The sequence below is a fragment of the Saimiri boliviensis genome, chromosome 17 (genome assembly GCF_048565385.1).
Source record: "Saimiri boliviensis isolate mSaiBol1 chromosome 17, mSaiBol1.pri, whole genome shotgun sequence".
Lineage (NCBI taxonomy): Eukaryota > Metazoa > Chordata > Mammalia > Primates > Cebidae > Saimiri > Saimiri boliviensis.
Genome location: NC_133465.1, coordinates 7,951,526 through 8,079,233, shown reverse-complemented (window position 1 = coordinate 8,079,233; position 127,708 = coordinate 7,951,526). Strand labels below are relative to the sequence as shown.

Here is a 127,708-nt window from a genome sequence, read left to right as displayed (position 1 = left end):
ACTGCACTCCAGCCTGAGCGACAGAGCGAGACTCTGTCTCAAAAAAGAAAAAAAAAAAAGTGGAAAAGATAGCCGGGCACAGTGGCTCACACCTGTAATCCTAACACTTTGGGAGGCTGAGGTGCATGGATCACCTGAGGTCAGGAGTTCAAAACCAGCCTGGCCAACATGGTGAAACCCCATCTTAAAAAAAAAAGAAAGGAAAAAAAAGTGGAAAAGATGCATGAAAGTGTGTATGATAATGACCCAATTTGGGTATAACAATGACCAAAACCCAATGATCCTTTTCTATATGATGAGGGGTGTGTGTGTGTGTGTGTGTATTATGCATGAATGATAAAATTGTGTATATGTGTATGCATATGTGATAAAGCTATTTTTCAAGACAAATACTAGGACCAATTCATTGTAAAAAGAAAAAAAGGCCCCAATAAGAAAATAAAACTTAACTATAGGCCCCCCTTTCCCCCGTATACCACAAGAAGCATCAGATATATTTTTTTCTATGCTTATGTGTATGTGTTTACTTTTACACAAAATTAGGCTCGTATAGTTCATATTGTTTGGACATCCATGTTCTAGGCAACTTTTCTCACCTGTCTCTGGGCATTTGCTGATGATGCTCTTTTCTCTCCACACCACCCCTCCTTTTTTTTTTTTTTTTTTTTTTTGAGACAGAGTTTCGCTCTCCTTAACCAGGCTGGAGTGCAATGGCACGATCTCTGCTCACTGCAACCTCCGCCTCCTGGGTTCAAGCAATTCTCCTGCCTCAGCCTCCCCAGTAGCTGGGACTACAGGCGTGCGCCACCATGCCCAGCTAATTTTTGTATTTTTAGTAGAGACGGGGTTTCACCATGTTGACCAGGATGGTCTTGATCTCTTGACCTCGTGATCCACCCGCCTTGGCCTCCCAAAGTGCTGGGATTATAGGCATAAGCCACCGCGCCAGGCCAACCACTCCTCCTTTAAGCTCCTGCTTAAATGCTCCATCCTCTGAGAAACCTTCCCTTGTATGAGAGTTTCTCGTGTGCTCCTCACCTCTCCCGTTAAACTGGGGAGCTTCTTGGGCAGGAACTCTGCCTCTTTCATAAGTGTGTCCTCATGGTGCCTAGAATGCACACAGGGTAGGCACTTTATAAGCATTATGGTACAAAAGGGATGTAGGCTTCCTGCCTAACTTGTATGGAGTCATCTCAAGATCGTGTACGCCAAATTAGTCAAGGTGAAGAAGGTAGATGCTTGGACACTGGAAGGAAGAGGTCAGAGCTACGAAGCGGCCTCCAAGGCCCGGGGGATCCCCCTGGGACCACCCAGATCCACCCTCCACTCCTTCCCTGGACTCTTCCAACTGCTCAGAAAGGAACAACCCACACACAGGGCTCTGTGTATGATATATATTTATATATATAATTGCTCTCATTTTATTTTACTTAATCCTCTTTTTACAGTAGATCTGACACAGGCATTAAATAACTGCAGAGAGAGACTGTGGTGGGGGGCAGGGGCGGGAAAACATGGGGACCCGAAGAGAAGAAACAGATCCAGCTAGAGAAAAAGGGAAGGGTCCACCAGTGGGTGGAGTATGGAGGCTGCCGCATTAAAAAAAGAGAAAGGTTAGAGGGCAGGAGGAAGTGAAGCGATGCTGGAGGACAAAGAGTTAAAATACTCTACAGCTACAGAGTATTCAAAGCAGGAGGCAGGAGGCCCCTCATTTGACATTCTATGGGTGTTATGGGTTTTTTTTTTGTTTTTGTTTTTGTTTTTTTAAAGGCAGAGGGGTCTGAAGGAGATGGAGCCAAGACATTCAGAGACTAGATTTGGAACTTCCAGGCCTGCATGCGGAGGAAAGGGAAGGAGTTAGTGATTCGTTGATAACTTGCTAAGAGAAACCAGAGAGATGGTGGTGGGGGCAGATCTGGGCTCAGGGGAAGGAGGTGGAATAGTCCCAAAGCCAGCTGATGTTTCCAAGGTGGCCACTGGGGACGGAGCAAAAATGGCCACCCCTCCCCCAGAGCTCCCTGGGAAGTGGAACTTGAAAGATATTCTGGGAAGGCGAATGGGGGAAGGGAGCCATCCATAAAAACAAAGTGGATATTCAGCCTAGGTCAACCCCGCCCCTCTGGGTAGCAGCTATTTGGGTGATAGAAGGGCCTAGGAAGAAACTGAAGGCTGGGTGCAGTGGCTCACGCCTATAATCCCAACCCATTGGGAGGCCAAGACGGGCAGATCACCTGAGGTCAGGAGTTCAAGACCAGCCTGGCCAACATGGTGAAACCCCGTCTCTACTAAAAATACAAAAATAATTAGCCAGGCGTGGTAGCAAATGCCTGTAATCCCAGCTACTCAGGAGGCTGAGGCAGGAGAATTGCTTGAACCTGGGAGGCAGAGGTTGCAGTGAGCCAAGCCGCACGCCATTGTACTCCAGCCTGGGCAACAAGTGTGAAACCTCGTTGATAGAGAAAGAGAAAAAGGGAAAGAGAGGAAGAAGGAAAGAAACTGAAGTCAGGGGCTGCTAGAGGGTTTTCGGGAAGGGTCAACACAGCAGGCCTTGCTTCCATTCCTTCATTTCCCAGCTCACAGAATCACCAGAGGGTGAGCATCAGAACATGCCAGGAAAGAGGGCAAAGGCCACAGAATCACCTGGTCCTCAGTCACAAAGAGGGGTGCCTTTCAGAGGAGGGAATGGGGATGAAGAGGCAGAGAAGCTTCCCAGGAGCCAGATAAGTCCAAAGTCACCAAGATAGTGACTGTGTAGACAGGGAGAAAGTGAGAGAGAGATCAAGGGACAGTGGCTAGAGCTTAGGAATGGAAGGACGGAGTGCCCCAATCATCTCTGGAAGCAAAGGGGTAAAACGAGGCACGCGTGCACATTTGTGTGTGGGAGGTGGGGGGATGTGTGGGTGTGGATGTGGGTGGTGGGTGGGTGGATCAATGGGCACTTCCTATTAACTCTCAGGGGATATGCAGGCAGGAGAGTGGGTCGCTCTCACAGCTAAACCAGAACTAGAAAGGCTCCTAACGCCTCTGTGGCCGGCCATCTTGGTAGCCCAGCTCCCTCTCTGACTGAGCCGAGGTTGGGAGAAGTTGGTGGGAAATGCGAGTGACCAGAGAACCGCCATGGACTTCAGGCTGGGTTGAGAAGTCAAGGAAAAGGGTGTGAGGCTCAGACAAGTCATAGCTCTGTTATCAAAAATACCTTTGGGGTGGGTGAAGGAGAGGGATCAGGCAGGGTCAGGGACATTCCAGGAGCATCCACAGGAGAGAGGTGGGGTGGGAGGAAGGGGCCTCAGGTTTTGTTGATGCGGAGTTTGAATGCCACGCGGCCGGCAAACTTGTCTCGCTCATCGTCTGTGGCGATGTTGGCGGCGTTGATGCGGCATTCTACATTCACCTCCACATTGGGGGTCACATTCAGGAACTTCACGGCCACCAGGGGCTGTGTGTAGTTGACCTGGGCCGGAGGAGCAGTGCAGGGTCTAGGCCTGGGCCCGCTCGGCCTCCTTCGATAGCTTACCACCCGCACCCGCCATCCGCCTGGGACTTACGTGGAACTTTTTGCCGTAGTACGGGAAGTACATGAGGTCGATGTTGCCGTCGGCAGGGAACATGACGAAGTAGCCGAGATTCTCAGCATCTTCATCTCGCTGTGGGGGTGCAGGAAGATGGGGGTGAGCAAGTTAGGGATGGCAGGCACCCAGGGGCTCACCAGACTTCCACTTGTTCTTTTGTTCTGCCTTCGCCCCCACTTTTCCCTGCCTCACGTCTGCCTCCCTGGAGCTGTGAGTCTGCGTGTGTGTGTCTGCGTGTGTAGATGAAAGGATGGTCTGTCTCTGTCATCATTCTAGGAACTCCCGAAGGCTGGTAATGACACGAAAGCCTCCTACTCCACTCCTACCCCGAGTTCTTACCCCGTCCTCAGGAATCAGTTTCTGGAGCAGAGCCAAGAAAGAACAGATAAATGATTAAGGGTTGAACAGGAAGTAAGGAAGGGGATGTGAAGCGGGTAGTAGGCTTCTAGAAAGGACAGAGCAGTGAGTGGAGGGGAACAGGATCCCAAGGACAACATAGTGGTGGCGGATGGTGCTAACAGATCAGCAGCTACCAGATACCCAGAAGGAACTGCGGGGTAGGGGCCATAGGGAGGGAGAGTGAAAAATATGGACAATCCGGGAATAAAGGAGAAGGTGGAAGGGTTAGGGAAGAAGCCAGAGGCCAGGGCATTGGTGGAGGAGGGGGTGCGTCTGCCCCTACGAGAGCAGACCTCTGCATCCTAGAAAGAAGCAAGAGGAGTTTGAGGCCCTTGGATTTCAAGCTACAGTGGAGCCCACGAGCCCACTCTTACCCCCTTGTTTCTATGGTGATGGGGCTTCTGGAAGCAACGAAGATAGGGAGAGACAGGTGAATTACACAGAAACCGTGAAGGATACACAGGTGAGCAGGCGGACAAGGCCCGGTGAACTCACCTTCCCAGCACAGGTAACATTCATGCTCTGGTTTGCTCCTGCGTAGAAGTTGATGACCTGGCGTGAGGACGGAAGGTAAAGAGTGTCAGGGGAAGAAGTCGTCAAAGATGGGCATCCAGACCAAGCTAAACCAGGCACTGTAGTCCCAACTGCTAGGGAGGAGGTTGAGATGGGAGAATAGTATAATTCCAGGGGTTCAAATAGCTTAATTCTACGGGCAACATAGTGAGACCCTGTCTCGAAAAAGAAAAATGGCGTCCAGCCTCCCAGCTATAGAGCTTAGCCTCCCAGGGCCCCGCCTCTCTTTCCCTCTCAGCTACACAAACATCCACATTTCTCTCGTGAAAGGAGGCAACTGTCTGCAGGTGATGGCTCCAGATCTTTCCTCCGTTCACCCTGGGGACCAAGGTCATGGGTACCCGGTTCATCTTGATGAAGACACAGGGCTGCCCAGTGCTGTAACCGTAGTGGGTGGGGTCCCCGATGCCGGAGCAGATGCCCAGCTGGGTCCGGTTGAATTGGCAGGCACGTTTCGGGTAGTTGAGGACTCCGTTATCTGGCTGTTCGTAATAGCGCCCAGGGCGGCAGACATCATTCTTCTGGGCTTGGATAGAGTCGTTGTAAGCTGAGGAGGTGGGAGGGGAGAGAGTCAGGAGCCAGATACTCCATTTCTGAGGTCCCCCATCCCCTGCCCGAAGTCTTGACCTGCCACACAGCCCGGCCTACACTCACGCTCCAAGAACTTGTTGAGCTTCTGAACATGCTGGTCCCAGCTTTCAGTGTCACTGACATTGATAATGACATCAAGGTTCTCAGTCTTGGGGCGAATCATCAAGCCTGCAGCCGACAAAGGCAGAAGTTGGGGGTATCTATAAGATGAGGGACTGCACACAGAGGGAAGAGAATGGACACAGAAAACACCAGGGTGGGGACAGCAGTGAATATCTGAGATTGTCTTCATGGGAGGGTGATTTCCTGTGGTTATTTGCCACATGCCCAAATCACACAGTTCCCAGCTGTAGGGAATGGGAAGGAGGACAGATTCCAAGAAGAACTTCCCAAGCATATAGGGATTGGGTCATCAGAATCAAACTCCTGGAAAGAACTGCAAGTTCCTTCTGGAGGTTTAGGGGCACAACAGCAGTTAGAGTAGCTGGCAGGGGGAGCCTCAACACTTACCTGGTGTGGCCAGTCGGTCCTGGTACTTGGGGGTATGGTCGGAGACAGTCTGTAGCATCACCCACATGGTGAGGGAGAACATGGCGGTGAGGAAGCCATAAAAGACGAGGTAGAAGAGGAAGATAAAGGCTAGGGAGGAGGACACAGGGTCAGCAGGGCCTACGGTTCCCACTGTACCCTCACCTATCCCCACGCACCCCTCTACCCACTCTGAAGTTCTGCACTGGGCCTGGTCACAGACCCACAGGGATGTCTTAGAGCCTTCCCCTGGGAGCAAAATGAGGCAAGCTGGAAACAGGCGGTTGTGTCTGGCTTTCAGCCATGACTCCCAGCCCCCTCCTAGCCCTAGGGCACAGTGAAGCCCGACCTTGTGGCAGCCACAGAGACCTAAACTCTCCTTGCTGGGGCAACTTCAAGTGTAGGCTGCTGTCGTTTTGCCTCCAATTACATTTCCAACTTTTCAGCCATGCATAGTCCTGAAAAGGCACACATCTGTTACCTCTGCACTCATACGCATGCTTAAAGCTGTGCTAGCATGATGACTTTTTTTTTTTTTTTTTTTTTTTTTTTTTTGAGATGGGGTCTTGCTCTGTTGCCAAGCTGGAGTGCAGTGGCGCGATCTCAGCTCGCTCCAACCTCTGCGCCTCCGGGTTCAAGCGATTCTCCTGCCTCAGCCTCCTGCATAGCTGGGACTACAGGCCTGCACCATCACGCCTGGCTAATTTTGTATTTTTAGTAGAGACTGGGTTTCTCCATGTTGGTGGTCAGGCTGGTCTTGAACTCCCGACCTCATGTGATCCACCTGCCTCGGCCTCCCAAAGTGCTGGGATTACAGGTGTGAGCCACCGCACCTGACCAGCACGATGACTTTTTAAGTGGGTACTGGCCACCACTTACAAGCAAACCCTCATACCACCTTGCAGAACGTGAGGGTTTGCTTTTCAAACCCTTAGGTTTGAAAAGCAAAATCTCTCTCCTGGTGCCCTGGAGAAGCCAAACTTTGATCAGTTCCTGAAATGAAAGCCCTAACACTAGCCTAGCTATAAATCTCTCAGAGACAGCTTGTTGGAACCTTTGACAGTCACTCCACCCTCAGCTCACACCCAGCACCCTGGGCAGAGGCAAGGAGGAAAGGCAGAATCTCCCATAGCCGTCCCTTGCTTGGCTGGATCTCTCTATGGCTACCCCGCCTGAAGTAAGGGCCCCCTGTTCCCACCACTCTGGAATCCCAATCCTTCCATCGCAGAAGACACTTCTACCGTGAAGTCCTCCAGTTCTCCCAAGCATTGCTGGATTCTTCCCATCCCAGGGGCTGGACTTTGAGTTCTCTGAGGGCATGGATTGCATGGGACCCACCTTGGGGGCCCCTGAGCCGGTGGACTGATGGGGACAGTGCCCAGTCAGTTTGGAAAAATTGTAAACCGTTTCACACAGCGTCCCCTGTGTCTCGGTGACCCAGCTTGACCATCCCTCTTGGGAAAATTCCACCCCTCCTCACCTGCACCTGTGCGGGTCACCAGAGCCCCCTGACCACTACAACTCCCTGAGCCCTGCCATGGTCAGCCTGGGCAGGCTCCCAAGCCATCCGACTGCCACAGACACTGGGCTGGCTGATGCACACATCTCAGCACAGTGGCCACTCCTTCCTCCGCCACCGACATGGGAGCAAAACCTGCAGCCTCCGAAAACCTCATACTATCAGCAGCCCCCGACCTACAAAGCAGTCACAGAAGGCTCCCAAGGCCAGGCGGTGGGATACAGACAACTTCCGCCGTGAAGAACCCCCCTAACACCCCCCCCAAGACCCGCCCCCTCAAGAACATTCCCAGGGTCCAGGGGGTGGGCACGGGCTAAAAATAAACGGGGCTGAAGAGCTAGTGAGAGCCGGAGGTAGGGAAGGGGCGCTCTTTGGAGGTGGGGACGCCCGTGTGGAGCGGACAGGCCCCAAGAGGGAGTGTGAGCGCCGCGGCGCGGACACGCAGGCAGAGCAGGCGACCCCCCGCCCGAGGGGGCTCCGCGGGGGGCGGGAAGGCGGCTGTGACCTACTTTCTCCGCCTCCGCACGGCCAGCCGGGGAGATTAGACTGGCGATTCGGCCCCCTCCCAGCCCAGAGCCCGGCAGGGGGGCTGGACGCGGGTACCCGGGAGGGGAGCTGGGGCCGCGCTGGCGGGACCCTGCGCCCCCAAGGCGTCGCCCCCCCAAGGCGTCGCCCCGCGGCTCCCCCACCGCCCCTCGCGTGCCGGCCCTTCGTACCCCAGCTGGTCCCGGTGCGGCCCATGAACTGGTGCGTCCTCGGGTTCCACACGAACTCCTTCCACTCCTCAACCACCTGCCCGCAGCTCTTCTTCTCTTTCTGGATGACCATCTTGGCGGCGCGGGGCGAGTCCCGGCCAGGGGCTGGGGGCTGCGGAGAAGCGGGGACGCCGCGCGCTGTAGCCCTCCACACACCCAAAAGCGCGGGGAGCGAAGGCGGCGGGGGCAAAGGAGACCCCCCTCAGATATGCAGCTGCTGCAAATTCCGGGGTGCACGGCCACGCGCTGCGGGGTGCTGGCAGCGCGGCGGAAGATGCACCGATCCTAGGCCCCCCAACTGCGATGAAAAGGGGTGCTGTCAGAGCAGGGGAGAATAACAAGAGGAAGGTGTGAATGCAGCTTGAACCCCCAAACCGTCTAGAAGCAAAGCGAAAAGGGATGCAAAAACAGACGGCTACAGAAACCGAGCAAAACGCAGAAAAAAGAGGGGTACAAAAAGGCAGGGAGAGGTGGGGGAGGGGGCCGCCCCGAAATCCAAGATGCAAAGAGGCTGTGGAACGAAGCTCAAGGCTCCCTCCGCCAGGCAGAGACCACTGCACCAGTGGCGGCTCGGCCGCGGGGGTGGGGCGGGAACGCGCAGTTGGGGGACAGCCAGGGATGGGGGGCCCCCCAGGCGGAGGCTCCGCTCCTCAGCAGTGCGGGGCCCGCGGTCGCGGATCGCGGTCTTTATACTCTGCGGCTCTGGGGGTGCCCGCCCCCTTCCCACCCCCAGAAGCTCCACCTCCTCGCCACTGGCCCAGGCGACCTCATACATATGTAAATATGGAGAGGGTTGGGCCCGCCTCCGCCCACGCCCCCTGCCTCCTCTTAGGGACCCAGCGGTCTCCCGATTACCCCCACCCTAGGTACTGGACTGGGACAGGGTGGGAGGAAGAGATAGAGGGCGTGTCCGGGCGGAGTAGAGGGAAAGATAACCCCAGAGAAACGCAACGACAGAGAGAGAAGCTGATATATGCTCAAAGATGGGGGCCCCAGGCAGGGAGTTAGAAAGACACTAAGATAAAGATGCGGCGGAAGAGTCCGGGAGCAGATGGAGCCGAATGTCTGAGGAATAAAAAGCTAGAGATCACGAGGAAGGTGAAGAGACCAGCCGGGAGGCTGGCCGAGCCAGGAGGGAAGCTAGGACGGGCCACGCAGAGATGGATAAAGGCCACCCCAAAAGGGACGTTCCCCTGTTGAGAGCCGCTACCAGTCCTCCAGACACCACCTTCTCCAATCTCACAGCCCCTGTCCACACCACTGGCTCTGTCCACGTGCAGAGGCTTCCCCATCTTCCTATCGCTTCTCCCCGAAGCCCTCTCAACACCACATTCTCAGTCCCCAGCACTGCCCTGAGACCCCTGCCCTGCAGCCTGGTCTATTTCGGTTCTCTGCCTCCTGGCACCCTCACCCCCATGCCTGAACTCCCCTCCTTATGTGTCTACTTGGGTCAGCAAACCTTCACTGAGCATCTCTAGGGACTGTGTGCTGAAGCCCTGGGGAGGCCAGAGACCTTCAACTGAAGCCACAGCTCTCACAGAGCTCACAGTCTAGCAGTGGCGAGTAGACTTGCCTGTAGATACCACATTTTTTTTTTTTTTTTTTTTGAGACGGAGTTTCACTCTTGTTACCCAGGCTGGAGTGCAATGGCGCGATCTCGGCTCACCGCAACCTCCGCCTCCTGGGTTCAGGCAATTCTCCTGCCTCAGCCTCCTGAGTAGCTGGGATTATAGGCACGCACCACCATGCCCAGCTAATTTTTTGTATTTTTAGTAGAGACGGGGTTTCACCATGTTCACCAGGTTGGTCTCGATCTCTCGACCTTGTGATCCACCCGCCTCCGCCTCCCAAAGTGCTGGGATTACAGGCTTGAGCCACCGCGACCGGCTTTTTTTTTTTTTTTTTTTTTTTTTTTTTAAACGGGGTTTCACCATGTTGGTCAGGCTGGTCTTGAACTCCCAACGTCAGGTGATCCGCCCGCCTTAGCTTCCAATACCACATATTATGAGTCATTATCTCGGCCACGCCCAGTGGCTCATGCCTGTAATCCCAGCTGTATGGGAGGCCAAGGCGGCAGATCACCTGAGGAAAGGAGTTGGAGACCAGAGGTCAGGAGTTCAAGACCAACCTGGTCACCATGGTGAAACTCCATCTCTATTAAAACTACAAAAATTGGCTGGGCGCGGTGGCTCACGCCTATAATCCCAGCACTTTGGGAGGCCGAGGCGGGTGGATCACGAGGTCACGAGATCGATACCATCCTGGTCAACATGGTGAAACCCCGTCTCTACTAAAAATACAAAAACTAGCTGGGCATGGTGGCGCACGCCTGTAATCCCAGCTACTCGGAAGGCTGAGGCAGGAGAATTGCCTGAGCCCAGGAGGCGGAGGTTGCGGTGAGCTGAGATCGCGCCATTGCACTCCAGCCTGGGTAACAAGAGTGAAACTCCGTCTCAAAAAAAAAAAAAAAAAAAACTACGAAAATTAAGCCGGGCGCGGTGGCTCAAGCCTGTAATCCCAGCACTTTGGGAGGCCGAGGCAGGTGGATCACGAGTTCAAGAGATCAAGACCATCCTGGTCAACATGGTGAAACCCTGTCTCTACTAAAAATACAAAAAATTAGCTGGGCATGGTGGTGCGTGCCTGTAATCCCAGCTACTCAGGAGGCTGAGGCAGGAGAATTGCCTGAACCCAGGAGGCGGAGGTTGCGGTGAGCCGAGATAGCGCCACTGCACTCCAGCCTGGGTAACAAGAGCGAAACTCCGTCTCAAAAAAAAAAAAACTACAAAAATTAGCCAGGTGTGCACCTGTAATCCCAGCTACTCAGGAGGTTGAGGCAGAAGAATTGCTTGAACCTGGGAGGCGGAGGTTGTAGTGAGCCAAGATCGTGCCATTGCACTCCAACCTGGGTGACACAGTGAGACACCATCTCGAGAAAAAAAAAAAAAAAAGTTTGGGCACGGTGGCTCACACCTGTCATCCCAGCACTTTGGGAGGCCAAGGCAGGCAGATCACCTGAGGTCAGGAGTTTGAGACCAGCTGAACCAACATGGAGAAACTCCGTTTCTACCAAAAATACAAAATTAGCCAGGCATGCTTCTGCATGCCTGTAAGCCCAGCTACTTGGGAGGCTGAGGCAGGAGAATTGCTTGAACCTGGGAGGTAGAGGTTGCGGTGAGCCGAGATTGCGCAATTGCACTCACTGAGCAACAAGAGTGAAATTCCATCTAAAAAAAAAAAAAAAAAAAAGCCGGGCACGGTGGCTCAAGCCTGTAATCCCAGCACTTTGGGAGGCTGAGGTGGGTGGATCACGAGGTCAAGAGATCGAGACCATCCTGGTCAACATAGTGAAACCCCGTCTCTACTAAAAATACAAAAAATTAGCTGGGCATGGTGGCACGTGCCTGTAATCCCAGCTACTCAGGAGGCTGAGGCAGGAGAATTGCCTGAACCCAGAAGGCGGAGGTTGCAGTGAGCCGAGATCGCGCCATTGCACTCCAGCCTGGGTAACAAGAGCGAAACTCCGTCTCAAAAAAAAAAAAAAAAAAAAAATTATCTCCACGTCTTTTAATTTTTCTTCAAATCTTGCCAATTTTCCTTGGAGAGGTTTTTCTTCTCCTTTCAACTGTCACCTTAAATCCTTAGCCCAAGTTCACAACACCTCACATCCAAACCGTCAGCCACGTCCTCAAACCCACTCCTTCCAGTCCAAGGCCAACTTCATGAAGTGAGACCTGCACAGTCACACAAGGCCCTTGCTCATTGTTTTGTTTAAAACTGTCGATTTTTGGCTGGGCGCGGTGGCTCACGCCTGTAATCCCAGCACTTTGGGAGGCCAAGGCGGGTGGATCACGAGATCAAGAAGTCGAGACCATCCTGGTCAACATGGTGAAACCCCGTCTCTACTAAAAATGCAAAAAAATTAGCTGGGCATGGTGGCGTGTGCCTGTAATCCCAGCTACTTGGGAGGCTGAGGCAGGAGAATTGCCTGAATCCAGGAGGCAGAGGTTGCGGTGAGCCGAGATCGCGCCATTGCACTCCAGCCTGGGTAACAAGAGCGAAACTCCATCTCAAAAAAAAAAAAAAAAAAAAAAACTGTTGATTTTTTTTTAACCCCCAAACATTCTTGGAGCTTAATGCCATCGGTGACTTGAAATTTTCCTACTCCTATCTTTGAATATGTGCTTTGTACGTGACATCCAGTGGAGGACGGGTGCATGTGTGTGAGCAGAGAAGATATGTAATATGCTGTCCCATTCAGACAGTGTTGCAGATGCACCATGAGCACAGAATTCTGGGGGACCTACAAATGTGTGGGAGTTCAGCCAGACTCCAAATGAGTACAAGGTAAGCATGTTATATCTACAACTGAATACGTGGGGAGGCTGAGCGCAGCTGGTTGCTAAGATGGGTGTGAACATGGAAAGGCTCTTTCTGCAAGGAACCTCAAAAACAGTGGCTCACGCTTGTAATCCCAGCACTTTGAGAGACCCAGGAGGGAGGAGATCCTTTGAGCCCAAGAGTTCAAGACAAGTCTTGGCAATATGGCCAGACCACATCTCTATGAAAAATTTCTTTAAAAATTAGGCTAGGGCCGGGTGCGGTGGCTCAAGCCTGTAATCCCAGCACTTTGGGAGGCCGAGGCGGGTGGATCACGAAGTCAAGTGATCAAGACCATCCTGGTCAACATGGTGAAACCGCATCTCTACTAAAAATACAAAAACAAATTAGCTGGGCATGGTGGCACGTGCCTGTAATCCCAGCTACTTGGGAGGCTGAGGCAGGAGAATTGCCTGAACCCAGGAGGCGGAGGTTGCGGTGAGCCGAGATCGTGCCATTGCACTCCGGCCTGGGTAACAAGAGCGAAACTCCGTCTCAAAAAAAAAAAAAAAAAAAAATTAGGCTGAGCGTGGTGGCTCATGCCTGTAATCCAAGCACTTTGGAGGCCAAGACGGGTGGATCACCTGAGGTTGGGAGTTCAAGATCAGCCTGACCAACATGGTGAAACCCGTCTTTAAAAAAAAAAAAAAAAAAAAATTGAAGAAGCAGTTTCTCCGCTCCTTCTGGAATCTCTCCCTGGTTCAGCCCTCCTGCCTCAACTCCTGCCTCCACCATGTCCATCAAGGTGACCCAGAAATCCTACAGGGTGTCCACCTCTGGCCCCAGGGCCTTCAGCAGCCGCTCCTTCACTAGTGGGTCCAGTGCCTGCTCGAGCTCCTCGAGCTTCTCCCGAGTAAGCAGCACTGGCTTCCACGGTGGCCTGGGTGCAGGCTATGCTGGCGCCAGCGGCATAGGCATGGGAGGCATCACCGCCGTCAACATCAACCAGAGCCTGCTGAACCCCATTAAGCTGGATGTGGACCCCAACATCCAGGCCGTGCGTACCCAGGAGAAGGAGCAGATCAAGACCCTCAACAACAAGTTTGCTTCCTTCATCGACAAGGTGCGGTTCCTGGCGCAGCAGAACAAGATGCTAGAGACCAAGTGGAGTCTCCTGCAGCAGCAGAAAACGGCTAGGAGCAACATGGACAACATGTTTGAGAGCTACATCAACAACCTGAGGATGCAGCTGGAGACTCTGGGCCAGGAGAAGCTGAAGCTGGAGGCGGAGCTTGGCAGCATGCAGGGGCTGGTGGAAGACTTCAAGAACAAATATGAGGAAGAGATCAATAAGCGTACAGAGATGGAGAATGAATTTGTCCTCATCAAGAAGGATGTGGATGAAGCTGACATGAACAAGGTAGAGCTGGAGTCCCGCCTGGAAGGACTGACTGACGAGATCAGCTTCCTCAGGCAGCTGTATGAAGAGGAGATCCGGGAGCTGCAGCCCCAGATCTCCGACACGTCTGCGGTGCTGTCCCTGGACAACAGCCGCTCCCTGGACGTGGACAGCATCATCGCTGAGGTCAAGGCGCAGTACGAGGAGATCGCCAATGGCAGCCGGGCTGAGGCGGAGAGCGTATACCAGACCAAGTATGAGGAGCGGCAGACGCTGGCTGGGAAGCACAGGGATGACCTGCGGCGTACGAAGACAGATCTCCGAGATGAACCGGAACATCAGCCGGCTCCAGGCTGAGATCGAGGGCCTCAAAGGCCAGAGGGCTTCCCTGGAGGTCGCCATTTTAGATGCTGAGCATCGTGGGGAGCAGGTGCTCAAGGATGCTCGTGCCAGGAGGAAGCTCTGCAGCAGGCCAGGCAGGACATGGCACGGCAGCTGCGTGACTACCAGGAGCTGATGAATGTCAAACTGGCCCTGGACATCGAGATCGCCACCTACCGCAAGCTACTGGAGGGCGAGGAGAGCCGGCTGGAGTCCGGGATGCAGAGCATGAGTATCCACACGAAGACCACCAGCGCCTATGCAAGTGGTCTGAGCTCTGCCTATGGGGGCCTCACAAGCCCCGGCCTCAGCTACAGCCTGGGCTCCAGCTTTGGCTCTGGCGGGGGCTCCACCTTCAGCTGCACCAGCTCCATCAAGGCTGTGGTTGTGAAGATGATTGAGACCCGCGATGGGAGGCTGGTATCCGAGTCCTCTGACGTCCTGCCCAGGTGAACAGCTGCAACAGCCCCTCCCAGCCTGCCCCTCCTGAGGCTGCCCCAGAGCCTGGGAGGGAGGCTGCAGTGCAGGGGAGCACAGGGAACAGGAGACCCACTCGACGCTCAGCCCTAGCCCTCAGCCCACCCGCGGGGAGTTTACTGCCTGGGGACTCCCCCTTGCCCATGCCGCCAACTGCAAAACAATTCAATTGGCTTTTTTTTTTTTTTTTTTTTTTTTTTTTTTTTTTTTGTCCAAAATAAAATCTCAGCTAGCTTGGAAAAAAAAAAAAAAATTAGCCAGGCACCGGGCGCAGTGGCTGTAGCCTGTAATCCTAGTACTTTGAGAGGCTGAGGTGGGTGGAGCATGAGGTCAAGAGATCAAGACCGGCTGGGCACAGTGGCTCTAGCCTGTAATCCCAGCACTTTGGGAGGCCGAGGCGGGTGGATTACGAGGTCAAGAGATCGAGACCATCCTGGTCAACATGGTGAAACCCCGTCTCTACTAAAAATACAAAACAGTAGCTGGGCATGGTGGCACGTGCCTGTAATCCCAGCTTCTCAGGAGGCTGAGGCAGGAGAATTGCCTGAACCCAGGAGGCAGAGGTTGCGGTGAGCCGAGATTGCGCCATTGCACTCCAGCCTGGGTAACAAGAGCGAAACTCCGTCTCAAAAAAAAAAAAAAAAAAAAAAAATTAGCTGGGTGTGGTGGTGTGTGCCTGTAGTCCCAGCTACTCGGGAGGCTGAGGCAGGAGAATCTCTTGAATCCAGGAGGCAAACGTTGCAATGAGCTGAGAGTGCACCACTGTACTCCAGCCTGGTGAAGAATAAGACTCCGTCTCAAAAAAAAAAAAAAAAAACTTAGCCAAGCATAGTGGCACACACCTCTAGTCCCAGCTACTTAGGAGGCTGATCTGGGAAGATTGGATAGCTATGATCTTGCCACTGCACCCCAGCATAGGTGATAGAATGAAAGACTCTTTTTTTTTTTTTTTTACTTTTTTTTTTTTTAGAGACGGGGTTTCACCATGTTGGCAAGGATGGTCTTGATCTCTTGACCTTGTGATCCGCTGTCCTCAGCCTCCCAAAGTGCAGGGATTACAGGCCTGAGCCACCATGCCTGGCTTGAGACTATCTCAAAAAAAAGAAAAAGAAAAAGAAAAAGAATGAATAAGTGGGAGTGCTGACAGCTGAGAGACCACACTCTCCACTGAGAGCAGAACTTGGCTTTGAACACAGAAAGCAAGCAATGGCATTTTAGGAGGCATGGATGATCACGACATCTTATGAGATCTTTTCTTAGTCATGTCACTTCCCTGTTTGGACCACTTAGCCTGGCAACAATGACATGAAGGAAAGGGAAGGCTGAGGCAACCCATGGCTCTTTTTCAGTCCATCCTTCTTTTTTTTTTTTTTTTTTTTTTGAGATGGAGTTTCGCTCTTGTTACCCAGGCTAAGTGCAATGGCACAATCTCGGCTCACTGCAACCTCTGCCTCCTCAGTTCAAGCAATTCTCCTACCTCAGCCTCCCAGGTAGCTGGGACTACAGGCGTGCACCACCATGACCAGCTAATTTTTGTATTTTTAGTAGAGACAGGGGTTTAACCTTGTTGACCAGGATGGTCTCGATCTCTTGACCTCGTGATCCACCCGCCTCGGCCTCCCAAAGTGCTGGGATTATAGGTGTGAGCCACCACACCCGGCCGTCCTTCCTTCTTTATCAGGAAGCTGAAGGTAGAAAAATATTAGGCTGGGCTCACACCTGTAATCCTAGCACTTTGTGAGACCAAGATGGGAGAATTGCTTGAGGCCAGAAGTCTGAGACCAGTCTGGTCAAAATCAAGATCACCATTTTTTTTTTTTTTTTTTTTTTTTTTTTTTTTTTTTTTTTGAGACGGAGTTTCACTCTTGTTACCCAGGCTGGAGTGCAATGGCGCGATCTCGGCTCACCGCAACCTCCGCCTCCTGGGTTCAGGCAATTCTCCTGCCTCAGCCTCCTGAGTAGCTGGGATTACAGGCACACGCCACCATGCCCAGCTAGTTTTTTTGTATTTTTAGTAGAGACGGGGTTTCACCACGTTGACCAGGATGGTCTCGATCTGTTGACCTCATGATCCACCCGTCTCGGCCTCCCAAAGTGCTGGGATTACAGGCGTGAGCCACCGCGCCCGGCTTTTTTTTTTTTTTTTTTTTTTGAGATGGGAGTTTTGCTCTTGTTGCCCAAGCTAGAGTACAATGGCACAATCTCGGCTCACTGCAATCTCCGCCTCCTGTGTTCAAGAGATTCTCCTGCCTCAGCCTCCCAAGTAGCTGGGATTACAGGCTCTTACCACCATGCCCCACTCATTTTTTGTATTTTTAGTAGAGACAGGGTTTCATCATGTTAGCCAGGCTGGCCTTGAACTCCTGACCACAGGTGATCCGCCTGCCTGGGCCTCCCAAAGTGCTGGGATTACAAGCGTGAGCCTCCACTGCTGGCCTGAAAATGTTTATTTTAAACATCTTTTCGTTTTTTGAGACAGGGTCTCAGTCTGTCACCCAGGCTGGAGTGCAACGGAATGAACTCGGCTTACTGCAACTTCTGCCTCCCAGGCTCAAGCAATTCTCAAGCCTCAGCCTCCTGAGTAGCTAATCTTACAGGCACCTGCCACCACACCCAGCTAATTTTTGTATTTTTGGTAGAGATGAGGTTTTGCCATGCTCGCCAGGCTCAAACTCCTGGCCTCAAGTGATCCTCTCGCCTCAGCCTCCCAAAGTGCTGGTATTACAGGTGTGAGCCACCTCGACTGGCCTGTTTTAAACATTTAAACATTAAACAGCAAAGAAAAAAATACCATGAGAAAGCCAGGTGTGGTGATATGTGCCTGTAACCCCAGCTACTTGGAGGCTGAGACTGGAAGATCATTCAGTGGACTCTTGCTGGGTGCAGTGGCTCACACCAGTAATGTCGGCACTTTGGGAGGCTGATGTGGGCGGATCACTTGAGTCTAGGAGTTTGAGACCAGGCTGGCCAACACGGCAAAACCCTATCTCTAGTAAAAATACAAAAATTAGCCTGGCATGGTGGCAAGTACCTGTAATCCCAGCTACTCAGGAGACTGAGGCAGAAGAATTGCTTGAATCCGGGAAGCAGAGGTTGCAGTGAGCCAAAATCATGTTACTGTATTCTAGTCTGGGCAACATAGCAAGACCCTGTCTCTAAAACAAAAACCATCAGAAGCTGATGAAAGGAAAATAGCTGAGGCTGGGTGTGGTTGCTCATGCTTGTAATCCCAGCACTTTGAGAGGCCGAGGCATGTGGATTATTTGAGGTCAGGAATTCAAAACCAGCCTGACCAACATGGGGAAATCCCATCTCTGCAAAAAAATACAAAAATTAGCCGGGAGTGGTGGTAGTCCCAGTTACTTGGGAGGCTGAGGGAGGAATCGCTTGAACCCGGGAGGTGGAGGCTGCAGTGAACCAAGATCATGCCACTGCGTACTAGCCTAGGTGACAGAGTGAGAGTTTGTCTAAAAAAAAAAAAAAAAAAAAAGAGAGGTTCATATTTTAGTGCCTCTAATGGCACTTTTTTCCCTACTTTTTGAACAAGGGGCCCGGCATGTCCCTTTTGCACTGGGTCCTGACAGCTATGCAGCTGGTCCTGCTTCAGTCTATTCTGCGGCAGAGTCGGGACTAATTTTCTCGAAATACAGCTTTAATTAGGCCACTCCTCAGCTGAAAGTTCTTCAGTGGCTTCCTATTACCCTGCAGGATAGAGTCCTGATTCTTCAGTCTAAACTGCAGAGCACTCCACAATCTACACCCATTCTGTGTCCTCAACCTCCTTTCATACTAGTCCACGTCTAGTCCTCTGCTAGACCCGAGCCAGCCACTCCTGGGGTAGACTGTGCTTACCTCTGATTTCACACCTCTGTGCATTTCATTCCTTTGTCTGGGAAGACTGCCTACCCTTTCAGAGGCCAGCCCCAACTCCCATTCATTCATTTGATGCATACTTTTATTTATATATATATATATATTTATTTATTTATTTATTTTTAACAACTGGTAATCAATTTATTAAAATAACTGACTTAAGCATCTGCAATGGTGACTTCCACCTCAACTCCTGGCTCAATACTGATGGAAGTAATCTGCTTAACAATCTCAGAAGGACTGTGGAGGTCAATGAGTCGCTTGTGGATTCTCATCTGGAAACGATCCCATGTTTCAGAACCTTCACCACAAGGTGTTTTTCTTGTAGTGATTCTCAAAGTCTTCGTCGGCATTCGAACCGGTCCTTTCACTTTCAGATTCTTCTCCTTTGCTCCTCTGATCAAGTCAGCACACACCTTCTCCAGCGACTTCACGTTGCGGCTGGTTAGAGTGATTCGAATCCGGTGAATCGCCACCTCCGGCTCCACGGGTGTTTTTCCGGTATCCTTAAAAGCCATGGCTGCTGCGCGGCTTCCTGACCGACTTGTTCCTCGGCAAGAGCGAACAGCGGTGAGTCAGGAGCAGGAGCTCGCGGACTACGGATCCACAACAGCTACGACCCCGGCTTCCTCAAAGAGCTTATTTATTTATTTTTGAGATGGAGTTTCGCTCTTGTTGCCCTGCCTGGAGTACAATGGTGGGATCTCGGCTCACTGCAACCTCCACCTCCCAGGTTCAAGCAATTCTCCTGCCTCAGCCTCCCCAGTACCTGGGATTACAGGTGCCCACCACCGTGCCTGACTAATTTTTGCATTTTTAGTAGAAACGAGGTTTTTTTTTTTGTTTTTTGTTTTTTGTTTTTAAGACCAGGTTTCACCATATTGGTCAGGATGGTCTTGAACTCCCAACCTCAGGTGATCCGCCTGCCTTAGCCTCCAAAGTGCTTGGATTACAGGTGTGAGCCACCACACCCGGCCGAAACAAGGTTTTGTCATTTTGGTCAGGCTGGTCTTGAACTCCTCATTTCAGGTGATCCACCCACCTTGTTCTCCCAAAGTGCTGGGATTGTAAGCATGGGCCACTGCGACCAGCCCATTTAATGCATATCTAATGAGCATTTGCTTAGAGCCAGGTGCTACTACTATTCTGGTCCCTGTGTTCCTGGGTCTCTCACTCTAGTAGACAATAAACAGAAGCAAACAAATATGATAATGTTAATATTATTATTATTATGTTTTGAGACAGAGTCTTGTTCTGTCACCCAGGCTGGAGTACAGTGGTGCAACTGTGACTTACTGCAGCCTTGAACTCCTGGGAGGGAAATGACTGTTCATGTAAGGACTTAAATGCCCAAAAGGAGGTATAAGAAGAGGTAAGGGAAGAGATTTCCAGGAAGAAGGAAGTGAAAGTGCAAAGGCTGGACTTCAATGAGCAAAGGCAAGATGGATACAGCAAGAGTTTCAAGAGCTAGGCAGGGGCCAAACCATAAAGTCCTTGTAGGCCTAAAGGAGTGGTTAGATATTTTCACCTTCATATCTCATCTAGTGGATGTGGTTTGGATTTTAATCCAGCCACCATGAAAACAATTCTGTAGGCTGGACGTGGTGGCTCATGCCTGTAATCTAAGCACTTTGGAGGCTAAGGTGGGCAGATCATCTGAGGCCGGGAGTTCAAGACCAGCCTGATCAACATAGTGAAACCCCGTCTTATAAAAAAAAATTTTTTTTAATAATAATAATAAAAAATAATAAAATTCGGCCGGGCGCGGTGGCTCAAGCCTGTAATCCCAGCACTTTGGGAGGCCGAGGCGGGTGGATCACGAGGTCGAGAGATCGAGACCATCCTGGTCAACATGGTGAAACCCTGTCTCTACTAAAAGTGCAAAAAATTAGCTGGGCATGGTGGCACGTGCCTGTAATCCCAGCTACTCAGGAGGCTGAGGCAGGAGAATTGCCTGAGCCCAGGAGGCGGAGGTTGCGGTGAGCCGAGATCGCGCCATTGCACTCCAGCCTGGGCAACAAGGGCGAAACTCTGTCTCAAAAAAAAAATAATAATAATAATAATAATAATAATAAAATTCTTTTTTTTTTTTTTTTTTGAGATGGAGTTTCGCTCTTGTTACCCAGGCTGGAATGCAATGGCGCAATCTCAGCTCACCACAACTTCTGCCTCCTGGGTTCAAGCAATTCTCCTGCCTCAGCCTCCTGAGTAGCTGGGATTACAGGCACGTGCCACCATGCCCAGCTAATTTTCTGTATTTTTAGTAGAGACAGGGTTTCACCATGTTGACCAGGATGGTCTCGATCGCTCGACCTCGTAATCCACCCGCCTCGGCCTCCCAAAGTGCTAGGATTACAGGCTTGAGCCACCGTGCCCGGCCTTAAATAATAAATTTTAAAAAAGAAAACCACGCCGGGCGCGGTGGCTCAAGCCTGTAATCCCAGCACTTTGGGAGGCCGAGGCGGGTGGATCACGAGGTCAAGAGATCGAGACCATCCCGGTCAACATAGTGAAACCCCGTCTCTACTAAAAATACAAAAAATTAGCTGGGCATGGTGGCACGTGCCTGTAATCCCAGCTACTCAGGAGGCTGAGGCAGGAGAATTGCCTGAACCCAGGAGGCGGAGGTTGCGATGAGCCGAGATCGCGCCATTGCACTCCAGCCTGGGTAACAAGAGCAAAACTCTGTCTCAAAAAAAAAAAAAAAAAAAAAAAAAGAAAACCACTCTGTAGTTTCAGGGAGAGTGAAATGATTACATTTAATGAAAATGGGCTGGGCGAGGGGGCTCACGCCTATAATCCCAGCACTTTGGGAGCCCCAGACAGGCAGATCACTTGAGGTCAGATTCAAGACTAGCCTGGCCAACATGGTAAAACCCCATCTCTACTAAAAACACAAGAATTACCACGCCTGTAATTCTAGCCCTTTGGGAGACCTGGGCAAGTGGATCACCTGAGATGAGGAGTTCCAGACCAGCCTGGCCAACATGGTGAAACCCTGTCTCTACTAAAAATACAAAACTAGCTGGGCGACCAGGTGTGGTGGCTCACACCTTTAATCCCAGCACTTTGATAGGCCGAGGCGGGTGGATCAGGAGGTCAGGAGTTCAAGACCAGCCTGGCCAACATAGTGAAACCCTGTCTCTACTAAAAAAAAACACTTCCTGTGGTTTTATGTAATCATGTCACTCTCCTTCCTGAAGGAGAAGGTGGTGGTGGTACGTGCCTGTAATCGCAGCTACTTGGGATGCTGAGGCAAGAGAATCGCTTGTACCTGGGAGGCAGAGGTTGCAGTGAGCCAAAATCATGCCATTGCACTCCAGCTTAGGCAAGAGGAAAACTCAGTCTCAAAAAAAAAAAAAAAAGAAAGAAAAGAAAACTCTCATGTGTGTTTTATCTCTTCAACTAGACTCTAAGCGCTCCAAGCTCTTTGAGAACAGGCCTTTGTCTTAGACTATTTATACTTTCTTCAAACTCAGGAAACCCGTAGAGCTACCAAAGATAGTGTCTGGCTGCTGAATTGGGCATGAACATGGAAAGGCTCCTTCTGCAAGGAACTTCAGAAGCAACTTGCTCTTTCCTTCCTCAGGTAAGAAGCATTGAAGTGGTCCAGGCTCCATTTGGAAAGATGAGACCTGGTCCGCATCTTCAAGACATAAAGCTTAGCAAACACAGCCAAGGGTGGCCTCCGAATTCCTGGCTCAGTCTCTGCCGTATATCCCATGCTCGCTTGGAAATAAAAAAATAAGTCTCTTCTGTGCACCGTAGGGGGGTTAGGATGAGATACCTATTGCTCCCTTCCTTGCTGTCTTCTCCTGCAGGTTGGGAGGAGGGAACGGATGAGAGTGGAGGGGGCTCTGCATTGAGTGCAACACTGGTGTTTTGAGGGAACCAAGCTGAGAAAGGGAGATCTGAAAAACCTGGGCAGAAAAGAGCCATTAAAAACCTCCAGCATTCTCCTGGAACCCACCTTTCCCACCAGCATCTCCAGAAAGGAACCAGGGCATGAGAGCCCCCATACCCCCTCTCCCATATCCAGATTATCCTGAGTCTGTACCCGTTGTTCTCCTTCCCCTCAGTCCATGCAATTGCAGGGACTTAGCTGTCTGGGTTCCCAAGAAAATGGGTGTTTGCAGAGACAAGAACAAGGAAAGAGGAGAGCTCTGAAATGCAGATATCGGGGGAGGGACAATGGAAAAGTTCTGTTTAATGGGGGCAGAGTCTCAGTTTTACAAAGATGAAAAGGGTTCTGGAAATGGATGGTGGTGATGGTTGTACAACATAGTGAATGGAGTAATGCCACTGAAATGTACACTTAAAATGGTTACGATCAGCCGGGTGCAGTGGCTCACACCTGTAATCCCAACACTTTGGGAGGCCAACCAAGGTGGGCAGATCACAAGGTCAGGAGTTCGAGACCAACCTTACCAACATGGTGAAACCCTGACTCTACTAAAAATACAAAAAAAGGTGGGCTGGGTGTGGTGGTGTATGCCTGTAATCCAGCTACTCAGAAGGCTAAGGCAAGAGAATTGCTAGAACCCAGGAGGCAGAGGTTGCAGTGAGCCAAGATCGTGCCACTGCACTCCAGCCAGCCTGGGCGACAGAGCAAGACTCCTTCTTATATTGAAAAAAAAAAAAAAAAAAAAAAGCTGGGCGCGGTGGCTCAAGCCTGTAATCCCAGCACTATGGGAGGCCGAGGCGGGTGGATCATGAGGTCAAGAGATCGAGACCAGGCCGGGCGTGGTGGCTCAAGCCTGTAATCCCAGCACTTTGGGAGGCCGAGGCGGGTGGATCACAAGGTCGAGAGATCGAGACCAACCTGGTCAACATGGTGAAACCCCGTCTCTACTAAAAATACAAAAAAATTAGCTGGGCATGGTGGCGCGTGCCTATAATCCCAGCTACTCAGGAGGCTGAGGCAGGAGAATTGCCTGAACCCAGGAGGCGGAGGTTGTGGTCAGCCGAGATCGCGCCATTGCACTCCAGCCTGGGTAACAAGAGCGAAACTCCGTCTCAAAAAAAAAAAAAAAAAAAAAAGAGATCGAGACCGTCCTGGTCAACAAGGTGAAACCCCGTCTCTACTAAAAATACAAAAAATTAGCCGGGCGCGGTGGCTCAAGCCTGTAATCCCAGCACTTTGGGAGGCCGAGGCGGGTGGATCACGAGGTCGAGAGTTCGAGACCATCCTGGTCAACATGGTGAAACCCCGTCTCTACTAAAAATACAAAAAATCAGCTGGGCATGGTGGCGTGTGCCTGTAATCCCAGCTACTCAGGAGGCTGAGGCAGGAGAATTGCCTGAACCCAGGAGGCCGAGGTTGCGGTGAGCCGAGATCGCGCCATTGCACTCCAGCCTGGGTAACAAGAGCGAAACTCCGTCTCAAAAAAATAAAAAAATTAAAAAAATTAAAAAAAAATAAATAAAAGCAAACAAAGAGTTCAGATGGTAAATGTTATGTTGTGTATATTTTACCACATTTGAAAGAAGGAAGGAAGGAAAGGAAAGAAATAAAAAGAAAATAAGAGAAGAAACCTGGAACGGTGGCTCATGCCTGTAATCCCAGCACTTTGGGAGGCTGAGGCGGAAAGATTCCTTGAGGCCAAGAGTTGAGTTTGGGATCAGCCTGAGTAACATAGTAAGACTGTATCTCTACAAAAAAATTAAAAATATGTTTGGTGGGCCAGGCGCGGTGGCTTTGGGAGGGTGAGGATGGCAGATCATGAGTTTGGGAGATCAAGATCATCCTGGCTAACATGATGAACCAGAGTTCAGGAGTTTGAGACCAGCCTGACCAACATGGCGAAACCCCGTCTCTACTAAAAATACAAAATATAGCTGGACGTGGTGGTGGGTGCCTATAATCCCAGCTACTCAGGAGGCTGAGGCAGGAGATTTGCTTGAACCCAGGAGGCGGAGGTTGCAGTGAGCTGAGATTGTGCCATTGCACTCCAGCCTGAGGAACAAGAGTGAAACTCCATCTCAAGAAAGAAAGAGAGAGAGAGAGAGAGAGAAGAAGAAGCAGAAGAAGGAGGAGGAGGAGGAGGAGGAGGAGGAGGAGCAAGGAAGGGAGGGAGGGAGGAAGGAAAGAGAGAAAGAAAGAAAGCAAGCCATGCGGTGGCTCACTGCTGTAATCCCAGCACTTTGGGAGGCTAAGGTGGGTGGATCACTTAAGACCAGAAGTTCGGGACCAGCCTGGCCAACGTGGTGAAACCCCAGCTCACTAAACATTCAGTAAATTAGTCAGGCATTGTGGTGCATACCTGTAATCCCAGCAACTCAGGAAACTGAGGCAGGAGACTCGCTTGAACCCCGGAGGTTGCAGTGAGCTAAAATCGCACCACTGCACCCCAGCCTGGGCGACAGAGACAGAACAAGAACCTGTCTCAAAAAAAGAAGAAGAAGAAGAAGAGATTAGAAGAGAAAGTTTATTGACTGACCAGATCAAGCTCCAGCTCCTCAGCAGGGCACACAAGGCCACATAGCCCAAGGAGCCCCCCCATCTGCCCTCACTCCATCTCAGACCATTCATGGTTCAGCCGCTTCACATGCCCTCTGATCTTTCATACCCAGCAGCGCAGACTAATATGTCAAGAACTATGTGTGAGATTAATAAGAACAACATTTATCATCTATCTTGAGAAATATCTCTCTCTTTTTTTTTTTTTTTTTTTTTTGAGACGGAGTTTCACTCTTGTTACCCAGGCTGGAGTGCAATGGCGCGATCTCGGCGGCTCACCGCAACCTCCGCCTCCTGGGTTCAGGCAATTCTCCTGCCTCAGCCTCCTGAGTAGCTGGGATTACAGGCATGCGCCACCATGCCCAGCTAATTTTTTGTATTTTTAGTAGAGACGGGGTTTCACCATGTTGACCAGGATGGTCTCAATCTCTTGACCTCATGATCCACCCGCCTCGGCCTCCCAAAGTGCTGGGATTACAGGCTTGAGCCACCGCGCCCAGCCTATCTCTCTTATATATTAAGCACTTTCTGTATGCCAAACACGATGCTACACATTTTACCTACATGATTTCATCAGATCTTCATAGCAACCTTCTAGATAGAGAAACCCGTTTTGTAGCTGGGGAAACAGTGTTGCAGAGGTTTTGTCATGCTCACCTTCACACATCTAACAACTCATTTCTTTTGTTTTTCCACGCTTGTAATTTTTTTGTTCCGGAGTTTTGCTCTATTGCCCAGGCTGGAGTGCAGTGGCACGATCTCAGCTCACTGCAACCTCTGCCTCCCGGGTTCAAGCAGTTCTCCTGCCTCAGCCTCCCCAGTAGCTAGGATTACAGAAGCCTGCCACCACACCCAGCTAATTTTCGTATTTTTAGTAGAGATGGAGTTTCTCCATACTGGCCAGGCTGGTCTTGAACTCCTGACTTTTTTTTTTTTTTTTTTTGAGACGGAGTTTCACTCTTTTTACCCAGGCTGGAGTGCAATGGCGCGATCTCGGCTCACCGCAACCTCCGCCTCCTGGGTTCAGGCAATTCTCCTGCCTCAGCCTCCCGAGTAGCTGGGATGACAGGCACGCGCCACCATGCCCAGCTAATTTTTTTTTGTATTTTTAGTAGAGATAGGGTTTCACCATGTTGACCAGGATGGTCTCGATCTCTTGACCTTGTGATCCACCCGCCTCGGCCTCCCAAAGTGCTGGGATTACAGGCTTGAGCCACCGTGCCCGGCTTGAACTCCTGATTTAAGATGATCTGCCCACCTTGGCCTCCCAAAGTTCTGGGATTGCAGGCATGAGCTGCCGCACCTGGCCATAACTCATTTCTTTGATGGTCCTTGGTAGAACTAGTAACCAGGTTCCTTGGCATCTCAGATACCAAGGAGTATCTGAGATGCTAAAGCATTTCACATGTCTATCTCCCTCAAAACTCTGGTTCTGGCCTGGCATGGTGGTTCATGCCTGTAACCCCAGCACTTTGGGAGGCCGAGGTGGGCGGATCACCTGAAGTTGGGAGTTGAAAACTAGCCTAGCCAATGTGGTGAAACCCCGTCTCTACTAAAATTACAAAAATTAGCTGGGTGTTTTGGTGCATGCCTGTAATCCCAGCTACTCCAGAGGCTGAGGCTGAGGCTGGAGAACCACTTGAACCCAGGAAGTGGAGGTTGCAGAGAGCCAAGATCACGTCATTGTATTCCAGCCTTGGGGACAGAGCAAGACTGTCTCAAAAGAAAAAAAAAAAAAAAAAGACTCTGGTTCTCTAGGGCCAGTACCAAGTTTTATTCATCCTTAGAGTCCCTGTGGTGGACTACCTAACACAGTGTTTGGCCTACTGGCAGCAGCCAATACGTGTTAATTGAAAGAAAGTTGGTGGGGGTGGGGCAGCAGGGAGGGAGAGAAAGAGAGGCAGTGGTGGGGTGGAGTGAGTGGGTAGATCAGGCCCAGAGGCTTCAGGGTGTGCTGCCAAGCTCTGGAAAGTTTTTTGGGGAGTGTGGGGAAGGCAGGGGACACTGGGCAGGCATCGTAGGTGCCCTTGGTGGGGGCCTGGCAAGGTCGGTGTCAAAGCAAAGTCAGTCTTAATGAGAGAGTGTAGACAGCTCTGGATGGTAATCAGGAATCTTGGAATCTGGGGCAGGCTGGGGAAAGAGAGGTTGGGGGCACAGTGTCCTGGAGAGGGTGGGGTGAAGGGAGGAGAGAAAAGCCAGCTCCCAGCTCCGGGGAGATTCCAGGGACAAAAGGTCAGGATGTTGGCACTCAGAACAACTCCCTTGGTGGGTGCCCAGGTGCATCCGGGCTCTTTGACCCCCCTCCCTGCTGGCTCGCACTCCACAGGCCTCCACAGGATGATTCTTTTCATTATTCAGGTCTCTGCTCAAGTGACTTCCCTGACTACCCAGCTAATGTTGCCCCTCCCTTCCCTCTCCTATTATATTACAGGATTTTATTTCCTTTATTGCTCTAACCACTATCTGAAATAACCCTGCTTATTTGTTTTCTTGTTTGTGTCTGCTTCCCCTCTACTATATTATAAGTTCCATCAGGGCAGGGACGGTGTTCGTCCTTTTCATCAATGCATCCTCAGTATCTAGAACGGTGCCTGGTACCTAGCAGGTGCTCATGTGGCCTCAGTTAACCCTGACCATTGTCAAGAGGCCAGAGAAGTTAGGCCGGGTGCGGTGGCTCAAGCCTGTAATCCCAGCACTTTGGGAGGCCGAGGCGGGTGGATCACGAGGTCGAGAGATCGAGACCATCCTGGTCAACAAGGTGAAACCCCGTCTCTACTAAAAATACAAAAAGTTAGCTGGGCATGGTGGTGCGTGCCTGTAATCCCAGCTACTTAGGAGGCTGAGGCAGGAGAATTGCCTGAGCCCAGGAGGCGGAGGTTGCGGTGAGCCGAGATCGCGCCATTGCACTCCAGCCTGGGTAACAAGAGCGAAACTCCGTCTCAAAAAAAAAAAAAAGGCCAGAGAAACCCTTGCTGGGCATGGTGGCTCACGCCTGTGATTCCAGCACTTTGGGAGGCTGAGGCGGGCAGGTTACCTGAGGTCGGGAGTTGAAGACCAGCCTGATGAACATGGAGAAACCCTGTCGCTACTAAAAGTACAAAAATTAGCCGGGTGTGGTGGCACATGCCTGTAACCCCAGCTACTAGGGTGGCTGAGGCAGAGAATCGCTTGAACCCAGGAGGTAGAGGTTGCCATGAGCCGAGATCGTACTATTGCACTCCATACTGGGCAACAAGAGCAAAACTCCGTCTCAGATAAATAAATAAATAAATAACAATTAAAAAAAAATTGAATGCCCTCTCATGCTAAAGACTCCTCTACAAACACTGCTGGCTAGGTAGAGGCAGGTGTAGATTCTCAGAGGATCTATAGGGTCAAGATCAGGAGAGGTACGAGGCAGGGCTTGGGATTTGTGTCTTCCACCCTAGAGACTCCCCAGGACCTCCTTACTCTGGGTCATTTAGGTCTTGGCTGATCCCTGTAGAAGGGGACAGCAGCTCCAATGAGTGACTCACCCTGCTGCCTGTGTTACTGGTGAAAAGATCCTTGTAAGAAACTAGGAGGCTTGGCTGGGTGTGGTGGCTTATGCTTGTAATCCCAGCACTTTGGGAGGACTAGGCGAGCAGATCACCTGAGGTCAGGAGTTCATATCAGCCTGACCAGTATGGTGAAACCCTATCTCTACTAAAGATGCAAAAATTAACCGGGCATGGGCGCCTGTAATCCAGCTACTTTGGAGGCTGAGGCAGGAGAATCGCTTGAACTCAGGAGGCGGAGGTTGCAGTGAGCCAAGATCCTGCCGCTGCACTCCAGCCTGAGTGACGGAGCAAGATTCCATCAAAAAAAAAAAAAAAAAAAAAGAGGCTGGGCATGGTGGCTCACACCTGTAGTCCCAGCAGCACTTTGGGAGGCAGAAGTGGACAGATCACCAGGTCAAGAGATCAAGACCATCCAGGACAACATAGTGAAACCTCGTCTCTACTAAAAATACAAAAATTAGCTGGGTGTGCTGGTGCATACCTGTAGTCCGAGCTACTTGGGAGGCTGAGGCAGAAGAATCACTTGAACCCGGGAGGCAGAGGTTGCAGTGAGCCGAGATCACACCACTGCACTCCAGCCTGGGCAACAAAGTGAGACTGGGTCTCAAAACAAAAACAACAAAAGAAACTAGGAGACTCGGACATTGGGATTCTCATGGAGTCCAGAGATGAGGGATGCTTTAACCTAATAGTTCTTTTTAAATTTTATTTATTTATTTTTTTTATTTTCTTTTGAGACCGAATCTCACTTTGTCGCCCAGGTTGGAATGCAGTGGCACGATCTTGGCTCACTGAAACCTCCGCCTCCAGAGTTCAAGTGATTCTCCTGCCTCAGCCTCTAGAGCAGCTGGGTTTATAGGCCTCCACCACCACACCCAGCTAATTTTTGTATTTTTAGTAGAGACGGGGTTTCACTATGTTGGCAAGGCTGGTCTCAAACTCCTGACTTCAGGTGATCCCCGCTCTTCCGCCTCCCAAAGTGCCGGGATTGTAGATGTGAGCCACTGCGCCTGCCCAACCTAATGGTTCTTGGGAGGAATGAGGATGGAGGGCTTGAGCCCCAGGGCTTCTTAGTAGGCTGGGAGCTTTGGGCTAGAATACAAGGCTTCTTAAGAGGGCTGAAGACTGGGAGCTGGGGGCTAGGGGATAGAGGCTTGGGCACAAGGGTTCCCCAGGGAGAGATGCTGGGGCACCAGCATTCTCCAGAGGTCTGTGGTTGAGAGCTGGGTCACCACATTCTTTGAGGGCAGAGATATTCCCAAATCTGTCTGTTTTTCCCAGCTGGGACCAGCACAAACCAGTTCTTGCTTAATAGAGTAGAGACGAATTCTTCTGGGAATGCAGCAAGTGGACCGAGACCAGGAGAAAGAGAGGGGGGCCTTTCTCCTGCTGCTCTCCTCCCTTTATCTTTATCCCTGTCTCCACCCCTTTTTCCAGAACCCCTGCCCACATCTCCCTGTGACCCTCGCACGCCCCCTGCTGCTCCTTCCTTGGGAGCAGGACCAAGGACCAGATGACTGAGATGACACAATCCCATCTCTTCCCTTCCTCCTGATCTCTCTGGACCAGCCACAGAGGCAGGAAACTGGAGTCTCAAAGGGAGTAGATTCTGAGGAATGAGGTGGGTCCTGACTTCCAGAAACTGACCCATATCTGGGGTGTGTCTGTCTGTGGGGGTTGTTGCTGGGATCTCAGCCTAAGAAGTCCTCATTTTCAGCAAGGCATGGTGGCTCACTGCTGTAATCCCAACCCTTTGGGAGGCTGAGGCAGGAGGATCACCTGAGGTCAGGAGTTCAAGACCAGCCTGGCCAATATGATGAAACCCCGTCTCTACTAAAAATACAAAAAAGGCCGGGCGTGGTGGCTCACGCCTATAATCCCAGCACTTTGGGAGGCCGAGGCGGGTGGATCACGAGGTCGAGAGATCGAGACCATCCTGGTCAACACGGTGAAACCCCGTCTCTACTAAAAATACAAAAATTAGCTGGGCATGATGGCGCGCACCTGTAGTCCCAGCTACTCGGGAGACTGAGGCAGGAAAATTGCTTGAACTCAGGAGGCGGAGGTTGCGGTGAGCCGAGATCGTGCCATTGCACTCCAGCCTGGGTAACAAGAGCGAAACTCCGTCTCAAAACAAAACAAAACAAAACAAAACAAAACAAAACAAAACAAATAAACAAAAAAAATACAAAAAAATTAGCCTGGCATGGTGGCAGGCAACTATAATCCCAGCAACTCAAGAGGCTGAGGCAGAGAATTGCTTCAACCCAGGAGGCAGAGGTTGCAGTGAGCTGAGATTTCGCCACTGCACTCCAGCCTGGGGGACAGAGCAAGACTCTGTCTCAAGAAAAAATTAATAATAATACAAAATATTAGCCGGGTGTGGTGGTTTGCACCTGTAATCCCAGCCACTCAGGAGGTTGAGGCAGGAGAATCGCTTGAACCGAGAGGCGGAGGTTGCAGTGAGCCGAGATCATGCCATTGCACTCCAGCCCGGGCAATAAGAGGGAAACTCCGTCTCAAAAAAAAAAAAAAAAAAAAGATAACTCAATACTTGGCACAGTGCTTGGTACATTGCTAGTACACAGTGAATATTTGTTGAATAAATGAATAGTAAGTAACTTTCAAAGGGGTTTCTTAGGTGGAACTTTAATGGGAAGCATCAGTGCCGTTGCCTGGGTTCTGGGGGCAGCTGTGAGTCCAGATGTCATGGCTTCTGTTCAGGGCTCGGTCCACATCCAGCCTCTGACCTTGTGCCCAAAGGCCATTCAGGCAAAAAGAAGTGGAAGAGTCCTCTCCTAGAGGAAGGTAGTGCAGAGGTGGCATTAGAGCATTAAGGTGGATCGCATCCAGAATCTTCTCCCCACTTTTCCACTCCTCCAACCTGAGTTTGCAAAAGCACTACCTCCCACTGCCCCCATATCTTCTTCTTGAATAGGGAGGGCCTATTCTTCCCTCCCAGAGTTTGTTTCCCCTCAAAATGCGCCCCCTCCCTTGAGCTGTTTCCAATGGTGTGCTAATGAACTTGAACATCATTCTCTCTTACCTGGTAAAGCTCCCAGGAAGAGACGCCCTTGAGGCTGGTCCCAGAGGTTAAGGAGGGAAGCCAGGCCTGAAGGAGGCAGGGCAAGGACCTCCATCTTCAGCCCTTGGCTCAAGATCACCCTGGACATACTCAGCTTCAGCTGAAGAGGGAGTCCTAAGACCAGGGGCAGATCCAGCCCTGGCCCCGACGCAGAAGACAGAACCACCTTCTGCAGAGTGTGTGGGAAAGAGATGGTAGTGAGGGATGGAAGAATGAGCCTGGCCTACTGCCGCGGCCTCACCCCTAGCTGCCTTCATTCTGCCTCTTCAATATGCCTCCACCTACTGGCCATTCTCACCACTTAAATCCTGCCCAATTTTTTTTTTTTGGCTTTACCCTTTTTAAAACCACACTCACCCCAAGTAAATAGAGGGTCTAAGTCAACTGTTTGCTTGCTGTGAGCAGCTTCAAGATACGTCCCTGACCCCACCGCCCACCTGAGTGCCATCCATAAATCTTATTTTTATTTTTATCTTTTTAAGACAGAGTCTCACTGTGGCCCAGGTCAGAATGCAGTGGCACCATCATAGCTCACTGCAGCCTCAAACTCCCGGGCTCCAGTGAACCTCCTACCTCAGCCTCCTAAGTAGCTAGGGCAACAGACACATGCCACCATGCCTCGCTAATTTTTTTTTTTGAGACAGAAGTCTCTGCTATGTTGCTCAGGTTGGTCACAAACTCCTGGCCTCAAATGATCCTCTGGTCTTGGCCTCCAGGACTTTGGGATTACAGGCATGCACCATCATGCCTAGCTAATTGTTGATTAAAAAAAACAATTTTGGAGAGCCAGGGTCTCTCTATGTTCCTGGGCTGGAAGTCTTCCTACTACGACATTTTGGACTGCTCTCTTCCCTCATTGCTCCAGGCTCCACTGAATCCAGGCAGCGCCCCATTCTCCCCCTTTACTTGATCTTGGAGGTAGAGACTGAGCAAAGATGGGTTCTCCAGTGTCCCAAGGCCAAGGAGGTGGCCTGAGCCTGCTGCCTGCTCAAGTCCCAGATCCAAAGAGAAGGCCCAGGGCTCTGCATGAGGCTGGGGAATGTCTGTGGGGAGAAATGATTATCCTGAGGCCTCGAAGCTACGACTTCAAGGAGGAAAGGGGTCAGTGGTGGAGGAAGACAGAGGCAGGCCGAGCTGGCCAAGGTGGGGAAAATAGGCTCCAAGGAAATCTACCTCGGAGATTGAATTCTGCATGAGTCCCCGGTGGGAGAAATATCCCAGGATTCGATTCTACATCACAGCTTCGGAGGCTAGTCGGGGCAGATGCTGAGATCTCGGCCTGTTTGTCCAGCCAGGAATCCCGGCGCAGGCAGCCATCCAGGGCAGGAATGAGCTAGAGTGTGATGGAGGTAAGATATGGGGATGTAGAAATCAGCTCATTGGAGCCCCAGTTCCAGCCTCCCCGCCTCAGTTTACTCCCCTCTGAGCATCTGGCCTCCCTCTTGCAGCTCTCAACCCATCCCCTCTCCCTAAAAGCATGGACTTTGATTCCCACGGCCACCCACTCAGCATGCTTTATCAAGACTTGGCTAGGGTTCCACCCCTGTGATGTAGTTACCGGCAACCGAAGGTTGGAAGAGGGGAAGAGCAGCCCCCCAACCGCAATCTTCATGGTAGGATGGTCTTTGCTGGCCAGGGGCCCAGAGACCTGTCTCAGGCACAGCACCTCCTCTCCATCCACCCTCAGCAGCACAGAGTCCCCATCAATCTTGACTTCCACCTGCAGGAAGGTGGGAAGCAGAATCAGAGGCCCCTGGGATCTGTCTCTGCCACCTTCCTGGGAGGCAGCCTCGTACTATAGTGGAAAGAACACACCTTAAAGACTCAGCTGGCATCCTTGGCCTTGGCTTACTAAGGTCATATCACTTACCTAATGACTGAGCCTTAGAATTCCTATCAGATGAGATGGGACCAAGAATAGCTACTCTATGGGTATTCATGCGGATTAAATGAGATGACAGTGGTAAAGGGATGCCCAGTAACTTGGTTTCGTTTCTTTTCCTCAGACCAGCTCCAGACATCCCTCCCCTGGGACCAGAGCTAGCTTACCTGGTGCCATTTCCCATCATCCAGCCGTGGTCCAGCACCCACCGTAAGCTGGGCCCAGGGATTGTGCAGTTGGATCTCAGGCCTGCCATCCCGAAGTCCCAGCATAAACCAGTCATCCTTAGGGTTGGTATCCCCATAAAAAATCACTCCCTCTGGGTCCCAGGTTCGAATCTCAAAGGAGGAGGAGGATCTGGAAGGATGCAGAAGGAAAGACCGTGTATGTCATGTGCTCTTTGAGAGCCAGTGTGGGTTTGGGGGAGGTGTTGTTCACAGATAAAGAAGGAAAGGAAGACAGGGAAAGAGAAGAGCTGATGGAGAGAGGGCAGAGCCAGAGGACTGGGTCAAGGACTAGGCCAACCCCATACTTTGTAATCTTGGTGAGGTCAAAGGTCATGACAGCAACAGGTTCGTGTCCTGGGCCATTGCTGAGGTGGACACCTGGAGAGTCCTGGGTTCTCTATCAGAAAGAGAAAATACGCAAGGCTGAGTAAGGACTTTTCAGAGACAGACAGAGGGAGAGGCACTGCTACAGGGCCAGAGGAGAAGAGAAGGGAAGATGGCATGAGCTGAGTCCCCTGTCCCGCTCCTGCACCTGGGTGGGGAGAATAGGTCTCAGGGCCCATCCCTGGTGAGTGGCAAGCAGTAGTAGCAACAGCAGCAGGCGCGAGGTGGCCAGTGGGCCTCTGCTCTCCATAGTCAGCCGCTGTCCACTCGGGGCTCGGACAACTCTTGGGAGAATGTGTAGAGGCAGGCAGACTTGCATGTGGGCGGCGGAGGGTTAAAGGTTGCCCCCGGGGAGGGGGGGCAGGGTAAAGGAAACAGGGGCACTGACCCTTGACCCCTGCCCAGGGACCAAGTCACAAGACACAGCTGCCAACCCTCTGGGGATCAATGAGGTGAATGACAGAGTCCCTCCACTACCATCCTCCACTGCCGAGAAAGTTTATGAGCTGGGAGAGGATACTCCATCCCCACCTCTCTTCCTCCTTTAGCGTCTGATCTAAGTCCTCCAAGCTTTCCGTCCATCTGGGGAGGCTGCATTCACAGGCATGAGGTCTAGAAACAGTCCTGCCCTTTGTGCCAAGTAGCAACCTGTATCAGGGCTAGAAATGAGACATGGAATCCTAAATTTCTAGCTGGGTGAACTTGGGCAAGTCACTTCATCTCTGGGCTTCGGTGACCTTGTCTGTAAAATGAGGAAAATAATAGTTTATGGGGTAACTATGAGAGAGCGTTCATTGAGATAATGCAGGCACAGTGCCTGGCATCTGGTCAAAACTCCTCCCCAGTCTTTTCCCAGGCCTCTGAGACCTGTCTCCCAAGAAGGTATTGTTGTGTGTATGATTCAGTGAATATTAAGAAGGAACCCACCCCTGCCTCCCAGTGATCCTACCTACCTATTTATTGCAGAGCCTAACAGTCTAGCGGTAGAAATTCATCACCCACCCCCTGACCCATTTTTATTTTAGACAGAGTCTTGCTCTGTCACCCAGGCTGGAGGAGAGTGGCATGATCTCAGCTCACTGCCGCCCTTGCCTCTTGAATTCAAGAGATCCTCCTGTCAGCCTCCTGAGTAGCTGGAACTACAGGTGCACGCACCACCATGCCCACCTAATTTTTTGTTTGTTTGTTTGTTTGTTTTTTAGTAGAGACGGGGATTTCACCATGTTGGTGGGATTACAGATGCCCGCCACCATGCCTGGCTAATTTTTGTATTTTTAGTAGAGACAGGGTTTCACAATGTTGGTCAGGCTGGTGTCTAACTCCTGACCTCGAGTGATCTGCCTGCCTCTGCCTCCCAAAGTGCTGAAATTACAGTCAGGAACCACCGTGCCCAACCCCTGACTCATTTTAAAATGCAAATGTCAGATCAGTTGCGGTAGCTCACATCTGTAGTCCCAGCACTTCGGGAGGCGGAGTTGGTCAGATGAGGTCAGGAGTTCCAGACCCGCCTGACCAACATGAGGAAACTCTACTTCCGTTGCAGTGAGCCGAGATGGTGCCATTGCACTCCAGCCTGGATGACAGAGACTCTGTCTCAAAAAAAAAAAAAAAAAAAAAAATCCATCTCCATAAATAAATAAATAAAACATTTTTATAAGTGCAAATATCCCCCCTGAGAGAAGTAACACTTCAAGCTACTCAAGAACTGCAGAAAACAGCTTTCAGAGCTGGGCTTACCCAGGATCTGGGCGGGTGAGTGGGCCCGAGGCTAAAGCAGATAATCACTGTATACGTCAATGTATTTTTTATTTTTTTGGGATGGAGTCTCGCTCTGTCCACCCAGGCTGGAGTGCAGTGGCCCGATCCTGGCTCGCTGCAATCTCCGCCTCCCAGTTTCAAGCGATTCTCCTGCCTCAACCTCTCGAGTAGCTGGGATTACAAGCACACGCCGCCATGCCCGGCTAATTTTTTGTATTTTTTAGTAGAGACGGGGTTTCACCGTGTTCTCAGGCTGGTCTCAAACTCCTGAGCTCAAGTAATCCACCCGTCCCGGCCTCCCAAATTGCTAGGATTACAAGCGTGAGCCACCACGCCCGGCCTCCGCTCGTCAATTTAAAAAGCACTGCGGGGAACCTTTGAACTGTGGGATGTCTCGATGAAGGCTGGGACACCCATACAACCGCTAGAAAGCCGCCGCACTCCAACCTTGACCCCTACCCAGGGCCCAGTCACAAGACCCAGCGGCCGGGGGGTGGGACGGGGAGGCGGGGCTGCGCCTGTTCTCCAAGCTTATTGGCTGATGGGTGTGCGCCCTGCGGCGGCGGACTTCGAGGGGGCGGGGCTTTGCCCGGCAGTGGGGACAGCCTCGCCCGCCCACTCTCTCCGCCCCGACCGCGAGTGAATCACAGCTCCATTTCCTAGACCGCTGCGGCCCCGCCGCCCTCGCCACCCACCCCACTTTCCCAGGCTCTTCGGGATCCAAGCTTGCAGGCCCTTTAAGGGGTCTAGTTGCCCTTTGCGGGGTCCTGGGACTTTGGCCCCGGCCAGTGGGGATCGGGATGGCTTCTGTGCGGATCCGAGAGGCCAAGGAGGGAGACTGTGGAGATATCCTGAGGCTGATTCGGGTGAAGACTGCGGGCCGGAAACCGGGGGGTCAGAGTGGCGCGGCCAGAGCGGGGGGCAGGGGGAGGGGCGTGCCTTGGGACCCTGCTCGGGGAGCAGCGGGGCTCTCCTGCCCTAATCTAGCCTCTGTACCCACGCCTTAGGAACTAGCCGAGTTCGAAAAACTCTTGGATCAGGTGAAGATCAGTGAAGAAGGTGGGGGGCTCAACGCCCAGGTTCTGGCGGAGGCTGGGGCGGAAGTGAGGAATGAGTTCCCCAGGCGGCAGCTCCGGGCTGGGCATACACCCAGGTCCTGTTTCTCTGTCTCTTTGTCATAACTCCAATCTCGGCAGCCCTGAGAGCAGATGGCTTTGGAGAGAATCCTTTCTATCACTGTTTGGTAGCAGAGATTCTTCCAGCGCCCGGGGAGCCACGGGGTAAGAGCACCTGACCTTAGAGATCCCCCTCTCGAGTCGGCCTCAGAGGTCTCCCCGCAGGCTCTCAGAGGCCTTTTCTGTCTCTCCCCACCCGCTCCCAGAGGCCTTACTCCTCTTTTCTCTCTCTCAGGGCCCTGCGTGGTGGGCTATGGGCTATACTACTTCATCTACAGCACATGGAAGGGACGCAACATTTATCTGGAAGATGTCTACGTGATGCCAGAATATCGGGGTACTGGGCAGAAGCTGAGGCTGGGGTGGGAACAAAGGACCCCACAGACCCCACCCATCATCTCCTGTCCCCGCATCCCAGGGGATGTCCTTTTCTGATCCCCTTCAGCTCAAACAATAGTTCTTTTTTGCCTCTTTCTCTCCACAACAGGTCAAGGGATTGGTTCCAAAATAATCAAAAAGGTGGCTGAGGTGAGGAGAGGGATGGGGTGATCAGCGAGGACCTCAAGAAGCAAGGGTATATGGGGGCGGGGGGCGGGGCCGGGTTGAATGAGGGAGTGAGAAAGCCTTTTCCTTTTTTGACCCCAGGAAAGTCAGTGATGTCTGATCCCACAGGTGGCCCTGGATAAGGGCTGCTCCCAGTTCCGTCTGGCTGTCCTGAACTGGAACCAGAAGGCCATAGACTTGTACAAGGCCCTAGGAGCCCAAGATCTGACGGAAGCTGAGGGCTGGCACTCCTTCCGCTTTGAAAGAGAGGCAATGAGAAAGTTGGTAGGAAAATGACGCCATCCCTAGGGGGTGTCTCTTTTGAGTTTCTCCTTCCCCACCCCACCAGCTCAAGCACTCTTCAGAGACTATTTCCACAGACACTGATGTTGAGGCCTCCCTGGAGGAAGGAGGGTTAGGGGTGCCTATCCTCAAGTAGAGGAATAGCAAAATTGAGGGAGAGACCTTTCTTCCTTGTTGAGGGTGAAAAATAAATAAGAATTACATGTCCTGATGTCGTGTTGTCGATGAGGTGATAAGCCTCAGCCACTCTAAGACTCTTCCTGAGTGTTCTGGTCAGTGGAATTTGCTCCCTGGGGGATGGGTGGGCCCAAGGTGACCTTTGCCCTCAGTGGGCTGGAGTCTTGGCTCCACCCTGTGGAATATAGGGAAAAGAAGAGCAAGGGATGGCGGGGCGTGCTGGCTCATGCCTATAATCCCAGCACGTTGGGAGATCAAGGCAGGCAAGGTCAAGAAATCAAGACCATCCTGGCCAACATGGTGAAACCTCATCTCTACTAAAAAATACAAAAATTAGCTGGGCAGTGGCAAGTGCCTGTAGTCCCAGCTACTTGGGAGGCTGAGGCAGGAGAATCGCTTAAACCTGGGAGGCGGAGGTTGCAGTGAACCTAGATCACACTACTGCACTCCAGTCTGGGCGACAGAGTGAGACTCTGTCTCAGGAAAAAAAAAAAAAAAAAAGCTCCACAGTCTTTATTTTCAGTCTGGTGTGCCCTACAAAAGCTCATGCCTGACCAGGCATAGTAGCTCATGCATGTAACCCCATCCCAGCACTTTAGGAGGCCGAGGCAGGCAAATCATGAGGTCAGGAGTTCGAGACCAGCCTGGCCAACATGGCAAAACCCCATCTCTACTAAAAATACAAAAATTAGGCCAGGCGCGGTGGCTCAAGCCTGTAATCCCAGCACTTTGGGAGGCCGAGGCGGGTAGGTCACGAGGTCGAGAGATCGAGACCATCCTGGTCAACATGGTGAAACCCCGTCTCTACTAAAAATACAAAAAATTAGCTGGGCATGGTGGCACGTGCCTGTAATCCCAGCTACTCAGAAGGCTGAGGCAGGAGAATTGCCTGAACCCAGGAGGCGGAGGTTGCGGTGAGCTGAGATCGTGCCATTGCACTCCAGCCTGGGTAACAAGAGCGAAACTCCATCTCAAAAAAAAAAAAAAAAAAAATATATATATATATATATATATATATATATATATATATATATATATATATAAATTAGCTGGGCATGGTGGCAGGCACCTATAATCCCAGCTACTTGGGAGGCTGAGACAGGAGAATCACTTGAACCTGGGAGGCAGAGGTTGCAGTGAGCCTAGATCGTACCACTGCACTCCAGCCTGTGCAACAGAGGGAGAGTTCAAGACCAGCCTGGCCAACATAGCAGAATCTCATCTCTACAAAAAATACAAAAAAAGCCAGTATGCAATGGCATGCTCCTGGAGACCCAGCTATGTGGGAGGCAGAGTCATGAGAATGGCTTGATCCCAGGAAGTGGAGGTTGCCGTGAGCCAAGATTGCACCACTGCACTCCAGTCTGAGTGACAAAGCAAGACCCTGACTCAAAAAAATTAAAAGAAAATCTCAATACTTTGAGAAGTTGAGGCTGGAGGATTACTTGAGCCCAGGAGTTCAGGACCAGCCTGAGCAACATCATGGGCAAGACCGCATCTCTACAAAATCAGGCCAGGCACAGTGGCTCGCCCCTGTAACCCCAGCAGTTTCAGAGGTGGGCAGATCACCTGAGGTCAGGAATTCGAGACCAGCCTGGCCAACATGGTAAAACCCCATCTCTACTAAACACAAAAATCAGCTGAGTGTGATGGCATGCATGTAATTTCAGCTACTTGGGAGGTTGAGGCAATCACTTGAACCCAGGAGGTGGAGGTTGCAGTGAGCCAAGATTGCACCACTGCACTCCAGCCCGGATCACAGAGCAAGACTTTGTCTCAAAAAAAAAAAAAAAAGAAAGAAAGAAAGAAAGAAAAGAAAAGAAAACAGCTGGGCATGGTGGCTCATGCCGGTAATCCTAGCATTTTGGGAGGTAGGCAGATCACTAGAGGTCAGGAGTTTGAGCCTGGCCAACATGGTGAAACCCTAGCTCTACTAAAAATACAAAAATTAGCTGGGCATGGTGGCAGGCACCTGCAATCCCTCAGTTGGGAGGCTGAGGCAGGAGAATTGCTTGAATTCAGGAGGTGGAGGTTCCAGTGAGCTGAGATTGAGCCACTGCACTACAGCCTAGGCAACAGAGCAAGACTCTCTCTCAAAAAAATAAATAAATAAATAAAAGAAAGAAAAGAAAAACTAAGTAAATAAAATTAGCTCAGCTTGGTGGCAAACGCCTGTAGTCCCAAGTACTGAAGAGGCTAGGGGCTCAGTACCTGAGCCCTAGAGGTCAAGGCTAAAGTGAGCCATGTTTGTGCCACTGCCCTCCAGCCTGGGTGACAGGGTGAGACCCTGTCTCAAAACAAACAAACAGAAAATAATTGGTTGGACATAGTGACTCACACCTGTAATCCCAGCATTTTGGAAGGCCAAGGTGGATTGATCGATAGAGTCCAGGACGTTAAGACTAACCTGGGCAACAGGGCAAAACCTTGCCTCTGCAAAAAATGCAAAAACATTAGCTGGGCGTGGTAGCAAGTGCCTGTAGTCCCAGCTACGGGGGAGGCTGAGGCTGAGGTGGGAGGATGGCTTGAGCCTGGGAGATTGAGGCCACAATGAACCAAGATCCTGCCAATGAAATCTAGCCTGGATGACAGAGATGGGGTTTCACCATGTTGGTCAGGCTGGTCTTGAACTCACTGACCCCAGGTGATCCGCCCACCTCAGCCTCCCAACATGCTGGGATTACAGGCCTGAGCCACTGCCCCCAGCCTACAATTGAGTTTTGTTTTTGTTTCTTTCTTTTTTTTTCTTTTTTCTTTTTTTTATAGAGATAGGGTTTTGCCCTGTTGGCCAGGCTGGTCTCGAACTCCTGACCTCAGGAAATCCACCCACCTCGGCCTCCCAAAGTGCTGAGATTACAGGTGTGAGCCACTACACCCAGCCTCGTTTTTTTTTTTTTTTTTTTTTTTTTTGAGACAGAGTCTTGTTTTATCTCCCAGGTTGGAGTACAGTGGGGAGATCTGGGCTCACCACAGCCTCTGTCTCCTGGGTTCAAGCGATTCTCGTGTCTCAGCCTCCCAAGTAGCTGGGATAACAGGCATGCACCACCACGCCTGACTAAGTTTTGTATTTTCAGTAGAGGTGGAGTTTCTCTGTGTTGGCCAGGCTGGTCTAGAAATCGTGGCCTCAAGCGATCGTCCAAGGACATAAATGATAAAACATTTGCCCACATGGCGATCAAATCCACAACCTTGGTGTTAGCACCTCACTCTAACCAACTGAGCTAACTGGCCATTGCACATCTTGATTGTTTTTTGACTTTTTTGGGGACAGGGTCTTGCTCTGTTGCTCAGGCCAAGTGCAGTGGTGCGATCATGGCTCACTGCAGCCTCAACCTCCTGGGCTCAAGTGACCCTCCCACCTCAGCCTCCCAAAGTGCTAGGATTACAGGCGTGAGCCACCGCACCCGGCCCTATTATTTATTTATTTATTTTTTTTTTTGAGACGGAGTTTCGCTCTTGTTACCCAGGCTGGAGTGCAATGGCGCGATCTCGGCTCACCGCAACCTCCGCCTCCTGGGTTCAGGCAATTCTCCTGCCTCAGCCTCCTGAGTAGCTGGGATTACAGGAACGCGCCGCCATGCCCAGCTAATTTTTTTTTGTATTTTTAGTAGAGACGGGGTTTCACCATGTTGACCAGGATGGTCTCGATCTCTTGACCTTGTGATCCACCCGCCTCGGCCACCCAAAGTGCTGGGATTACAGGCTTGAGCCACCGCGCCCGGCCCTTTTTTTTTTTTTTTTTTGAGACGGAGTTTCGCTCTTGTTACCCAGGCTGGAGTGCAATGGCGCGATCTCGGCTCACCGCAACCTCCGCCTCCTGGGCTCAGGCAATTCTCCTGCCTCAGCCTCCTAAGTAGCTGGGATTACAGGCACGCGCCACCACGCCCAGCTAGTTTTTTGTATTTTTTAGTAGAGACGGGGTTTCACCATGTTGACCAGGATGGTCTCGATCTCTCAACCTCGTGATCCACCCGCCTCGGCCTCCCAAAGTGCTGGGATTACAGGCTTGAGCCACCGCGCCCGGCTATTATTTATTTTTTAAGATGAAATATCAATCACTGCCCAGGCTGGAGTGCAGTGGTGTGATACCTGCTTACTGCGACCTCTGCCTCCCAGATTCAAGCGATTCTCCTGCTTCAGCCTCCCAAGCAGCTGGGACGGCAACCATGTTCCTCTAATTTTTGTATTTTTAGTAGAAATGAGGTTTCGCCCTGTTGGCCAGGCTGGTCTCGAACTCCTGGGCTCAAGTGATCCACCCGCCTGGGCCTTCTAAAGCGTTGGGATTACAGGCGTGAGCCACCGCGCCTGGCCGAAACTACTTCTTAAAACTTTCTTTTTTTTCCTTTGTATTTTGAGACGGAGTTTCTCTCTGTTGCCCAGGCTGGAGTGCAATGGCGCGATCTTGGCTCACTGCAACCTCCGCCTCCCAGATTCAAGTGATTCTCCTGCCTCAGCCTCCCGAAAAGCTTGGATTACAGGCGCGCACCAACACGCCCGGCTAATTTTTGTATTTTTAGTAGACGCAGGGTTTTACCATCTTGGCCAAGCTGGTCTCGAATTCCTGACCTCAGGTGATCCGCCCGCCTCGGCCTCCCAAAGTGCTGGGATTACAGGCGTGAGTCACCACGCCGGGCCAACACTTTCATTGTATCACAATTTCTTCAAGTAAGAGCCGTGACTCTTAAATCTACTGTAGCACAGAGTTACAGATTCTTAAAAGATCGTCGATGCATAAGCGCAGACGGTAAAGCTCAGCGCGTGCGCCGGGCACCTTTTTCCTTGCGGCGACTCCTTTTTTTTTTTTTTTTTTTTTTTTTTCCCGGAGCGTGCGCACCAAGATAGACAAAGGTGGGGAAAGTGACCAAGCAGTCGTTCAGGCGCATGCCCATCCCTAACTCTTCGAGCCTGGTGTGGCTGGCGGCGGCGGAGTGGGTGTGGCCTGAGCGCTGTGTGACTATGTGGCCGACGCCCAATCGGACTGAGCGAGTCCGGCCCCTCCCTCCCCTTGATTGGTTGATTCTCAGTGTTGTGGGGCGGAGAAAGGAAGAGACCGGGCGGTGGAGTGGTGGGGCGGTGAAGAAAGAAGGCTAATCTTGTTCTGCGCAAGCGCCAGGAAGCGACCAGGAGAGGGCGTGAGAGAGTGAAAGGGAATGTGGAAGCCCCGATGCGCTGGCGAGCGCTAGCTGGGGCTCTAACCTTGACGCCTGCGCCGTGGCCCTCGGGGCCCCGCGCGCAGCGGGCGGGTGCCCGGTGCGCCTGCGCAGTAGGCGGCGGTGGCAGGGGGAGGTGGAGGCTGTGGAGCGGCAGCGGCAGCAGCGGGTCCCGGGACTGAGGCAGCAGCGGGGGCGGCGGCGGGCGGAAGCTGAGGTGACGAAGGCAGCGGCGGCGGCGGCCGTTTCCCTCACGGTGGCGGAGACCAAGGCGGCGGCGGCGGACGGGGAGCGGCCCGGCCCCGGCCCCCTGCTCGTTGGCTGTGGCAGGGCCGCCGTGGGGCCGGCCCGGCTCCCGCCCCCCGCGGCTCCCCCTCCAGCTCCTCCTCCGGGGAGACGCCGGGGGCCTGGCCCGGCCCGCACTCAGACTGCTGCTGCAGCCGCCGCCGGGGGAGTCGGAGGCGGTGGCGGCGCCATGGGCGGCCTCGCCTCTGGGGGGGATGTGGAGCCGGGACTGCCCGTCGAGGTGCGCGGCTCCAACGGGGCCTTCTACAAGGTGAGACGGCGCGCCGACCGGGGACAGCGGTCCTTAGCCGCCCACCCCGGCCGGAGCAGGGACGCGTGGGGCGGGATCGAGCTTTCGGAGCTGAGTCCTGACCCTCCGAGTCTTAGACCCTTGCTCCCACCCGCAGCCCTCCCTGGGATGCCGCTTGGAGTGAACCCTCTTCCTTTTATTTTTGATCCCTCAAATGCACCTGCTTCTACCCCCATCTCAGGGAGAATGAACTTCGGGCCATTATTGTCCCTGGCTTGGCGCTCCCCGCCCCCCAGGAGAGACCCTTTTACCCAGCTGCTAATGGACTGCTCCCGTTGTCTGTTGGAAGACATACCTTAGACCTTAATCACATCTTCCCCACGGTCCAAGCACATGGAGAATTGTCTTTCTTCTTCCACACGATCCCCTTGGGAAGGCCCCCTGTCCCATATCAGATCCTTTCATCTTCCTCAGAGAGGCATCTGCCTACTGGCTCTGGAACACTCACCCACTTTCATCTTATATTCCGGTTCCTAAGCCAAGGAGAAATGGTCAAAATCCATTTACGGCGTTTGGCATCTTTGACCTCAGGAATCCTGGGTTGGATCAGTTAAGTTGCCTCCCAGCCAGCCATAAGGTGGCATCTTTTCACAAGTCTCTCACCCCACCCCACCTTGATCTCAAGGCCCACTGGTCTACCATTCTACCCAGGGATGGATTTGAGGTCTCACTTAGACCTCAGATGCCTTCAGGTCATTCATACAGTTTCTTCATCTTGAGGCATGTAAGCTTCAGATTCATAATCTCTAAAAGGAAGTTCATGAAGTCCCCTTCTGTTTTTCTTAATATTTCCACTTCTCGAAGACTTTTGGCCAGCTATTCTAGTTCGGGAATCTGACAGCCTTTTTTGGAAGAAGGGATCATCTTTCAAAGACCCTTTCTTATTTCACCTCTCCCTTTGCCCAGGATTTGGTTCCTTAGAACTCCTTATAAATACCACTTTCTTTATGTGCTCGGAATCCATTTTCTAGGACATTTTTTCCCATTTAGATTAAGCCAGAGAGAGCCCTTTCTTGCCTCCCAAGAGTTTTTCTTTGTGTGACTGTTGCTATTCTGAACCTCTTTTGGATTTGATGCCTGGAATTGTCCCAGAGACTTTCCTGATTTCTCTCATTCTTTGATTTCACCCTGGGGAGCTGGAGAAGAGATACCTTCCCATGGCATCACTTGTTAAGAGTGGATCCCTCTTCCCCCTTTCCTTCAGTTCCTCTCAGGCCCTTTTTCCCCACAGTTGTCCTCTGTAGTTTCTCATGCCCTTGGAAATGTCTTTCTCTGATTCCTTCCCTAAGTCATATTTTTCTATAACTGCAGAGGGTCTCGTAATTTCCCTTGGGTGGTTTCTGCCTCTACTTCAATTGCTGAGTTCATTGTAGTCATTTTTTACTCACTCTGCATGCTTATCTGTTTTTGCCTTACTTCCCTCATCAGATTTTCTTATGTGTGGTGACTGTGGGTACCCATGTCTAACCTTCTCAATTCAAGTTTCTGGCTTTTTCTCCTAATCTTTCTGTATTCCTGTGTAATCCCCAGGAATCACCGTATTCCCTTTCTAAGCTGAAGGAGGCTCCCAGCTGATTTCTTTTGTCATTTTCTGCATACTTGCCTAACTCTTGGGACTTTTTCTTCTAGTCTGACTCCATAGCATTTCTGTTTTCTTTGGCAAAAGTCTCTAATTCCTTTCTGCTTTTGATAGAGCACATTTGTCTCTCATATCCTTTTTCCCAAATTGCATTACCTTTGTTGAAATAGGCTTCCTCAAGTGGCCCTCCCTCCTTCCCTCGGTATCTTTCCCTTCATCTGAATCCTTACCACCCCCTAATTCTGGGTTCCAAGAAAAGTGATTCTTACATTGAGTCCAACATCAAGATATGATATTTGCTTTGTTCTAGGAAGCTTGGGAGCTCCGCACAGCTGGGAAAGATTGGCATCCAGTTTAAATGAACTGTATGAGATGGCTGGGAAGGGACACATTTTCTGTTCCACATACGAGTATCCAGCAGAAAGTCTCTCTGAATCTTTTCCCTTTCTCTCGTGCACTGTGGCAATGATAGACTTGAGTAGATGGGGACCAGGATACTCTGATGCAGAGTAGAGTTTGGGGTTGAGCTGAAAGTGAGGTAATGTAATGTGGATCTGGGCAGGTTAGCAGTTTTTGCCCCATTCCTGAGTTAGAAACAACAAATCCCTAAATTCAGGCTAATTTTCAACTCTCAGTACCCTATAGATACTATCCATTCTGACCTTGCTACTGATTTAATATTCATGACTCAGCAAACTTTGGTATGGGTCAGGGAGTGTTTATACTGCTTCTGGGAAGGTACTTTTCTCCTCTCAGAATTGGGCCATGTTGTCAGTTTTCTTTTCTTCCTTTTTCTTTCTTTCTTTCTTTTTTTTTTTTTTTTAGACAGGGTCTCCCTCTGTTGTCTAGGCTGGAGTACAGTAGCGTGATGTCATCTCACTCCAGCCTCCGCCTCCTGGGTTCAAGCGATTTTTGTGCCTCAGCCTCCTGAGTAGCCAGGATTACAGGCGTGCAACACCATGCCTGGCTAATTTTTGTATTTTCAGTAGAGATGGGGTTTCGCCATGTGGGCCAGGCTGGTTTCTGACTCCTGACCTCAAGTGATCTGCCCACCTTGGCCTCCCAAAGTGCTGGGATTACAGGCGTTGAGCCACCATGACCTGCTGTCAGTTTTCTTAAAGGATAAAGTGTTAGATCTGGGATCTTAAGTTATTTTGTGGCTATCCCAACATTGAGTTTTTCAGAACTTACTCTTTTTTGTTTTTTTCATGTCACACTGGCATCCATAACAAGGTTTGAGGGAGGCATACTTCACACATAAGCTTGAAACCTCAGTTATCCTTATGACATACAAAATGATCTAATGTATTTTACTCTTTAAGTTGTACTCTCCCAAATGAAGTATTCCTTTTCCAGGGTGCAATTATCCTACTCCAAACCTCACCTGGATATCCTAATTCCCATTCCTTTCTTTTTTTTTTTTTTTTTTTTTTTTTTTTTGAGACGGAGTTTCGCTCTCGTTACCCAGGCTGGAGTGCAATGGCGCGATCTCGGCTCACCGCAACCTCCGCCTCCTGGGTTCAGGCAATTCTCCTGCCTCAACCTCCTGAGTAGCTGGGATTACAGGCACGCGCCACCACGCCCAGATAGTTTTTTGTATTTTTAGTAGAGACGGGGTTTCACTATGTTGACCAAGATGGTCTCGATCTTCTCGACCTCATGATCCACCTGCCTCGGCCTCCCAAAGTGCTGGGATTACAGGTTTGAGCCACCGAGCCCGGCCTTTTTTTTTTTTTTTTTTTTTTTGAGATGGAGTTTCGCTCTTGTTACCCAGGCTGGAGTGCAATGGCGCGATCTCGGCTCACCGCAACCTCCGCCTCCTGGGTTCAGGCAATTCTCCTGCCTCAGCCTCCTGAGTAGCTCGGATTACAGGAACGTGCCACCATGCCCAGCTACTTTTTTGTATTTTTAATAGAGACGGGGTTTCAACATGTTGACCAGGATGGTCTCGATCTCTTGACCTTGTGATCCATCCGCCTCGGCCTCCCAAAGTGCTGAGATTACAGGCTTGAGCCACCGCGCCCGGCCCCTTTCTTTTTTTTTTTTTTTGAGACGGAGTTTCGCTCTTGTTACCCAGGCTGGAGTGCAATGGCTCGATCTCGGCTCACCGCAACCTCCGCCTCCTGGGTTCAGGCAATTCTCCTGCCTCAGCCTCCCGAGTAGCTGGGATTACAGGCACGCACCACCATGCCCAGCTAATTTTTTGTATTTTTAGTAGAGACGGGGTTTCACTATGTTGACCAGGATGGTCTCGATCTCTTGACCTCGTGATCCACCCGCCTCGGCCTCCCAAAGTGCTGGGATTACAGGCTTGAGCCACCGCGCCCAGCCTCTTTTTTTTTTTTGAGACGGAGTTTCGCTCTTGTTACCCAGGCTGGAGTGCAATGGCGCAATCTCGGCTCACCGCAACCTCCGCCTCCTGGGTTCAGGCAATTCTCCTGCCTCAGCCTCCTGAGTAGCTGGGACTATAGGCACGTGCCACCATGCCCAGCTAATTTTTTGTATTTTTAGTAGAGACGGGGTTTCACCATGTTGACCAGGATGGTCTCGATCTCTTGACCTTGTGATCCACCGCCTCAGCCTCCCAAAGTTCTAGGATTACAGGCTTGAGCCACCGCGCCCAGCTTCCCATTCCTTTCTTTTTTTTTTTGAGACGGAGTTTCGCTCTTGTTACCTAGGCTGGAGTGCAATGGCGCTATCTCGGCTCACCGCAACCTCCGCCTCCTGGGCTCAGGCAATTCTCCTGCCTCAGCCTCCTAAGTAGCTGGGATTACAGGCACGCGCCACCATGCCCAGCTAGTTTTTTGTATTTTTAGTAGAGACGGGGTTTCACCATGTTGACCAGGATGGTCTTGATCTCTCGACCTCGTGATCCACCTGCCTCGGCCTCCCAAAGTGCTGGGATTACAGGCTTGAGCCACCGCGCCCGGCCCCATTCCTTTCTTAATCAACGTGGCATCCTCAGCTTCAGTACTTGGTTTTTACTCAGACTGTTCCTACTCTTCTCCTAGAACCCCCTCCTTTGCTTTGGGAGCCCAGAACTAGAAGACAGGGTAAAGATGGAGACTAATTTTACATCTTTTAATTTGAGGAAACCAAAGTCCCTAGGAACCTGGGGCTCTCTCTTCCTCTGCTGACTTGGTGGCAGGCTCCAGAATACAAGGCCAGGTTATGCTGTGGCCACTGAATCAAGTCATCCTCTGGATCTAGGTGGCTTTCTAACATGTTCCACCTATATGTTCTTGCCTTCTGCTTATTTTTTTTTTTTTTTTTTTTTTTTTTGAGACGGAGTTTCGCTCTTGTTACCCAGACTGGAGTGCAATGGCACAATCTCGGCTCACCGCAACCTCCGCCTCCTGGGTTCAGGCAATTCTCCTGCCTCAGCCTCTTGAGTAGCTTGGATTACAGGCATGTGCCACCATGCCCAGCTACTTTTTTGTATTTTTAGTAGAGACGGGGTTTCACCATGTTGACCAGGATGGTCTCGATCTCTTGACCTTGTGATCCACCCGCCTCGGCCTCCCAAAGTGCTGGGATTACAGGCTTGAGCCACCGCGCCCGGCCTTGCCTTCTGCTTATTTTCACAGTGAGTATAGACTGCGCAGAACTTGGGGCTCACTTTCCACCACTGATACCCTTGGAGAAAAAAAATAGTATGGGATGAATGGGTGGAATTTAGGAGCAGAGATGGGATTGGAATATGAAGTTGGGGACAGAGCTAGTTTTGGAGACTAGTTGAAAGAAAAAGACCCTGGAGGCCGGGCGCGGTGGCTCAAGCCTGTAATCCCAGCACTTTGGGAGGCTGAGGCGGGTGGATCACGAGGTCAAGAGATCGAGACCGTCCTGGTCAACATGGTGAAACCCCGTCTCTACTAAAAATACAAAAAATTAGCTGGGCATGGTGGCACATGCCTGTAATCCCAGCTACTCAGGAGGCTGAGGCAGGAGAATTGCCTGAACCCGGGAGGCGGAGGTTGCGGTGAGCCGTGATCGCGCCATTGCACTCCATCCTGGGTAACAAGAGCGAAACTACGTCTCAAAAAAAAAAGAAAAAAGAAAAAGACCCTGGAAGCATAAGGGTTGAGTGACATTTGGTTGAACTGCTAGAGTGATGTGAGAGATTACTCCATTCTGAGCTTTGCATTTCTGCCTTGGAAGTCACGGTAGCTGGAAAAACTAGGGTAATATTGCTATTCACCCTGGGGCCATCCCCTCATGGTCCAGGAGAATTGGATTACAGCCACAGGCATAGCCTTTGTGAATGTATCTAGGAGTAGGAATCTCTTTACTAAAGCAGTAGGTTAGTGATTCTCGTATCTTACCTCTTTTCCACTGCCTTCTGTCAGCTTAACTCCTGCCTTGGTAAACTACTTCTAAGACTTGGAGATAGACATTTTGGGTAGAATTGGATAAACTGAGCTGAAGAGACTGGTCAGAATAGTTCTAGAAATCCAGACGACCCTTATAAAGGGGAAATGAAGAGGGAAGGGATAAAATATTAGTGGTTGTGGGAGGAGGGAGGATACTTGAGCACGAGCTAAGGGAAGAACCCAAAAGGGAAGAGGGACCCTGGCAAGTCGAAGTGAAAGTGCCTCAGAAGACTTGAAAGGAGAACAGTAGGAGTGGGTATTATATCTGAATGAATATGTTCATAACTTAGGTTCATTTTTAGAAAGGAAAAAGCCGAATGAAGAATAGGAAAAAAAATACATTTCTGGAGAAGAGAATGTCAGAGAAAGAGAAAGCATAGGTAAAAAAGAGGCCGGGAAGTACCAGTACAAATAAAGGCTTTGGGCAGTAGTAAGGCTCTAAGAAAGAGCTGGGCCTCTGTAGCAAGACATATCCCTAAAGAAGAGAAAGGTGGCTTGTATGAAGAACAAAATGCAGGCTTAGATTTTCCCATTGTGAGGAAATAGCAATCTGGTAAGTGTTTATGATTGATCAACTCTGTGAGGTGGGAGCTATGCATTTGTGAAGGCATTTTTGGTGTTTTTTCTCCTAAACTTAGCCTTTGTCCCTAGCAGCAGAGCTCATGAATAATTCTTGTGTATTAGTCTTTTGAAACCTCTAATTTTTTTATTTTTGTTTTTTATTTGAGTTAGGGTCTTGCTTTGTTGCCTGAGCTGTGTGGAATGCAGTGGTATGATCACAACTCACTATAGCCTCAACCTCCCAGGCTCAAGTGATCCTCTCGTCTCAGCCTCCTAAATAGCTGGGACTACAGGCACAAGCCATCATACCCTGCTAATTTTTTAATTTTTTGCAGAGATGAGATCTCCCTGTGTTGTCTAGCGCCAATTTTTTAAAATCATCTTTATCTAGGTGAAATTGATATACAGCAAAGTAGACATACTTAAAGTGTGCCATTTGTTAAGTTTTGATATATATTTAACTGAAACCATCACTACAATCCAAGGAATGAACATTTCTTTTTTTTTTTTGAGACGGAGTTTCGCTCTTGTTACCCAGGCTGGAGGGCAATGGCGCGATCTCGGCTCACCGCAACCTCCACTTCCTGGGTTCAGGCAATTCTCCTGCCTCAGCCTCCTGAGTAGCTGGGATTACAGGCATGTGCCACCATGCCCAGCTAATTTTTTGTATTTTTAGTAGAGACGGGGTTTCACCATGTTGACCAGGATGGTCTCGACCTTGTGATCCACCCGCCTCAGCCTCCCAAAGTGCTGGGATTACAGGCTTGAGCCACCGCGCCCGGCAGGAATGAACATTTCTATCACTTCCCAAAGTCCTCCATCAACCACGAATCTTTCTGTCATTATACATTAAATCACCCTTCCTGATTCACGCTAGAAATGAAAAGGCAGTTCAATTCAGCTGAGAGAGGATAGTCTTGTCTTGTCTTCTTTTTTTTTTTTGTTTTGTGACAGAGTTTTGCCCTGTTGTCTAGGCTGGAGTGTGGTGGCATGATCTTGACTGACTGCAGCTTCTGCCTCCTGGCTTCAAGTAATTCTTGTGCCTCAGCCACCACAAATAGCTGAGGCATATGCCACCATGCCTGGCCAATTTTTTTCTCTTTTTTTTTTTTTTTTTTTTTTGAGACGGAGTTTCGCTCTTGTTACCCAGGCTGGAGTGCAATGGCGCGATCTCGGCTCACCGCAACCTCCGCCTCCTGGGTTCAGGCAATTCTCCTGCCTCAGCCTCCTGAGTAGCTGGGATTATAGGCACGCACCACCATGCCCAGCTAATTTTTTGTATTTTTAGTAGAGACGGGGTTTCACCATGTTGACCAGGTTGGTCTCGATCTCTCGACCTCGTGATCCACCCGCCTCGGCCTCCCAAAGTGCTGGGATTACAGGCTTGAGCCACCACGCCCGGCCTTCTCTTTTTTTTTTAAGTAGCTATGGGGTTTTGCCATGTTGGCCAGACTGATCTCAAACTCCTGGCCTCAGCTGATTGGCCTGCCTTGGCCTCCCAGTGTTGGGATTGTAGGCGTGAACTACGCACCCGGCCAAAAAGGTAGTCTTTTCAACAAAGGGTGCTGGAACAACTGGATATCTATAGGTAAAAAAATGGTCTGGGCACAGTGGCTCATGCCTGTAGTTCTAGCATTCTTGGAGGCTAAGGTGGGTAGATTGCTTGAGTCCAGGAGTTCAAGACCAACCCTGGGCAACATAGCAGAACCCTGTCTCTGTTTCAAAAAATGTTTAGGCCGGGTGAGGTGGCTCAAGCCTGTAATCCCAACATGTTGGGAGGCTGAGGCGGGCAGGAGATCGTTGGGCGCAGTGGCTCATGCTTGTAATCCCAGCACTTTGGGAGTCCGAGGCGGGTGCTTCACAAGGTCAGGAGATTAAGACCATCTTGGCCAATATGGTGAAATCCCATCTCTACTAAAAACACAAAAAAATTAGCTGGGCATGGAGGTGCATACCTATAGTCCCAGCCACTTGGGAGGCTGAGGCAGGAGAATTGCTTAAACCCAGGAGGCGGAGATTGCAGTGAGCCAAGATCATGCCACTGCATTACAGCCTGGGCAAAAAAAAAATGACGTCAGGAAATCGAGACCATCCTGGCCAACATGGTGAAACCCCATCTCTACTAAACATACAAAAAAAAATTAACTGAGTGTGATGGTGCATACCTGTAGTCCCAGCTACTTGGGAATCTGAGGCAGGAGAATTGCTTGAACCCAGGAGGCGGAGATTGCACTGAGCCAAGATCATACCACTTCACTACAGCCTGGGCAACAGTGTGAGACTCCGTCTCAAAAAAAATTTTTTTAAATTTAAAAATATGTAAAAAGCCGGGGCAGGGTGGCTCAAGCCTGTAATCCCAGCACTTTGGGAGGCCAAGGCGGGTGGATCACGAGGTCAAGAGTTCAAGACCATCCTGGTCAACATGGTGAGACCCCATCTCTACTAAAAATAGAAAAAATTAGCTGGGCATGGTGGCGCGTGCCTGTAATCCCAGCTACTCAGAAGGCTGAGGCAGGAGAATTTCCTGAACCCAGGAGGCGGAGGTTGCGGTGAGCCGAGATTGCGCCATTGCACTCCAGCCTGGGTAACAAGAGCGAAACTCTAAAAAAAAAAAAAAAAAAAAAAGGGCCGGGCGCGGTGGCTCAAGCCTGTAATCCCAGCACTTTGGGAGGCCGAGGCAGGTGGATCACGAGGTCGAGAGATCGAGACCATCCTGGTCAACATGGTGAAACCCCATCTCTACTAAAAATATGAAAAATTAGCTGGGCATGGTGGCACATGCCTGTAATCCCAGCTACTCAGGAGGCTGAGGCAGGAGAATTGCCTGAACCAGGAGGCGTAGGTTGCAGTGAGCCGAGATCGTGCCATTGCACTTCAGCCTGGGTAACAAGAGCAAAACTCCGTCTCAAAAAAAAAAAAAAAAAAAAAAATTCAAAATGGATCATAGATGTAAATGTAAATGTAAAACAAAAAACTAAAAGTATTAAGAAAACACAAGAGAAAATGTTTGTGGCTTTGGATTAGGCAAAGATTTCCTTTCCTATTCTCTTTTCTTTTTTTTTTCCTTTTGAGTTCTGCTCTTGTTGCCCAGCCTAGAGTGCAGTGGCACAATCTTGGCTCACTGCAACCTCTGCCTCCCGGGTTCAAGCGATTCTCCTGACTCAGCCTCCCAAGTTGCTGTGATTACTGGCATGCACCACCACGCAGCTAATTTTTGTGTTTAGTAGAGACGGGGTTTCACCATGTTGGCCAGGCTGGTTTCGAACTCCTTACCTCAGGTGATCTGCCTCCCTCAGCCTCCCAAAGATTACTGGGGCCTGGGCAAAGATTTCTTAGATATTAAATCAAAAGCATAGTTGATAAAAGAATACATTCATAAGTTGTATTTTTTCAAAATTAGAAATCCCTAATTCTATGTGAAAAATAGGGAGAAGGTAGAAAAACTGGTAGCTAGGGTTGACTGCATGGGTTTGGCCTTCTTAGGACATAGACAACAGTAGATGGATCAGCTGTTCAATCATCCCTGTTCCTCTTTCTCGTCATTATCTCAAGATTGGGGTCTTCCATAAATTTTATTATCCTTTTTAAATTCTTAGTATCACTCTAGATTCAATTCTAGTATTTAAAAAATCGGATTTGTTTAAGTCCTAATTTTCTTCTGTATTTGTGTTTGAAATTTTGAACTTCTCTAGTGTTCTGACTATTTTCCTAGGACCCAGGCATCAGGGCAGCGAGTCAGCTCAGATCTCTTGCTGTATTGGGGAGGTAGGCCTTTCTCTTTCTTGACAGATCCTCATGTCCTCTAGGTGTTCCAGGACAGCCTCATACTGTCTCATGGGATATTCTTAGCCTTGCTGAATGTTGTTGGTATTTTAATTGAACTCTGGCAGGCTGCTTAGCACAACAGGAGGCAGACAGATAGGGAGGCCCCTGTGGGAGCCTGAGTGGATCACTGATTTCCAGGCTGTTCTGATGCAGGTGGTACATATATCTCTCCATGACAGTATAATTTCCTTTCTCTATGTGACTGCCCATATTCTTTCCCCCATGCAGCCTTTCAGGCTCTCGCATTACACCACTTTCGTCCTTATCTAAAACTCAAGTTTAAGGGTTTACAGTGTCTCTATTCCCTTGATGGCTAAGGTAGAGGTAAAAGGTCATTTTTTACTTTTTTCTAAAATTCATTCTAGGGCTTTGTGAAGGATGTCCATGAAGACTCTGTCACCATCTTCTTTGAAAACAAGTAAGACCTTGGGAATAGAGAATCCAGCATACTAGGTCCTAGAAGGAGAGTGGAGAAGAGGGGGCGGCTGAGTCCAATGAGGCATGTAATAGGTGGGGAGAGCTGAGGGTTTGGGTGGGAAACTTATATGGATCCCAGGAGAGGAAAGGGCTGAGAATTTGCTGAGGGTGGGGGCGTTTGACCCAGTATTTAGAGTCTAGAAAGAGATGGAAGACACCACTGTGGAGCAGGGCCTGGGATTTAGCCTCTAATTATCCAGAAAGATGGAAATTGCCCAGCTGAGGCAATAACCCCTTTGTAAAGAAATGGGTAACCATATCAGTCTGAGTAGCTTTTTTATATTATTGTTTCTCTTACAGCTGGCAAAGTGAGAGACAAATTCCTTTTGGAGATGTCCGGCTACCACCTCCAGCTGACTATAATAAGGAAATCACAGAAGGCGATGAAGTGGAGGTAAGGGCTGTGGAGCACAACCCTTTCCAAATGCCGCTTTTCCCCAGGATCCTAGACTTTTCTCTGGTTGGTTCATGTTCCTTTCTCCCCAACTAAGCCATATCCAGCTATGTAGCCTATGGAAATGTAAAATGGAACAGTTCCCCTTTCATCACTGTCATGATCAGCCAAACTTTCAGGGAGATCCCGTTTCAGATGATTTACCTTCCGTTTGTGGTAACAGCATCTAAAATCCAGTGCCCTCTGAGTTTTTTTGTTTTGTTGTTTTGAGACAGAGTCTTGCTGTTGCCCAGGCTGGAGTGCAGTGGCACCATCTCTGCTCACTGCAACCTCCCCGCCTCCCAGGTTCAAGCAATTCTTCCACCTCAGCCTCCTAAGTAGCTGGGATTACAGGCACCTGCCATCATTCTCAGCTAACTTTTATAAAAATGGGGTTTTACCATGTTGGCCAGGCTAGTCTTGAATTCTGGAACTCAGGTAATCTGCCTGCCTTGGCCTTCCAAAGTGCTGGGATTATAGACATGAACCACCATATCCTACTATCCTCTGATTTTTAATTAGTTCTTTCCTCTGGTTTCCCGTATCCTTGGTTTAAGATGCATCCTGAGTATTTTCTTGTGTGTGTGTGTGTGTGTGTGTGTGTGTGTGTGTGTGTGTGTTTTTTTAGACAAGTTTTCGTTCTTTTTTTTTTTTTCGAGACAGAGTTTTGCTCCTATTACTCAGGCTGGAGTGCAGTGGCACCATCTCAGTTCACCACAACCTCTGCCTCTTGTGCTTAAGAGATCCTCCCACCTCAGCCTCCCAAAGTGCTGAGGTTCAAATGATTCCCCTGTCTCAGCCTCCCAAGTAGCTGGGATTAGAGGCATGTGCTGCCACCACTGCCACCGCCTAATTTTGTCTTTTTGGTAGAGATGGAATTTCTCCATGTTGGTCGGGTTGGTCTTGAACTCTCAACCTCAGGTGATTTGCCCACCTCAGCCTCCTAAAGTGCTGGGATTACAGACGTGAGCCACCACGACCAGCCAAGGTTTTTTCTTTTTTTTTTTGAGGCAGAGCCTGGCTCTGTCACCTAGGCTAGAGTGGAGTGGCGTGATTTCGGCTCACTGCCACCTCTACCTCCCGGGTTCAAGCACTTCTCCTGCCTCAGCCTCCTGAGTAGCTGAGATTACACTCACCTGCCACCATGCCTGGCTAATTTTTTGCATTTTCAATAGAGATGGGGTTTTACTATGTTGGTGAGACTGTTCTCCAACTCCCAACCTCAGCTGATCCGCCCGCTTTAGCCTCCCAAAGTGCTGGGATTATAGGCATGAGACACTGCACCCGGCCCTCTGGCCAAGTTTTCATTCTGTTGCCCATGCCAGAGTGCAGTGGTACAACTACAGCTCAGTGCAATTTCAACCTCCCAGGCTCAAGTGATCCTCCCACCTCAGCCTCTTGCTTAGTTAGGAGTACAGGCATGTACCACAACTGCCTCTTTTTTTTTCTTTTTGAGACAGAGTCTTGTTCTATCACTCAGGTTGGAGTGCAGTGGTGTGATCTCGGCTCACTGCAACTCTGCATCCTAGGTTCAAGGGATTCTCCCACCTCAGCCACCTGAGTAGCTGCGACTATAGGCATGTACCACCATACCTGGCTAATTTTTGTATTTTTAGTAGAGGTGGGGTTTTACCGGGTTGTCCACGCTGATCTTGAACTCATGACATCAGGTGATCCGCCTGTCTCCACCTCCCAAAGTGCTGGGATTACAGGCATGAGCCACCATGCTCAGCCTCTTTTTTTTTTTTTTTTTTTGGGTAGAGATGGGGTCTCACTATGTTGTCTAGACTGTTCTTGAACTTTTGTGCTTAAGAGATTCTCCCATCTCGGCCTCCCAAAGTGCTGGGATTATAAGTGTGAGCCACTGTGCCCAGCAGCCCCAAATATCTTAATGCTTATTGTATTCTTTATGTTGCCCAGGCTGGTCTTGAACTCCTGGGCATAAGCAATCCTTTGTCCTCAGCCTCCCGAAGTGCTGAGATTATAGGCGTGAGCCACTGCACCCGGCCTTCTTGTCTCTTTTCTTGATGGTTTATTTATTATTTATCTCTTCTTTTAGGTTTATTCCCGAGCCAATGAACAGGAACCTTGTGGCTGGTGGCTGGCCCGGGTGCGGATGATGAAGGGAGATGTGAGTGACTGGGAATGCCTTTGGAGAACTACTGAAAGAAATATTTTATTCATAGAAAGTTGCTCAGGTCATCCACAACTTCTCCTTTTTTACCATATGCCAGTTCTATGTCATTGAGTATGCTGCCTGTGATGCCACCTACAATGAAATTGTTACCCTGGAGCGACTTCGACCAGTTAATCCCAATCCCCTTGCAACCAAAGGCAGCTTCTTCAAGGTTACCATGGCTGTGCCCGAGGATCTGAGAGAGGCGTGAGTGTTAAGGATGGTGGGAACGAGGGCCCTCTTGACAGTCCTAACCTCTGGCTTGATTTCTCCCAGGCCTCACTCCCGCTTTGCAGTTTTCTCTGTTGTTCCCCTGGCCCTCTAGAGCCCTTCTTGCTAAGAAGACACTCAGTTCCTTTATTTTTCCATCCTTGTTCTTTAACTGTGGTCCCTCTTCTTATTTTCTGAGCCCTGCTCTTTCTCCTCTGATTTTTTTTTTTTTTTTTTTTAATAGAGACAGGGTCTCACTATGTTGTCCATGCTAGTCTTAAACTCGTGGCCTTAAGTGATCATCCTGCCTTAGCCTCCCAAAGTGCTAGGATTATAGGCTCAAGTCACCATGCTTGCTCTCCCCCCGAATTCTTCACTCTTCTACATTCTGCCCTCTGAGTACTTTTTTTCTCTGCAGCTGCTCGAATGAAAACGTCCATAAAGAGTTCAAGAAAGCCCTGGGAGCCAACTGCATCTTTCTCAACATCACAAATAGTGAGCTCTTCATTCTGGTGAGTTTATTCTGCCTGAATTTTCTTTTTTCTTTTTTTTGAGACGAAGTCTCACTTTGTCACCTAGGCTGGAGTGCAGAGGCTCCATCTCCATTCACTGCAACCTCTGCTGCCCTGGTTCAAGTGATTCTCCTGCTTCAGTCTCCCAAGTAGCTGGCATTACAGGCTCCTGCCACCATGCCCAGATAATTTTTGTATTTTTAGTAGAGACGGGGTTTCACCATCTTGGCCAGGCTGTTCTTGAACCCCTGACCTCATGATCTACCCGCCTCAGCCTCCCAAAGTGTTGGGATTACAGGTGTGAGCCACCTCACCCAGCCTATTTTGCCTGAATTTCACACAAGCCCTTTGAACATTTTTTCTCCCTTTTAACCCCTTTGCAGAAAGGGAAGGGCTTAAATGTGCTTACATTTATTTGTCAAAGAGGACTTTATTTTTCCTGACTCCTACAGGCCCAGGTAGCCTTACCTTTCTTAGTTTTCCTCATGTATGAACTTTTTTTAAAACATGATAATCACGCCGGGCGCGGTGGCTCACGCCTGTAATCCCAGCACTTTGGGAGGCCGAGGCGGGTGGATCACGAGGTCAAGAGATCGAGACCATCTTGGTCAACATGGTGAAACCCCGTCTCTACTAAAAATACAAAAAAACTAGCTGGGCATGGTGGCGCGTGCCCGTAATCCCAGCTACTCAGGAGGCTGAGGCAGGAGAATTGCCTGAACCCAGGAGGCGGAGGTTGCGGTGAGCCGAGATCGCGCCATTGCACTCCAGCCTAGGTAACAAGAGTGAAACTCCGTCTCAAAAAAAACAAAACAAACAAACAAAACATGATAATCACGTTGCCATCTGGGTTGGGGACCTTCTCCTGATATTTGGACTTTCAAAGAGTATATAGCTCTCACCTTACACTTGCTCCATGCTTTCTATTGTTATTTTTATTTTACTTATTTATTTGTATATGTTTTGAGACAACGTTTTGCTGTTGTTGCCCAGGCTGGAGTGCAGTGCTGTGATCTCAGCTCACCACAACTTCTGCCTCCAGGTTCAAGCGATTCTCCTGTCTTAGCCTCTCAAGTAGCTGGGATTACAGGCATATGCCACCATGCCTGGCTAATTTTGTATATATTTTTTTTTTTGAGACGGAGTTTCGTTCTTGTTACCCAGGCTGGAGTGCAATGGCGCGATCTCGGCTCACCGCAACCTCCGCCTCCTGGGTTCAGGCAATTCTCCTGCCTCAGCCTCCTGAGTAGCTGGGATTACAGGCACGCGCCACCATGCCCAGCTAATGTTTTGTTTTTTTTTTTAGTAGAGGCGGGGTTTCACCATGTTGACCAGGATGGTCTCGATCTCTTGACCTCGTGATCCACCCGCCTCGGCCTCCCAAAGTGCTGGGATTACAGGCGTGAGCCACCGCGCCCTGCCTAATTTTGTATTTTTTTTTTTTTTTTTTTTTTTTTGAGACGGAGTTTCGCTCTTGTTACCCAGGCTGGAGTGCAATGGCGCGATCTCGGCTCACCGCAACCTCCGCCTCCTGGGTTCAGGCAATTCTCCTGCCTCAGCCTCCTGAGTAGCTGGGATTACAGGCACGTGCCACCATGCCCAGCTAATTTTTTGTATTTTTAGTAGAGACGGGGTTTCACCATGTTGACCAGGATGGTCTCGATCTCTCGACCTCGTGATCCACCCGCCTCGGCCTCCCAAAGTGCTGGGATTACAGACTTGAGCCACCGCGCCCGGCCTTAATTTTGTATTTTTAATAGAAATGAGGTTTCTCCATGTTGGTCAGGCTGGTCTTGAGCTCCTGACCTCAGGTAATCTGCCCGCTTCTGCCTCCCAAAGTGCTTGGATTATAAGCGTGAGCCACTGCGCCTGGCCTGTTCTTTGTTTTCTCTCTAAAACCACTTTCCTTTGGTACCCTGATAATGAGCCTTTGTGGGACTCCTCCTTCCTAGCTTCGTTTCTTTTTTGTTTTGTTTTGTTTTGTTTTGTTTTGAGACGGAGTCTTGCTCTGTCGTCCAGGCTGGAGTGCAATGGCATACTCTCGGCTCACTGCAAACTCTGCCTCCTGGGTTCAAGCAATTCTCCTGCCTCAGCCTCCTAAGTAGCTGGAATTACAGGCCCACGGCACCACACCTTGCTCATTTTTGTATTTTTAGTAGAGTTGGGGTTTCACTATGTTGGTCAGGCTGGTCTCGAACTCCTGACCTTGTGATCCACCTGCCTTTGTCTCCAAAGTGCTGGGATTACAGGCGCGAGCCACTGCACCTGGCCTTCTAGCTTCATTTCTTAACCCTTTTCCAGGGACTTAGGAATGATTCCTGGTCCCTGGCTCTCCCTCAGTATTTATTTCAAGCCAGTTTTAGTGACTTTCCCATTCGTTTCCTTCCAGTCAACCACAGAAGCCCCTGTGAAGCGGGCATCTCTGCTGGGTGATATGCATTTCCGAAGCCTGCGCACCAAACTACTGCTAATGTCCCGCAATGAAGAAGCTACCAAGCACCTAGAGGTAACTGTTAGCTCCTTTTCCTCCTGCTGAAGGGTATTGTCTTCCTCCCTTCCTACCCTGTCTTTCACCCATGCTCTTGTGTTTACAGAACAAAGAGGTTTTTACTGGGCAATTAAACCTGGGTCAGCTGTTTTATCTCAGACTCCTCCAGATGGCAGAACTCTGTCATGTTATAGTGAAATTATTTTCAAATTTCTTTTAGCCAAATTTATTATTATTTTATTTTATTTTATTTTTTTGAGACGGAGTTTCACTCTTGTTACCCAGGCTGGAGTGCAATGGCACCATCTTGGCTCACCGCAGCCTCCGCCTCCTGGGTTCAGGCAATTCTCCTGCCTCAGCCTCCTAAGTAGCTGGGATTACAGGCACGAGCCACCATGTCCAGCTAATTTTTTTTTTTGTATTTTTAGTAGAGATGGGGTTTCACCATGTCGACCAGGATGGTCTCGAACTCTCGACCTCGTGATCCACCCGCCTCGGCCTCCCAAAGTGCTGGGATTACAGGCTTGAGCCACCGCGCCCGGCCTATTATTTTTTTAAAGACAGAGTCTTGCTCTGTTGCCTAGGCTGGAGTGCAATCTTGGCTCACTGCAACCTCCGCCTTCTGGGTTTAAACTGTTCTCATGCCTCAGCCTTCTGAGTAGCTGGGATTATAGGCGTGCACCACCATACCCGGCTAAGTTTTGTGTTTTTTTTTTTTTTTGAGACGGAGTTTCGCTCTTGTTACCCAGGCTGGAGTGCAATGGCGCGATCTCGGCTCACCGCAACCTCCGCCTCCTGGGTTCGGGCAATTCTCCTGCCTCAGCCTCCTGAGTAGCTGGGATTACAGGCACGTGCCACCATGCCCAGCTAATTTTTTTGTATTTTTAGTAGAGACGGGGTTTCACCATGTTGACCAGGATGGTCTCGATCTCTCGACCTCGTGATCCACCCGCCTCGGCCTCCCAAAGTGTTGGGATTACAGGCTTGAGCCACCGCGCCCGGCCACTCTGTAGGATATATTTGAGAATCATTTGGTTTTTAAAAAAAAGAAAGAAAGAAAAAATACGAATGTATTTTGAATATGAGAAGGACATTAAAAAAAAAGAGAGAACCATTTGGACAATGGGAAACCACTGGACTTGGAATGCTAAGTCTTGTCAAATAATTGTCTTTTGGCAAATATATTTCATTACACTGAGATTTATCTTCTTCATCTGTGACAGTGAGGTCAGTAGGCTAGATTGTTTCTTTTTAAAAATTTTATATTTAAATTTTTTTCCTATTGGTTCATTCTCACAACTTAATAGATAAACTAGAACATTTCTTTTTTTCTTTTAAGATGGAGTTTCTTTTTTTTTTTTTTTTTTTTGAGACGGAGTTTCGCTCTTGTTACCCAGGCTGGAGTGCAATGGCGCGATCTCGGCTCACCGCAACCTCCGCCTCCTGGGTTCAGGCAATTCTCCTGCCTCAGCCTCCTGAGTTGCTGGGATTACAGGCACGCGCCACCATGCCCAGCTAATTTTTTGTATTTTTAGTAGAGACGGGGTTTCACCATGTTGACCAGGATGGTCTCGATCTCTCGACCTCGTGATCCACCCGCCTCGGCCTCCCAAAGTGCTGGGATTACAGGCTTGAGCCACCGCGCCCGGCAAGATGGAGTTTCTTGTTGCCCAGGCTGGAATGCAATGGTGCGATCTTGGCTCACTGCAACCTCTGCCTCCTGGGTTCAAGCCATTCTCCTGCCTCAGACTCTCAAGTAGCTGGGGTTACAGGCGTGTACCACCACGCCTTGCTAATTTTTGTGTTTATTTAGTGGGGACAGGGTTTCGCCACGTGGCCAAGCTGGTCTCAAACTCCTGACCTCAGGTGATCTGCCCACCTTTACCTCCCAAAGTGCTGGCATTACAGGCTCGGTGAACGACTGCTCCCAGCCTCATTCTTTTTTTTTTTTTCCTCTTTGAGACAAGGTCTCACTCCCATTACCCAGGCTGGAGTAACATGGCTTATTGCAGCCTTGACTTCCTAGGTTCAGCTGATTATCCCACCTCACCCTCCATAGTAGTTGGGATTACATGTGTGCGCCACCATGCCCAGCTAATTTTTTTTTTTTTTTTTTTAGAGGGAGTCTCACTCTTGCCTAGGCTGGAGTGCAGTGGCGCAATCTTGGCTTACTGCAACCTCCGCCTGCCTGGCTCTAGTGATTCTCCTGCCTCAACCTCCCAAGTAGCTGGGATTATAGGCGTCAAGCACCACACCCAGCTAATTTATATATATAAAATTTTAAATTTTTATTATCATTATTTTTTATTTTAAAGACAGAGTTTCACCCTTTTAGCCAGGATGGTCTTGATGTCCTGACCTTGTGATCTGCCCATCTTGGCCTCCCAAAGTGCTGGGATTATAGGCTTGAGCCACTGCGCCTGGCAATTTTTGTTTTTTTAGTAGAGGTAGGGTTTCACCATGTTTTTCAGGCTGGTCTCAAGGTCCTGACCTCAAGTGATCTGCCCACCTTGGCCTCCCAAAGTGCTGAGATTACAGGCATGAGCCTCCGTGCCCAGCTTTGCTGTGTTGCCCAGGCAGAATGCAGTGGCATGATCTTGGCTCACTGCAACCTCTGCCTCCCGAGTTCAAGCAATTTTCCTGCCTCAGCCTCCCGAGTAGCTGGGATTACAGGCACCTGCAACCATGCCCATCTATTTTTTGAATTTTTAGTAGAGACAGATTTATCACTGTGTTGGCCAGGCTGGTCTCTCACTCCTGACCTCAGGTGATCCACCACCTCCCAGAGTGCTAGGATTACATGCGTGAGCCACTGCACCTGGCCAGCATTTTGTATTTCTAATAGATATGTGGTTTTGCCATATTGCCCAGGCTGGTCTTGAACTTCTAGGCTCAAGAGATTCACTGGCCTGTACCTCCCAAACTGCTAGAATTACAGGTGTGAGCCACCACACCCAGCCTAAATATTTCTTTTTTAGGCAGGTGCGGTGGCTCACATCTGTAATCCCAGCACTTCAGTGCTTTGGGAGGCCGAGATGGGTGAATAACCTGAGGTTGGGAATTCAAGAACAACCTGGCCAATGTGGTGAAACCCCATTTTTACTAAAAAGATAAAAATTAATTAATGGGGTGCACTGGCGGGCACCTATAATTCCAGCTACTCATGAGGTTGAGGCAGGAGAATTGCTTGAACCCAGGAAGTGAAGGTTGTAGTGAGCTGAGATTGCACCATTTCATTCCAGCCTGGGTAACAAGAGAAAAAACTGTCTCAAAAAAAAAAGAATTTTTACTTTTTTTATTTTTTATTTTGTGAGATAGCATCTCTTGTCGCCCAGGCTGCAGTGCAATGGTACTATCTTGGCTTACTGCAACCTCTACCTCCCAGGTTCAAGCAATTCTTCTGCCTCAGCCTCAAGAGTAACTGGGATTACAGGAATGTGCCACTACACCCAGCTAATTTTTATATTTTTAGTAGAGACAGGGTTTCACCATGTTGGTCAGGCTGGTCTCGAACTCTGGACCTCAGGTGATTTGCCCACCTCGACCTCCCAGAGTCCTGGGATTATAGGCGTGAGCCACCATGCCTGGCCTGACTAGAGTATTTCTATGAGATCTTTTTGAATTCTGACATCCTATAACTATGATTCCCTTTTTCCTTGGTGTTACACTATTCTAAGTGAATAGGGTGTGTATGCTTGAATATCCATTTCCATTTATCAAGTGAATTGATCTTGTTGGGAGGCTTTTCTCTGTGCCTTTGCCAATTCTGGGTCCTGATAATCTTTGGCTTCTTCCGGGATCCTGCTCAGGATCCCTTGTACTAGTGTGTAGAAACTTACCATTACCCTTAGATGATGCAAACTTTATTTTTTGTTTTGAGACAGAGTCTCGCTCTGTTGTCCAGGCTGGAGTGTAGTGGAGCAATATGCAATCTCCACCTCCCAGGCTCAAGTGATAAGTGATCCTCCCACCTCAGCCTTTGGGTAGGTGGGATTACAGGTGCAAGCCACCACACCCAGCTAATTTTTTTTTTTTTTTTTTTTTTTTTGAGACTGAGTTTCACTCTTGTTACCCAGGCTGGAGTGCAATGGCTCGATCTCGGCTCACTGCAACCTCCGCCTCCTGGGTTCAGGCAATTCTCCTGCCTCAGCCTCCTGAGTAGCTGGGATTACAGGCACGCGCCACCATGCCCAGCTAATTTTTTTGTATTTTTAGTAGAGACGGGGTTTCACCATGTTGACCAGGATGGTCTCAATCTCTTGACCTCGTGATCCACCCGCCTCGGCCTACCAAATTGCTGGGATTACAGGCTTGAGCCACTGCGCCTGGCCTATTTTTTTTTTTTTTTTTTTTTTTTTTTTTTTGAGACAGTTTTCCTCTGTGTCGCCCAGGCTGGAGTGCAGTGGCACAATCTTGGCTCACTGCAACCTCCCTGTAATTCTTTTGCCTCAGCCTCCCAAGTAGCTGGGATTACAGGCTCATGCTGCTAATTTTTACTTTTTTTTTTTTTTTTTTGAGACGGAGTTTTGCTCTTGTTACCCAGGCTGGAGTGCAATGGCGCGATCTCGGCTCACGGCAACCTCCACCTCCTGGGTTCAGGCAATTCTCCTGCCTCAGCCTCCTGAGTAGCTGGGATTACAGGCACGTGCCACCATGCCCAGCTGATTTTTTTGTATTTTTAGTAGAGACGGGGTTTCACCATGTTGACCAGGATGGTCTCGATCTCTCGACCTCGTGATCCACCCGCCTCGGCCTCCCAAAGTGCTGGGATTACAGGCTTGAGCCACCGCGCCTGGCCAATTTTTACTTTTTTAGTAGAGATGCGGTTTCACCATGTTGCCCAGGCTGGTTTTGAACTCCTGACCACAAGTGATCCACCTGCCTCAGCCTCCGAAAGTACTGGGATTACAGGTGTGAGCCACCGCACCCGGCCTGATACAAACTTTTATCTGCTTCAGTTTCCAGTGTGCAGGTTTTCTGATTGACAAAAGGTAGAATATTTAGCTGTCCTAGGACTTGGCTCTATTGATCTGTCTGGTAAAGTGTACCAAATAAACTAAACATAGCCATAGGTGCTGTCTTTTTTGTTTGTTTAATTTTATATTAACTTAAAAAATAGAAATAGGGTTTTGCTGTGCTGGCCAGCATGGTCTTGAACCCTTGGTCTTAAGCAGTCCTCCTACCTCAGCCTCCCAAAGTGCTAGAATTACAGGCATGACCCACACTACACCCAGCCACAAAGATTTAAGAACAGGGACATGTGAGGCCGGGCATGGTGGCTCACGCCTGTAATCCCAGCACTTTGGGAGGCCAAGGTGGGCAGATCATGAGGTCAGGAGATCAGGACAATCCAGGCCAACTTGGTAAAACCCTGTATCTACAAAAAAAAAAGAAAGAAACAGGGACATGTATTTGTTGTTGTTGTTTTTTCCCCAGAGTTTTGCTCTTGTTGCCAGGCTGGAGTGCAATGGCATGATCTCGGCTCACTGCAACCTCCATCTCTCAGGTTCAAGTGATTCTCCTAACTCAGCCTCCCGAGTAGTGGGATTACAAGCACTCACCACCAGGCTCAGCTGAATTTTTTTTTTTTTTTTTGTGAACGGAGTCTCGCTCTGTTGCCTAGGCTGGAGTGCAGTGGTGTGATCTCGGCTAACTGCAGTCTCCGTCTCCCGGGCTCAAGCAGTTCTCCTCCCTCAGCCTCCCAAGTAGCTGGGATTACACGCATATGCCACCATGCCCAGCTAATATTTGTAATTTTAGTAGAGTCAGAGTTTCACCACATTGGCCACGCTGGTCTCAAACTTTTGACCTCAAGTGGTCTACCCACTTTGGCCTCCCAATGTGCTGAGATTACAAGCGTGAGCCACAGTGCTGGTCCCATGTCCTTGTTTTTTGAGATCTTGTGGCTAGGCGTGTGGCTCACGGGAGCCTGTAATCTCAGCACATTGGGAGGCCAAGGCGGGCAGATCGGTTGAGGTCAGGAGTTTGAGACCAGTGTGGCCAACATGGTGAAACCTTGTCTGTACTAAAAATATAAAAATTAGCTGGAAATGGTGTCACTTGCCTGTAATTCCAGCTACTTGAGAGGCTGAGGCAGGAGAATCACTTGAACCTGGGAGGCGGAAATTGCAGTGAGGGGAGATTGTGCCAGTGAACTTCAGCCTGGGTGACATACCCCATCTCAAAAAAAAAAAAAAAAAAAGAAAGAAAAGAAAAAGAAAACCCAGCGCTCTGTGAGCTTATCTAGAAGATGCTTATAAATCATTGTAGATCTCTTCTCCTCCCTTCCTAAGGCAGCAACTCAACTTAGTGTCTTTCATTTTATTATTATTTATTTATTTATTTATTTTTTGAGACGGAGTTTCGCTCTTGTTACCCAGGCTGGAGTGCAATGGCGCGATCTAGGCTCACCGCAACCTCCGCCTCCTGGGTTCGGGCAATTCTCCTGCCTCAGCCTGCTGAGTAGCTGGGATTACAGGCACGCGCCACCATGCCCAGCTAATTTTTTGTATTTTTAGTAGAGACAGGGTTTCACCAGGATGGTCTCGATCTCTCGACCTCGTGATCCACCCGCCTCGGCCTCCCAAAGTGCTGGGATTACAGGCTTGAGCCACCGCACCCGGCCTTATTTATTTATTTTTTTTGGAGACAGGGTCTCGCTCTGTAGCCAGGTGCCAGGCTGGAGTGCAGTGGTGTGATCTTGGCTCACTGCAACTTCCGCCTCTCAGGTTCAAGCAATTCTCCTGCCTCAGCCTCCTGAATAACTGGGAGTACAGGTGCACGCCACCACGCCCAGCTCATTTTTTTTGTATTCTTTAGTAGAGACCGGGTTTCACCATATTGGCCAGGATGGTCTCGATCTCGTGACCTCGTGATCCGCCTGCCTTGGCCTCCCAAAGTGCTGGGATTACAGGCATAAGCCACTGCGCCTGGCCTCAACTTAGTTTCTTTTTCCAACTTTTTCTTCTTGCCTGGTGCAAATCCTTGCTATAATTCAGTCCTGTCCAACTTGGAAGTAGAAGTAGTGTATTGCAATCTAGGAATGTCTCCTTTCAGGTTTTTGTTTGTTTGTTTGTTTGTTTTTAAGATGGAGTTTTGCTCTTGTTGCTCAGGCTAGAATGCAATGATGCAGTCTCGGCTCACCGCAACCTCTGCCTCCCAGGTTCAAACGATTCTCTTGCCTCAGCCTCCCAAGTAGCTGGGATTATAGGCATGTGCCACCATGCCCAACTAGTTTTTTTCTTTCTTTCTTTTTTTTTTTTTGAGACGGAGTTTCGCTCTTGTTACCCAGGCTGGAGTGCAATGGCGCGATCTCGGCTCACCGCAACCTCCGCCTCCTGGGTTCAGGCAATTCTCCTGCCTCAGCCTCCTGAGTAGCTGGGATTACAGGCACGCGCCACCATGCCCAGCAAATTTTTTGTATTTTTAGTAGAGACGGGGTTTCACCATGTTGACCAGGATGGTCTCCATCTCTTGACCTTGTGATCCACCCGCCTTGGCCTCCCAAAGTGCTGGGATTACAGGCTTGAGCCACCGTGCCTGGCATTAGTTTTGTATTTTTAGTAGAGACGGGGTTTCTCCATGTTGGTCAGGCTGGTCTGAAACTCCTAACCTTAGGTGATTCACCTGCCTTGGCCTCCCAAAGTGCTGGGATTACAGGCATGAGCCACTATGCCCGGCCTCTTTTTTTTTTTTTTTTTGAGATGGAGTTTTGCTCTTGTTGCACAGGCTAGAGTGCAGTCACGCGATCTTGGCTCACCACAACCTCTGCCTCCCAGGTTCAAGTGATTCTCTTGCCTCAGCCTCCCGAGTAACTTGGATTACAGGCATGTGCCACCACACCTAGATAATTTTGTATTTTTAGTAGAGACTGGGTTTCTCCATGTTGGTCGGACTGGTCTTGAACTCCCAACCTCAGGTGATCCGCCTGCCTTAGCCTCATAAAGTGCTGGGATTATAGGTGTGGGCCACCGCACTCAGCCCAAATATTTTTTCTATTTGGTGCTTACAACAGGCGTCCCCAAACTTCTTACACAGGGGGCCAGTTCACTGTCTCTCAGACCGTTGGAGGGCCGCCACACACTGTGCTCCTCTCACTGACCACCAATGAAAGAGGTGCCCCTTCCTGAAGTGTGGCGGGGGGCTGGATAAATGGCCTCAGGGGGCCGAAGGTGGCCCGAGGGCTGTAGTTTGGGGACGCCTGGCTTACAACATGGGATTCAGTCTTTTTTTTTTTGAGACGGAGTTTCGCTCTTGTTACCCCAGGGTGGAGTGCAATGGCGCGATCTCGGCTCATCGCAACCTCCGCCTCCTGGGTTCAGGCAATTCTCCTGCCTCAGCCTCCTGAGTAGCTGGGATTACAGGCACACGCCACCATGCCCAGCTAATTTTTTGTATTTTTAGTAGAGACGGGGTTTCACCATGTTGACCGGGATGGTCTCGATCTCTTGACCTCGTGATCCACCCGCCTCAGCCTCCCAAAGTGCTGGGATTACAGGCTGAGCCACCGCGTCCGGCCCGGGATTCAGTCTTCTAAAACCTTTCCTGTCTTCCTGCCCCTGAACCCAGGGATTCCTCTAAGGACTGATTGAGAAATGAAGTGAAAGTATGGTGTTGTATAGGCATGTTTTCTGTTTTTCTTAACCTGTTGCTTTTTACTTAAGTTGGTAGGTTTTATTTGGGGATGAGTTAATACTCATTTGGTTAAGGTAAGAGTTCCTTACATTTGCATGTACCTTGTGAGAAGTACTTTCACAACAGCCATGTCTAATCCTCTTGCTAGTTTTGAGAATAAGATAAATTGGATATAATCACTTAGCAGATGACACCAGAGGCAGAGTGTGTTTTGTTTAAGATCACATACACAGGTATTTGTTAGGGCCAGATCTAGAACTTTGGTGGGTCCCAGTCCAAACTCTGCCCTCATTACCTTCCCTCCCCCTAAAACCAATGGTATTTGGAAGGAAGGAGTGTTATTAAAAGTTCCTGACCTTGGTGGGGTGTGGTGGCTCACGCCTGTAATCCCGCACTTTGGGAGGCTGAGGTGGGTGGATCACCTGAGGTCATCCACGAGATGGAACCACTGTAATCCATCCAGCCTGGGCGACAGAGCGAGGCTCCATCTCAAAAAAAAAAAAAGAAGTTCCTGACCTTTCCACATAGGTCCTGGTGGTCAGCAGACTCTAGAGTGGTTTTGGTTTTCTATTCATATCATACATTTTTCCTTATTTAAGTTATGCAAAGGGTCATGTGCCTGGGACTGTGTTCTGAGATTCTACCACCATGCTTCCTACAGTGACTTTTCCTTTCAGACAAGCAAGCAGTTGGCAGCAGCCTTCCAGGAGGAGTTCACAGTTCGAGAGGACCTGATGGGACTGGCAATCGGGACTCATGGTGCCAACATCCAGCAGGCCCGAAAAGTACCTGGAGTGACGGCCATTGAGTTGGGTGAAGAGACTTGCACTTTCCGCATCTATGGGGAGGTCAGCAAAGGATCTCTTTATTCTGGGTCTCTTAGGGAATAGAGGGAAGAGAGGCCAAAGTAGAAAGCAAGCCTCAGGCTGGGCACAGTGGCTCACACCTGTAATCCCAGCACCTTAGGAGGTCAAAGTAGGAGGATCACTTGAGCCTAGGAGTTTGAGACCAGCCTGTACAATATAGTGAGACCCAGTCTCTATAAAAATTTTTAAATTACCTGGAAGTGGTGGTGCATACCTATAGTCCCAGCTACTCAGAAGGCTGAAGTGGGAAGATGGAAGGGAGAGTCACTTCAGCCCAGGAGTTTGAGACCAATCTGGGCAACATAGAGAGACCCTGTCTTTACCCTCCCCCCCAAAACCACAAAAAACCAAAAAACATTAACTGAGCATGGTGGCATGCACTCGTGGCCCCAGCTACTTGGCTACTTGGGAGGCCAAGGCAGAGGAATCACTTGAGCCTGTGAAGTTGAGGCTGCTGTGCACTGTGATGGTGCCACTGAAACAACCTGGGCAACAAAGTCAATAGAGTGAGACCAAAAAATAGAAAAGAAAAAAAAAAAATAGGCCGGGCACATTGGTTCATACCTATAATCCTTGCACTTTGGGAGGCCGAGGCAGGCAGATCATCTGAGGTTGGGAGTTCAAGGCTAGCCTGACCAACATGGAGAAACTCCATCTCTACTGAAAATACAAAAAATAGCCGGGTGTAGTGGTTCACACCTGTAATCCCAGCACTTTGGGAGGCTGAGGCAGGTGGATCACAAGGTCAGGAGTTCAAGATACGCCTGGCCAATATAGTGAAACCCCGTCTCTACTAAAAATACAAAAAACTAGCTGGGTGTGATGTCGCATGCCTGGAGTCCCAGCTACTTGGGAGGCTGAGTCAGGAGAATCGCTTGAACCTGAGAGGCAGTGGTTGCAGTGAGCTGAGATTGCACCACTGCACCCCAGCCTGGGCAACAGAGTGAGACCCCATCTAAAAAAAAAAAGTACAAAAAATTAGCTGGGCGTGGTGGCACATGCCTGTAGTCCCAGCTACTCGGGAGGCTGAGGCAGGAGAATCGCTTGAACCCAGGAGGCAGAGGTTTCAGTGAACTGAGATTGCGCCATTGCACTCCAATCACACCACTGCACTCCAGCCTGGGTGATAAGAGTGAAACTCCATCTCAAAAAAAAAAAAGACCAGATCTCTTTGTTGCCCAAGTTGGTCTTAACTCTTGGCCTCAAGCAGTCCTCCCTTCTTGGCCTCCCAAATTGTTGAGATTACAGGTGTCAGCCACTGTGCCTGGCCAAGGTCCTCTGTTTTTTTTTTTTTTGAGACGGAGTTTCGTTCACTCGTTACCCAGGCTGGAGTGCAATGGCGCGATCTCGGCTCACCGCAACCTCCGCCTCCTGGGTTCAGGCAATTCTCCTGCCTCAGCCTCCTAAGTAGCTGGGATTACAGGCACGTGCCACCATGCCCAGCTAATTTTTTGTATTTTTAGTAGAGACGGGGTTTCACCATGTTGACCAGGATGGTCTCGATCTCTCGACCTCGTGATCCACCCGCCTCGGCCTCCACCCGCCTCGGCCTCCCAAAGTGCTGGGATTACAAGCTTGAGCCACCGCGCCCGGCCTGTTTGTTTTTTTTTTGTAGACAGAGTCTTACTCTGTCACCTAGGCTGGAGTACAGTGGCACAATCTTGGCTCACTGCAACCTCTGCCTCCGAGGTTCAAGCAATTCTTTTGCCTCAGCCTCTCAAGTAGCTGGGACTACAGGCATGCACCACCATGCCCGGCTAAGTTTTGTGTTTTTAGTAGAGACGGGGTTTCACCATGTTTTGTTTTTTGAAGTTTTTATTTAATTTGTTTAATTAATTTTGTTTTTGAGACAGAGTCTAACTCACTCTGTTGTCCAGGCTGGAGTGCAGTGGTGCAATTTTTTTTTTTTTTTTGAGACGGAGTTTCACTTTTGTTTCTTAGGCTGGAGTGCAGTGGTATGATCTTGGCTCACTGCAACATCTGCCTCCTGGGTTCAAGCAATTCTTCTGCCTCAGCCTCCCGAGTAGCTGGGATTACAGGCATGAGTCACCATAGCCAGCTAAGTTTTGTGTTTTTAGTAGAGATGGGGTTTCATCATGTTAGCCAGGCTGGTCTTGAACTCCTGACCTCAGGTGATCCACCCACCTTGGCCTCTGAAAGTGCTGGGATTACAGGAGTGAGCCACTATACCTGGCCTGCAATCTCAATTTATTGCAACATCTGCCTCCTGTGTTCAAGAAATTCTCCTGCCTCAGCCTCCTGAGTAGCTGGGATTACAGATGTGAGCCCTTGGCTGATTTTTGTATTTTTAGTAGAGATGGGGTTTCACCATATCACCCATACTGGTCTTGAACTTCTGACCTCAACTCATCCACCTGCCTGAGCCTCCCAAAGTGCTGGGATTACAGGAATGAGCCACTGCTCCCAGGTGGTCTTCTGATGCAGTAACAACTCCCCACTGTTCTTCCTTTAGACTCCTGAGGCTTGCCGACAGGCCCGAAGCTACCTTGAGTTTTCTGAGGACTCAGTGCAAGTGCCCAGGAACCTGGTTGGTGAGTTGGTGGTGTGTATATACAGTTAGAGGTCAGAATCAAGATTCTCTACAGTGATTCTGAGCTTGTATCCAGGGATTGGCACCTCCCTATGGACTCCCAATTTCACAAGGATAGAGAATAACAGTCTGCAATGGGACTGATAAAAATCAAAGAATAGATTTCTAGGGATTGTAATATTTTGTCCTGTAAAAGCACATCAGAAACCTAGAAGCAGGAGAATGAAGTAAATGGAGCTCATATGGAGAAAGAAAATGAGGCTGGAAGACGTTTTATCAGCTTAATTCTTATTTCCTCAACAACAACAACAAAAAAAATGTTTAATTCCTCCTTTACCTATTCCAGGCAAAGTGATTGGAAAGAACGGGAAAGTGATCCAGGAGATTGTGGATAAATCTGGTGTGGTGAGGGTTCGAGTGGAAGGTGATAATGACAAGAAGAACCCCAGGGAGGAGGTATGGGTACGGGACAACTGGGCATAGAAATTGGTTTCCAGAAGTAAATGGGATTGTCCTCTGAGGGCAGGGATTGTTCTTTGAGAGGTGGAATAGGAAACTTGTTTAACCCTAGTAGATTTAGAGCCCAGAATGATTCCACTGGGCAGGCTCCCCTTGGAGACTGGGCAGGGTCAATCCTTCCATTTCATTTTCCTTTCTGATCCATCGTTTCTGCCCTCTGCTCTCCAGGGAATGGTTCCCTTCATCTTTGTTGGCACCCGAGAGAACATCAGCAATGCCCAGGCTCTGCTGGAGTATCACCTCTCCTACCTGCAGGTACCCAGGCCAGGAGAGGAAAGCGCTGGGGGTGGAAAGGGGACTCAGACTGCTGTGGGGATAAACTCAGGAGTTTTGGTGCCCTGTTTCTCTGTGTAGAACAGAAAACATTTATGGAAATTTGGGGCTTCCTTGTTTAGCCAGTTATCTTCCTTCTCCTTATATTCCTGAGAGATTAGATATAGAAGGGACAGTTAGGGTGGAGAAGCATGAAGAAAGGCACTGATTTTATTTCTCCTTCCCACATCTTCTACCCAACCAGGAGGTAGAGCAGCTTCGCTTGGAAAGGCTGCAAATTGATGAGCAGCTTCGGCAGATTGGACTGGGCTTTCGACCTCCTGGGAGTGGGCGGGGCAGCGGTGGCAGTGACAAGGCTGGATATAGCACTGATGAGAGCTCCTCCTCCTCCCTCCATGCGACTCGAACCTACGGGGGCAGCTATGGGGGCCGGGGCCGTGGCCGGAGGACAGGCGGTCCTGCCTATGGTGAGACAGCTATGGGAACAGGAGGCAAGGAGTGGCAGGGCTTGTGGGTAGGGGCAGAGGTCTGGATGGAAGTTTGGGGAAATCTGTAATGGAGATGATGAAGAGGTGATTGGCTGGGGGGCTTGTGAGTAAGAGGGAGAATTATTCCAGCTTGAGGAATGTGATGGATCTTGGAGTGGGATGAACGACCCTGAATAAACAACACCGTGTTCTTCAGGTCCCAGCTCAGATGTGTCTACAGCTTCTGAGACTGAGTCAGAGAAGAGAGAGGAGCCCAACCGAGCTGGGCCTGGCGACAGGGATCCCCCAACCCGAGGGGAAGAAAGCCGGAGGCGGCCGATTGGGGGACGTGGAAGGGGACCCCCACCTGCCCCCCGGCCCACTTCAAGATATAATTCTTCATCTATTAGCTCAGGTACCAGACAGCTGTGTTCATGAATATGGGCCAAAAGGAAAGATGATGGGTACCTGACTGCCAACTCCTCTTCTGTATCTGACCAGTTCTGAAGGATCCAGACAGTAATCCCTACAGCCTATTGGACACATCTGAACCAGAGCCCCCGGTTGATTCAGAGCCTGGAGAACCCCCCCCAGCAAGTGCCAGGCGCCGCCGCTCCCGCCGCCGCCGCACTGATGAAGACAGGACCGTCATAGATGGAGGCCTGGAATCAGATGGGCCCAACATGACAGAGAATGGCCTGGGTGAGGGTGTGCCTGGGGTCTGGAATATTAGAGATGGGTAAGAATCAAGGGTGGGAGGTTGGATGTGTGACTCTGGTTTTTCCCTACCCTACAGAAGATGAATCAAGACCCCAACGTCGTAACCGCAGTCGCCGCCGCCGTAACCGTGGTAATCGGACTGATGGTTCTATCAGTGGAGACCGCCAACCAGGTCAGCCAACTTTGGACACCAAAATCCTTCCTCAGAGCTGAGAGAATGGGATACTTCCTACCCTGTGAAAATGAGGGGTTCGGGTTCAGTGGGTATCTTGGGCTGGCTACCAGAATTCCATCTCAAAGTCTTTTTTTTTTTTTTCTTTTGTAATTTTCATCGAAAACCATCTCAAAGTCTTAATGTCCTGCCTTCCCCAGTGACTGTGGCTGACTATATCTCACGAGCAGAGTCTCAGAGCCGCCAGCGGCCACCACTGGAACGCACTAAACCCTCAGAGGACTCTCTTTCAGGACAGAAGGTAGGCAGGCAAGATGTGGTTTACCCTATCCTTCGTTATTATGGGGCAGGGGGCACACAAAATTTCACAAAGAAATCTCTTACCGAGGCTGGGGGCGGTGGCTCATGCCTGTAATCCCAGCACTTTGGGAGGCTGAGGTGGGTGGATCACCTGAGGGCGGGAGTTCAAGACCAGCCTGACCAACATGGAGAAACCCCATCTCTACTAAAAAATACAAAATTAGCTGGGTGTGGTGGTGCATGCCTGTAATCCCAGCTACTCGGGAGGATGAGGCAGGAAAATGGCTTGAACCGGGGAGGCGGTAGTTGCTGTGAGCTGAGATTATGCCATTGCACTCCAGCCTGGGCAACAAGAGCAAAATTCCGTCTCAAAAGAAGAAAGAAATCTGTTATTGAATTGCAGAGGCAGTTGTGTCTGATGGAGTTTAGAATAGTGTCAACTTTGAATGCGATAGAGAGGAATGTGTAGTTCACATTTTCTGGATCCCAAGTAAGAGAGAATGGATCATGGGATCAAGGAGCCAATCTCTGGATCACCACATGCCAGGAGTGCTTGGATGGTAGGAAATGTCACCCACCTGAGTTTCTGCTCACCATGTGCTTGATTTTCTGTTTTCTTTCCCACTTGCCCCTCAGGGTGACTCTGTCAGCAAGCATCCTAAGGGCCCCTCGGAGAATGGGGAGCTCTCTGCCCCCTTGGAGTTGGGTAGTATGGTGAATGGGGTTTCATAAAACCTCCAGCCTGCATCCCTCCCTTCTCCATCTCGCTTGCTGCCCAACACCATGGCCCTCACAGGCCCAACTGACCTGCGCTGGAGCTGCTCTTATCTAGGGGGGAGGGGGGTGGCACAGCAGCTTGGGTACCCCCCAACCTCCAGGAGCTAGTGGAGGGGTGTGTAACAGGGTCATACCCCCTCCCTCTTGTCCACCCTACCCCCAGGGTAAGGGGAGCCTCTCTCCCCCATCAGACTGGATGTGCCTTTATCCTCTAATGCCCCAATCTCTCTCTGAACACCCCCATTCTCCACCTGTTGGTGGGGGGTGCTCCTTGACCCACCCAGATTTGACCGTTCAGGGGGCCTCCCCTGCTATCCCTCCTCCCATCCTGTACCCCCCATTTCTGGGGCCTCATCACTGTGGAAGACGGGGATAGTAAGAGATAAGTGGGTGGGAGGCACGGGGAAGGTTTTGGAGTAGAACCAGGGGTGTGTATGAAGGGGGGTGACAAGGTCCCCAGGGGGAGGGGACCAACCTTGTCTGGTGGATGAGAAGGCGTATTTATTTTTCACTGTACAGTATTTAAAAAGAGAATAAAAAAAATCCAAATGGCTCTGTGGCTCCTGTGCCGCCTTTGTCCCCAGTTTGGTCCCTCTGTTTCTTTAGGACTGACCTGCCCTGGCCCCTGGCTCTTGTTTTCTGTTCCTCCACACCTGACTTCTCATTGTCTCTTGTCCCAAAGATGGTCTTACTTCTGGGAATTTCTGACATTCCTAAACTCCCCAGGTCCAGGTACTCGCTCCTGGTCCAGAGGAGGGGGTCTTGTGCCTTATTGCTTCTCCCCTCCCCCAAGTTTGCTGGTAGAGGGAGTTGGGCCACTCCTATACCCTGAGTCATGGCACAGGCTAGGCAGGGCTGCTCAGAGCTGGAGCTGTTCCTGCTAGAAGCCGGGAGCCAAGGCAGGCTGCTTAATCCGATTACCTGAAGCCTGGGGCTTGGGCTGGGCCTTGGCAGAGTGGGGAGCAGGGTTCCCTCATGGCAGCCTCTGAAAGCCTGGTGTCCAGCCTTCTTTCCTTGCTGGTGTTCTGATCTGGCTCTAAGCTTTTTCTTCAGCAGGCACAAAACAGACCTCTCAACGTGGGGGAGTTGTCCTGGGTTTCCTGGCTGCCCCTTCATGACTTCGAAGACTGAAGATAAAACTTGCCATAATTCAATGGCAGTGGAGAAATCTAGGTTTAGGGATTGGGGTTGGGAGGGCTTAAGTTTTCTCACTTGGGAAGGGGGTTGAATCACCGCCCAAGCACCTGCTGGAATGACTCAGGAAACAAAAATCGTCTCCCTCCTCAGCCTTTCTTGCCCCAGGGGCAGGTCTGGAATTTGAAGAGCAATAGGCACAAGGAAAGAGATTGGGGTGGTGGTGGTGGGGGGGTGATGCTCCCAAGCTCCTCTCAGCACAACTCGGCCCTGAGGGCACCTGATCCCCCTGTGCTTGATCCCATTGTGGAAAGAATTGGCTCTAAATTACCACTGCTTCAGGGAGGGGAGGCAATTACAGCCAGGGGCTGGGAGGCCTGACAGCAGGTCTTGGGCGTGGGGGGCGTGGCACCCTGAGGGGTGGGGGGCTGGAACAAACAGGACACCTGGGTTTATCTACAGGCGGCGGATGTTGGCGCCCTTAAGGAGGGCAGTCTTCCGGGCGGGGCTGGGGCGGAGTCAGTCTTTAAAAGCTGTTCCCAGGTCTGGCCCGCCTGCCGCAAAAGCTGAGCCCAGGTGGGAGAGGTCTGTGGCATCTGCGCTTGGCAGCTGCGGCAACTCCGGAGACCACAAAGCGCTTTATGGTTTACCCCCTCCACGGAAGGTCGGTCTGGTCACAGCTGCGGGCCGGGGAGAGGAACCGGGGGTCCCCCCAGTCAGGAGGCCTCAGGGCAGCACCACTTCAGTGCGGGGACACCAGACAGCGGATTTGGCATTCAGCTCTCCTAAAAGTGTGCCGAACTGGTTGGAAGCAAAGGCTCCAGTTTAAACGCTGGACTTTAGGGATGAAATATACTTTTTAGAAACCCAAGTTCCTCGGCAACGACTCCAGACTGGGAAGACCCTTCCATTTTCAGGATCGACGCTTCACGTTGAGGGGAGGGCATTCAGGACGTCCTCTTAAGGCTTCTCCCGACCCATGGCGCTCCCGGGCTCCTCACAGGACCAGGCCTGGAGCCTGGAGCCTCCGGCTCCCACGGCTGCTGCCTCCTCGTCTTCGGGACCCCAGGAGCGGGAGGGTGCTGGGAGCCCCGCAGTCCCTGGGGTGCTACCCCTGGAGAAGGTGAAGCGGCCGATGAACGCGTTCATGGTATGGAGCTCCGCTCAGCGCCGCCAGATGGCGCAGCAGAACCCAAAGATGCACAACTCCGAGATCTCCAAGCGCCTGGGCGCGCAGTGGAAGTTGCTGGGCGAGGACGAGAAGCGGCCCTTCGTGGAGGAGGCCAAGCGGCTCCGCGCCCGGCACCTGCGCGACTACCCCGACTACAAGTACCGGCCTCGGCGCAAGGCCAAGAGCGCGGGCGCCGGACCTTCCCGCTGCGGACAGGGAAGAGGCAGCCTGGCCAGCGGCGGCCCACTCTGGGGGCCAGGGTACGCGACCACCCAACCCAGCAGAGGTTTTGGGTACAAACCCCCCAACTACTCAACAGCCTACTTGCCTGGCAGCTATGGGTGAGTGCCTGGGAAGCGGGCTGAAGTCGGAGGCCCTTGCGCCCCTGTCCTGGAGCCTGGGTGGGGGCGGATGCTGGAGGACGGGAGCCCACCCAAGCAGAGGCCACTCCGGGCTAAGGTGTGGGGTGCACGGACCCCAGTACCTCCGAGGCCAGTATAGGGTGGGGCGGGCCAGGGTTCTCCCAGAGGGCGTTTCCCTCAGTCTGGAGGTGGCAGCCCTGCAGGGTCAGGTGACAGACCCCTGGATGCAATTGTGTCCGAGTTAGATGCCCCATTTCCCCCCTGCTGCTGGCCTGTGCGTGACCCGACTTCCTCTCCCAGCCCTCGGGGTAAGGAGAGGCCAAGCCCATTCTGCCCCATCCTGGCCTGACGCCCCAAGAGGAAAAGGCCCTGCAGCACGCAAGCCTGCTCCCGAGCGTGTCCCAACAGGGCCGCGGGCTCTCCATCGCCGGGTCGGCTTCCGGGCCTGCTGCGCCGAGCGGGCTGCATAGTCAGGGCTGGGTGGGTGTCGAGCTCTACCCTGTCTGCACAGAACTGGTCAGACTCACCTCCAATCCAGGAAGTGCCCTCTAACTTCTTGTTTCTCTCTGCAGCTCTTCCCACTGCAAACTGGAGGCCCCCTCACCGTGCTCCCTCCCTCAGAGTGACCCTAGGCTCCAGGGGGAGCTGCTGCCCCCCTATGTCCCCTACCTGCCCCCAGGCTCTCCCACTCCATACAACCCTCCCCTTTCTGGTACCCCCATGCCCCTAACCCACCTCTAACCCTCATGGATGCAGCCCTCACCAGATCAGCCTCCTCTTCCTTTTTTTAAACCAGCAGCATTCCCTACCCCAGGCGGCCGACCCTTTCCTGTATTGGACTACAGTTCAGGGGCTGCCTGCAGTCCTCCCATGGAAGCCAGGGAGAGCAGCACACAGTTGTATTTTTGGTAGTATTAAACACAGTTTTGTATTATTCAACTGCGTCTCCAGTCTTTATTGTCCCATGTGTTCCCCTCACTGCAGTAGGAACCAGCCCCATCTCCACTCCCTTCCGCCTAGACCTGCCAGAGCAGGAACCTCCTCACCCCACCCTGGGGCCCTGCCTGAGTCATTCTCTGTCCACCTTCCCCCACCCCCAGCACTGGGGTCTCGGAGGCAGTCCCAGCCGGGCTGAGGGAGGGAGGGAAGCAGCCACAGCCCCCCACTTCCCTCCACTCTGCTGTCCAGGCTCTCTTGTAGGGCCAGAAGGGAAGTAGGGAGGTTCGAGGCCAGGGTAAAACATTTGCCCAGGGAGAGGGTTAACCAGCCAGAAATTGCTGCTAGAGGAAGAGGCTTGGCTGAATGATTCATAGGACATGTACAGGGCTTAGAAAAGCTCTCAAATGTCAAAATTTTGGCTTGGAAGATGCTACTCCCATTCTCTCCTTTTCTAAGGATCTAGATCCATCAACCATTTGTTGCCACTAAAAGCAAACCCTGGCTCAGGAAGTCTGCCACTGCAGAGGAATGGCGGATGAGTAAGTCACACCAGCAGGCTGGCTCAGATGGGGAGAACCCTGAGGTTGGGTAAATGAGTGGAAATGGAATGACTAGCAGCTGGCTCTACTGCGCCTTTTTCTGCTTGTGGGGAGGCTTTGCATTCCAGTAGAAGAGAAGCTGCGCAGCGATGAGGCCATTGCAGAGGGAGGAGACCACAAAGGTTCCAGCCATCAGGGGGTCTCCAGTTTCCTGGTCGTAAGAGACAGAGCCAGGGTTACCCTTCAGCATAACTCAAAAAAGTTTCCCTTATGGACAAAGGTTCCTGACAGGGGCAGCTTTCTCCCTTAGTTGGGAGATGTAAGATGATAAGGTTTTAGTGCCTTCTAGAAAGATAATGTTGCACTCACCTGAATGGAAGTGAAGATTCGGGCCAGGGAGCCCCCAAACAATAGGAAGACTGTGATGGCTGAGAGCTGGCCTGTGTGCCCATTGTGGTAGTTGGTGGCTGCCTGGAGAAGCTAGGGGAGGAGTTGAGACCTTTGGCTCTGTCATCTGAGCCCTTCCCACACTGCCATCGCTAATTTCCCCGCTCCAAGTCCAACACCCCACACTTTGACCTTCCAGTCCGCCCCTTGACCCTCCCCCTCCACCCACCCCACATCTTGTCCCTTGCTCCTCATACCCACCCTTCCCACCACCACAGCAGGCACATTGGAGGCCTGGAGCAGGGTGACTACAGTCAAGGGCGTCAGAGGTGAGAGAAGCACCAGCAAGACCAGGCCGTAGCAAGCCAGGAAAGCGACACCTAGGAGTGGGGAGACAGGAGTCCTTGTCAATCTCAACATCATCGGGCTTTCCCAGGTCCGAGAGTGCCCAGGAACCATGCAGCCTGCTCTTGGTAAGTCCCCAGCACCTTTCACAGTCTGTCCTCTGTAGTGCATGACCAGGAAGCAGATGGTGATCGTCTGGAGCATCAGGAATAAGGCTTCACCCCAAGAGCTGCAGAGTCAAGAGTTGGGAGGAAGAAATGGGGGCCTAGAAAGAGGCAGGGAAAGCCTCCATAGCCCATCCAGGGACACGATGCTCTGTTCAGGCTTCTCTACAGTCCCCACATGTGAGTGACTCATTCTGAATCTTGGCCATTCTTGGGATGATCACCCCTTCTCAAGGTCACCTCCACTGGTGATAATTCTGTTTCTAAAAGGGCTTAAAACTTCCTTGCCCCCCTGCATTTTTTTTTTTTTTTTTTAAGTTTTATTCTTGTTGCCCAGGCTGGAGTGCAGTGGCATGATCTCAGCTCACTGCAACCTCCGCCTCCCAGGTTCAAGTGATTCTCCTGCCTCAGCCTCCTGAGTAGCTGGGACTACAGGCGTGCACTACCATGCCCAGCTAATTTTTGTATATATATATATTTTTTTAGTAGAGACGGGGTTTCACCATGTTGGCCAGGCTGGTTTCGAACTCGACCCCAGGTGATCCACCCACCTTGGCCCCCAAAGTGCTGGGATTACACGCGTGAGCCACCTCACCCAGCCACTTTCCTGCCCTGTAACCTCCTTCACCTGAATCCCCATTAGAGTTGGGGTATTACCCTCGGGGAGGATGGGTGGCCCCTCACCTGAATGGGAAGTTGTTAGTGATGCTGTAAACCATGGTCCCAGTCAATGCCACTAGCTCAAGCATTACAGACTGCAGGCTCAAACCTTCAGCACTCTTGGCTCCCAGGATTTTAAACACCTGCGGCAGCTTTACTAGGGGAAAAGATGAGAAGAGTAGGACTGAGGAGGCTCTGTTCTTTGGGATGCAACACAACAGCTACAGAACCAACACCCACACAGTAGATGGCCTCTTAGCACCTCCGCCCCCAACCAAACAGCAGGAATAAGATACATACCTAGAAGTGACCCAGCCACAATGCCCAGCCCCAGGCCTTTGCTGAGGAGAATCTTGAGGCAGGGAACTGAGAAGAGAAGAAAGGGTAAGCAGACAGCAGATGTGTGAAACCGAGAGGAAGGCTTGAAGTACTCCCGTGGGCTCTCCCCGACCCCCTTACCCACACCTCGGTCTTACATTGTCTTGGGGAAAGAGGGGCGAAGGGCAGGGAAAAAGGTCTAGTCCTTCTTGCTCCAAACCACCTCTTTTTTTTTTTTTTTTTTTGAGACATCTTGCTCTGTACCCCAGGCTGGAGTGTAGTGGCCCAATCTCAGCCCACTGCAGCCTCTGCCTCTCGGGTTCAAGCAATTCTCTTGTCTCCGCCTCCCAAGGTGCTGGAATTACAGGCTCGAGCCACTGTGCCTGATCCCAGACTATTACTTTCCAAAACAGCTTTTCTCCAGTGCCTACCCACCCCACATCCAATCTTACATTCCCTATAAATTAACGTCCAGACTTGGCTTGATCTTCACAATCTCCATTGCTTCCCTGTATAAAAGTGAGAAACAGGCTGGGTGTGGTGGCTCACACCTGTAATCCCAGCACTTTGGGAGGCTGAGGTGGGTGGATCACCTGAGGTCAGGAGTTCAAGACCAGCCTGGCCAACATGATGAAACCCCGTCTCTACTAAAAATACAAATATTAGCCAGGTGTGGTGACACACGCCTGTAATCCCAGCTGCTCATAAGAGAAGTTGAAGCAGGAGAATCCCTTGAACCTGGGAGAGGTTGCGGTGGGCCGAGATTGTGTCATTGCACTCCAGCCTGGACAACAAGAGTGAAACTCCACCTCAGAAAAAAAAAAGGCCGGGTGCGGTGGCTCATGCCTGTAATCCCAGCACTTTGGGAGGCCAAGGCGGGCAGATCATGAGGTCAACAGATCGAGACCATCCTGGCCAACATGGTGAAACCCCATCTCTACTAAAAAAAAAAAAAAATACAAAAAAATTAGCTGGGTGCGGTGGCGTGCCCCTGTAATCCCAGCTACTCGGGGGGCTGAGGCAGGAGAATTGCTTGAACCCGGGAGGCAGCAGTTGCAGTGAGCCAAGGTCATGCCACTGCACTCCAGCCTGGTGCCTGGTGATGGAGTGACTCTGTCTCAAAAAAAAAAAAAAAAAAAAAGCTGAGAAATGTCCAAGAATTTTCTCTGGGCCAATGGGTGGCCCATTTATTTCACATGTCGTCTTTCTCCAAAGACAGGTCTTCGTATCATTTATTTATTTATTTTTTTTTTGAGATGGAGTTTCGCTCTTGTTACCCAGTCTGGAGTGCAATGGCGCGATCTCGGCTCACCGCAACCTCTGCCTCCTGGGTTCAGGCAATTCTCCTGCCTCAGCCTCCTGAGTAGCTGGGATTACAGGCATGTGCCACCATGCCCAGCTACTTTTTTGTATTTTTAGTAGAGACGGGGTTTCACCATGTTGACCAGGATAGTCTCGATCTCTTGACCTCATGATCCACCCACCTCGGCCTCCCAAAGTGCTGGGATTACAGGCTTGAGCCACCGCGCCCGGCCTCCTATCATTTATTTTTAATTTTTTTTTTTTTTTTTTTTTTTTTTGAGACGGAGTTTCGCTCTTGTTACCCAGGCTGGAGTGCAATGGCGCAATCTCGGCTCACTGCAACCTCCGCCTCCTGGGTTCAGGCAGTTCTCCTGCCTCAGCCTCCTGAGTAGCTGGGATTACAGGCACGTGCCACCATGCCCAGCTAATTTTTTTGTATTTTTAGTAGAGACGGGGTTTCACCATGTTGACCAGGATGGTCTCGATCTCTCGACCTTGTGATCCACCCGCCTCGGCCTCCCAAAGTGCTGGGATTACAGGCTTGAGCCACCGAGCCCGGCCATTTATTTTTAATTTTTTAATTTTTTGTGAGGGTGAAGGAGTGATCGAGGGCAGGAGAGAGGGAGGGCTCTTTTTTTTTTAATTTGGATACAAAGTCTCAGTCTGTTGCCCAGGCTGGAGTGCAGTGGTGTGGCGATCTCCACTCACTGCAACCTCCGCTCCTGGTTTCAAGTGATTCTCCTGCCTCAGCCCTCCTGCGTAGCGGGGATTACAGGTGCCCGCTACCATGCCCAGCTAATGTTTTGTATTTTTAGTAGAGACAGGGTTTCACCATGTTGGCCAGGCTGGTCTGGTACTCCTGACCTTAGGTGATCAACCCGCCTCCAGCTCCCAAAGTGCTGGGATTACAGGCATGAGCCACCCCACCTGGCCCATACGACTTTTTCTTGAATACTCTGTCCCTGGCCCCTACTCAGGGACTAAACCTTACCCTTCTAGGGCTAGTTTTTATGCCCTGGCCATCCATAACTTCTCTAGCCTTGAAGCCTGCCCCTTAAGGAGTCAGCGGGAGTCAGCCTCTCACGGGTCATAAACGCGGCTAAAACAAAGTGCCCCACGAACTTAAGACAGGTAGTATGAACTGACAGGGGCATACTGACGCTTCCCAAATAGCCTGACGGTGGGCCTTCTTGCGAAGCTGTCTCACAATCAGAATAAGGAAGGACAGGCCGGGCGCGGTGGCTCACCCCTGTAATCCCAGCACTTTGGGAGGACGGAGGCGGGCAGTCAACTGAGGTTGGGAGTTCGAGACAACCCTGACCAACATGGAGAAACCCCGTGTCTCTTAAAAATACGAAATTAGCGGGGCATGGTGGCGCATGCCTGTAATCCCAGCCACTGAGGAGGCTGAGGCAAGAGAATCGCCTGAACCCAGGAGGAGGAGGTTGTGGTGGGCCTAGATCGTGCCACTGCACTACAGCCGGGGCAAGAGTGAGACTCTTGTCTCCAAAAAAAATAATAAATACAAAGGAAGGAAGGCAAATTATTCCGAAATCAGGCTATGAGGAGGCTGGAAAGAAAGCAACCAGGGTGGTGGAGGCTTTGGGGGTGCAATGAAGACCCGATTCATCTGGGCTTTTTAATTCTGCTAGCGATCTAATAAAGGCTGGCACGATTTGACTTTTTTTTTTTAATTAAAGACGGGGTTTCACCATGTTGGTCAGGCTGGTCTTGAACTCCCGACCTCAGGTGATCCGCCCGCCTTGGCCTCCAAAGTGCCTGGATTACAGGCGTGAGCCACCACGACCGGCCCTGACTTGATTTTTATTTTGTTTTATAGAAGTTGAGTCTTTTCGTCTTTCATTGTCGCTAAATCACAAACTCTACAAAGAACGTAATTCCACCCGGCGACCTCCCCACTGGCACAACTATGGCGACCTCCCTCTAAGGAGCCCGAGACACTTCCGCCCCTCTCAGAAGTGACTTCCGCCCAGCTCGGCGTGGCGGCAGTAATTGCCATCAGTCGCCGGTCAAGCCTTGGACTAAGAAGGATCCACGGTCGCTCGAGCAGGACTTGGGTCGGATGCTGAATAAAACTCACCGTGAAGCAAGTCCCACTGAACGAAAAGTTGGTCGTAGCATTTCTCAGGTAAAAGAATCGGCACGAGCAGCCGTTTAAGCGCTCCGTCTGCCTCAGCCGCCATATTGCAAAGCTGGCTTCCGCCAGTCTTTCCAGACCGCCATTGACTTTCGTTGCGCCTGCGCGCCGCGGACACTCCGCCTCGCTCTTTTCCCGCGGCGAAGCTGGCCCGCCCGCAGCTCCCTGCTTTTTCTGACGCTACCCATCACTGCTCTAGTGGCGTAAAATAAGTCTCAGTCGGGGACCACGTTTTGGACGCGCCCCCCCGGTGGAATTCTAAAGCTTGCCGGAGCTGCACGCCTGCGCAGTGAAACCTCCCACGTCTTTGTTGTCGCTTCCAGTTTGGAAGCCAGATTTACACCCCTGCCTTTCTCCGCTCCTCCTGCTGGGCGCCATCTTGTCTTCTTCTAACACACTTTGTATTGTGCGAGGTTGAGAGTGAAGGAGCCCGAGTCCCCGAGGCGGCGTTGGGTGGGGGAGCTAGTAACTCCCGTTTTCTCGGCGTTTCTAGAGGGAGGGGCGCCGGCGGGAGCAGAAGCGCCTGCACCTGGCAGGCCTCCTTAGGCGCCGGGTTGCACGCAGGGCCCCGTGCGTGTCTCGCCTCCGATTGGCCCAGGCCTCGGGGCGTGGGTGAGCCGGCAACTGCCCGGCCTGCAACGGTGAAGCAGAGGTGGGGAAGGCCAGCCCCTGAATCACCCCCTGGGTCGCAGAGCTGGCTGTCTCTGGGAAGCCGAGGCCTGGTGTGGCAGCCCTTGGGTTCTCCCCTTCGCCGCAGGGCGCTCCACGTGCTGGGCAGAGACTTCCGCCAGGCCGAATGGGCCCTACAGTTCTGCTTGGGAAAGGGCACCTTGGACTGCCTGGTGGGAGCACTGTGCTTCGTTACCCAGCGCCGGGACGCCAACCCATGGCGCCCAGCTGTGCGCCATCCCGCCGTGGAGCAGCCCTTTGGTGGCCCCTGCGCCACAGAATGCAAGGTCACATGGGATGTCTGCAAGCAGAGGTGGGACTGCCGGGGCCCTGCCAGGTGAGGGCTGCCCTTGTGGGGCAGTCTCTGGGTCTTGGAGGCTGGTAGCCACCTGGGACTCCTATGGCTGGGGTTGCTGCTCAGTGATTGTGCCACAGCCTACTGTAACGGGTGGGACTGGCACTTACTGGTGGTGTAGGCTGTGGCCATCTGGGAGCCCCTTTCTAGAATCTGGACCTTGGCTGTCCCGAGAGTGACATTCCTCCTCAAGTACTGGGGTCGTGAAGTTAGGCTTGGCGCGTGGCCCTGTGTAGGGGGCATGCTGTTTCCAGGAGCCCCCAGTGGAGGTCAGAATACCCACTGCTGCTCCTTGATTCAACCCCTTGCAGGTGGGCTAGGAGCATCCCAGGTGGAGCGAGGGTTTAATCGGGCTTTTCTGCCGGCCCTGACCCCAGTGGATAGGATAGGATATTCTCATTGCCCTGGAGCCATTGGCCCTGCCTTTGGAAATGAAATGACACAGCCTCCCCCGCATCGTTTTGGCTGTCTGCTGCATTTGAAACCGTACGAGGGTCAGGAAAAGGCTGTGAGGATGGGTGGCTCTACCGGCTTGCCAGGGATGGGGAGCGAGAGCAGTCAGTTGCCCCAAGAGGAGGAAGGAAGGGAGGCACGGCAGACCCAACACCAGCTGTGCAGGCTTTGGGGGATGAACCCATGAGATTTGCATCCCTCAGCAGCTGGTTCCAACTCCCTGAGACCCAACCAAGGAAGGCACAGAAAGGCATGTGACAAGAAACTCATGGCTTTTTAATCCTGGCTGGACAAGGAAAACCCAAGTCAAAGATGTGCGTAAGTTTTGCTGGTCTGCTGTGGGGGCAGTTTGTCACGCTTACCAAAATTCACTCCCTCCTCCCTCCCGACTCAATTTGTCTCTATTTTTGGTCCTTTCCCCCCCCCCGCCTCCTTTTGAGACGGAGTCTCACTCTGTCGCCAGGCTGGAGTGCGGTGGCACGATCTTGGCTCACTGCAACCTCTGCCTCCTGGGTTCAAGCAATTCACCTGCCTCATCCTCCATTGTAGCTGGGACTACAGGTGTGCACCACCATGCCTGGCTAGTTTTTTTGTATTTTAGTAGAGACGGGGTTTCACCATATTGGCCAGGCTGGTCTCAAACTCCTCAAGTGACTTGCATGCCTCAGCTTCCAAAAGTGCTGGGATTATAGGTGTGAGCTATTGTACCCAACTCTTATTTTTGTTCTTCAAGAAAGACAGGGAAGGAAAATAACTTTGTCTTCCAGCCAGTTGCATGTCAAGGAAATGAGGGTACCCCACCACATCTCATCCCAGTCCCCCTAGTACCCTGGGGTTTGGAGCAAATGCTCAGAGGGGCTGGTAGGCAGATGGGCGTCTCCGGGAGATGCAGAAGGCAATAAGCACCAGGGCGAGGAGGCCAAGAAAGATCAGGCCGATGATGAGAGGCAGCAAGATGGACCCATCACTGGGGCAGGAGAAACCTGGTGGAAGGATAGGGCAGGTAGGCACTACAGTGATGTGGTGGTTGACATCAAGGTGGGAGGAGGGCATGGGGGGATGCTGGGGAGTAAGAGATTGGTGAGGACCTCACTGCGGTGACTCAGAGCAGTGATAATGGGGGAAACTGGCAGAGTCTTGCAGAGGATGGGAGGACAGCTGCCCTATAGACATGGCAAGCCAGGGACAGCGAGGTGATTTGGGGGGGAGATAGGGAAGAGAGACAAGTGGCTTATGGGCCTGTGGGAGGATTCTAGGAGGAAAGGAGTAGGTCATGGGTCTTACTTGGCCCAAAGACCCCTGTATGGGGCAGCTGAGCAGCCTGGACCCTCAGGGAGAGCAGGTCGAGGTGAACAGCTGGTGAAAGAATGATGCTCGAGTTTCCGCAACTGAAGCTCTGGCCCAGAGGTGCTTGGAGATCTCGAAGGGATGCATTCTGAGCCGAGAACGTCCACTCTGCAGGAGTGAGGAGGGGTCAGATCCTATCTACCTCCCGGACCCCTTAGTCCTTTCAGGAACCCTGGCGTCTAGTGGTAGCAATGAGAAAGGGAAGGAGGTTACTCACGTGCTGCCTGGGGGAAGGTCACATTGTACTCCATTGCCATATAGCTCAGGTAGACAGCCCTCTGCTGGAGGTCCTGTGGGGTGAACAGGAAGGCTCAGGGCAGCAGGGCCAAGTGGCATCCATCTCCACAGAGGAAGGAGGAGGGCGTGGGATTGGGAGGGGTGGGGTGCTGGGAGACTTGAGTGAGGGATGAGAATGAGGTCATGGGCTATACCTGCATGAATCCAAAGCTGAGCTGTCCATAGGGGAATGAGAGAAGCAGGTGGGGATGAGCATCCTCACAGCTCCCCTCAGCTTTGGTTTTATTGGGGTTCAATACAGAGACGCCCCAGGCCTGCGGAAGTTAAAGATCAGAAGGTCATAAGACTGCATGCAATGACACCCAAGGTTCCCTGTCACGTCCCATCCCCCTTCCTCCTTCCCTCTGAGCCCATAGCCAGCCCTGCCTCCCTCACCTCTTGTCGCCGTTTTCACTTTACCTCTCCTCCACCCTGGGTTGTGTACTTGACTCGAATCTGAATCTGGGCTTGGAGGTGGACACAGGGCTGTGAGCCGTTAGTCCACATGTAGTCTCCAGTGGTCTTCCTGGAGGCTGGGCTAGGACTCGGAGAGGGCGGAGGTGGTCCTGGATGGGCAGAACTGGTGAATCCCGGGCTGGTGGTGGTGCTGTTGCTCGGATGAACCGTGGCATTTCCATGACTGGTGGTGGCAGGACTGTGAGTGGCAGTGCTGTTGCTTGTCGGATGAACTGTGACGTTTCCGTGGCGGGTGGTGGTGGGGTTGTGAGTGGCAGTCGTGGGTCCATGGCTGGTGGTGCCTATGGTGGTTGTCCTGTGAGTGGTAGTTTTGTGGCTCTTCGTAGTCCTGTGGCTCGTTGTTCCAGTGCTTTCTGTAGCCGTGGGTGTCACCGTGAAGGACGGCAGCAGAGTGGCCGATTTTTTGTGAGGACAGTCATTCCCTGTCCCCTGGGCTTTTGGCAGAGAGGAGATAGTTAGCAACCCAGGGGCCAACTCCCTCCCAGGGGCCCCCTCCCCTCAGCTGCCTTCCTCCTTACCTGCCAGTAGCCCCAGCAAGGCCCCCAACAAAAGCACAGCCAGCCTCATGGCTGAACTGCCTCACCCAGAGTCCAGCTCGGCTGTCAGTACCGGTTGCTCAACCCTACTGGCTCAGCCCTCGCTTGGAAAGGAGGAAATGAGAAGTCTCACTTCCCGTACTGGAGATGATCCCACCCACAGCCTGACTCAGGGACCTCAGCTCCAGCCACCCATCTCTTAGTCATTAGTTTTCGAAATTGAGGGGGACTGTAGGCCCCCACTTAAGTAGGAGCAATCAGGGCAAAGTCAACAGTGTCACATGGGTATAAAACCCTGAGGCTGTTGACCTACAGGGACCCATTCCTCTAACTCAGCAAAACTTGCTTGGTTGTTGAGGCAGATGTCTAAGGGAACAGCCTGTCCCTCCATGGGGAAGTGTTTCCACTCCCCTTTCTCCTCGACCTTGTAGCTGGCCCATCTACTACTTCCTTTTGACTGAGCCACATGAGGGGCTTGTGATGTCCACACCCAGCCCTTTATAGAGGGATAGCACTCCTGTCACCATTCTCAGTGCTGAGAACATTGCTCTTCAGCGTCTGGGAACTCTCAGATGGTGGCAAGAAAGCAACACAGCCAAAAGGTAACTACCTACCTGCTGGCAAAGGGGGGAGCGGAGGTGCACCCAATAGCAGGTGGAAGGGGGTAGGGGAGGCAAGAAATGAGAAGCCCAAACAGGCAGTTTCCAAGTCATTTTATTCAGAATTTTGTGTTTGTTTCCTGAATCAATAAATACTATACAAAACAATGTAAAAATGGCTACCATTTTCTCTCCCCTGCTTCCCCCCACCTGGGGACAATCCCCTGGGCAATCTTGCTGAGGGGTTTTCAGGGTTCTCCCTCCAGATTTGGTCCAGCAAATGAGGCTGAGTGACAGTCCCTTGAATCACTTTCAAAGGAGCGCAGCTGAGGTGAGGAGAGCCTCTGGGATCTGGAGGTTACTAGGTTAGGGAAATGGATTAGTGTTTTTTGGGAGAAGAGCCGGCGCCTGGGGCAAGAGCCTACCCCAAAGAAAAGGGTGTCTAAAATGTTCACGGTTCCTTCTTTTGCCTCAAAAAGTGACATTTATTCAAAGAAAAAAAATGACAAGATGTCCATCCCTTGGCTCCCTTCCCTCCCCCCTCCTGCTAACTCCTCAGCCCCCCAAGACTGAACTCAGGCTGGGGCTTGGTGGCAGGACAGCCCCTCAGATGAGGTCAGCAACATTGAGGGGCATTTCCTCAATGGAGGTGTTGTAGAAGGTCTCTATGTCTCGAAGAGTCCGTTTGTCTTCTTCTGTCACCATGTTAATAGCCACACCCTTACGGCCAAACCGTCCACCTCGACCGATTCTGGAAAACAAGGGAAGGGGATGAGGAAACATGAAGAGCTTTAGCCCAGTGAAGGCCAGGCATGAGGCGGGTGGGGCAGCGTTCCAGATGTACACTTACCTGTGGATATAGTTTTCCCTGTTGGTGGGAAGGTCATAGTTGATGACTAAAGAAACCTGTTGCACGTCGATGCCTCTGGCCTACATCAAGAAAGACAACTCTTCAGCATGTGCATGAGAATCTATCCCGAAGGGATTATACATGGGTATCCATGTAGGCAGCCAAGGAAGGCAGAGGAAATAAGCATCCCTGTTCCCCCAAAGACCTTAGGCATGCCAGATTCTATTCCAAGTTGCTACTTTCCTGAGAGGGGCACTGGATGTCCCCTTGGAGAGGGAATCACCTTGGGTCCTCCCTTCTGCCTTGCCAGTAAATTCCCTCTACTCACCAGCAGGTCTGTGGTAATCAAAACTCTGCTAGAGCCAGATCGAAACTCCCTCATGATCACATCTCGTTCCTTTTGGTCCATATCTCCATGCTAGAAGAGAAAACAAACATGTACCAGGCCAGGCAGGTACATGGGTTTTGGGAACACTGACTTGAAGGAGGACACTTCTGACAGGCAGACCCACAAAAGGCTGGCAGTGAGCAAACACACCATGGCAGAGACAGTGAAATCTCGAGCATGCATCTTCTCAGTGAGCCAGTCCACCTTCCTTCGGGTGTTGATAAAGATGACTGCCTGGGTGATGGTCAGGGTTTCATACAGGTCACACAGTGTGTCCAGCTTCCATTCCTGGAGGTGGGGGGACAAAAATCAGTCAGGGGCTATACCCAACAACTCACTACCAGGCCCGCCTGCTGCACTGGGCCCCACCTCTCGTTCCACATTGATGTAGAATTGGCGGATACCCTCCAAGGTCAGCTCTTCCTTCTTGACAAGAATCCGAATGGGGTCCCTCATGAACTTCTTGGTCACCTCAAGCACATCAGAAGGCATTGTAGCTGACAGCAGAACTACCTAATGGAGAAAAAGGCCAGTCTTAGAGTGGTGGATCCTTTCTGATGCCTGCTCCCTTCCCCAGTCAAAACTGGAGTGAGGGCAAAAAAATACTCCAAGAATCCAAAATGTGGTTATTCTAGGACTTGATATTTTTCTTCTAGAAGAGAATCATTGCTGGGTGTGGTGGCTCATGCCTGTAATCCTAGCACTTTAGGAGGGCAAGGTGGGCAAATACCTGGGCGGTCAGGAGTCCGAGATCAGCCTGACCAACATGGTGAAACCCTCTCTACTAAAAATACAAAAACTCAGCTGGGCTTGGTGGTGCATGCCTGTAATCCCAGCTACTTGAGAAGCTGCAAGGCAGGAGAATTGCTTCAACCAGGGAGGCAGAGCAACCACTACACTCCAGCTTGGCCAACAAGAGCCAAACTCTGTCTTTAAAAAAAAAAAAATTGTAAGCTATTCAAGGAAGACTGCCCTCACCTGGGTGTTGCTGTTGAGCTTTTGGAATATGTCATAGATCTGGTCCTTGAATCCACGGCTCAACATTTCATCAGCTTCGTCCAGTACAAACATTTTGATGTATTTGGGAGCTAGAAAATTAAAAAAAGCCAATATATAGCATATAATTAGGTAAATGTGTGGTATATATACCCAACTTCCCTGTTAACAGAGGGGACCAAGTAGTCTGCTCTCAGAATACAAAGACTGATCCTTTGCCAAGGACTTTCCTGCCTGGCCAGACGACAGCCCTGGGAAGTAGAACACTGCCTGGGCTGTGCTGCCAGGGAAGCCAGGCTCAGATGACACGCATGGGCCTCATCACAGAGCAACTCTTCCCCTAAGGGAAATGAGCATCCTCGGGAATGACTTTGGCTTAAAGCTGAGAGACTGGGAAAGCATGCACAGGAGGAAGTGACCTAGGGATTGTTGAACGGGATTACTTACACAGGTATCTCCGGTTAAGCATATCGAACACACGTCCAGGGGTTCCCACGATTATATGGGGAGCTTCCATCTGCAGTTTCTGCACCTCAGCACGAACATTGGTGCCCCCAATACAGGCGTGACAGGAGGCACCCATGTAGTCTCCTAGTGCCATGACCACCTTCTGTATCTGAGCCCAGAGAAAAACAGGTGCTCATACATTAGCTACAAGTGTACCAAGCACTTTTTTTTTTTTTTTGGAGACGGAGTTTCGCTCTTGTTACCCAGGCTGGAGTGCAATGGTGCGATCTCGGCTCACCGCAACCTCTGCCTCCTGGGTTCAAGCAATTCACCTGCCTCATCCTCCACTGTAGCTGGGATTACAGGCATGCACCACCACGCCAGGCTAATTTTTTGTATTTTTAGTAGAGACGGGGTTTCACCATGTTGACCAGGATGGTCTCGATCTTTCGACCTCGTGATCCACCCGCCTCGGCCTCCCAAAGTGCTGGGATTACAGGCTTGAGCCACCATGCCCGGTGCCAAGCACCTTTCTTAGTGTTTTTCACCTATTTATTCCTAACCAACCACCCTGGGGGGTGTGCACTATTAGTAAACTCACATTCAGCTGAGAAACTGGCAGAGGTTAAAATCCTTAAGATCATGCTGTCAATAGGTGGCAAGACAGGATTTCAACTCAGTCTGGTTCCTGAGTGTACAGTGATTCACAGTAAAGCCGCTCGGATACTTCAGTGTGTTACTCTAGACCAGGTGTCCCCGAACTTTTTACACAGGGGGCCAGTTCACTGTCCCTCAGACTGTTGGAGGGCCGCCACATACTGTGCTCCTCTCACTGACCACCAATGAAAGAGGTGCCCCTTCCTGAAATGAGTCGGGGGGCCGGATAAATGGCCTCAGGGGGGGCGCAGTTTGGTGACACCTGCTCTAGACATTCAGAACCCTTAACTTTCTGAAAGCTAATTTGACCAGCTGCCTCAGCACGCAGCAACCAGGTTTTTTTTTTTTTTTTTTTTTTTTAAGTTTTGCTCTTGTCATCCAGGCTGGAGTGCAATGGCACACAACCTTGGCTCACTGCAATCTCTGCCTCCCGGGTTCAAGTAATTCTTCTGCCTCAGCCTCCCAAATAGCTGGGATCATCGTGTCCTACTACCATGCCTGGCTAATTTTTATATTTTTTAGTAGAGATGGTGTTTCACTATGTTGGCCAGGCTAGCCTAACTCCTGATCTCAAGTGATCTGCCTGCCTCAGCCTCCCAAAGTGTTTGGATTACAGAAGTGAGACACCGTGCCCAGCCAGCAACCAGTTTTATAAAACAGGTGAGCATGTTCATGTCCTATTGCACTCCTGCCATAGGATCCAAGCTACAAGGCATATTCACTCTGAGAAAAACTGAGACCCAAATGCCTTAGAATGGAGCTCTGCTGTAACTTTTCTTACATTATCCACACCCAGAATAATTACTGCATCTGCCACAGAACGTTTAATGCCCTGAGCCTCGATAAATACTGTTTGAGACTAGTGTCTCAGCATGACCCAGGAAGAAGAGTCCAGCATTAGAATTGTATGTAACCCAGAGACAAGACAGCTCTGCCCATTAAAGCCAGGGTGAGGGCCAGGCACGGTGGCTCGATCACGAGATCAAGAGATCGAGACCATCCTGGTCAACATGGTGAAACCCCGTCTCTACTAAAAATACAAAAAATTAGCTGGGCACGGTGGCACGTGCCTGTAATCCCAGCTACTCAGGAGGCTGAGGCAGGAGAATTGCCTGAACCCAGGAGGCGGAGGTTGCCGTGAGCCGAGATCGTGCCATTGCACTCCAGCCTGGGTAACAAGAGCAAAACTCCATCTCAAAAAAGCCAGGGTGAAAAAAGACTGTCCATCTGCTCTGCCTAAGAGCACCACCACCAATGAGGTGTCTCTTAGCCCACTGTGAAGGTGCTTATTCAGAAAACAGCCACTAAACTTGCCCAGCCAGCCCGGCTCCACCCAAGAACCTTCCCATTTGACTCAGAAAATAGGTGGAGGAAGTGACGGTTTTGTTTAGGCAGGAAACAGCTTCTAATTAAGCCAGCAGATCAAGAGCATTAGGGCGCCCATTTCTTCCTCCCAAACTGGTGATCAAAAGTAAACTCTCTGGGTCCTTGGATTATGCCCATCATCCCTACATCAGCCCTTTAGGAGGGAAAACCACTCTTACCTGCTGAGCCAATTCCCGAGTGGGTGCTAGGACCAAGGCCTGGGTGGCCTTTAGATCTAATTCAATCTGCTGCAGAATCGATATGGCAAATGTGGCCGTTTTCCCAGTCCCAGATTGGGCTTGAGCGATCACGTCATAACCTAAACAAATAAATTAGGAGTTAAACATGGTGAAGGGCATATACTTTGGGATATTCAAGCCCTGGGTTAACGAGATCAGTGAACCAAGCATTTCGTGCTTCACAAGCTACCTTACTATCAACAGTTACACAATGGGAACCAGATCAGAAACAAGGACGGGTTATTAACTCGAGTACTGCACAGCAAGCTAAACTAGAAGTACAGCTATACAAGCAAGTACAAGGTAGCTACAATAGCATCTCTTTTAAGGAAACCTGTGTGTCCAAGGCATGAACCAGGCATAGGCACAGATCAAGAGCCAAGCTGGGATGAACATGGGGTTGATTTGTCCCTGGCTGATATGAGATGGGCACCACCAACCAGATGCCACTCTACCCAGGTCAGGGACAGTCCAAAATGTCTTCAGGGACTGAGAGGTCTCACCCTTGATACAAGGTAGAATGGCTCGCTGCTGGATGGCAGAAGGCTTCTCAAAACCATAGGCGTAGATGCCACGGAGAAGGGACTCCGAGAGGTTCATGTCATCAAAGCTGTCAACAATCTCATTCCAGTTACTCTATGGGATGTAAAAAAATTAAAGCTTGAGTGGTGGAAAAGGTGGGGCTATGCTATAGTCCCAGAACAAACAGGATCTAGTGTCTACTAACCAAGGCCTCAGAGCTCACGACCCCTCCCCTCCCTATAAGGAGACCAGCTGCTTCTAGATGGTCTGGGTAATCAATCTAAAGGGCCACCCAGTCTATACAACTCCTCTAAGACTGAGAACTGTAACAGGGGAAGACAGAACTCCATTTGTCCACTCACCTCGATGACGCCTTCGGGCTCCATCCCATCAGGCCCATTGTCTCTGGATCTGTTGGTTTAAAGCACAAGTTTTGTTCCCTGCCCCACCAAAGCACTCAGAAATCCTTACAGCCGGGCTCCTTCTGTCAGCAGTGGCCAGCATGCTGTCAACGTGCTCTCCCAGATCCAACTCCCACCAGTTCCCAAAAGGTACCCAGAGGAGGGGTTTCTACAAAACTTAAGGTTTTTGCCCCATGCAGGCAGCAGCTCAGGCTAGGCCACCCCCGACATAATGGAGTAACCCCCTTCTGTAGAGTCAGACTGGCAGGCGTGCCGCCGTGCTCACGATGCCCAGAGGTGGTGCTTGCCGCCAGGTCCACGTGGGCCCGACCTAGCCGCTTAAAGCCCAAGCGCGTGCACCTCCCACCACAGCACCAGCGCGCCGGAAGTCCCGCCCTTCACCTCCCAGATCGAAGGGTAGGACATCCCCTTCCCCCCACGTCATCCCGCCCGCGCCCTCCCCCACTCCCTCCAGCCGAAACCCCCGCCTCACATTGCCCGGATGTGGGAGGCCGCGGGCGGTGGCGGCCTCGCGCACAATGAGCCCAAGCCGAGCTAGCAATGGGGGAGATTGCACAACACTTAGAAGCGAAGCAGACTGGGGGAGGGGAACGCCTCAGGCCACCATGTGCTCGCTCCCTCGACCACCCGGCGGCGTCTCCCACCCCTCCATGGTACAATCCACATCCCGCCCGCCCCCGTCGCGAAGTCGCATCGCCCTCCCATACCTCAGGCCGCTCACCCCCGAAGGAAAGTGGACCTGCCCATCCGCAGTTTGCCAATAGCCCGGCTTGTGCGGCAAAATGGACCCGCCCGCCCGGCGCCGGGTGGGCTCCTGGTGCCTCACGCGGCCGCTCCTCGGGATTAGGCTCAGTCCTGGCCGTCAAGAAAACCAGCACACTGAACGGCCGGTTTCTTCTCCCCGGCCCTTATTTTAGCCGCGACGAAGCGACTAGATTTGAGGACTCAGGCACCCCCGCCTCCGGCGAGTGGTACCGTCAGAATCCTCCGGAACCCCGAGAACCGTCCCTCCCCCGGCACAGGGAGGCAACCGGACCTGCGGGCTCTGGGCCACACCAAGTGGGGGCCGCCCCCACCTTCCTTCCCCACGCCAGGTCGCGACCCCGTCTCGCCACTGAACGCCGGGACTTCGCGCACGGCACCGCCTCCAGCCGAGACCTCGTAACAAACCTCGCACGCCCGACACTAACCGGGCTGTCCCTACCCTCCGTCTCGACTCTACTGACCGCGTCGGCCGTGGGATCTTCCCCCTCGCTCCCCTAGGACGGATTCCCCCCGGCTCGGTTTCCCCCGCAACCCTGCTGGGCCTCACAGCTCCCCCCGGCGGACCCGTCGGAAGGGGTCGGTAAGGTAAGCAGCCACAATCTCTTGCAAATGCCTTTCTTACCGGGAATCCTGACTCGCAGACATGATCCTTAGAAACTAGGGCGGAGCGCCCGCCTATCGACAACTTATAGAGCGCCCGACCCCGCCCCGGCCATCGCATTGGCTTGGCCGCCCCGGCTCCGCCTGCCGGAGCTCAGCAACTCGGCGTGACGTTAGTTCCTAGGGGCTCTGGCACGCAGCCACCATTGGGTAACTCAGGCGCCTATCAAGGTGAAGACCCGCCCCGCAGCCTTATTGGCTGGAGGGCCCGCCTTTCTCGCCGGTACGGAAGTGACATATAGGAGTCAGGCCTCGAGGCCTGGCAGCCATCTTGGGGCCCTGCACTCTCACACGTGCGGAGGCGACAGTGCCTTAGTCATGTGGCTCAGTAGGCCCTATCACACAAGGGGGGCGAGGTCTCAGCCTCCAGGGGCTTCCGGGCTCCAGGGGTGATCACTTCCCTTTACTTCTGCTCCAGGTCTCCTCTGAACTCAAATGTTTGTTTTCCCCTGCAGCGAAGATGGATTCTACACCGCCTGGACGTGTTCTACGTGTACCAGGGATGAAGGAATCAAGAGTGATATCCTAGGGATGGGAGGATTCCCCTGGCTGGAGGGTGAAGGAGGAATGGAAGAAAACTGTAAAGAGCTTTGGGGTACTGTCATGAATCCCGGTTGGTTCCGCCTCCCCAGTCCCTTGTGTCCAGTTACCCAGCTTCCCTCTAGGGCACCCTTATTTTTGAGGCTTACCTACTTTCCCTTCTTCCTGCCGTCTGCTCCCATCTGGGGGATTTGTTTGGGTGATAAAGACATGGTGTTGGCACTGCCTGAGCCAGGGACGAAAAGCTGACTCCTTTAATCTCAAGCGCCAAAATAGGTTATAGCTAACAGCACTGGCTGGAACTAAGCATTTGAGGCCCTTTAAGGAAGACCACCACTTAAGTATCAACAAAGGATCCTTTATTGACCAGAGCAGGACCGTGGCATTTATATATATATATAAAAAAAAATTCGAAGATCTGGCAGGCAGTGATCCCTTTGCCCGCCCACCACCCCCAGCACTGATTTCCTGCTCCTTGCACGGGGAAGGGGGAGGATGACTGCCCCACCTAGGCCACAAGGCCACACTCCCCTGCAAACAGAGGAAGAAAGGGGCTTTTCTGTAGTTCCCCCTGCCCATCAGAAATCAACAAGTATTCTCTCAAAGAAAAAAAAAAATACAGAAATCGAAACATTTAAATATGAAAAACCAAAGGGAACTGAGGGGGAAGAGCCAAGAGAGGAAAGGGACTGGAGTTTCTTGGGAAGGGACTCCCACGTCCCCCTGCCCATTAACGGGCTTGGGGCCTGGGGTACGAGGCTCACACAGTGAGTTTGCAGTGACACAGCTCCTTGTAGATCTGCCGACGAAGTTTGGGCATGTCCTGCTGGGTGAAGCTGAATGGCTGGGACAGGGCCAGGTGCTTGCAGTACTGGGTGTTAACAAAGCAGGCCATGAGAAACCCCCACCCCGTGTCAGGACCCATGCTATACATTTCATATGACATGTGTCTCCCATCTTTCAGAGAACATCCCCATTCACATACAAAGGGAGCCAAGGTCCCATAGCCAATGGTTCAAAAACAGCCTGACCCTAAAAGCTAGTGTTCTTACTTGGTACATGATAGAATGTTTTAGACAGAGAAAATACACTGAGATGGAGGTTACCAGGCAACTCTATCAAGGCCAGAGACCCAGGCCCAATGTGGGATGGAGAAACTCAGAAGAGGACTAGTGAATCCAGGGTTTTGGTGTTCTAAAACAGATTACTTCCTGCTCCACAACTGGCTGTGAGTCAAATGAGGGAATGCAAAACAGCCTCCCAACCCTTTAACCCAACTTTCCCAGCTAGAGAAGGTGGCACCGTCTGCTTACCTGCAACACAAAAGCGCCACAGTCACTGTCATTATTCTGCCTGGCCACATTCTAGAGAAGAGAAGGAAAGCAGACCCTTCACATGGAGACTCCCAGGGCTGGGACTCAGTATCTGCCCTCTACCACTATCCCCTCCAACCATACCCCCTCCATCAGGAAACTCACCATTTTGAAGTAACCTTTCCAGCCCTGATGGAAATCCAGTCGGTCTTTCTTTACCGCCTCTGCCTGTAGATACTTGGCAATATGCTATGTGGATGGGAAAAAGAGAAAGTGATGCCTCAAGTTCCCCAATTGAACTCAGTATGGTGGGTACAATGGTACCAGACACCATGCCCAGGTTGCCCCTCAGAGACCCAAAGCCCACCCTCCTTCCTGCAATGCCTTGCCACTGTACACCCCCCACTCCATTTTGTCCATCTCCCTCCTACCCCCTCAAACCTTAGGGCAGCGGCGGTTTAGGGTACGCTGCGAGTCAAAATACGTAATGGTGCGTCGCCTCACATCAACAGAAATGAGGGACCAGTGCACCTCCAGGTGGATGGGGATTAGCAGGAGCTCCTTATTGAAGATGTCCACCTAGAGAGAGTGCCACAGGTCAGGTACAACACACACAAGTCCTGCCTTTTGCCATGAAGATTCTAGAGAGGAACAGAGACATAGGCAAGGGAACCCAGTGAAAGAACAGAAGATCCAGGCCCTAGGTTGTGTGCAAGCTCAGGATCTGCATATCTCAGCTCTTCAGGGTAAAGGAGGAAGGTGGGACAACTGAGGTGACATCGGAACGAACACTTGAGAGCCCATGATGAGGCCAGGCGCTTTTCACACTTTAAAGGGAGAAGCACTTAGTAGCTCGGAACCCAGGCCAGGATTCTGGAGCCTGCCAGCATTCAAATACAGCTCCTTCATTTACTGGCTTATGACTGTTGGCAACCTACTTAATAACCTTCTATACCTCAGTTTCCTTATCTATCAGAGAGTCAAAGTAATAGTACCTACACCTCATCCATTTGTTACGAGGATTAAACTAGTGAATATCCATAATACGCTTAGAACAAGGCACAGCACAAAGTAAATGCTCAGTTAATGGTCAAAACAATCCTACCAGGAAGTTCTCACATTCAACAGATGAGGAATTGCAGCTTGGAAAGTAGTGACTTGCTCAAAGTCATAAAAGAAAGAAATGACAGAAGTGGGACTCAAACTCAGTAGGAAAGGTGGCCAAGATGTTTTTCACTGTATGTCACCCTTCCTTCTTCTGAAAGAAGTGGGCCCACCAGATCCTTGAGGGGGTAAGCCCTTGAATGTGAGGACTGCAATTAAGGAATGCAGGAGCCAATCATCCTACCTAACTGTAGAAATTTCCTGGCCTTTGAATGGGAGGCCAGGGAAACCAGAGAAAAGACCTCTTGATTTTCCTCACCCAACCAATTGCTCTCCCACTTTTCCCATAACATAAACGGAAAAACCTATACATCATCTGCTACTCCTATTTTTTTTTTCATTTCCCACATCCAAACTGTGGCAGAAAAAAAAAATCTTTCCTGCTATACTCTCACAACACAAAATACTTCTGTAACTTGTAGTCACCAAGAAGTGTGTGAGGGTTTCTCTCCACCAACAACCAAGCAAGCCATTCTGCAGTGAACACAGCTGGGTATCCCCAATTCTGTCCCAACACCATCTACCTAGAGATAACATATCACAGGTTTAGGGTTCAGTCTCACAAGGCTGCCGCCCCGATTCTGATGCCAGTCTAAGCCCCAGGTTGTTTTAGTTGTGCTTCTCACTAACTGGTTATAAATCAGTGTTCCTGGCCAGGTGCCATGGCTCACACCTGTAATCCCACCACTTTGGGAGGCCAAGGTGGGTGCATCACCTGAGGTCGAGTTCAAGACCAGCTCGGCCAACATGGTGAAAACCCATCTCTATTAAAAATATAAAATATTAGCTGGAAATGGTGGCACGTGCCTGTAATCCCAGCTACTTGGGAGGCTGAGGCAGGAGACACTTGAACCTGGGAGGCGGAGTTTGCAGTGAGCTGAGATTGCACCATTGCACTCCAGCCCTGGCAACAAAAGTGAAACTCCGTCTCAAACAAGAAAAAAAAAAAAATCGGCTGGGCACAGTGGCTCACGTCTGTAATCCCAGCACTTTGGGAGGCTGAGGCGGGCGGATCACGAGGTCAAGAGATGGAGACCATCCTGGCCAACATGGTGGAACCCCCCTCTCTACTAAAAATACAAAAAAAAAAAAATTAGCTGGGTGTTGTGGCATGTGCCTGTAGTCCCAGCTACTCGGAAGGCTGAGGCAGAAAACTGCTTGAACCCGGGAGGCGAAGGTTGCAGTGAGGCGACATCGCACCACTACACTCCAGCCTGGCAACAGAGCAAAACTGTCTCAAAAAAAAAATAAAAAAGGAAAAAAAATCAGTGTTCCCATGACCCCCTCCTTGAATTTGATTAATTTGCTACAGCAACTCATAGAATGCATGGAAACAGGCCAGGCGCAGTGGCTCAAGCCTGTAATCCCAGCACTTTGGGAGGCTGAGGCGGGTGGATCACCTGAGGTCAAGAGTTTGAGACCAGCCTGGCCAACGTAGTGAAACCCCATCTTCTACTAAAAATACAAAAATTAGCTGGGCATGGGGGCACATGCCTGTAATCCCAGCTACTTGGGAGGCTGAGGCAGGAGAATCACTTGAACCTAGGAGGCAGAAGTTGCAGTGAGCCAAAACTGTGCCATTGCACTCCAGCCCGGAGGACAAGAGCGAAACTCTGTCTCAAAAAAGAATGAAACTGTCTCAAAAAAGAAAACAAAACAAAACAAAAAAAGAACTCATGGAAACACATTTGCCAGTTTGTTATAAAAGTTAGTACAAAGAGTACAGATGAAAAGATGCATAGGGCAAGGTACCGGAAAGAGGCCAGGAGGCCATCCTGTGGGAGCGTCGATGCCTTCAGCTAACTGGAATGTCTCCAAACTCCTCCTTCAGGTTTTTACAGAGGCTTCACTACTAGGCAGGACTGATTAAATCACTGACCATCAGTGACTGCCTTAACCTTTAACCTCTTTTGCCTCCCGGGAAGTTGGTGGGGTTAAGGATGAAAAGTTTCAACCCTCTAATAATGAAGCCAACTAGAGGGGCCAGCCATTAATCAACTCATGAGCATACAAAACACACATCACTGGAGATTCCAAGGATTTTAGGAGCTGAATGCCAGAAGCCCGGTCAGGAGACCAAATATGTATCTCTCAGTGTCACAGAATCGGCAGTCCTACTGGTTTTACATTTTTTTTTTTTTTTTTGAGACGGAGTTTCGCTCTTGTTACCCAGGCTGGAGTGCAATGGCACAATCTCGGCTCACCGCAACCTCCGCCTCCTGGGTTCAGGCAATTCTCCTGCCTCAGCCTCCCGAGCAGCTGGGATTACAGGCACGAGCCACCATGCCCAGCTAATTTTTTTGTATTTTTTTTTTTTTTTTTTTTTTTTGTGAGACGGAGTTTCGCTCTTGTTACCCAGGCTGGAGTGCAATGGCGCGATCTCGGCTCACCGCAACCTCCGCCTCCTGGGCTCAGGCAATTCTCCTGCCTCAGCCTCCTGAGTAGCTGGGATTACAGGCACGTGCCACCATGCCCAGCTAATTTTTTTGTATTTTTAGTAGAGACGGGGTTTCACCATGTTGACCAGGATGGTCTCAATGTCTCGACCTCGTGATCCACCCGCCTCGGCCTCCCAAAGTGCTGGGATTACAGGCTTGAGCCACCGCGCCCGGCGCATTTTTTTGTATTTTTAGTAGAGACGGGGTTTCACCATGTTGACCACGACGGTCTCCAGCTTTTGACCTCGTGATCCACCCGCCTCGGCCTCCCAAAGTGCTGGGATTACAGGCTTGAGTCACCGCGCCTGGCTGGTTTTACTTTTAAAATTTATCCTACATAAAACTCTCTCTCTCTCTCTCTCTCTCTCTCTCTCTCTCTCTCTCTCGGAGTCTCACTCTGTCACCTGCTGGAGTGCAGTGGTGCGATCTCGGCTCATTGCAACCTCTGCTACCCAGGTTTAAGTGATTCTCCTGCCTCAGACTCTCGAGTAGCTGGGACTACAGGTACCCGCCACCACACCCGGCTAATGTTTTGTATTTTCAGTTTTACCATGTTGGCCAGGATGGTCTCAATCTCTCGACCTCGTGGTCTGCCCATCTTGGCCTCCCAAAGTGCTGGGATTATAGGCATGAGCTACTGTGCCTGGCCTCTGAAGGAATTCTGGATCGGTCTCCCTTTGCTCACTCTGCTTCAACTACACAGGTCATCCACACAAGCCCTTTATTCCTCAACCATGTTTTTCACTTTGGGTCTCAGGTACTTGCTGTTCCCTTTGCCTAAACACTCCTCTCCCAGCTGTGCACATGGCTGGCTACTCATCTCAAGTCTCAGCTATGAGAGGCCTTCTCAGACCACCCAATCTAAAGTGCCCACTTTCTACACTATCACTCTGTTTTGTTTTTGTTTTTATGAGACAGAATTTTGCTCTTGTTGCCCAGGCTGGAGTGCAATGGCACGATCTCAGCTCACCGCAACCTCTACCTCCTGAGTACAAGTGATTCTCCTGCCTCAGCCTTTCCAACAGCTGGGGTTATAACACTTGCCACCACGTCAGGCTAATTTTTGTATTTTTAGTAGAGACAGCGTTTCTCTGCGTTGGCCAGGCTGGTCTCGAACTCCTGGCCTCAGGTGATCCACCTACCTCGGCCTCCCAAAATGCTGGAATTACAGGCATGAGCCACCTCGGCTGGCCTCACATTACTCTGTTTTGATCTGCCAACAGCACTGCTCACTAGCTGCGATTTAACTTCATTCTCACTCTACTAGGGCAAGTTTCCCTCATTTAATACCATATCCTTAGTGCCTAGACACACAGGAAAGACTGAATGAACAGGGTCAGGGAAAGGGCTCATAGAAAACAAGGCTCTCATTCTTTAGAGGCAAGGCATTACACAAGCAGATGTGAATTCCAAACTCACGTTTTTGGTCCACCTTTTCACCCCATCATAACCCTTGGTACGGAGCTTATCATAGAAGAAACTATTGAAGAAATGCACCTGTGCCAACGACACAAAAAAGCTCATTGGGATTAAAAGACTTCAGACTCTCCCACTAAGTCTCCCCTCCTCCCAGTCCACTGACAGTAAAAACAACTTGTTTTTTGGTAGAGACAGGGTCTCACTATGTTGCCCAGATCGGTCTCAAACTCCTGGCCTCAAGCAATCTATCTGTCCACCTGCCTCAGCCTCCCAAAGCATTGAGATAATAGGTATGAGTCAAAAAGCCAGGCCTTTTTTTTTTTTTGAGACAGGTTCTTGCTTGGTCACGCAGGCTGTAGTAGCACATTTTCAACTCACTACAACCTCCACCTCGAGGGTTCAAGCAATACTCCTGCTTCAGCCTCCCGAATAGCTGGGACTACAGGCACCCGCCACCATGCCCAGCTAATTTTTTTGTATTTTTAGTAGAGATAGGGTTTCACCATGTTGGCCAGACTGGTCTTGAACTCCTGACCTCAGGTGATCCACCAGCCTCAGCTTCCCAAAGTGCTGGGATTACAGGCATGACCCACCATACCCAGCCAAGTTGTTTGTCTACTTTTTTTTTGAGATGGAGTTTCGCTCTTGTTGCCCAGGCTGGAATGCAGTGGTGCAATCTCAGCTCACCAAAACCTCCACCTCCTCGGTTCAAGCGATTCTCCTGCCTCAGCTTCCCCAGTAGCTGGGGTTACAGGCATGCACCACCAAGCCCAGCTAATTTTGTATTTTTAGTAGAGATGGGATTTCTCCATGTTAAGTCAGGGTGGTCTCAAACTCCCGACCTCAGGTGATCTCCCGCCTCGGCTTCCCGAAGCGCTGGGATTACAGGTGTGAGCCACTGTAAATGCAGCCTTTTTTTTTTTTTTAAGCTTATAATAGGATCCCTTTGGACTGGCCATAGGGAAAAACACTGACTACAGGCAGAAAGGAAAACTAAGGGCCAAGATTACAGATTTGAAATTAATACACTACTACCTACCACCCTTCTCCTTGAAAAAGAGACCCTCTTTATATAAAATGGTATGAAAAGGCATATAAAAAAGGTATATAAAATGGTATTAAAAAGCTGCTTAAAGCTGCAGAAGTTCTTCTGGGTGTGGACCTATCTGAGTGGGCCTACCTTTTCAGGGACTGTGTCCATGACCAGGTCTCCATACATGTTCATCACCTGGGGAGAAGATGGGAGGCAACTTGCCATGGAGAGTGTGGCATGGGCACAGGGCTCCCCCATGCAGAGGGCCCCCGACACCCTGCTCCCCGAATCTCCACTCAGGCCTGTTTCTGCACCCCTTCTTACCTGGTCATTGAGCCAGTTCTGTCCATACAAGGTCCCCAAGTCATCCATGGTCAGCACATGCCGCTTATAGGCCACTCGGAAGCCCCTCACCATGGCATTGCCTGGCATCCGCTGGTATGATTGGATCAGCTGCAACACTAGGCCCTTCCTGAGTAGGCAAGGGTGGAGTCACACAAGAGATGACACAGCTGGAGCACACAGAAATCCCTACTACTCCCTAGAATAAAAACTGTAACTGACCCCCTTTTTTGGAGGTCATGATGGGTCCTTCTGAGGACCTGCTTAAAGGTCCACTCCCCAGAAAGATAAACGTGACTACTCAAGTATAACATTTCAGGGTCCCAGGTAAAGACTCCCCCAGTCAGTTTACAAGGACTTGGCACCTTGCCTGCAGAGTCCTCCCTTTCAGCTCTAGCTTTCTCCTCCCCAAGCACAGCGCTATGGGAAAAAAGGCGACATCACTCTCTCCACATCCCCCAGGCCCTGGCCCTCCTTTGAAGGAGGGCTTGCAAGCCTCACCTGGAAGGTGTGGAAAACTCCTGCTGGAAAATGTCCTCCAATTTTTCCACCACCTCATCAGTGCTGAGGGGTATGAGGCTGCCATAAGTTTGAAGGAATTCATCTAAGATGCCTGAGCGGAAAGGGAGAGAGGAGTGGGGTGAGGCCCCCAGACTCGACTCTGGGAGTCAGTGGAGGGAGAGAAACTAGCTGCTCAAGGGCTCCTTACTCTGTACGCAGGTCACATGCTCCTCTCGCAGGGGGCTGTGCTGGCCGGCTTTCTCCCCAGGCCTCTCTGCCTCTTCTGCCATGCCCAAATCTGAGCCCTGAAAAAGCTCCTGGGCCACATGGTCCCCGATGCTGCACACATTGCTGATGAGGATGCTGGCATCAGGGGGTGCCAAGTTGCGTTCCCCTTCTGGCCCAGATGGTCCCCCAAAACCGTTGGGCAGAGTACATGAAAGAAGGCCTATAGGACAGGGGAAATGGAATGGGGATGAGAGACTGGCCCAAGTGAAAGGACAGTGGGATGACAGAGTTAACTCTAAGACCGCCAGGAGAATACACTGAAGCAGAATCTACCAACGTCAGTCCCACTGCAAGAAACAGGACCCCATGAGGCATGAGACAGACATGTCCAAGAGGTTCTACAGGGACAGAGAGAGAGTTCCTACTCACAGGAAGAAAGAAAAAGGATTACCATTTAGAAATGTAAACTTCAGGATATCTGTCACCACTATATGCCAAACACCTAGCATAGTACCCAGCATGTTGTAAAGGCTCAATGAATACTTGAATATTTAATACAGATGTAGAGAGCCTGAAATTGTTTGGCTGGAGTTCTCCAAAAGGGAAACATTCTTTCACAACTGTAAGATGATGTGCTCCACTACTGGGAGAGATCCCATCACACCAGAATGGGAACAGTGCCCTCTGGAGATGTACACACAGGGGTTCTTATACTGAGAGGCCAGAGGCATTTCGAGTGGACAGGAGTTTGTTTCTTTTCTTTTTTTTTTTTTTTTTTTTTTTGAGACAGAGTCTTGTTCTGTCACCAGGCTGGAGTGCAATGGCACAATCTTGGCTCACTGCAACCTCTGCCTCCCGAGTTCAAGCGATTCTCCTACCTCAGCCTCTCGATTAGCTGGGACTACAGGCGCATGCCACCTTGCCCAGCTAATTTTTTTATTTTTAGTACAGACGGGGTTTCACCATGTTGGCCAGGATAGTCTCCATCTCTCGACCTCATGATCTGCCTGCCTTGGCCTCCCAAGGTGCTAGGAGTACAGGCGTGAGCCACGGCACCCGGCCGAGTGAATAGATTTTTCTACACCATAGCTCCCTTTCTCATTCGCACATAAGACCACAGGATAACTACTTAGGGATTCTGTTTCCTAGCTCTGACTGGGAAACAGGCTTACATTCTGCTCACAGTGGGGCTTAATGAAGACATTTTGCAGCTCTTCTGAAGCCATCACCCCACCATCCTTCTTTCCTTCAGCCCAGCTCTCACCCCAACAACTGGCTCCTGGTGCTCCAGGCTCTTATCCCTCCCTAACCCTTCCCCCTGCCCCTTTCCCACCTTACCCGAGTCGGGGTCCAGAGGAGACTTTGGAGTCCACCTGAGTCCATCTTCCTCCATGGGGAGCCCAGAGGGCACTGGTGGAGACCCTCTCACCCCATCCTCAGCCATGAGAGCACCTAGCAGACCCAGCCGGGGTGGAGGTGGACCCCGAGGAGAGTCAAAACGACAACAGGGAGATGGCACCTGTGGCGTCGCACCCCCTTCCTGGGGTGAAAGATGGTTCTTGGGGTGTGCGAGGCCCCGCCGCCGGCCCCGGTGTCGCCCCCAAAGCTTCCAGTGGAATGTCAGCGAGGTGCTTTTTGAGTAGAGCAGCATCCGGAAGGCTCTCATGGCTCGACGGCGGCGCTGTGAGCAGGTTTTTCGATGAGTGGGGCGGGGAGGGCGGGGCCGCTGGGAGGTTCCCAGCTGACCCCATCTGGGCGGCAGCCTCCAAGCTGCCACTTCCTCCTCTTCATCTTCATCCTCCTCCTCCTCCTCTTCCTCCTCCTCTTCACTCGCTGAGGCATCAAAAGAGGGTCGGGGGACAGGGAGGCGTCTGGCTGGCACTGTGGTGCCTGACCCAGGATCTGGCCCAAACCCTCCACCTGACTTGAGTCGGGGTTTGGGAGGTGGGGGCCAACGAAGGCGCTCCCGCCTAGGACTTGAATAAGCTGCGGGTATGCCGGGTCCAGGAGGCTCAGGCCCCCAGGACCCGGTCCCTTGTATAGTCTCTTTCATCTTCCAGTACCCTGAAAAACAAAGATCAGGGTATCAGAATCTAAGCATCGTCGCCCCGCAGATCCTGCTTCTCTTCCTGGGCATGGCTCCTCTGGATTCAGATGCAAATAAAGAAAAGAAAAAACGCCAAACTCCTAACTCAGATCTTCCCAGTTAACATAGTCTACAAGGGGCCCTTTAGGGTCTGTGTCGTCATCTCTTCCCTGTCCAGAAACAAGGGCAAATGGCTAAGCAGCAGGCCCCAGAGATCTTAACTTCTAAGATCCCCAGGCTAAACCCAATAGCACTGCCAGGTTCTACTTCCTTACTTTAATACCATCAGGGCTGTCCTTTGAGGGTCCAATAAGGGCGATTTCTTTCCTCAGGGACATGATACGGTGGCACCCGAGGAAAATACAACTTGCACGGGGAAACTGTGGGCTGGAGTGGGAGACAGTTCTCTAACACCTTAGATGACCGGGGGTCGTGGGCAGGCGGATGCCAAGGCTATGGTTCAGGGGGTAGAGGCTGATGAACAGGGAAGGGCTTTGAAGGAAACTTAGAGAACCCAGTCAAGGCGCTGGGACAGAACCGGGCCGCACGAGCCAGGCAGGCCCAGCCCACTCCTACTTCATCCTCGGGAACCAGAACGCATCCCAGCACCAGTCTGGTCCCACGAGCTTGGATGGCTCTGCGCACACGGGCCTTAAGAAGCCCCTTTGCGGGCCTCTGGGCCCGGTTCAGTGAGAGCGAGGTTCAGGAATGGAAGAGGCCCCGGCGTGGCTGGGGGGAGGGGAGGGGGCATCCTCACCGGGAGCGGGGAAGCCGGGCGGACGGGCCCGAGGGCGGGCGTCTCCGGCCTCAGGCTTCCCGGCTCATCTCTCCGGCGACGGCGGCGGCCCCGCCACTCCTGCTGTCTTTAGGCGCAGCCGTCTCGAGTCAAGGTTCCAACGCTTCTGGGCCGCGTGCCGCGCCGCCGAGCACCCCACCGCGCCGCCTCCGGCTCTGCTTCAGCTTCAGCTTCCACTTCCACCCCCGCCGCCGCCGCCGCCGCCGCCGCCGCCACCGCCGCCGCCACTCCTCCCCCTCCTCCTTCTTCTTCTTCCCCTCCCGCGAGCCCCGGGCCCACCGGCAGCGGCCGCGCACGATTAGTACGTCACGCCCGGCGAACAGCGCCGGCGCAGCCACCACGCGCCCAGCCCCGCCTACCCGAGGACGCCGGCGGCGAGGGACGGGCCCACCCAGAGCGCTTTGCAGGGCCGCGTTTGCGCACATCCGCCGCCCGGCCGCGCTCGGCTTTCCTTTTTGCGCTCGCGGGCCTGAGCCTAGCGGCGCCACTACTATCTTAGTCCGGTGGGGAGCGCGCCTCGGGAGGCCGGGAGTTCCCCGTTCGAGGACCGGGCTGAGGCAAGGCAGGGGGGGAAATGGAGCCGGTGTGTCATTCATTCTCTTTTATTTAACTTTAAGCAGGGCTAGATCAGAAAGAACTCAGAGGAGTAAGGCAACACCAACACCGGGGCGTACGATTCATCCAAGGCTCCCCCCGACACCAGTTCCAGTCGGGAGGGACTTGGAGTGGCCTGCCACGCCGGGGCAGTGGAGCGCATGAAAGCCTTAACTTGGGACCCGAAGAGTAATGTGACTGCGAAGGCACCGTCGTCGTCCGGCACCCCCTGTAGACGGGCGCATAATGAATACGTTTCTGGAGATAGTGATGGAAACTGGGGCCCGGTAGACGGAGAGAAGGACGTAGGATAAGACTTCTTGTGGGGTGAGGAGGCAGAGGGCACCTGGAGAGAGGTGTGGCATGGAAAACCAGGGGTTTTCCCTAGCCGAGGGCGGCTTCGTGGACTTGGGCCAACAGGCGGGTGCTTCCCTGGAGCGGCCGCTAGATGGTGGTGCTGTTCTGGATGCTTCCAGTGGGCTCCGAGCAGGTCTGGACAATGCCTGGCGCCCGTCCCCCGCCCCTCACCTACACACACGCAAGAATTCGGAGCTCCATGGGGGACAGAAGCAAGATATCCATAAAATCAAAGTCTAAGGGGTGGGAATGAAAAGGGAAAAGTGAGGCACGGGGAGCCAAACCCAGGAAGAAGCTTCTGTTCCCTCACATTCCCTCTCCTTTATGTACTCAGCTCTTGGCTGCCTCCAGTATGTACCCACCCTGGTCTTCCAAGCTGAGAGCCACTTTTTAAAACACAATCACAGTTTCACAAACCCCAGGAAGGTTCCATGTGGAGAGAGGTTAAGTTTCGCCCTTGCCCGGGGAATTATGACACTCAGAATATCCCCTTGGTGTAAATGGAAGACACCTGAGAAAAGGGAGAAGGTAGATTCGCAGTGACATACAGCCATCCAGATGCCAGTTCCCCCTGCCTTCAGCTCCACCTTTCCTCCGCCTCCTGGAAGGGCCCAGGCCTTCTGCACTTCGCTCCTCAGACCCGCCTCTATTTAGGCTTCCAACCTCCTATCAGTAGCTCCCTGCACTGCTATCCCGGGGTCAGAGATGGCCTGCTCGCCACTGCCTGCTCGACTCTCACCTGCGCTGTAGCAACTGTTGTAGGCCCGGTCTGGGTGAGAGGGCATACTTCTTACACATCGGAATAGAGTCTCCTGCCTTCCTTGGCCTTCTCGAGATACCACCTGACCCATGGTGAAAGTCACGTCTTGAAACAGGACCTGGCAGGGAAGGGAGACGTTGAAGAAAACAGGATGGCCTGGCTCAGTTCTCAGAGGCCTCAGGAGCGCTAACCAGGGAAGAAAGAAGGGTCTGCTAGGTTTGATATGAATAGAGGGGTCACAAACCCTTAGGAGCTGGCCAGAGAGGCTCTGGGAGAACAGCAAAGAGCCCCCCCTCTGAAGTTCAGAGTGTGGTTGGGGTTACCTGGCTATACAGCAGATAAACTCCAGCATCCCGGATCCGGACACCATATCCTTGGGCCTGTAGGCCTCTCCCACGCCTTAGAGCTGGTTGCCACATCACCTCTGTCACATCGGAGTCATCTGGAGACAGCGTGTTGGTCAGGATTTCTTGGCACTCTCAGATGCTTTCCCTTCCACTTATAAGAATCCCTTGAGCCCAAGTGCCAGCCCCACAGTTCCTGGTCATTACCCCTCCCCAAAGCCATTATTTAAAACAGTGCTCACCCTTGGAGGTGACGTTAATGGGAACCAGGTGCAGGATGGATCCCGGCTCTGAGGAGAGAAGGAGGGAATCTCAGCTGCGTCCACCTTCCCCCGCTACGCTATTGGCCGCTTCCACCCTCACCCTGCCTCGGGCTTACAGTCCCCATGTTGCTTGATCACCTCCCACCCCTGCTGCACCCTGGAAGCCTCACTCTTCTGTTTTTGGGTGAGCACTGCTCTCCTTTTCCGGGATCTCTCCCCATTGTCCCAGGCTTCCAGGGCATCGGAGCTCTGCTCATGGAAAGAGGGTCAGGGTTAGATTAAGATGCAAAGGTCCCAGCCAGCCTGCCTTCCCAGCCTTCCCCTGCCCCCGAAATGCCTCACATCTCTCATGCACCTTTTCCCAGCGACCTGAGTGTTGGTGCTGGCTGCCCTCTAGGATTTGTTAGGTTTGAGAAGCATTAACCTTTAACAGTTTCCTTTCCTGGAATGGCCGCACCCCTGACTTCCAAACTGGAGACCCTCTCTTGCACCCCCTTGCAACTTTGCAGACCAGGAGGCCCAGAGACCCCACATGCTAACCATCCATCTCTCCCGGACACCCTCCTCTCTTAACTCACCTGCTCCGGGAGACTTTGCCAGGGATACCCTTCCCTCTTCTGGGAGGGCCCTCCTGTCGTCTGCAGCTGGCTCAGCTCTCTCCTTAGGCTTTGCAGCTCTGTTTGTTGGGTCAGCAGAGCCATGGCACAAGCCACAGCCCCCAGAGCTGCCCCCCAGCTCAACCAGAGGGCAACTGAAAGTGCCGGCTCTCTGACCGGGCCCCCCATGTTGCCTGGAGGCCCTTTGGGGGCTGGCATGAGCTGGGGACCCTGCCAACAGCTGTGGTTTCAAGAGTGGGGTAGCAAGGAGGTGGCAGGGCGGGTAGGGGTACGGGCAGTGGTACAGAAGGGAAGAAGGTTGTTACGCAAGGAGAAATAAAAAGGAACTTGAGAATAAAAAGGAGGGAGGAGGAAAGCAAGCTGAGGGTACTGTCAGTGCTCCTGGCACTCTGTCGTGGGGCCACTATTGCCTTGAGACCCTCTACCCTCCCTCAGCCTCAGGAGAATTAGGTTCCAGTCCCTCTAGGAAGGACAGGGCTGCCAGTGACACCCAGGAGGAGCGGCCAGTGCGCAGGAACCCTGGGGCGGGTTGGGGGAGGGAAGGTTGGCTGGCTAGAGGGCATGGTGCCAGGAGCAGGATGGGGGGCCGTATCCAGGGTGGTGGTGAGGGTGGAAGACCCTCTGGCTCAGGCACAGGAGAGATTGTTCGGGCAGTTTACTAGGGGTGACTGAAAGCGAGAAAGGAGGGGTGAGCTCAGTGGGGAGGAGAACCAGGGGCACGGAAGCAAGAAACTGGCTGAGTTCTGGGGTTAAGGCTGGGCCGGGTGTGTTGGAATAAGGCCTGCACTACTCCCTGTGCTGAACTTGGCAAGCAGGACTTCCTGTTTCCCGAGAAAAGCTCTTACATAAGGCTCTGGACGAAGAGACAAAGAAGCAGCCCCAAGACCCCGGCCGACGCAGGATTCCTCCCCAGCACACAGGGTCCGGGTTTCCCGTGTGCCTGCTGACTCTGAGCCCCCTCTGGGCTGGCTCCTGCCCGCCCCACCTCCCAGCCAGGGCCTGTGCCAGCACCTGCTGCATGTCCCGAAGCCACCAAGAGGAAGGGCCCCTGCTCCTCCCAGTCAGGGAGGGATTCCCCTGAAGGAGGAAGTCTGCCTCCCAGGGAGAGAGGCCGCTTCTCCTGAACCCTGGATGGGGGATTGATTTTTTTCCTGGGCAGTGTGCCTTTCTACCTTCTGTTCCCTCCTGGGGTTTGGAGGCATGGAGGTCCCTGTGCCCAAACCTGAACATCACCCTGGCATTCCAGCTGTGCCATTCCCCAATTCCCCCTTCCCATGGCCCCCAGCTACCCTGGGAGTGTCCCCTGAACCCCAATAAAGAGAGAGACTATTACTTATTCTACTTAAGTATCCATTTATCAACATTTTGTCACAATAATAATAAAAATAATATCTGTTTTAAAAACCCACAGGGAATTCTTGAGGGAGGAACTTGTCTTGTCTCTCGCCCCTCAAATTTGGGAACTCCTGGCCGAGGCCCAGTCTCTTTGGCTTCCTGCCACCAGGTCCGGCCCCTCTTAGTGCCTGAAGTGGGGTCTTCTGGACCCGTCCTTGCCCACAGAGTACAGTGAACGCGACGCCCTGGGGGTCTGTGGCCAGTGGGGAGTCAAGAGATCATTGGGGGCCTCAAAGGGTCAGGGATTTGGGAGCTAGTGAGGTGGAGAGTGGGTGGTGGGAGGCGTTGTAAGAGTGGGATACTGTATTTATGTGGGATAGAAAACAAGTGAACAGGCTCTGGCAGCCTCTAGAGGGAGGGGCAGGTCTGGAGCAAAGAGCAGCTGAGGGTGGGGAGGACGGGACTGGGGTGCCCAGAGAGCTGCCGAGGGGGGTCGGCAGCCTGGGGTGACTGCAGGGCGACCAGGGCCCCTCAGTGAACCTGGAAGAGTCCGAAGTAGGTGAGGAAGGGGGCGGCCTTGAGATGGGCCCAGGGGAGGGTGCGGATGCGCAGGGAGGACCCTGGCCGCAGGGGCAACAGCCCAGACACCTGGCAGAGGCGGAGCTGGGACTCGAGGGAACTCGCCACCGTGGCCGAGAACTCCTCCAGGCAGCGCAGGGCCAGCACGTCATCCACCAGCAAGTCCAGCTTCAGGTAGACAGCCTTCCCCTCATCAAAGTGCACCTGGGTGGGGACCGCAGGCCGAGTCCAGGCCTCTGCCTGCCCTCGCCTCAGTTTCCAATTTCCTCAGCGACTCAGGCGTCCCATCCCACCCAAACCCCAACTCACCCTCCCAGCCTTGAAACTTGTTCCCCACTCTCCTGGCAAACTCTTCGCCCCTCCCTTACTGCATTACCCCTTCAGCCAGGTGTGGCTTACCTGACAGTACAGGTAGTAGAGCCCAGCCCGGGTGACTATAAACTCCCCGATCTGGCGGTCGTAGCGCAAAGGGCTGGAGCTGTTGATTCTGGCTTCCTCCCAGCCACTCACTGTCCCGTCCACACCTGAACACGGATGCTCAGAAATAAGGAAACATCCCTCTACAGGACTCTCCCACTCTCCCCAGGGATCCATTGAGCAGATGAACACTTGGGCCCACTTTACTCAGAAGACACATAGATCACCCCAGCCAAGGGAGGAGCCATGCCCTGTGGCACCCATGGTTGAATAGGAAGTGTTATGAAAAATCTAACATATATTGCCAGAGACATTCAGGGCAGATTGTCCCCTGCAGTCACTTCTGGAGAGAAGAACTGAAGGCGAAATGTGGGGGGCTTTAACGTTTTTCTTCATGGATATCTATATTGTTTGCTGCTTTTATGTTGAGGATGTAAACATGCATTACTTGAATTATTACAATTAAAAATAATAAAATGACACCCAAATAAATGTCTATCAACTGGTGGGTGGATAAACAAAATGTCTATCCGTATAACGGATATTATTTGGCCATAGAAAGAGTGAAGTACTGATACATGCTGTGGCACGGATGCACCTCGGAAACATCATGCTTGGCCAGGTACAGTGGCTCATGCCTGTAATACCAGCATTTTGAGAGGCTAAGGTGGGTGGATTGCTTGAGGTCAGGAGTTAGAGACCAGCCTGGCCAGCATGGTGAAATCCCATCTCTACTAAAAATACAAAAATTAGCAGGCATGGTGGTGAGCACCTGTAATTCCAGCTACTTGGAAGCTGAAGCAGGAGAATCTCTTGAACCACGGAGGCGGAGGTTGCAGTAAGCCAAGATCATGTTGTTGGACTCCAGCCTGAGCAACAGAGCAAGGCTGGGTGCAGTAGCTCACGCCTGTAATCCCAGCACTTGAGAGGCCAAGGTGAGTGGATCACCTGAGGTCAGGAGTTCGAAACCAGCCTGGTCAACATGGTGAAACCCTGCCTCTACTAGAAATACAAAAAAAAAAAAGCCAGGCATGGTGGCGCATGCTTGTAATCCCAGCTACTCAGGAGACTGAGGCAGGAGAGTCACTTGAACCCGGGAAGGGGGCAGTGAGCTGAGATCACATCACGGCACTCCAGCCTGGGCAACAAGAGTGAAACTCCATCTCAAAAAAAAAAAAAAGTAACGCTCACTGGGCATTTTGATTTCCACTGATGGGTTCCCACAACCTGTGCTCTGCAGAGTCTCCAGCACTGAAGTTTCCTTCCCTTACTCACCCTGCCAACTGCACCGTCTGAGCAGCAGCAGCCCCTCAAACTCATCTCGACCAACACCGAGCTGACCCCCGGCATCTCACACGTGCTTTACTGTCTCCTGCATTTGGCTTCTGGTTCTGCCACCAGTAGGATACTGAAACCTGCCTATCCTTTACCATGTCATTCATCCGTCACCAGTTGCCGTCAATTCTGCCTCCTAAACAGGTCTCTCACCTCTCCCCCCATCTGGTACCTCCATCTGGTTTCTGACAGCATTCTCTGTTTCCATTCTTCCTTCCTCTCGTTTATTCCCTACACGAAGCCACAGAATGAGTCTCTAAGATGCAGATGTGAGCCCGCCTCGCCTCGCCTTACTCCTTCCGATGGCTCACCTCAGAATAGTCTCCCACCTGCAGGCTTCTGTCTCCAGCCTCGTCCTCATCTCACTCCTCTAGCACTTTCTGTTTCTGCCACACTGAACTTGACAGTCCCCCAGCCTTGACCCTTTGCCTGTCTTACACTCCTGCTTCAAGGCCCAGTGGCATCTTGAGGGAATCCCTGACTCCACAGCCATGTCTGTCTGCCCTTTGCTGCCAGGTATCTTTGGCCACTTTCCTTATTGTTTTTGTCATATTGTACTGTAATTACATGTATTTATTATTTATTTATTTAGAGGTGGAGTCTTACTCTGTCACCCAGGCTGGAGTGCTGTGGCATGATCTCGGCTCACTGCAGCCTCTGCTTCCTGGGTTCAAGCAACTCTCGTGCCTCAACCTCCTGAGTAGCTGGGATCACAAGTGTGTGCCACCACACCCAGCTAACTTTTTTTTGTACGTTTAGTAGAGACGGGGTTTCACATGTTGGCCAGAACGATCTGGAACTCCCGAACTCAAGTGATCCACCCACCTTGACCTCCCAAAGTGCTGGGATTATAGGCATGAGCTACCTCACCCAGTATGTAATTACAAATTTATATGCTTGTCTTCTCTCCTAGACAGTGACTCCTTAAGAATCAGTCTGGCTGGGCGCGGTGGCTCAAGCCTGTAATCCCAGCACTTTGGGAGGCCGAGGCAGGTGGATCACGAGGTCAAGAGATCGAGACCATCCCGGTCAACATGGTGAAACCCCATCTCTACTAAAAATACAAAAAAATTAGCTGGGCATGGTGGCGCATGCCTGTAATCCCAGCTACTCAGGAGGCTGAGACAGGAGAATTGCCTGAACCCAGGAGGCGGAGGTTGCGGTGAGCCGAGATCGCGCCATTGCACTCCAGCCTGGGTAACAAGAGCGAAACTCCGTCTCAAAAAAAAAAAAAAAAAAAAAAAAAAAAAAAAAAAAAAAATCAGTCTGAGACTGGGCACAGTAGCTCACACCTGTAATCCCAGCACTTTGGGAGGCCGAGGTGAATGGATCACCTGAGGTCAGGAGTTGAGACCAGCATGGCCAACATGGTGAAACCTCGTCTCTACTAAAAATACAAAAAAATTAGCCAGGCATGGTAGCAGGTGCCTGTAATTCCAGTTACCCGGGAGACTGAGGCAGGTGAATCACTTGAACCCGGGAAGGGGGCAGTGAGCTGAGATCCGCACCATGGTACTCCGGCCTGGGCAACAAGAGCAAAACTCAACCTCAAAAAAAAAAAATGGGTCTGGATATTAGTCACTCTGGGCACCTCGCCTGGCCCCTAGAAAACAGAAGATCCTCAGTGCATGTTGCGTTAATGAATGAATGAATGTCTGTATTCATTCCAGACATTCCAAAATAAGTGGTCTACACAGAGGGAAGGAAGGTTGACCTGGCATGAAGAGTGGGGCGGGGGGCAGAGAAAAGAGGGCATTCCTAGCTATGGAGCCAGCCTGAGCAAAGGCTGCTTGTAGCTAAAGGGCATGGTGTGCCCAGGACCACGGAGGGCCTGCCTGGTGTCATTAGTCTCCAGCCACAAACTCACCTGGACATTCTGTACTGCCTGGCAATCTTACATTTCCCCACGAAGCTTGCTTGCCTACTGAGCAATATGAGATTTTGTACCATCTCTCCTCAAATCCCCTGTCTCCATCTCTCTAGTTGTACAGAGGACCTAGAAGTCACCGACACAAAGCTCCCTCATCTCCCCCAGCTAAGCTACAAACCCACCTGTTCTCTTGTTCTGCTTTGACCCTCTGGTAAGGGTGGGAGATGTGTCCTGTCTTCTCTCTAGAAACTTCCCTCTCCCCTTTTTGGATGTGGCCCCTGCATGGACCCCTCACCCCTGCACCAGCCACCTTGCCTCTCATGCAGACCCTGTGCAGTACACAGGCACATTCTAGCTGGGTTCGAATCTTGGCTCTACCACTTAATATATCATGACCTCAGACACGTTGTGTAACCTCCATCTGTAAAATGGAGGTAATTAGAGTATCTTCTTTTTAAGGCTGTTGTGAGCATTAGGTAAGACCAAACACAAGTGCCTAGACACAGTGCCTATCTCAAGAAAGCCCTCTGTACATGTTCAGATGAAAATAGTAAGGCCGGGCACGGTGGCTCAAGCCTGTAATCCCAGCACTTTGGGAGACAAAGGAGGGTGGATCACGAGGTCAAGAGATCGAGACCATTCTGGTCAACATGGTGAAACCCCGTCTCTACTAAAAATACAAAAAATTAGCTGGGCATGGTGGCACGTGCCTGTAATCCCAGCTACTCAGGGGGCTGAGGCAGGAGAATTGTCTGAACCCAGGAGGCGGAGGTTGTGGTGAGCCGAGATCGCGCCATTGCACTCCAGCCTGGGTAACAAGAGCAAAACTCTGTCTCAAAAGAAAAAAAAAAAATGGTAGTATTGTTCACAGAACAAATTTTCCCTTGGTCCACACCCCTCTCTACCTACTGGCCTATTTCTCTACTCCTGGTTTCAGAGAAACTTCTAAAAAGAGTTGTCACTGCCTCTAGTTCCTTATTTCCCATTTTCTTCTCAACCCAATGCACACTGCCTTCCTGTTCTCACCATGCCGCTGAAAATCCCTCTCAAAGGTCAGCAGTTGACTTGCATGTTACCAAACCCAGCCAGCATTTCTCTGTTCTCATCTCATGTGATCTCTCAGCTGCACTGAACACAGACAGCCACATCCTCCTTGAAACGGTGGTTTCTCTGAATCTAGGATGCCACCCTCCCTAGGTTTCCTCCTCTCTCTCTGGCTGCTTCTCAGGCTCTGCTGGTTTCCCCTTCAGCTCCACTTTGAGATGTCCAAGGGCCTCACAGCTTCATTCATGGGGGCCCTTCTTTCACTTGGTGTCTCATCCAAATCTGTGGCTTTAAATGCCATCCATAGGCCAGGCACAGTGGCTCACACCTGTAATCCCAGCACTTTGGGAGGCCGAGGCGGGCAGATCACCTGAGGTCAGGAGTTCAAGGCCAGCCTGGCCAACACGGCAAAACCCATCTCTATGAATAATACAAAAATTAGCCTATAATCAAAAATTAGTGCCCACATATAATCTCAGCTATTTGGGAGGCTGACACAGGAGAATCGCTTGGACTCAGGAGGCGGATTGCAGTGGGCCAAGATAGGCCAGGCACATGGCTCATGTCTGTAATCCCAGCACTTTGGGAAGCAGAGGTAGGTGGATCACCTGAGGTCGGGATTTTGAGACCAGCCTGACCAACATGGAGAAACCCCATCTCTACTAAAAATACAAAAAATTAGCTGGGGGTGGTGGTGCATGTAATCCCAGCTACTCGGGAGGCTGACACAGGAGAATCACTTGGACCTGGGAGGTGGAGGTTGCAGTGAGCTGAGATCTCACCATTGCATTCCAGCCTGGGCAACAAGAGCAAAACTCTGTCTCAAAAAGAAAAAAAAAGGCCAACCATATGGCCATGACTGCTTTCTTTATTCATCCTGATCTAACCTGAGCTAGTCAGCAATGTCCAGCCATTTATTTATGGAACTCACTTTATCATCATTTATCCACTTGTTTATTTTAGACATCTCAAAATTAATAATTATCTTACATACTTCCCAACCTATTTCTTTCTTGGTCAACCCCTTCTTAGGAAATGGCATCATTCTTCCCAGAGATACCCAAGTTAAAAATCTAAAAGGCCAGGCGCGGTGGCTCACGCCTGTAATCCCAGCACTTTGGGAGGCCGAGGCGGGTGGATCACAAGGTCAAGAGATTGAGACCATCCTGGTCAACATGGTGAAACCTCGTCTCTACTAAAAATACAAAAAATTAGCAGGGCATGGTGGTGCGTGCCTGTAATCCCAGCTACTCAGGAGGCTGAGGCAGGAGAATTACCTGAACCCAGAAGGCAGAGGCTGCAGTGAGCTGAGATCGTGCCATTGCACTCCAGCCTGGGTAACAAGGGCGAAACTCCATCTCAAAAAAAAAAAAAAAAAAAAAAAAAAAAATCTAGAAGTCCACTGGGGGAGGTGGCTCCCACCTGTAATCCCAGCACTTTGGGAGGCTGAGTCAGGTAGATCACAGAAGGTCAAGAGTTCAAGACCAGTCTGGGCGCAATGGCTCATGCCTGTAATCCCAATACTTTGGGAGGCTGAGGCAGGTGGATCACGAGGTCAAAAGATCGAGACCATCCTGGTCAACATGGTGAAACCCCGTCTCTACTAAAAATACAAAAAATTAGCTGTGCATGGTGGCGCGTGCCTGTAATCCCAGCTACTCAGGAGGCTGAGGCAGGAGAATTGCCTGAACCCAGGAGGCGGAGGTTGCGGTGAGCCAAGATCTCGCCATTGCACTCCAGCCTGGGTAACAAGAGTGAAACTCCGTCTCAAAAAAAAAAAAAAAAAGAGTTCAAGACCAGCCTGGCAAACATGGTGAAACCTCATCTCTACTAAAAATGCAAAAATTAGCTGGTATGCACATGTAGTCTCAGTGACTCAGGAGGTTGAGGCAGGAGAATCACTTGAACCTGGGAGGCAGAGGTTACAGTGAGCCAAGAGCATGCCACTGCACTCCAGCCTGGGCGACAGAGTGAGACTCTGTCTTAAAAAAAAAAATCTGGCCAGGCATGGTGGCTCATGCCTGTAATCCAAGCACTTTGGAGGCCAAGGCAGGCGGATCACCTGAGGTCGGGAGCTCAAGACCAGCCTGACCAACATGGTGAAACACCGTCTTAAAAAAAAAAAAAGAAAAAAAGAAAAAAAAATCTAGAAGTCATGTGTGATTCCTCGCTTCCTTTTATTCTTTACCTCCAATCCGTAAGTCAGTAATATCTTCAGGATGCATGCTGAATCCATCCACTTCTCTCCATCTCTGCTGTGAATCCCTTGACTGAGCACCCCTCATGCCTCCCTGCCTCTCACAGTGGAAGGACATTCTGGGTGACGGTATGGTATGTGCAAAGTCCAGAAGAGGCATACCGGGGGCAGAGGTGTCAGCCCCGTGAGCATGAAGACAGCATAAAAGTGCAGGGAAATTAGGTTGAGACCAGACCTTGAAGAGACGGGAAGCCAAGCAGAGAGCCAATACCATAACAAAAGTGAAGTTTGGGGGCTCAGTGCAGCAGCACAGGGGGGATGGAGTGGAGGGGTGGGGAGGGTGTGGAGTGGGGAAGGAGCCAGAGGCTGGGTTTGAGGTTCTTAGGTGCTGAGGCAGCGGGTAGTGTAGAATGGAAAAGATGAGCAGATACAGCAGCATTTTGAGAGAGAATCATCAGGGCATGGAATATGGAGGAGACAGAAGAAAAAAAGAATGAAAAGTGCGTCTTGGAGAAGAGTGAGGGCTGAAGGAGAGAGCTGGGCCAGTGATTGGCTGGGCGAGCTGGACAGAGTTTCAGGGTCTTTCATGGGGTCCCACGCCTGGGTCACAGAGAGAACCAAGACCTTCATGAACTGACTTCTGCGGTTCTGAGGCTGGTGGCAGGGAAGGGAGTGGGAAGTCAAAGGTTTGGAGGGGCCCTTTTCCCAGGAGGCCAGTGCTGTGGGGGGATGGGGTCTCACCCGCCTGTGCTCCATCCTGTCCAGGTCGTGGGTGAACTGTAAATCACAGGAAAGGGCTGATGAGACCTGCCCTGCCCCTGTGCCACCTGCCCCCCTCCGCCAGGCATGGCTCACCCATCACCCACCTTCATAGTGGGCTGCAATCGCTCTGCGAGCCCGTGGTTTCCGGCCTTTAGGTGCTGAGAATCAAGGAAAAGACAGATGAGCAAAGCAGGCCCCCCTGGGGGGTCCCAGAGCCACTCTACCAACCCCATTCCACTCTCAGGGACCCTGGCATCTTTACTCCTGTCCAGACTTCTGGCCTTAGAAGCTCAGGCCTCATCTTCCTCTGTAAGTAGAATGACTATAATTTGTCATCCAGGCCGGGCGGGGCGGCCCATGCCTGCAATCCCAGCACTGTGGGAGGCTGAGGAGGGCGGATCACAAGATCAGGAGTTTGGGACCAGCCTGGCCAACTTGTGAAATGCTGTATCTACTAAACAAAAAATTAGCTGGGCATGGTGGTGGTGCACCTGTAGTCCCAGCTACTCGGGAGGCTGAGGCAGGAGAATCGCTTGAACCCAGGAGGTGGCGGTTGCGGTGAGCCAAGGTCGTGCCATTGCACTCCAGCCTGATGGCAGAGACTCCGTCTCACACACACACACACAAATTTGTCATCCACACTGGGATACTTCTGAGAGCAAAACAGGAAGCTGCTGCTAATCACACCGAGATAACAGGTGGGAACCAGGACAGTTGCCCGCTGACTTGGCCACGTGGTTGTCTGGTCATCCCCTCATCCCATTCCAAAGTCTCTCTTCCTGTTGGGGCCCCTGCCTCTGACTCCCCAGCCTAGTATCCATCAGGATCCCCGGAGTTCTTCTAACTCATGGCCACCCTGCCTCCATGTTTGGGTAAGGTGTGACAGATGGAGTTTCAGAGGAGGACCAGCATCCTAGGTTTGAGTCTTGGCTGGTTGGCTGTGTGACTCTCAGTCTCCTATCACCTTCCGTGCCTCAGTTTCTCCATGTGGATAATGGTTTTTGCTCTGCCTGCTTCCTGAGGTCAGAATTGAGGGATGCTCACCACTTCTGCGAGGCCGAACCAGTTGTCTCAGGAAAGGCACAGGATCCTGGCTCTCCTCTGTCTGGGGATTCAGTTCCTAGGGGAATTAGGGCAGGGTTCAACCAGGGACTCCCAGAGATATCCAGTGACACAGATGGGGCCTGTCAGGAGAGCCACCAGCCAGGAATAGGCACAGAAGTCTTAGAGACAGATCAAGCCCCTCAGTCAACAACAGCGGGGAGTCAGGCCCCAGCCCTCACCCTTTCCTCTAGACCAGCCACTCTTCCCCCCACCCACAACTGATGCAGACCCTGCACTCAGCTGGTGCATTGCACATACACCCGCAACCAGTCGCCAGGCACAGAGGACACGAACCGCACCCCTCGGTTCGACACAGCCTCACCTCTCTCATTCACCCACGCCACCCCCAGCCAATAAGCACCTCAGACTCAGGCAGCACAAACCCACAGTTGTCACCACGCACACACATCCCTGCAGACACACGCCCATGCACGAACTGGGTTCACACACACCCTGCACACACCTCGAGTACGGCTGGCACAGCCGCACACACCCTACGCTTCAGCTGTGCACTCTTCCCATGCCCCAGCGGCCTGCAGACCGAGCCCACGCCCACTCACCGGCGGGTCCTGGTCCTCCTCTGCCACCAGCTCCCCCTGGGCAGGCTCCTGCTAGGAAGGAGGCAGCGTCACCCCGTGCTGCTCCACCTGACATCTGGCCCTCCACCCACCCTCCGTCCCCCTTGCCCTCATCCCACCCGGCCCCCAGTGGTCCCTCTGCAGTCGCCGCTCCTGATGTGTCCAGGAAGGGGTGCGCAGTGGGGCCTCACCTGGGTGGACAGCGATGCCCGGCTCCCCAGGCTGACCACGGCCAGCAGGAGGCCGAGGCAGGCCAGCGCCAGGCCCAGGCCCAGCGCGAGTGGGGCCAGCAGGGCGGTGCCCGGCTCCCCCCGGCGCCCCCTCAGCCTCTGGCTCCGACGGACGGCCATGGGGGCGGGGGGCTGTGCCTGCCTCACCGCCCCCCCCATCCCGGGACCCGAGGGATCGGGAGAGGGGGAGCCGGTGGGGCGGATCAGGCTGCGGAGAGGGAGGGGCAAGGGAAACGGGGCGGGAGGGGGCGCCGGGGACAGGAAGCCGGACGGACGCAGTATGTGATTAAACCCCGAGCCTCTCGCCGGGGCGCTGTGCGCGCAGCGGACCGAGTGGGCGCCCACCCGACCTCGGTGGTGCGTGGAGCGCCTAGCCCAGGCTTGCACCGGCAGGGCGAGGCCCGTTGTGTGCGGCCACGGCAGCGACGGGGCTGTGCCTGTGCGGGCACCTCCTGCGGATCACCGGGGAGGTGGGGAACTCAGGAAGGCCTGTTGGTTCAGATTCTTCTCTGTGTCCCTGTGTCTTCAGAGATAAGGACGCTCCTTTCCTCCAGGTGCAGGGAGGGCACCTCTCACATGAGGGTACTATTAGTTTCTTCAGGAAAAGGGCAGGGAGTTCTAGGTTGTGTGACCTGGTTTAGGGAAAAGGGCAGGAGAAGGTAAGAAACACCCTTCGGCTTCTGCAGTTTTCTTAAATTCTTTCGGCTTAAAGCACTCACCATGCTGAGGTGCCTTCTCTGGGGTAGCGTGTTCTGAAGCCCGTCATTACCGATTATTGCCATGCGTCTGAGGAGGACCAGCAGCGTGTAAAAGACCAAAATTGGCCCTGCACGGTGGCTCATACCTGCAATCTCAGGAGGCCAAGGCTGAGGGCTAGGAGTTCAAGATGGGCCTGGGCAGCATAGCAAGACCCCATCTCTCCAGAAAAGTTTTTTAAAAATAAGCCCACTCCTGTGGTCTCAGCTACTCAGGAGGCCGAGGTAGGAGGATTGTTGAGCCCAGGAGTTTGAGGCTACAGTCAGTCGTGATTGCATCACTGCCCTCTAACCTGGGCAACAGAGGGAGACCTTGTCTCAAAAAAGAAAAGAAAGTCCAAAATTAACAAATGAAATTTGACACTGGAGGAAACAGAGATAATTCAAGATGCAGAGTACTACCTAATATACTTAGAAAGTCCAGAAAAAAATCCATAGAGCTGGGCATAGTCATGTATGCCTGTAGTCCCAGCTACTCAGGAGGTTGAGATGAGAGGATCACCTGAGCCTGGGAGGTCAAGGCTGCAGGGAGCCGTGATCACACCACTGCATAACAGCTTGAGCAACAGAGTAAGATCCTGTCTCAACAACAACAACAACAACAACAACAACAACAAAGTATACAAGCCGGGCGCGGTGGCTCAAGCCTGTAATCGCAGCACTTAGGGAGGCTGAGGCGGGTGGATCACAAGGACGAGAGATCGAGACCATCCTGGCCAACATGGTGAAACCCCGTCTCTACTAAAAATACAAAAAATTAGCTGGGCATGGTGATACGTGCCTGTAATCTCAGCTACTCAGGAGGCTGAGGCAGGAGAATAGCCTGAACCCAGGAGGCGGAGGTTGCGGTGAGCCGAGATCGTGCCATTGCACTCCAGCCTGGGTAACAAGAGCGAAACTCCGTCTCAGAAAAAAAAAAAAAAGTATACAAAGAAAGAAAAGCAGTTAGAATATTCAGAAAATTTTCAAAACTGAAATCATAGCTGGGCGCGGTGGCTCAAGCCTGTAATCCCAGCACTTTGGGAGGCCAAGGTGGGTGGATCACGAGGTCAAGAGATCGAGACCATTCTGGTCAACATAGTGAAACCCCATCTCTACTAAAAATACAAAAAATTAGCTGGGCATGGCGGCCCGTGCCTGTAATCCCAGCTACTCAGGAGGCTGAGGCAGGACAATTGCCTGAGCCCAGGAGGCAGAGGTTGCGGTAAGCAGAGATCACGCCATTGCACTCCAGCCTGGGTAACAAGAGCAAAACTCCGTCTCAAAAAAAAAAAAAAAAACTGAAATCATGATGTAAATTAAAAACAGCTAGGCCGGGCGCGGTGGCTCAAGCCTGTAATCCCAGCACTTTGGGAGGCCGAGGTGGGTGGATCACGAGGTCAAGAGATCGAGACCATCCTGGTCAACATGGTGAAACCCCGTCTCTACTAAAAATACAAAAAATTAGCTGTGCATGGTGGTGCGTGCCTGTAATCCCAGCTACTCAGGAGGCTGAGGCAGGAGAATTGCCTGAACCCAGGAGGCGGAGGTTGCGGTGAGCCGAGATCGCGCCATTGCACTCCAGCCTGGGTAACAAGAGCGAAACTCCGTCTCAAAAAAAAAAAAAAAAACAGCTAGACATTGTGGTGTGCACCTGTAGTCCCAGCTACTTGGGAAACTGAGGCAGGAGAATCACTGGAGCCCAGGAATTCCAGGTTTCCATGAGCTATGACCTGGGCACTGAACTCAAGCATGGGCTGCACAGCAAGATCATGTCTCAAAAATAATGGTAATAAATAAATAATAAAAATAAATAAATACGGGCTGGGCATCATGGTTCACACCTGTAATCCTAGAACTTTGAGAGGCTGAGACAAGATCCCTTGAGGCCAGGAGTTCAAGGCCAGCTGGGGCAACATGGTGAGACACTCCCCCATCTCTACACAAAATAAAAGAAAAATTATCCAGGTGTGATGGTCTGCCCCTGCAGTCCCAGCTTTTCAGGAGGCTAAGTCAGGAGGATCACTTGAGCCCAGGAGTTTGAGATTGTAGTGAGTTACAATCATCCCATTGCACCAAAGCCTGGGCAATAGAGCAAGACCTTGTCTCTATAAAAAATAAAATAAGGCCGGGCGTGGTGGCTCAAGCCTGTAATCCCAGCACTTTGGGAGGCCGAGGCGGGTGGATCACAAGGTCAAGGGATCGAGACCATCCTGGCCAACATGGTAAAACTCCGTCTCTACTAAAAATACAAAAAAAAATTAGCTGGGTGTGGTGGCATGTGCCTGTAGTTCCAGCTACCCGGGAGTCTGAGGCAGGAGAATTGCTTGAACCCAGGAGGCGGAGTTTGTAGTGAGCCGAGATTGCACCACTGCACTCCCGCCTGGCACCTGGTGACAAAACAAGACTGTCTCAAAATAAAATAAAATTAAAATTAAAATTAAATAAAATAAATAGGTGAGTGGGGGAGTTTAAATAAAAAATAAATAAAATAAATAAATAACAAATAAATATGCTGGGCACAGTGGCTCCTGCCTGTAATCCCAACACTTTGGGAGGCTGAGGCAGGTGGATCTCCTGAGTTCAGGAATTTGAGACCAGCCTGGCCAACATGTAATGAAACCCCATCTCTACTAAAAAAATACAAAAATTGGCCGGGCGAGGTGGCTCAAGCCTGTAATCCCAGCACTTTGGGAGGCCGAGGCAGGTGAATCACGAGGTCAAGAGATCGAGACCATCCTGGTCAACATGGTGAAACCCCGTCTCTACTAAAAATACAAAAAAAATTAGCTGGGCATGGTGGCTCGTGCCTGTAATCCCAGCTACTCAGGAGGCTGAGGCAGGAGAATTGCCTGAACCCAGGAGGCGGAGGTTGCGGTGAGCCGAGATTGCACCATTGCACTCCAGCCTGGGTAACAAGAGCGAAACTCCGTCAAAAAAAAAAAAAAAAAAAAAAATACAAAAATTAGGGCCGGGCGTTGTGGCTCGTGCCTGTAATGCCAGCACTTTGGGACACCGAGGTGGGCAGATCACTTGAGGTTGGGAGTTCAAGACTAGCCTTACCAATATGGAGAAACCCTGTCTCTAATAAAAATACAAAAATTAGCCAGACATGGTCGTGCACATCTGTAATCCCAGCTACTCAGGAGGCTGAAGCAAGAGAATCACTTGAACCCAGGAGGTGGAGGTTCCAATGAGCTGAAATTGAGACATTTTACTCTAGCCTGGGCAACAAGAGCAAAACTCCGTCTAAAAAAAAAAAAAAAAAAAAATACAAAAATTAGCTGGGCATGGTGGTGCATGCCTGTAGTCCCAGCTACTTGGGGAGCTGAGGCAGGAGAACTTGGGAGGCAGAGATGGCAGTGAGGAGAGATTGTGCCATTGCATTCCAGCCTGGGCAACAGAGTAAGACTTCGTCTCTCAAAAAAATGAAAATAAAAAATAATGGCCGGGCGCGGTGGCTCAAGCCTGTAATCCCAGCACTTTGGGAGGCCGAGGCAGGTGGATCATGAGGTCAAGAGATCAAGACCATCCTGGTCAACATAGTGAAACCCCGTCTCTACTAAAAATACAAAAAATTAGCTGGGCATGGTGGCACGTGCCTGTAATCCCAGCTACTCGGGAGGCTGAGGCAGGAGAATTGCCCGAACCCAG

The 127,708-nt window shown here is 51.4% G+C and overlaps 12 protein-coding genes, 3 non-coding genes and 2 pseudogenes across 18 annotated transcripts; 4 read left to right on the top strand and 13 right to left on the bottom strand.

The window, feature by feature from the left end:
* Window positions 1-1,380: 1,380 nt before the first annotated feature.
* On the bottom strand, window positions 1,381-8,610 carry ATP1B2 (ATPase Na+/K+ transporting subunit beta 2). Its single transcript, XM_003929189.4, has 7 exons — window positions 7,896-8,610; window positions 5,643-5,771; window positions 5,196-5,300; window positions 4,883-5,088; window positions 4,464-4,520; window positions 3,546-3,644; window positions 1,381-3,451 (listed from the first exon to the last, which is right to left on the bottom strand). Exons 1-7 carry the CDS (start codon window positions 8,005-8,007, stop codon window positions 3,287-3,289), a joined length of 873 nt encoding a protein of 290 aa, XP_003929238.1. The 5' UTR covers window positions 8,008-8,610; the 3' UTR covers window positions 1,381-3,286.
* A 4,437-nt stretch (window positions 8,611-13,047) lies between these two features.
* LOC120366797 (keratin, type II cytoskeletal 8 pseudogene) lies at window positions 13,048-14,487 on the top strand (annotated as a pseudogene).
* A 4,000-nt stretch (window positions 14,488-18,487) lies between these two features.
* On the bottom strand, window positions 18,488-19,008 carry LOC120366796 (small ribosomal subunit protein uS10-like). The gene has a single exon (XM_039476034.2). The coding sequence runs from the start codon at window positions 18,900-18,902 to the stop codon at window positions 18,543-18,545; it is 360 nt and encodes a 119-aa protein (XP_039331968.1). The 5' UTR covers window positions 18,903-19,008; the 3' UTR covers window positions 18,488-18,542.
* An 11,997-nt stretch (window positions 19,009-31,005) lies between these two features.
* Window positions 31,006-34,288, bottom strand: SHBG (sex hormone binding globulin). The gene is made up of 8 exons (XM_003929176.4): window positions 34,110-34,288; window positions 33,883-33,974; window positions 33,518-33,707; window positions 33,027-33,188; window positions 32,642-32,801; window positions 32,375-32,511; window positions 31,430-31,637; window positions 31,006-31,181 (listed from the first exon to the last, which is right to left on the bottom strand). The coding sequence occupies exons 1-8, from the start codon at window positions 34,278-34,280 to the stop codon at window positions 31,033-31,035; spliced, it is 1,269 nt and encodes a 422-aa protein (XP_003929225.1). The 5' UTR covers window positions 34,281-34,288; the 3' UTR covers window positions 31,006-31,032.
* A 2,028-nt stretch (window positions 34,289-36,316) lies between these two features.
* SAT2 (spermidine/spermine N1-acetyltransferase family member 2) lies at window positions 36,317-37,947 on the top strand. Its single transcript, XM_003929181.4, has 6 exons — window positions 36,317-36,585; window positions 36,727-36,778; window positions 36,916-36,999; window positions 37,130-37,231; window positions 37,382-37,422; window positions 37,567-37,947. The coding sequence occupies exons 1-6, from the start codon at window positions 36,520-36,522 to the stop codon at window positions 37,732-37,734; spliced, it is 513 nt and encodes a 170-aa protein (XP_003929230.1). The 5' UTR covers window positions 36,317-36,519; the 3' UTR covers window positions 37,735-37,947.
* A 5,211-nt stretch (window positions 37,948-43,158) lies between these two features.
* FXR2 (FMR1 autosomal homolog 2) lies at window positions 43,159-76,125 on the top strand. The gene is made up of 17 exons (XM_010339796.3): window positions 43,159-43,623; window positions 54,363-54,415; window positions 54,775-54,868; window positions 56,967-57,038; window positions 57,142-57,290; window positions 57,712-57,805; window positions 60,195-60,311; window positions 69,605-69,775; window positions 72,267-72,345; window positions 72,691-72,800; window positions 73,032-73,118; window positions 73,381-73,603; window positions 73,821-74,018; window positions 74,105-74,305; window positions 74,400-74,495; window positions 74,696-74,796; window positions 75,432-76,125. Exons 1-17 carry the CDS (start codon window positions 43,543-43,545, stop codon window positions 75,525-75,527), a joined length of 2,022 nt encoding a protein of 673 aa, XP_010338098.2. The 5' UTR covers window positions 43,159-43,542; the 3' UTR covers window positions 75,528-76,125.
* Window positions 46,451-46,541, bottom strand: LOC120367068 (small nucleolar RNA U13; annotated as a pseudogene).
* Window positions 76,126-76,231: 106 nt separating the features above from the next.
* SOX15 (SRY-box transcription factor 15) lies at window positions 76,232-79,065 on the top strand. Its single transcript, XM_003929182.4, has 2 exons — window positions 76,232-78,218; window positions 78,812-79,065. The coding sequence occupies exons 1-2, from the start codon at window positions 77,686-77,688 to the stop codon at window positions 78,978-78,980; spliced, it is 702 nt and encodes a 233-aa protein (XP_003929231.2). The 5' UTR covers window positions 76,232-77,685; the 3' UTR covers window positions 78,981-79,065.
* A 71-nt stretch (window positions 79,066-79,136) lies between these two features.
* MPDU1 (mannose-P-dolichol utilization defect 1) lies at window positions 79,137-85,179 on the bottom strand. Its single transcript, XM_039476033.2, has 7 exons — window positions 84,995-85,179; window positions 81,574-81,639; window positions 81,298-81,430; window positions 80,593-80,678; window positions 80,366-80,484; window positions 80,087-80,197; window positions 79,137-79,928 (listed from the first exon to the last, which is right to left on the bottom strand). Exons 1-7 carry the CDS (start codon window positions 85,095-85,097, stop codon window positions 79,803-79,805), a joined length of 744 nt encoding a protein of 247 aa, XP_039331967.1. The 5' UTR covers window positions 85,098-85,179; the 3' UTR covers window positions 79,137-79,802.
* A 1,604-nt stretch (window positions 85,180-86,783) lies between these two features.
* CD68 (CD68 molecule) lies at window positions 86,784-89,269 on the bottom strand. Its single transcript, XM_003929179.4, has 6 exons — window positions 89,147-89,269; window positions 88,572-89,062; window positions 88,307-88,426; window positions 88,093-88,165; window positions 87,813-87,983; window positions 86,784-87,511 (listed from the first exon to the last, which is right to left on the bottom strand). Exons 1-6 carry the CDS (start codon window positions 89,193-89,195, stop codon window positions 87,378-87,380), a joined length of 1,038 nt encoding a protein of 345 aa, XP_003929228.1. The 5' UTR covers window positions 89,196-89,269; the 3' UTR covers window positions 86,784-87,377.
* Window positions 89,270-89,862: 593 nt separating this feature from the next.
* Window positions 89,863-97,124, bottom strand: EIF4A1 (eukaryotic translation initiation factor 4A1). Its single transcript, XM_010339799.3, has 11 exons — window positions 97,037-97,124; window positions 95,590-95,638; window positions 95,209-95,341; window positions 94,646-94,785; window positions 92,445-92,613; window positions 91,980-92,089; window positions 91,371-91,514; window positions 91,152-91,289; window positions 90,942-91,031; window positions 90,614-90,693; window positions 89,863-90,514 (listed from the first exon to the last, which is right to left on the bottom strand). Exons 1-11 carry the CDS (start codon window positions 97,057-97,059, stop codon window positions 90,370-90,372), a joined length of 1,221 nt encoding a protein of 406 aa, XP_010338101.1. The 5' UTR covers window positions 97,060-97,124; the 3' UTR covers window positions 89,863-90,369.
* Window positions 90,763-90,903, bottom strand: LOC120367029 (small nucleolar RNA SNORA67). The gene has a single exon (XR_005581529.1). It is a non-coding gene; the product is annotated as a small nucleolar RNA SNORA67 (small nucleolar RNA).
* LOC120367072 (small nucleolar RNA SNORD10) lies at window positions 92,187-92,327 on the bottom strand. Its single transcript, XR_005581564.1, has one exon. It is a non-coding gene; the product is annotated as a small nucleolar RNA SNORD10 (small nucleolar RNA).
* On the bottom strand, window positions 95,040-95,174 carry LOC120367041 (small nucleolar RNA SNORA48). Its single transcript, XR_005581541.1, has one exon. It is a non-coding gene; the product is annotated as a small nucleolar RNA SNORA48 (small nucleolar RNA).
* An 827-nt stretch (window positions 97,125-97,951) lies between the features above and the next one.
* SENP3 (SUMO specific peptidase 3) lies at window positions 97,952-109,245 on the bottom strand. The gene is made up of 11 exons (XM_010339800.3): window positions 108,896-109,245; window positions 107,391-108,116; window positions 106,033-106,272; window positions 105,825-105,936; window positions 105,306-105,453; window positions 105,129-105,176; window positions 103,949-104,026; window positions 99,369-99,506; window positions 99,093-99,176; window positions 98,928-98,978; window positions 97,952-98,485 (listed from the first exon to the last, which is right to left on the bottom strand). The coding sequence occupies exons 2-11, from the start codon at window positions 108,103-108,105 to the stop codon at window positions 98,375-98,377; spliced, it is 1,725 nt and encodes a 574-aa protein (XP_010338102.1). The 5' UTR covers window positions 108,106-108,116; window positions 108,896-109,245; the 3' UTR covers window positions 97,952-98,374.
* Window positions 109,246-109,520: 275 nt separating this feature from the next.
* On the bottom strand, window positions 109,521-113,138 carry TNFSF13 (TNF superfamily member 13). Of its 3 annotated transcripts, XM_010339792.3 has the most exons (7): window positions 111,831-113,138; window positions 111,423-111,501; window positions 111,232-111,279; window positions 110,969-111,087; window positions 110,625-110,763; window positions 110,303-110,396; window positions 109,521-110,121 (listed from the first exon to the last, which is right to left on the bottom strand). In XM_010339792.3, exons 1-7 carry the CDS (start codon window positions 112,065-112,067, stop codon window positions 110,115-110,117), a joined length of 723 nt encoding a protein of 240 aa, XP_010338094.1. In that variant the 5' UTR covers window positions 112,068-113,138; the 3' UTR covers window positions 109,521-110,114. The 3 variants fall into 3 exon arrangements, with proteins under 3 accessions (XP_010338094.1, XP_010338093.1, XP_010338095.1); XM_010339791.3 differs by having other exon boundaries at window positions 109,521-110,396; XM_010339793.2 differs by lacking the exon at window positions 110,303-110,396.
* A 64-nt stretch (window positions 113,139-113,202) lies between these two features.
* TNFSF12 (TNF superfamily member 12) lies at window positions 113,203-123,694 on the bottom strand. 2 transcript variants are annotated; one of them, XM_010339794.3, is made up of 7 exons: window positions 123,282-123,694; window positions 123,073-123,123; window positions 122,453-122,528; window positions 121,513-121,566; window positions 121,388-121,423; window positions 114,183-114,307; window positions 113,203-113,987 (listed from the first exon to the last, which is right to left on the bottom strand). In XM_010339794.3, the coding sequence occupies exons 1-7, from the start codon at window positions 123,477-123,479 to the stop codon at window positions 113,736-113,738; spliced, it is 792 nt and encodes a 263-aa protein (XP_010338096.1). In that variant the 5' UTR covers window positions 123,480-123,694; the 3' UTR covers window positions 113,203-113,735. The 2 variants fall into 2 exon arrangements, with proteins under 2 accessions (XP_010338096.1, XP_010338097.1); XM_010339795.3 differs by having other exon boundaries at window positions 123,073-123,120; window positions 123,282-123,693.
* Window positions 123,695-127,708: the final 4,014 nt, after the last annotated feature.

Coding starts and splice junctions, on each gene's coding strand:
- ATP1B2 (XM_003929189.4), bottom strand. CDS start 8,007: ATGGTCATCCAGAAAGAGAAGAAGAGCTGCGGGCAGGTGGTTGAGGAG. Junction 5,772..7,895: donor CCGCACCGGGACCAGCTGGG/GTACGAAGGGCC, acceptor CCTCCTCCCTAG/CCTTTATCTTCCTCTTCTAC. Junction 5,301..5,642: donor GGACCGACTGGCCACACCAG/GTAAGTGTTGAG, acceptor TGTCGGCTGCAG/GCTTGATGATTCGCCCCAAG.
- LOC120366796 (XM_039476034.2), bottom strand. CDS start 18,902: ATGGCTTTTAAGGATACCGGAAAAACACCCGTGGAGCCGGAGGTGGCG.
- SHBG (XM_003929176.4), bottom strand. CDS start 34,280: ATGCAAGTCTGCCTGCCTCTACACATTCTCCCAAGAGTTGTCCGAGCC. Junction 33,189..33,517: donor ATGATGGGAAATGGCACCAG/GTAAGCTAGCTC, acceptor ACCTTCCTGCAG/GTGGAAGTCAAGATTGATGG. Junction 32,512..32,641: donor TGCAGAATTCAATCTCCGAG/GTAGATTTCCTT, acceptor TTCTCCCCACAG/ACATTCCCCAGCCTCATGCA.
- SAT2 (XM_003929181.4), top strand. CDS start 36,520: ATGGCTTCTGTGCGGATCCGAGAGGCCAAGGAGGGAGACTGTGGAGAT. Junction 36,586..36,726: donor ATATCCTGAGGCTGATTCGG/GTGAAGACTGCG, acceptor CCCACGCCTTAG/GAACTAGCCGAGTTCGAAAA. Junction 37,232..37,381: donor CGTGATGCCAGAATATCGGG/GTACTGGGCAGA, acceptor TCTCCACAACAG/GTCAAGGGATTGGTTCCAAA.
- FXR2 (XM_010339796.3), top strand. CDS start 43,543: ATGGGCGGCCTCGCCTCTGGGGGGGATGTGGAGCCGGGACTGCCCGTC. Junction 54,416..54,774: donor ACCATCTTCTTTGAAAACAA/GTAAGACCTTGG, acceptor TTTCTCTTACAG/CTGGCAAAGTGAGAGACAAA. Junction 73,604..73,820: donor GACAGGCGGTCCTGCCTATG/GTGAGACAGCTA, acceptor CGTGTTCTTCAG/GTCCCAGCTCAGATGTGTCT.
- SOX15 (XM_003929182.4), top strand. CDS start 77,686: ATGGCGCTCCCGGGCTCCTCACAGGACCAGGCCTGGAGCCTGGAGCCT. Junction 78,219..78,811: donor TACTTGCCTGGCAGCTATGG/GTGAGTGCCTGG, acceptor TTCTCTCTGCAG/CTCTTCCCACTGCAAACTGG.
- MPDU1 (XM_039476033.2), bottom strand. CDS start 85,097: ATGGCGGCTGAGGCAGACGGAGCGCTTAAACGGCTGCTCGTGCCGATT. Junction 81,431..81,573: donor TGTGGCTGGGTCACTTCTAG/GTATGTATCTTA, acceptor CTTTTCCCCTAG/TAAAGCTGCCGCAGGTGTTT. Junction 80,679..81,297: donor ACTAACAACTTCCCATTCAG/GTGAGGGGCCAC, acceptor TTGACTCTGCAG/CTCTTGGGGTGAAGCCTTAT.
- CD68 (XM_003929179.4), bottom strand. CDS start 89,195: ATGAGGCTGGCTGTGCTTTTGTTGGGGGCCTTGCTGGGGCTACTGGCA. Junction 88,427..88,571: donor CAACCCAGGGTGGAGGAGAG/GTAAAGTGAAAA, acceptor TAACTTCCGCAG/GCCTGGGGCGTCTCTGTATT. Junction 88,166..88,306: donor TCAGCTTTGGATTCATGCAG/GTATAGCCCATG, acceptor TTCACCCCACAG/GACCTCCAGCAGAGGGCTGT.
- EIF4A1 (XM_010339799.3), bottom strand. CDS start 97,059: ATGTCTGCGAGTCAGGATTCCCG. Junction 94,786..95,208: donor CATTCTACCTTGTATCAAGG/GTGAGACCTCTC, acceptor TTATTTGTTTAG/GTTATGACGTGATCGCTCAA. Junction 91,290..91,370: donor ACATCAATGTGGAACGAGAG/GTGGGGCCCAGT, acceptor CCCCACCTCCAG/GAATGGAAGCTGGACACACT.
- SENP3 (XM_010339800.3), bottom strand. CDS start 108,105: ATGAAAGAGACTATACAAGGGACCGGGTCCTGGGGGCCTGAGCCTCCT. Junction 104,027..105,128: donor TGGACACAGTCCCTGAAAAG/GTAGGCCCACTC, acceptor TCGTTGGCACAG/GTGCATTTCTTCAATAGTTT. Junction 99,507..103,948: donor TGAAAAGGTGGACCAAAAAC/GTGAGTTTGGAA, acceptor CACTCTCTCTAG/GTGGACATCTTCAATAAGGA.
- TNFSF13 (XM_010339791.3), bottom strand. CDS start 112,067: ATGCCAGCCCCCAAAGGGCCTCCAGGCAACATGGGGGGCCCGGTCAGA. Junction 111,502..111,830: donor GGCAAAGTCTCCCGGAGCAG/GTGAGTTAAGAG, acceptor TTCCATGAGCAG/AGCTCCGATGCCCTGGAAGC. Junction 110,764..110,968: donor TTTATCTGCTGTATAGCCAG/GTAACCCCAACC, acceptor CTTCCCTGCCAG/GTCCTGTTTCAAGACGTGAC.
- TNFSF12 (XM_010339794.3), bottom strand. CDS start 123,479: ATGGGGGGGGCGGTGAGGCAGGCACAGCCCCCCGCCCCCATGGCCGTC. Junction 121,424..121,512: donor GATTGCAGCCCACTATGAAG/GTGGGTGATGGG, acceptor TGTGATTTACAG/TTCACCCACGACCTGGACAG. Junction 114,308..121,387: donor ACAGGATGGAGCACAGGCGG/GTGAGACCCCAT, acceptor ATCCGTGTTCAG/GTGTGGACGGGACAGTGAGT.